Source organism: Camelina sativa, chromosome 4 (genome assembly GCF_030686135.1).
Source record: "Camelina sativa cultivar CO46 ecotype springtype chromosome 4, ASM3068613v1".
Lineage (NCBI taxonomy): Eukaryota > Viridiplantae > Streptophyta > Magnoliopsida > Brassicales > Brassicaceae > Camelina > Camelina sativa.
The window spans coordinates 13,592,430-13,733,671 of record NC_141883.1 but is presented as its reverse complement, the minus strand read 5'-3'; the positions used below and the strand labels follow the sequence as shown (position 1 = coordinate 13,733,671).

Here is a 141,242-nt window from a genome sequence, read left to right as displayed (position 1 = left end):
TTAAAAAAATTGATTTAACCACCTATGTTACTAAAGTGCACTTATATTTTCGGTCAATGGTTCTAAGAGAACTCCACAGTTAAACATGCTTATGTTGGAGTAGTTTCACGATAGATAACTTTCTTAAAAGTGGTTATCGGAACTGTGCAAATGATGACAGAACACAGAAAAAATCATGTGGTGATTTGTGTGTTTGGTAAACAAGTCTCAAAATCACCCAAACATAGTAAACTGACCGTTGTTATATGAGTGGGTCATATGCTGGAAATGGACATAGGACCTACTAAGAGAGATGGGCCTATGGGCTAAGAATGGACATGGAACCCACTAAAAAATGGCAAAGTTACAATAACAAAATATCCCTACAAAAAAATATTCATACCTTAAAAGAATATGATAAATATATAATAGATCAATAAATGTTTATAGCTAGAGATACTCTAATTTGATTTTAAAAATAAATATATTTATAATATTTTACTTGATGAAAAAATTGAAACCTTTTTTGTAATATTTTAATATAGATATACAAGAGTTTACAAATCATATGTAAGACGATCTATATTGGTTTGTTGTTTACAACACCCACTTTTTTATTTTTTACACTCCACATCATCTTCTCTTTCTTCCACATCATAATTCAACACCTATATCACTTTTATTCCCTACAATAGTTTGTTTTAATAAAATTGCAACATCACACCCTACCACCATTATTATTTCATCTTTTCATTTTATTTTTGCTTATGTTTTTTTGTGATTACATATTATTAGTAACAATTCATATCAAATGAAAGTCCACATTTATTGTAAAACAGTCTTTTTAGTTTGAATTAATTTTACATTTAATTCAAAAAAACAAATGAAACTAAAATAAGTAAATATTAAATAATTTTATAAAATAAGAAAAACATGATTTTTTTTATGTATCCAAATTAAGTGAAAAAATTATCTATTTATAGAAGATGAAAATGATGAAATTTGGTATAAAAATATTAAAATAAAATTTTATATTCTATGAAACAATAGATCTCAAATAATTGGGTTGTGTAAAAAATATCTAAAAGTTCAGCATCCAATAGAAATAAAACACATATTTTTATCCTAATATTATCATATAGTTAAAAATCATCCACTCATTATCGGCCACGTGGCGACCAAGACTCACATTTTTGTGTTTCAACTATTCAATAGTTGAAAAAATTATTCAACAGTTTAAAAAGTGACCATTGTAAGTAGTCTAATGAGTTATGACATGAAATGACCCGATCCATTTTTTTAATAATAATAATTAACTAGTGGTTCCATACCCACTAACTAACCACAATCAAACCAAACAGCGGAAATAATCAAAAGATACCAATAATCAATAACAATTAACCAATAAATAATAATATATAATAAACTAATAATAGTGACAATTCAACAAAGTCATAAAACATAAAACCAGCAACCTAGCCAGGTTCTACTGACTCAACTCTAGCAACCTAACAGAAGCCAACCAACACATCAACGACCCACTAGAACATCTTCCTCTTCATCGCCTTGATTCCACGACACTTTCTTTTTATCTGCACCACAATACAGATGAGATGCGTGAGTATTTTATAAACACTCAGTGAGGCAATCCTCCCATCTACTGGCTATACACACAAGCAATTGAGATATCTCTAACGATCAAACAACAATAACCAAACAAACAACAAACCAGGACAACTACATCGACCGACACCAACTGGGGTTGCATCGACCGACGCAAGCTTGCATCGACCGACACCAACATTGCATCGGCCGACACCAACAATGCATCGACCGATGCATGCTCGATATTGCACGATATCCCTAATTTGCATCGATCGACGCCTCCACATGGCATTGACCGATGCTCCTAGGTCAAATCGCGCCGTCCTCGCATTGCATCAACCAACGCACATGATGGACATCGTTTTTCCCCAAAACTTCTCACCGGATCTCCGTCCCTAAACCACTAAAACACAATCCAAAGCAAAAAAGAAGCTTCTAAAAGCCTCAAGTGACCAATAAACGTTCTAACAAGCCAAGAAATCAACCACATAACACATAAACAAGCAAAATCAGAGAAATCTCAAGCTTAGATAAGACATGGTCCTGCACTCACCTTTGCCAAAGAAGATTCTGACTCTAAAACGACAGATCTACACTCCTATGAAGCTTCTACAATGATCACAGCTACATATCTCCTCAGGAACAGCTATGAATCGCCAAGAACTCTCAAGAACACTTAAGAACTTCTTCCGCTCTTCTCTCTTTCTCAAAAACGGCCAAACTCGGCCAAACCTACGAGTTTCTCCTTTTACACACGATTCCAGGGTTTTTCCTAACCTCAAAATGCAACGTTTAACTTACTCGCTTCGCGACCAAACCGGCCTTGCATCGACCGATGCAACACCTGCATCGATCAATGCACATCCCAACATAGATTTCTTCGAATCTCGAACAACTATCAGACAAGGACTCCCGTGCAACCGTCTCCACGGTCCGCTCTCCTCTGACCGATCTACGAATGTCACATTTAGGTGATAGACTCACGTTCCAGGCATTATTTGCTCTCGACTTTTGGACTTACCTTTACTCATAGGTCTCGACCTTGAGTTATGTTGGCTCCTCATCAGGCTTAAGCCCGCATGACATAATATAAAAGGAAGTCCAATATTCGTCTCTTGGATTGCCACCCTACAGCGCGCCCCTAAATCGTCATCCGAAGTCGATATACAAACCATACCCTCAAGCCACTAAGTCTCAGAATATGGCAGTACTAGGAGAACTAAAGACCCCCAAGAGCCATTCAGGACCAACTATCCTTACAGAAAACAATTCTGAACACGTCTGAGCCATATCCCTAACCAGGTTTCCTTCCCGTGACTCGCGTAAAACAACAATGTCTTTGATCATAGCATGGTACGGTATCTTGGGGATCAAGGAGAGGATGGTAGTGTTTATCACATGAGGCATGAAACCAAAAATGAAAATGATTGGACCGCCATTGTAAAATCCTTCCCAACAACAGGCCAAGCCGATCGATAGAACTCCACTGGGTAGTCGTCCCGTCTAGGCGCCTTGTTTGAAGGCATTGAAAACAAGTCATTGCACACCTCCTCTGCAATAATATCACGGACCACAAACATAGCCGCATGATCATTGCAATATAACTCGATTAATTCATCTAAGAATATATTAGAAGCGACCTCAAGGTTATCCAGTATGGCTGGAGGAACTATTGGAAATAAGCCGCTGCCTCTTGTTTTATTTTTGGCAAATCCTTGAGTTCTTCTCCTGTTGCGGAAGTAAGCCGACGAATGGCAATTTTTGACGCACGAGCTTGCGTTGTACGATGAAAAAATGCTCAGTTATAATCCCCATAAGTCATCCAATTTAATTGTGATTTTTGATAATAGAATTGCTCCTCTATCCGAGCCAGATGATTCCAAGAGTCCACAGCTGCAAATACTGCCTCAAAAGTTTATCGATTTGGTGTTATGAGAGCTCTGTTTTGACAAGCACAAAGCTCATCATATGCTGCCTTCATTCTCCTTGGGGTATCTCCATATTTTTGACGATTGAGAGCACGCAAACTGAAATTAAGTTACTTTAGCTTCCGATGAAAGAGCAGCAGCTCTGATCTAGAGAAAAATATAGGCTCAAAAGTTTCCCAAACCTCTAGAACAGTGGAGAGGAACTGGAGCAGCTCCCCGAGATAATTAAAATACTTAAATGGATGACGAACGTGATGAAAATCATTGGAGAGGTGTACACTGCAGCGACAATGATCAAAACTAGCGTAAGAAGAGGGGAAAACCTGTCCCCATACATCATTTACTAAGTAAACTGGAGACCCACAAAGGCTAGATCATCCAACTCATAGTCCAATATAAGAGACTGAAAACTCGTAACACAAGCCGCATTCACAAGAGTGGTGTCATGAGAATGCTCCAAAGAGGTCCAAAATTTCATTGAAATGACCCAAGATTACCCATTGTAGTCGACCTTGCGCAAATAAATTGGAATTATGTTGTATCTCCTCCCAAAGCATTAGCCTATCAGCTTGGGAATTGGACGCATTAGAAAGACATTTTTCAAGAACACTTCTCAAAAAATATTTTACAAGATACTTAATTTAAAAAACACTACATCTAGATCTTTTACTTTCTAACTAAAACTCTTATAGTTACAAAATACTTAGTTAATATTTTAATATTAATACCTCTTACTACATTACAAGCTTTGTAAATACAACTAAAACATAGTTATAGAAGATAAAAAATAATACATCACTATAATATGTAAAATTCAACAACCAAGTACACTAAGGCAATATGTAATCAAACTAATCATAATTCTACATAAAATATAAAATAAATATTGATTTATTCATATACTAATATCTCTCCTTAAAAAAAAAACAAATTACAAAAATATGTCAAATGAATCATCTGGTAGCACCGGTCGTGATATGGTATGTTGATTAAATAGATATTGTAATTGCATACGACCACATTTCTATCAAATCTATTAAAATATAGTATTTTGTTAAACTTTTGAGACCATTTATCAATCAATTTATGACACCAAACTAAATCCAGTAAATAGCTTAGTAGTTTCTATGACCAACTACACCGTCTCTTTGGCCAGGGTGATGTCTCCGATGAAGCCGGTTTATTGGGTCCGGATCTGGAATGGGGGCATTGAGAGCTGCGATAATGCGAGGTCGAGGAAACGTGCTCCAACAAATCAGTCTGTTGCGTAGCCTGTCCGCGAGCTTTGGTGAGACAGCCTTTTCCATTGGCATACGGGATCGAGGCGGTAATACCCGCACAGCTCACCTTGTAGACCAGCAAATATAAGCATTACAATTATAATCTTAGCTCCATAACAGTTAAAAGGATCAACTAACTGATGATTGTTACTGAAACAACCTGATCATATTTTTTTCCATATAGTAATTACTAGTGATTCCATACTCATTAATAACCTAACCCAATCAATACAACTAGTGGATAAATAAAATCATTAAACCAATAAATCCAATAACCAATAAACGAATAAACGAATAACCAAATATTCAACATTTGAATAATATCATAAAACAACTAACCAGCAATCTAACATGGTTCTAATAACTCAACTCTAGCAACCTAACAGAAGCCAAACACCAATCAATCGAGCCACTAGAACATCCTCCTCTTCATATACTTGATTCCACAATCACACTTTGCCTTTACCTGCACCGTAACACAAAAGCGATGCATAAGTATTTCAGAAATACTTAGTGAGGCGATTCTCCCATCTACTAGATTATACACACAAGCAATAAGATCTCCACATGCCACAATCAACAAAAAAACAAACAACCATGCAATACACAAAGGAAACACAACATCACCCACCTGCTGAGGAAGGTGTCGACTGACACTAGTTACCTAATGTCGACCGACACCCAACTGGTGTTGACTGACACTCAACTGGTATTGACCGACACCTGCTCGACATCTCCGAAAATCCTATCAGTGTCGACCGACACCCCCACATAGTGCGACCATAGTCCTCGCACTGTCCTCGCCTTGATGTCGACCGACACCCTCCTAGTGTCGACCGATACAGATGTCGAGCATAGATCTTCTTTGATGCAACACTTGAGATATCCGGACTCCTGGGAGAACTCGGGAAAGATCCCAGAGGGGTTGGAACATTAGACAGAGCCCACACTTGAAGAGCTGGCGGGCACTGGAAAAGAATATGATTGATTGACACTTCCTCAGCTCCGCAACTGTGACATGACCTGTCCGTTCCGCAATGATGGTCAGCTAGACGACTATTTGCAGCCACAAAGCGTGAAAGGACCTCCCAAAGGAAGTGCTTAATCTTTCTCGATGTTTTTAGTTTCCATACATGGCTCTTTAATTTAGTAATGCTTGGTTCCAAAACTTCAAAGTTTCTACTAAGCTCCTTCAGATGCTCTGAAGTCAAGTAGGCGCCCGCCCTTTGAAAGTTCCATGCAATTGTATTCATATATGAGTACTGGGTGGTTTATGGGACACCACCGAACCGGAAATAGCAGTAGACTTCTTGCTTATAGCAGAAGGAAACACCTCAGTGCGAGGGACAGAAATTGTTCTTGAACGCCCAGGAACTGGTTTTTTTTTTTGGAGATTGTCGGGCCCTTAAAGCATTAAGCTTTCTAGATGCAACACCTGAGATATCCGGACTCCTGGGAGGTCGTCTCTTGTTCTCTTTCTCAGCTTGAGTTAGACCTTTTGTGTGCTCTTCCCCTATAGCAGCTGAAGGAAAAGATACCTTTGCTTTACCTTGGGTAGCCTTGTCCTTTGTCTTATCTCTCGTGTTAGACTTTTTTGTTGCCAGGCGAGCTTTTACGTTGATAACCGGTGATAACTTTGAGATAGCTTCAATTTGCTCAGCATCCTCCTTTGGGCCCTCACCTTGCTCTGTAGATTCATACAGGATCCCTACTTCCCGAAGATACTCATCCACTGAAGGCTCTTATTCATCAAGAAGATCATCATTATCAACCATTTCCTCATCCATTCTTAGTTCATCCTCCATCTCTATATCCGTGTTATTTAAAATTACCTCATTACTCCGTATAGTTGGGATATCGCACTTTTGTAACTCCAGATCCTGACTCCTAAGAATTCCTGGTGCAGTATTGACATTCTGTACACAAAACTCCTCGGCTGCTAACTCCCCTGTCTTCCATTCTCCTTTTGTTTTCTTTTCTGACCGGATTTCTTCGACTTGTCCATGTAGTTTGCGGCCAGACACACCCTTCAGGGGGAGATTATGTTGTGTCCGAGATTTCTCTATCCATTTCAATGCATAGTCACCCTGTTCCCTTGCTTGATTGCTTTTTTTTTTTACTGTAAGTATCCCCCCTCCTTGTTCTAAGAGTGGCTTGATGCCGAGCTTCTGGTGATACATGTCTATCGAGTCGAAGATTTGCCAGTTGATCGACTGTTCTATGGACATCAGAAATTGTTCTTTGAGAATGAGGTGTTCCATATAATCCCTGGAACTACGCCCCCCATCACGTCTGTCATAGTATCAGTCATTGAAATGAGAGTCCCTCCAGTTTCTCGGCTCCTCCGAGATTGCTCCCTGATTATCTGATTACAGGCCATTTCTGACTGAGTACCTACCCCTTGAGTAAGGATGAAATCTCTCCCGCGTTCGGGGAATATCTTTATAATTATGCTGCTCCAGTCTATCCCAGACGCCTTTACTCCGGTAAGCCCGTTTGTCCTTCAGTTCCTGACAAAGGTCTACATCTCTTTGTTGACCACTTTGATCAAAGTCCCGCACAATGCTTCTCTTGGCAAATGACGATGATTCAGCATGATCCTCCCGCATTCCATAGTTCTTGAACTCTTTACCATGTTGTGATTCTGCGAGGGAGGAGGACGCTCTTAGGGATTTATTTCTCATTCTCTCCAGCTCAGATAATTTAGGACAAGAGCGTTCTTCATGTGAGATCCTTTTGCAAGTGAAAAATAGCGATGCAAGCCTTCATATCTCAGAGTAACATTCACGCTTCCTCCATTCTCAAACACAATCTTACTCTCAAATTGTAATGGATTATCTCCGTTGATTGATACTTGTACTCTGGCGCCTTCAAAATCAACCGCGACAACCGTTCCAAGGGCTTCTCCAATTCCCCGAAATGTCTGCTCCTTTTTGTAGATCGTTGGGATACCTTTAACTTGCACCCAAAACAACATAGAATTTGGAAAATCTTCCCTAATATTTGCTTCCCATCTCTCAAGGGAGAAACTCCATCGATTAAAGTAGCATGGCCGTCTCTGTAAAACCTTGACTATATCCTCTTCATTATTGAAATCGAACTGAAACTTACCATTACCCAGATCTGTGTCGTGGACTCGTCCTTCTACATCCCAGATTCGTTCTTTAGGCATAAAAGTTATGAGGGCCTCCGTACTCCTCCCTTCAGCGTGAAACATACGACCCACCAGAGAGTTTTTTGAATTTATCAATCAGATATGAGAAATCAAACTTTGGGATACGAATTACTCCTTTCTCCGCTTCTTCCCGATCCCGATCCAACATCGGCTCCTTCCCACTCCTTCTCGGGATCTCAGATCTGGCAATCGATGCCATCCGAAAAACAAAGGTGAAAACAAATTTAAGACCAGTAAAAACGTAGCAGTGTACTAGAAAACTGTTCTTCTCTCCGATCCTAGAGGAAAAAACGCCGATTAGGAAAAGCTAGGAGGACTTGAGAAAATCGCCTAACCCTAGCTGCGCCGCCATCCCGTGATGCATTGTTTTAGGTTTATTGTTATTTATGTGCAAAAGATCTGATTATTACATTAAAACATTAATTAAAGAAATTTCTACTTTGATTGAATATTATTTAAACATTCCACCATCTAGTCCATTCTTTATAGATTAACATAATAACATTGATATCTCTATACCTCTAATTAAGATCACGATCATTTAGTTTAAGATGTATTGAGAGCAAAAATTAGAATAAAAGTTCCTAATATTTTTGGGTTGGCTGTTTTTTTTGGGAAAATTAGAAATAAAGGATGTTTTATTAAAAGTTTGTCCATATATACTTTATATAGATAAGTTTGGTGAAATAGGTTTTACAGAAAATTTTTAGCCAATTATACCCTTAATTAAAAAATAAAATTACTTAATTGAAGAAATGAAGCCCTTTAATTATTTAATTAGTTATTCTAATTAGAACAAAATCCCTTAATTAGTTATTAACCCTTTAATTGTTTTTTCCTCCAAATCGTAATTTGAGAGAAAAAAAACTACAATTTATTTGATTCAATAATCAAAATGGTTTGGTTATGTTTAGCACTTGTGTCACTTGTAATTTGTGTCAACGAGACTTAGTGTCACTTGTGTTATCTTTTGTAACTGAAAACAATTAAACGTGAACAAGTTTGCTTTTGTGAAACCCGTATGGTGGGCATCCAAAGTCCAAGTGAATATTCAATGACTAGACTAATCTAACAAATATCGATCAAAGTTATAATTAACAAAATTTGAAAGAACGTCAAAATGTGTTTCAAATATTGTTTTTCTTCATCATGAATAAATCTCAACTCCTTGTTGGCATCCAGTGTCCATACACCACAAATAAGATAGATTTGCATCATAAACAGGTAAGTGAAATTTTCGTGGAAGGTGGAAGAGATGGTAAACAACCGATAGGTCATGTAGAATGTCGATTTTTTTCTGTATTTGTCTACCTTCTAAATAATTAAGAATATACATTCTAAAATATATTAGAACATATCTAAACAATAAATACAGAATCGTAACCATAAATTAAGATTGTTCAAAAAATATTCACTTTCCTTATTTAATTTATTTTCTTTCTATTTCTATGGTATTCTAAGTTTTACAGATTATAAATTCTAAAAGGTATACGATATATCTTCTACTTCTTTAAGTATACATGGTAAAACGTGGAAAATATATTATGAATTGATGTAGAATGAAGAAAAATGTAGAATACATATTCTTAATTTTGTAGAACATACAAAATTCAGGTTCTGAAGTTTTTAGAACAAATTTTCCGTCTAAACTTCGTAGAACATGTACAAATTGTAGAATGAATAATCTAAATGTTTCAGAACTTGAAAAAAAATCGTAAAAAGTCTTTTCTGAACAATTTAGACCAGAATCATCAATTTACAAACTGAGTTTTTACACCCAAAACATTTTTTTTTCAAATTTTTTTTTACACAGTTGTATACTAACATGAGTTTTCTGTTTGTTTTTTGGTTTAAACTCCTAAAAACTTCACTATATCTATTAGTAGGGGTATTTTCGTCACAATTGACAAACTAAAAAAAAAGTGTATATGGACAAAGATTTGGAAAAACCTCTTTTATTTCTAATTTTCCCGTTTTTTCCCATACTTACGACATTTCTATCGCTAAACCCATAAAATTGAGATCCTATATTAATTTTATTAATATTTTAATAAAATACTATTATCTAATTTAAATGAGCAATCACATAATGACGGATCATCAAGAGAGAGTCTACCAGTGTCTTAATATGTCTATTCTGAAACGCAAGATCTTTCTCTCTCCTTACCTTTTTATTTATTTTTGTTTTTTTATTAAAAAGACATTCATCATTGAATGACCAATAGACTTGCTCTTATAGTATTATCAGCTTCCCCCCCCCCCTCCCAAAACTTTTTGGCTCTTGATATAACACCATAAAAAACTTTATCCTTTATAAAACTACACAAACTTGTTTTTCCTCTATAAAAATATATCTCCAATCGAAATTGTAATTTCGATGCTTAAACCATGTATAACCATAAAATAGCGTTTTTGTATTGTAATTATGATAACCCGTTTACTAATCAAATAACCCGACAACTAAACGATATTGTTTAGATTTGTAGTTATAGTTGAACAAAAAACGATAATTCTCTAGTCTAGAGCATTTCAAAATTAGGGTTCTTCAATACATAATTGGGGGTTTTGTATTTATCGATCCGAAACCACCAATTTCGATTCCCAGCTAAAGAGAAAAATGTGTATCAAAGAGTTGGTTTGCGAGAGTGATCCAGATGATCCCTATTTCATTCCCGAGAGTGACGATTCAAGCGACAGTGATGATGCAGTCGAGAGTGATAGTGAGATTGATGATAGCGGAGTAGATGGGGACCATGATAGAGACGATGATGGAAGAGACGAAAATCAATTAGCTTTTCTTGTTGTTAAAGCGAATGAGGAAAGTCAAAATAAGAGGAGTAGAAAGGGTTCTTCGAGGAAAGACGATGTTGGAGAAGACAATGGAGAGGATATTAGAGAAGACAATGGAGAGGATGCTGGAGATGTTGGGGACAAGAAGAAAAGAAAGAGATCCAAATATGAAGCTAAAGAAGATATAATGGATAGGTTTGAGTATGAGTTGGAGGAAGCTGTAGCAGATTGGTTCGATGAGTTTCAGATTCGTCAGAATACTGTTCCAGATAGCTCATATGAAGACGAAGATCCGGTAATTACTAGAGATAGAAAGATTAGGTTGGGAACTAAAGATAAGTTGGCTATTGGTAGAACTTTTTTCACTGCTTTTGAGTTCAAAGAGACTATTTTGCATTATGCATTGAAGAATTGAGAGAATCTTAAATAAGATAGGTGGGAGAAGGACAAAATAGCCTTTAAATGTGGTAATAAGAAGGGTTGTGGTTGGTATGTCTACTGCCCATATGAAGAGAAAAGACAATTGTTGGTTTTGAAGACATTATGCACCGATCATAGTTGTACCTCTAATGGTAAATGTAAGTTGCTTAAGAGTCCAGTAATTGCAAGGTTATTCATGGACAAGCTGAGATTGAAACCAAAATTTATGCCTCTTAAAATTCAACTGCATATTAAGGAGCAATGGAAATTTGTTAGTATTATTGGACAAGTTCAGAGAGGAAGGCTTCTAGCATTGAAGTGGCTAAAAGAAGAATATGAACAGCAATTTTCTCACCTCCGGACTATGTTGCTGAAATTATACACTCAAACAAGGTATCAACTGCATTTGTTGACACTATTCCTAATACGGCTGGAGAAGATGTGTTCAATCAGATCTATGTATGTCTTGGGGCAATGAAGAATGCATTTTACTATTGCAGGCCAATCATTGGGATTGATGGAACCTTCTTGAATGCATCTCCAGCATCGTCTTTGTTTTCTTCTATTGACTGTTATTGGGCATGATGCAAATAACCAGATAAATCCAGTTGTTTGGGCATGTGTTCAATCTGAAACTACAGAGAACTGGTTTTGGTTTCTGAATCAGCTTAATGTTGACTTGAATCTAAAAGATGGGACTGATTATGTTATCCTATCAGATCGTTGCAAGGTTAGCCTTTAAAATTGTATAGTTTTCTGATTTTATAGTTTTGGTTTCGTTTTTGAATCATCTTAATCTGACTTTTGTGTTTGTTTTTTTAGGGAATCATAAGTGCAGTTAAAAGTGCATTACCAAAAGCTGAGCACAGACCGTGTGTCAAGCATATAGTTGAGAACTTGAAGAAGAACCATGGAAATAAAGACATGCCAAAGAAGTTTGTGTGGAACTTAGCTTGAAGTTATAACCATGATGCCTTTAAAAATAATCTGAATGAGATGAGAGCTTACATCCTCTCTTTCTATGAAGATGTGATGAAAGAGGAACCAAAGACTTGGTGTAGACCTTTTCAAGATCGGCAGTTGTTGTGAAGATGTTGACAACAACACAACTGAATCATTTAACGCCACAATCATCAAAGCAAGGGCAAAGGCATTAGTTCTAATGATGGAAACAATAAGAGGGAAAGCTGTATATGGCACGCATAAGCAAGAGAAAAGTAAAATACTAAAGTGGAAGAAAAATATCTCTGAGTATGTTTCAGATATCCTATAGGAAGAGGAGGAAAAGGCTATGAAATGTGAAGTCACAAAAGGAACACATAATCAGTTTGAAGTTTGGATAGATGGGAATTCACAAGGTGTGAACTTGACTACTAGGAAATGGAAATGCTCTTGCTGCAAGTGGCAAGTCACAGAAATTCCATGTGAACATGCTTATGCAGCAATCATAGATGTAAGTAAGAACGTTGAAGATTTTGTTGCTCCTTGCTTTGGGTCTCAAGTATGGTTAGAACAATATGAGATAGGACCTAATACAGTGAGAGGTCACCATTTCTGGATGACCAACAACTATGTTTTAATGAAAGCACCTCCAAAACCTGATCTACCTGGTAGAAAGAAAGGACAGAAAAAGAAATATGATAGGATCAAGGGTAAACTAGAGTCTCCGAAGAAGAAGAAAAAGAAAGGGGAACCAGAAATTCTCAAACTTGGCAGAAAAGGAAGAACAATGCATTGTAAGTCATGTGGCGAAGCAGGACATAATGCAGCTGGATGTAAACAATTTCCTAAGGATAAGAAGAGTAAAATGACTAAGAAGAATGACACAATGCAGCTGGATAAGGTATGTTTCTGGTCTGTTTTGTTTTACTTAAGCGTGTTTTTGTGTCACTTAATAATCTGTTTTTGGGTCTGCTTTTTAGGCTGGTGGGTTTACTATCCAGGGATCAGAAACACTCACACAAATATCTGAGGGACATGAAACACTCACACAAACAACTCAAGCTCCTGAACACTCACTCACACAAATAAGTAGTCGCTGGGAGTTGTAGTTGCAGGTTTTAAGTGTAGTTGCAGGTTTTAACTATGGGAGTTGCAGGCTTTAAGTGTAGTTGCAGGTTTTAAGTGTGGGAGTTGCAGGTTTTAAGTGTAGTTGCAGGTTTTAAGTGTGGGAGTTGCAGGTTTTAAGTGTAGTTGCAGTTTTAAGTGTGGGATTTGCAGGTTTTATGTGTAGTTGCAGGTTTTAAGTGTGGGAGTTGCAGGTTTTATGTATGGGAGTTGTAGTTGCAGGTTTTAAGCAGTAAGACAATAAGATGTATTTTTATTTTGGATTCAAATGACATTGTAACTTCTTACCTTGTTACCTTGTTCGGATTATTTTTTAAGTTGACATCGAGATTGTGTTTGTAAACACATAGCAACAATTTTGTAAACACATAATATTTTAGTCACATAGACACCAACAAGTCAGTCACATAAACACCATAATTTAAACTAAAACATGAACAGAGCAAGACTTAAATCCTTCCCCATAACCATACAATTGAGATCATTACAACAGCAAAACCTACATCTTTCCCCATAACCAGACAATTGAGGTCATTACATTAGCAAAACCTACAGTCTTCAAAGATGACTTGTCAATCTTCTCATTCATCTTCTTCTTAACCATAACCATCTCCTGCTCCATCTCTTGCTCCATCTTCTTCAACCATTTCCTCTGGAGCTCCATATTATCCGTCACATGTTTCTTTAAATCATTGATAACCTCTTTGACCATATTAATTTCATCTAAGTATGCTTCATCGATCGACCCATTTAAACAAATGCTCTTCATGTTTTCTCTATGGTTTTCTCTATAGAACAAATAAACAAGTTTGGCCAAAAAAAATGATTTTTTAGAAATCGTTTTTTGAAATGTAGTTTTGTTCAATGGATCATTTATTGAATGAACCATATTTTTGCAAAGATTTAATGTAAAGCTAGCAACACAAAAATGAGTTAAACCTTTAATCGCTGCACGGATTGAAGGAAAGAAACGAAAAAAAGATGCCTGCAGAAACAAGTTAGGACTTAGGAGCATCAGAGCCACCAGTTTACTATGTTGAACAGTTACAAGTAAGATATTTTTGTTCGCCTGCAAAGTACAAGTAAGATACTTCTCCAAGAGGAAGAACACAATCTCTCAAATCGTTCCAAATTGACATTTTTTAATATCAAATCAAAGATTATAATATTTTTTTCACACGTATCAATTTTGTTTTTGTTCATATTATGAAAAACTCGAGTTACAAAGATAATATTATTTTTAGAGTTTTCTAACAATAATATCATAAACTGTAGCAAACTTATACAATCTACCACATTGGATTATGTATTTTCGCCAATATCACAATGACTAACTGAAAAGATCAATCTGTCCTTACCAAACATTTTATTTTCTTTACAAATAATCAGTTTTTTTTTCCTCTCGTTCCTCTTTCTTGTGGTCTTCCTTCTTCCTTTTTTATTTTTTTGTATTTTTTTAATTTCCTCTGTCTCTCATGTATTCCTCTCTCTCTTTTATCTAAATTTTTGATGGGTCCGATCTCCTTGGATACAAAAGTTCTCTATGAAATTTTTAAGACATAGCTGACGACGCTCTCAACATCATCCAAATTAATCTTAGTTTCTCTAACACTGATTAAACCTCTCCACCAAGTGACGATGCATATGAGAATTCAATTTTAAAGACTTAAACATCAAATCAAGGATCAATTGACTCGTTATTCTCTTTCTGAGTTTATACCTAAATACGATGAGATTGAGAAGAATATGATGGAACTTCATGAATAGATCTAGGCTCAATTGGATCGCACCGGCTCGAACAACAAACCAATCGTCGCCCTACTATCCGTAAGGTTTGATTTCACATAAAAATTTCGATGTTTGGTGTTGTTTTTGTTTAGGATAAAACATGTGGACAAGTTGTATCTTCATCGACAATGTTGTCTACCAATGCTGAAAATTGTGGACAATAATAGACAACAATGCATGTAAAAATGTTTGTCCTTTATCAAGTTATAACTAAAACCATATTATAGACTATCCAAATGGTGGACACGTTTTTATTGGCTTTTTCGAATGTTAACTTCCAAATCATAAATCATTGTAGACAACATTTTCTGACTCGGTGGACATGTTTTAGAACCATATTACATTGACAAATCCCTGTGAACAATAGTAGACAAATTTCTATTTCTGAAAATTCAATATCATCTACCAATTCAAAGATTGTTGACATGTTTGTAGAAATTCAATATTGTCTATCAATTTGAATTTTATAGATAGCAGGAAAAATGTATTTAATTTGTGAAAACTCAAACTGATCGACATTATCTCTTAACTTCCCAATTCTCTTTTTATAAACTATTGTTATTTGAGATCTTCCACCTTTCTTTCTTCTTTCCCTCAAAATTGTCAATCATTTATTTTCTCACATTTGAAGTTTCAACAGGATTATGGTACTTTTAGAAAAAGAAAAATAATATGGTATTTCTCAAAACAAAAAAATTTTTGAAATGTGGTACTTCTAGTTAAAATTCCTTATCTTTATCACAAAAATAATATTAATTCAAATTACTCAATTACAAATTATTCGTTATTAAAATATTAATTTCTTTTTTACTCTTTTTTAAATATGTAAGTTAAAAAAAAAAAATTGTGTTGCTCTAAAATATGTTTTAACTTGAAATGAATCTACAATAAAGTTCAATAAATTAATAAATGATGTGGGAGTCGGATCCCTCACTCGTTTATATTGGTAGCCAAATACAAGTCGGATTTCAAGAATAACTTTTGTGAAAAAAATATATATTATTGAGTTTTTGCATTGAAATTGTTCTCTCTTTTAGGGTTACAAACCCTATATTTATACCAAAATCCGTAATAAATTATACATTTAAATACAATTATTCTCTATACATGCTTCCGTTTCAGTTCACGTAGTTACTCTATAACAATGAATCTTTAAGTTGACTGATTGCTCGGGTAATTATCTGATATACTTAACCGTGAGACAGTATCTGTGGGGTCGAGTCCACAATGACCAATAGTAAACTAAAGATTTGCGAGACTTGTAAATATCTAAAGCAGAAAAATATTTGTTTTGTTTTGTTTTCAGGATTGTAAATAAAAATGCAAGAAATAAAACGGTTTAGCTTATGGGATTAAAACATTGGGTCATAGGGTATTTCAGAGATCAATAACTAATGAGTAAATGACTAATAATCAACAAAATCCTAATCCAAATGTTGACTACCATGATCTGCTGGATCATTTGCTAGCTCTCCCAGGCCGAGACTCAGCAACCTATCACAGGAATTGAAACTTTATGGTATAAATTGTCTCCTTATGCATATCAATTTTTCATGTCCTTCAGTAAAAAGAGTAGATTGAGAATAATTTGTTGTTGTTTGGCCGTGTTTGGTTTAAGTATTTTTGTTTCAAAAAATATAGGTCTCCTTATGCATATCAAGTTTTTTTTGTGTTTGGTCGTGTTTGGTTTCAGCTTTCAATCGCATGAATATGTTAACTTACTTCAATTGTTGTTCTTGTGTTAAATCTACATTACATTCTCGGTTGGTTATTTTAATCAAATGAATTCTGTGATTTTATGATAAGAGTATCAGTAGGATTGATTGTTGCAATGTCTTGATACTTAACTAAAGTAACATCTACTTTATATGGACTAATACTCAGTTTTTGCAACAGGTTTAACCGACACAACGGGAGGCTGTTTCGAGCGATTGCTGGAATCTTTAGGAGGAAGTTTGATGGGCCTTACTATAGTTGGAAGGTGACTCCAATACCTATTCAAAAGAGATACTTCATGAAGTTTGCGGTATTGTAGATTATAGCTTTCTCAATGAGTTATTGTTTACTCTATGTATGACTTAGAATCGTTGCTAATTTAACTGTTTATGTGATGTAGCGGAAGTTTAATGGGGATTCCGAGATTACTGAACTCGTTAAAGAAGGTTTCTTGAAGATAGCCAAGAAACTGATGACATGCATTGTCAGTCAAGCAAATAAGAGTGGTGTACAACCAACATGGATTTGTGATACATTATGGGCTGAGATGTGGAAATATTGGGACACCCCTGATGCTATTGAGAAGACTCGGAATGTTTCACAGTGCAAAAACTCTAATCTTGGAGTTCTTGGAGTGCGCAAACACTTAGCCGGTCAGAAATCATTTTAGCAAGTTCATCAAGAAATGGCAAGACTTTGGTTTCCATCCAAACACTTAAGTTTTGGTTTTCTAATACAGCTAACATAAATTCAATCTGTTTGACTATCATTGTAGGAGGAAGAAATGGAACGACCTTTATCAGTGTTTATGAAAACACATACTCAGGCTGATGGATCTTTTGTGGATCAAAAAGCGAAATAAGTTGCTGAGACGTATGAGAAGACCATAAGGATAGTCTACATACTTCAAAGAATTCTTTTGAACATTCAACTCATCGAACTCTCGGCCTTGATAAAAAGAATGAAATCTTCCTTCAGTTAATTTGTTTCTCTTTATATTTTGCTAAATATTTTTGATTGTCTTCGTTTGCTAAGAATGGATACGTTAATGAGCTTTTATTATTCTCTCAAAATTATTTTTGATCGTCTTAATTTGAATGATGATTAATTGTGCCCTCTCTAACTCTTGTTGTTCACAAATTACTATGCTTATGAACCTATAATACTTAATGTTGACTCTGTGATTAATAGTGTGTTGGCGTAGATCAATTATTTTTACATTTCATTTTCTGTTTTCACTTTAAATGTGATCTTGTTTACTAAATGTTTATATTTTGTTTTAGTGTACTCAAACATATGACAAAGGCAACCCTTTTGGCATTGGATCTCTTGTCGAGACACTAAATAAATAAAAAAAGAAAGAGAGATATGCGAGCTCTACATCAATTGTTGTGGATTTTCAAGATCAACTTTGGCGCAAAATAGCTGAACACTTGGCTGAATATGCACGACGTGATGAGGAGCATCGACAGTCTCAATCTAGCTTCGAGAAGCTCCACGCTTTCATGAAAGAGAAATGTCCTGAGTTAGCAGCTTTTATGGCTTCTGCTCCTACTGACCATGAACCAACCACACCTGCCATCCCTACAGCTACCACACAAGCCACCGCAGTAGGCACCACCTCAGCTGCCAATTCCCTTTTGTCTAACACTTCTTTCAACTTATGAACTTGATCTGATATCTGCTTTTGCTGTGTTGTAAACTTTTTTAGGATGATGATCTTTTGGTATGATTAGGATGATATTTTGGTATGATTAGGATGATATTATGGTATGATTAGGATGATATTTTGGTATGATATGGATTTTTTGTTATGATTAATATTTTAAATCATCAGTTTCTTTTTTATTAATAGCATTTTAAATTCAGAAATTAACCAATATTAAAAATGTGACCAGTTTGTGACCAAAACAAATTACAAAAACTCCAAAACTCGACTCTTGTGTCAGTCCCAAAACCATCACCGCTATATCATAGCCAAATAAATGTCTTTAAATAAACTTCGTTGCATTTTAGTCTGAAATGTGCACCTTCCACTATTAGTCACTTATTCGTCGCTTATATACGACTATACTTTCTAGTCAAAACTAAGTCGCAAGTTAAAACTATATTGCGACTATTTTATGTTGCGACCGTTTTTTTACGACCAACATAATTAGTCGCCTAGTAGTCGCAAAACCCTTATTTGCGACTATTATAAAAGTCGCAAACGACGTGTTTTTTTGCAGTGAATTTAAGGTATTTCAGATAGTTAAAGCTAAAAAAAAAAATTTAAGACAAACATCAATCAAGTTGATAGATTACATGATCTTAACCTAATTAACTATATAATTTACGTGTTGTGCGGGGTTTTTTTTTTTCTTTTTTGTGCAACTTGTGTTGTCGTTTAGTTGTAAATTATGTTAACAATAAGAAAATCTTATATCAAAACGTGAATGAAGTATGAACTATGAAACTTAAGCTAAGCTTGTGCTAACTGTGGCTTGCTATGAAACTATGGAACATAATTCACTTTTTTTTTCTATTTTTTTTTTTTGTCATCTGAATTTTATTATTGAACCAAAGAAAGATACCAAGTTAAAATTACAAGAGGCAACGGACAACTGGATGTCCTTGTGGTCATAAGGCGACAGACTACTGAATGTCCTCATGGTCAAAAGGCGATGGACTACTAAATGTCCATGCGGTCTTTAGCCCAAAAGAGGAAAACAAACCCTAAAAAACGAGGATACATATTAAAATCAAACACAAAGACACAAAACTAAAAGGCAAAAACTGAAACCTAAGCCCTATAATTGAACAATGGAATGAGAGACTCTCACAAAACTTCCCTATAGAACCATTAAACGTCGGGAGCACCAATAAAGCTGATAGACCTCACACCGAAGCCAAACCAGAAGCAAACCGACAAGGAGGAAAGCAAGATACCAATGCGACCAAAGACACAAATACATCTTCCATAGCACCTCATCAGCCAGACGGAGATAGCACGAAGCCGTAGGGACAAAGAAAAAATTTTGATATCGACCAGAGAAAAACCACGCAAGATCAACTGTTCTTACATGCGGACATTTGTCGACCACAGTTTCAGCCACCTACAAACATAAAACTGGTGACGTCCTCGCAAGAGAAGAACTAGAGACCGATTCCACTGCTTCTACTAAAACCTAACTCCAAAGTTTTCAAAGAAAACTCAAAGTGAGGCTAATAGGTGACTCAGCAACAAAATCCCTCCAAATGGCTCACACCAAGAACGAATCTAGAGCAAAACACAACCACAGACCAGCAAGAGGACTTGAAGGAGAGGTAGAGCAAAGATCCAATTTCAAACCAAACAACAGAGCCAAATCCATCGATTTAAGCCTCACATAACACAAACAACCCTAAATGAAACCATGGTCACACCACACAAACCTGCTAAAAACTAAAGCCACTATCAAGCAAACATGGGATATACCAAACACGCTTAACTTGATGAAATTGACATCGATTACCAGTCAGAGAATCAATCATACCTCTCTATAAGAAGAAACCCCTCGGGCATACACCACATAGCATCACAACAACAAGATATGGATCTTCCAAGGAAGGACGAGACTCCACCAAAACAGCAAAAAAAACCAATCGATGACGGAAGAGAGAAACACAAGAAAAACACAACTAAAAGGATAAAGAAGGCACAATGCCGAAACTACAAAGCCACTGGACGTTGGCCGAAAACAAGAGCGGCGCTGTTTTGGATTTTTAAAGAAGAAAGAGGTGAGAGAGAATTAGATCTTTTTTAATTTTAGGTTATTTTTTAAAATTAATTATTGAAAAACTTAGTTATTAATTTTTTAAAAATTGATAATTAATTAAATTAAAGAAAACTCTAGCAAAAACCTAGAAGTCATTGGTTTAAGTGATGCTTGAGGCGAAATTATAGATTGATTTTTTATGCATATGTTGTCATTTGATATTATTTTTTTAATTAAAACATAATACTAATCGATGAAGAAAAAAAATGTGTATTCAGTGTTCCACATCACGTTAGTAAAATTCAAAGGGTGACCTGTAAATCCAAACGTCCACAATCCAGATTTTCGGTTACATCAATAAACATCTTATTATTATTTTAAATTTAAATGAACATCTTAAATGACTTTTATTTTTTTTGGTGGGTCTTAAATGACTTTTATAATTATATATTAATTTATTTTTTTATTTTTATTTTTGTATTATTTTGTGGTCCTCTAATTTATTTTCAACTAGGGGATGCTATCAAGATAATGCTCATAGGTTCTTTTGTATTTTTGTTTTTAAATACAACAATAATTTTATTTTGGATACTAAAGAGGTGGGAAAAAGATACGCACCAATCTGGTCTTTTGATTCTCCAAATCTCAACTTTCTTAGAATAAGTATTTTCCAGTTTATGCTATCCCACTTCGTGCATAACTTTGTTTTGCGTTTTTCCTTTTCTACATCCTTAAGTGTTGCAAGACTTACGTATTGGTACAAATTTGAAGATAACTACCAATAGCTTTTTTATTTGTAGCATTATTATTGTTAAATTATCGAGGACTATAGGTGGTGCTATATATAAACAAAAATCGACCAAATCTTTCCACTGATTTTTATATTCACCACCACCTTAAAATTGTAAAAACATTGTTACATCTAAAGATTTTTATCTAATATGTGCCATCATCAGTGTATATCTTTTCAATCAATGCTATTTTCTTTCGTTTTCTTTTCCCGTTTCCCATATTTATTCTCAAAAATGACGAAAATAATCCCTACAATTTTACACCATAAAATAAAAAATAAAATAAAAATTATGTACAATTCTTTTCTACAAAAAAACCTAACACATTTATTTATTTTCTTCTATCTCTCTCTTACTTTCTCACTCTAGCAGCAAAACCTCTATATTTCTCAGCAAATCTCTAGTTCTTTCACTGAAACCTTCAACCTTTTATTTTTTAATCTTTGTATCATTCATGATTTTCTCTGGCATCGATGTATCATGAAAAACTAACCTACTTGAAACGACCGGACCCGTTATTTTTTAAAATAATAAATAATAATTAAACTATAACTAGTGGTCTCTTACCCACTAGCCACCAAGCCAAACACAACCAACCGCGGAAAACAGATACCAATATCCAAACATTAAGCAATAATAATAACCAATATTATATCATAAACAATATCCAAATACCAAACATCAGGAAACATAAAACCGGCAACCTAGCAATGTTTCTAATGATCCAACTCTAGCAACCTAGCAATGCCAGACAACAACTAATCGAGTCCCTAGAACATCTTCCTCTTCATTGCCTTGATTCCACGATCACACTTTGCCTTTACCTGCATCACAAACACAAATTGCAATGCATGAGTATTTTATAAACACAAAGACCACACTTTGGCTAAACAGCCCGCCACAAAGGCCACACAAAAACTCAAAAGACCGCCACACACGGCGCAACGACTAGAAAGTCCGCCATAAAGGCCACACAAGCCCTCACCAAGGCTCTCCACCACTAAAATGGACAAATTCCAACTCACATAAAACTTTCCATTTTTAGCACTTTCCACTTCTGGAAACTTTCCACTTATAGAAACTTCCAAAACAGGAAACCTTTCCTCCAACACACTGCCTCGCGAAAACTTTGTACCCCAAACACCACCTCATTTTGTTACTTAATCGCACAACCAACAACCCCAAGCGACAAAGTAAACAGGAGAGATGGGCTGGAATACTCCATTCCCGCTCCAGCCACGGACTACAGATGGGACCAGGCTAGGCAAGCACAAGTCGCGGCTTGCTTCTCATACCACTTCTTAAACCTTGCCTTCTTCCTCGCCTCAGGCTCCCAAGTCTGCTCCTCAACACCATCACAGTCCCAAAGGACTCTCATCAAAGGAATTTTCTTCTTCCGAAGTTCTTTGATCCTCCTCCCGAGGACCCTCACTGGTCTCGCCTCCAAAGTCATGTTAGGCTGAAGATCCTCAGGAATCTTAGCCAACAACTAATCATCCTCGCGGAGACACTTCCGCAACATAGACACATGGAAAACCTTATGGAAAGCACGCATAACCTCAGGTAACTCCAGTCTATATGCCATTGGTCCAACTCGCTCAATCACTCTGAAAGGACCCATATACCTCAGACTCAACTTAGTCTCAGTAAATGACATGTTTGGACCCCGCAACATGGCCATCTTGAGGTACACTCTATCTCCAACCTGAAACTCAAGATCTCTCCTCCTCCTATCGGCATAAATCCTCTGTCGATCCTGAGCTCCTTCATTTTCAGCTTGAGAATCCGGATCTTCTCTGAAGTCTCCTGAACAAAATCTGCCCTGTACATGCTCCTCTCCCCCACCCGAGTCTAGCGTAACGGTCTACGACACGGCCTCCCATACAGAGCCTCATAAGGAGTCATGCCAATACTCGCCTGCTAACTGTTGTTATAAGCAAACTCTACCAAACTCAAATGATCTGCCCAATGGCCACCCCAATCCAGCACCCACATCCTCAGCAAATCCTCCAACGTCTGGATCGTCCTCTCTGATTGTCCATCGGTCTGAGGATGATAAGTTGTACTCATATGCACCTTAGTGTCCATCTCTGCCTGAAATGCCTTCCAGAACACCGAAGTGAACTTGGAATCCTTATCAGACACAATGCTCGCTGGCACCCCATGCAACCTGACTATCTCCTTCACATACTTCTTAGCCAAGACCGCAGCTCCATCAGTCTTTTAATGGCCAGAAAATGTGTCAACTTAGTCAACGGTCCACAATGACCCAAATAGCATCAAACGTCCTGGAAACTGGCAAACCCACCACGAAGTCCATAGTAATCATATCCCACTTCCACTCTGGAATGGGAAGACTCTTCAGCAAACAACCTGGTACCTGATGCTCAGCCTTCACTAGCTGACACACAACGCACCTCGCAACCCAACTAGCCACATCCTTCTTTATCCCGACCCAATGATAGTACCTCTTGAGATCTCGGTACATCTTAGTCGTTCATGGATGAATAGAGAACATGCTAGCATGAACCTCTCTCAGAATCACCTGCCTCAACTCCTCATCCTTGGGCACACTGATCCGCCCATGCACCAGAATAGTACCATTAGCCGAAACCTGATACTCTGAGTCAACATCCTTTGAGGCATTCACCAGCCCCAAATCCAACTCCTGAGCCGACCACACTCTTCTCAACAAATCTGCTCTATCAGCTGCAACAAACCCCAACGGTTCCTGAGAAACCGTACACAAACACAATGCACTGATCTCTCCTACCAAAGAATCCATATCCTGCTCTTGAGCCGAAGCCGCCTGCTTCCGACTCAAAGCATATGCAACCAAGTTAGCCTTACCAGGATGGTAGGCTATCTCAAGATCATAATCCGCCACCAGCTCCATCCACCGCATCTGCCTCAAGTTCAGCTCGGGCTGAGTGAATATATACTTTAGGCTCTTATGATCTGTAAACACATATACCTTTGCACCATAAAGATAAGATCTCCAAATCTTCAGGGCAAAAACTACAACACCCATCTCCAAGTAATGAGTTGGGTAGTTGTCATCATGCTTCCGCAACTGCAGTGAAGCATAGGCAATCACCTTCCCATGCTGCATCAACACACACCCCAAACCAACTCGGGATGCATCTGTATAAACCACATAGGGTTCTCCCTGCTCAGGTAAAGCCAAAACAGGAGCAGTAGTCAACATCTCCTTCAGGCTTGCAAAGCCCTCCTCACACTCCTGTGACCAGACAAAAGGAACATCCTTCCCCGTCAACTTAGTCATAGGACGTGCTCTGCTCGCAAAGCCCTGCACAAATCTCCTGTAATACCCTGCCAACCCGAGAAAACTCCATGGCATTCTGCGGTCTAGGTCAATCCCTAATAGCCTGAATCTTCTCCGGATCTACAGAAACCCCATCTGCAGACACAATGTGACCCAGAAAACCCATCTCACGCTGCCAGAAACTACACTTGCTCAGTTTAGCAAACAACTCCTGCTCACGCAGCTTCTTCAGAACTGCCCTCAAATGCACATAATGCTCCTCAGGACTCTTAGAATAGACCAGGATGTCGTCGATGAAAATGATGACAGACACATCCAGAAACTCCTAAAACACGTTGTTCATCAATCTCATAAACGTAGCTGGTACGTTAGTCACCCCAAAAGGCATCACCACAAACTCATAATGCCCATACCTCGTCCTGAAAGCAGTCTTCCTCACATCTGTCTCATCTATCGGGATCTGATGATAACCCGACGCCAGATCTATCTTGGAGAACCAAGTAGAACCTCTTAACTGATCCAACAACTCATCTATCCTCGGAAGAGGGTATACTTGTTATTCACAGTGACCCGGTTCAAACCCCTTTAATCGATACACAAGCGGAAACTCCCATCCTTTTTCTTAACGAATAACACCGGCGCTCCCCATGGTGATACACTAGGACGGATGAATCCCTTGCTCAACAAATCCTCTAGCTGCTTCTTCATCTTTGTCATATCTGCTGGAGCCATCCTGTAAGGAGCCTTGGATAACAGTGTCGTCCCTGGTTCCAGTTCAATCGTAAAAGGATCAGACCGAGAAGGTGGTAATCCCTGCAATGACTAGAACACATCCTCAAACTCCTCCACATCCGGAATACCGCTAACCGTAGACTTCCCCACTGACTCTGGCATAGATATCGTAACCAAATAAGCCTCCCGGCCCTTCTCGATCATCTTCCCAGTCTGAATGGCCGAGATCACGAGACTCCCCAAAGTCGGTCTAATCCCCTGATAAACCAACTTCCCTCCTGAACGCTCAAACTCCACTCTACCCCAAGGACAATCCAAATGAACCATATGCCGATGCAACCAGTCCATCCCCAAAATCACGTCATACAGCTCCACTGGGCGGATAAGCAAATCCGCTGGCTAAGACTCTCCCGCGATCTGAATAACGATACCCCTCGCTCTACTAATGACCCTCAGAAACTTGCCTCCAGCAACTCTGAAAACTCTTGTACGCTCTTCGGGATCTCCCACAATACCCGCACTCTCTGCACACTCCGGGGTAATGAAGCTATGAGAAGCTCCAGAATCAAACATAACGTGGGACTTAAACCCTCCCACCAACAAGGTCCATACACAAACCTCATGTGTTGAGAACCTAACACTTTATCACAAGAAAACATAAAATCTGAACTTACTAAGAATTCACAAAGACATAGTACCAGAAGTTATACCTGTAATCGCTCCGGCACTGGTTCCACCATTCTCGACAGTCGTGTAAACCCGTGGCGCCTGCTCAATCCATGCCACCTGCTGCCCTCCCGACTGCACCTGCTGCGTAGCCTCCCATCTCCTCTTGGTTCCCTGCCCAGGCTTGCCGCCCTTGCTAGAACCTCCCTGATGATGTGCCTTGCTAGGCTGGACTTCTGGGCTAGCCGTCACTGACTGTGTCCGGATATCCTCCTCAATCCCTGCTGCAATCTCAACCAGCTCCACACGCGTAGCATAGCTCCGCCCTCTACAGTGAACCCTCAAATCGTCACGTAGGGACCTCAAAAACCTCCTGATCTGAGCCTCCTCAGACTCCATATCCCGACCCTCATACCTCAGAAGTTGGCTGAACTCCAAGTCAAGCTCCCGCAATGACCGAGTTCCCTGAGCTAGCTGAAGAAACTGTACCTCCAACCTATCCAGTGCCTTTCTAGGGAAATACTTGCGGTTGAACTCCAAAAAAATGTCAGCCCAAGTCATCTCCCTCTGCACTCTCCTGGCTGCCATAGAACTCCACCAAAACTGAGCATGACCAGTCAAATGATGGACCCCAATGTCCACCCAAAACTCCTCAAGACATCTCAGAGTATAGAAGTTGCTTTCCACACTCGTCCTCCACGCCTTCGCAGCGGTAGGATCTGTACCTCCCGAAAACCGCTCGGTACGAATACGACCCATCTCTATCTGCATACTGATATAACAAGAATGGACCCCCACATCCGCAGCCACTGGCTGCCGCTCCTCCGTCACCACTGGTGGCACTACCCGAGCATGAGCCGATGCCACTGGCGGCAACCGCTCAATCAACTCTGCCAGCAAAGCTGCAAGGTCGACACCCGAGACTCCACCCGCTGGGACACCCGCACCTGGGGCCCTAACATCACCGGCTACTGAAGCATCAACACCGCCCCCTCCGGCCACACTCACGGAATCTCCCTGTACACCCTGCGACTCGCCAACATCCTCTGCTGTCACACTCTGGTCATCGGTCCCACTAACCACTAGAGCTCTCCCCTACCACGACCACGTCCGCATCCACGACCACGTCCGCGTCCACGACCACGACCAGAAACAGCATCCTCTCTAACCATTTGCACTACCATGAACAGAAGGCTAAGCACACAATTAACAGAATACAAAACATAAACTCACCGTGGAATCACACTGTAGGCTCGAAGAGGATGTTCTAGGACTCCATGCCACACACAATTGACTAACTCACATAATCAATCTAGACATGCATTCCTAAACATCACAACAGAAACATAGTGAACCCAAACCTAGAACCGTAAGGGCTGTGATACCAAACTCAAACGACCGGACCCGTTTTTTTTTTAAATAATAAATAATAATAAAATAATAATAATAATAATTAAACTATAACTAGTGGTCCCATACCCACTAGCCACCTAACCAAACACAACCAACAACGGAAAACAGATACCAATATCCAAACATTAACCAATAATACTAACCAATATTATATTATAAACAATATCCAAATACCAAACATTAGGAAACATAAAACCGGCAACCTAGCAATGTTTCTAATGACCCAACTATAGCAACCTAGCAATGCCAGACAACAACCAATTGAGTCCCTAGAACATCCTCCTCTTCATTGCCTTAATTCCACGATCACACTTTGCCTTTACCTGCATCACAAACACAAATGGCAATGCATGAGTATTTTATAAACACTCAGTAAGGCAATCCTCCCATTTATTATGCTATACACATAAGCAATAGAGTCATCTCTAACCATCAAACAACAAACAACAAACAACAAACGACAAACCAGGACTCTGCATCGACCGACACCAACATGAATCGACCGACGCCACATGGGGATGCATCGACCGACGCAAGGGCTGCATCGACCAATGCTAGTTACACATGCATCGAACAATGCATGCTCGACATAACACGAAAAACCTAAAGTTTTACGCGTCGTCCTCGCACTTGCATCGACCGACGCAAGATATGCATCGATCGATGCAATGCCGAGCATCATGTTTCCCCGAAGCTTCTCGTCGGATCTTTGTTCCTGCAACCACAAGACTCTATCCCAAGCCACAAGAAAGCTTCCTAACGTCCAAAGTAACGTCCTAACGAGTCTAACAACACACAACAAGCAAATTAGAGAGTTCTCTAGCTTAGATAAGTCATGGTCATGCAATTACCTTTGCCAAGAAGAATATGAACCTCAAACAAGCAAGAAAACACTTCTAGGAAGCTCCTACAACGATCACAGCTACATATCTCTACAGGAACAGCCTCAAATCTCCAGAAATCACCAAGAACACTCAAGAACACCAAGAACTCTTTTCTTTCTCTTTTGTTTCTCTCAAAAGCGGCTAAACACGCCTAATGAGACAAAACACGAACTTAAGGGTTTCCTTCTCCCTTTGCCCAAAACGCAGCGTTTAACTTAAGTCAAAACGCAGAGAATTAAACCTGCATCGACCGATGCACCATCTACATCAACCGATGCAATCCCCAACCCGGGATTCCGGTTCACAGATGTTACACTACTAAAAAAATGTTTCTTTATAGATCCCTTCCATCTGATTTGAGTACTCATATTGTAGATGAACAATGTTGTGTGTTTCTCTCCAAAGATGTTGAAGAAGAATCTGGGTATGTTGTTGCAGATAAATCCGGTGGACCAGATTCAACGATCGGACAGATTTTGTCCACTCCAATTATGTCCATCGATCTTTTTAGTGGACCATATTCGTTTAGTTGTACTCTACTTGTCTATAATTACGAAAATAACTTGTCCACCTTGCTGATATATTGATGTATTAAACGTGTTGTTCCTCCAGTAGACCATATTCAACCCCGAACATGTTTTTGTCCACCACGACTTTGTCCTTCTGTCTCTTTAGTAGACAAGATATATTTGAGTGATGATACTAGTTCACCATAAAACAGTCCCAAAATTTTAAAAAATTCTCTCACATTATTTCATGGATAGTTTCATCTTTTTCATATGGCATATAGTTAGAAAATGACATTCTCAAAAAGAAAAGTTGTAAAATGACATTTTTTAAAAGTTTTATTCCAAAAATGGCATTTCTTACCAAATTCCCTTACATTTACATGACTTTTTACATTAAAACAAAAACTATGAAGAGAGTTTTTTAAAAAATGATAAAAAGTGATAATTTAATTGAATAGTCCTGATATAACTTTTTTAACTCATAGATATATATTTTACTAAATAAGAGAAATTCGACCAATGTAAATATTTTTCTATCAATAATTAATTTGTGATTGATAAGCATCACAAATTTATTTCAATCTTTTGGACCATTACCAAATCAGGTCTATATCCCACTAAAATTAAAATTCATAAGAAATTAGGTCGACCAATGTTGTTTTATACCCTATATTTCAGATATCGAACTTTTCCAAAGAAAAAAATAATACAATAAAATAAAACGTACGATTTTGTTAGCAATAGTTACGTCAGGAACAAAAAAATATATAAATTCAAATTAGTAAATGGTGCACTGTGCACATGGTATATGGCAGTTAGGGCCATAACCTCAGCTTGTGTTAAAAGTTTGTCCCCACCACGAAAAAGAGATTTGTGACTTCACGAAATTGTAATATAATAATAGCAAATAGTTTTTATCTGTTTATTAATATTAAATTTAACAAATCTTGTTAGGTGATATAACTCAAAAGTTATTATTTTATTTTGTCTATTACTACATTTGCAATGGAACGTAACGTATTCAAGAATTGAATCCTAGATACATTATAGAAGTAGAAGATAAAATCATATTTGTGCTAATCTAGCTAAGTACAGTTTTATTTATATTTAATGTTTGGTAAGCCGACTAGTATCTAATTGTTGTCATAATAACCCTATCGCATAACCACGGCTGCATCTCTACGTTTCCCAATTAGAAAGTTATTCCAAATTATTTGTAAAGTTAATGATTAGTTCCACTTCCTAAACTAACTCTATATAACACTTTAATAATATTAGTTAGATCACAATTATATACTAATATATACTTGTTTGTAGTTTGTACTTTAAGAATAATGAACACTTGAGCATTATTATATACCAAAAACGGACAGTGGGAATGTTAGGATGAGCAAAGAAAAGGATTAATGAGGAAATTTAAATGAATCTTGGGTTAATCAGCCACCAAGATAACTAATCATTGGAAAATATAATATTACAATAATTTAATATATTAAAAAAAAACTGTCTCTTTTCTCAAAGAATAAAGAGAGATTTATGAAAAGGACACCTAGATCTTAGTTTGATCGCATATTAAATTAAGCGACAAAGTACTCTTCAAGATAAGAAAGCCAAAAAATAATATTAAAAATTAATTAAATTTCACTAGTTTATTTATTCTGGGGAAAGTCACATTTTAGGGTTTGTTTCATTACTAACCTGTGTGACTGTGTCGCCAATTAGGGTGAAATAGTTCATAACTCATATAAACTTTTCATTAGTGGAAAATTATTATGGAACCTTTCGGAACGTTACATTATATTAAGCGACAGTACATTTAAAACAAGAAGCCAAAAACATACTCTCTCCGTTTTATAATATAAAATATTTTAAAAAATTTTCTTTATTTCGTATAGAATGTTTTCAATTTTTTAAATAATTTTTAAATTTTTTAATTATTTATTTTATATAATTTTATTTATAATTAATTAAACTTTTTTACAGTGGTTATTTATTAATCTGCGTGATTTCACTCTCACCAGATTATATTTTGAAACTAAATATTGCACTAAATAATACTAATTTTTCCTAATTAGGAGTTTATTTCATGGTTAGTTAATTGAGAAATTTTGACATAATAGAAAAAAATTAATGAAAGAAACATTTCGGAATGTAATATTATTGGTAATGAATTTATAATAAAAATGAAAATAAAAAGAGCTAAAAGGGTTTTAATTAATATTAAAAAACGTATTAACGATAATAATAGAAGTGCTTAGTTCTCATACTCTCTCTATGATCTAAAGCTAAAACAAAGCTTAAGCTTCTTCCCTTGTTTAATCTTTTCCCTGCAAAAAAACGACAAGATGTTTCCTTCTTCACGACGAAGACGACGAGGCGTTTACGTTTCCTCCACCGTCAGCTCCGCCACTATCACTCTCAAATCTCCCACCACCACCAACACCACCGTCTTCATCGTTACCTAAACCACTTCCACTGCGAACACCATCATCCTCTCCGCCGACACCGTTACCATCCCTCTGCACAGTGGCGATGCCTCCGCCGGGGAATTTGAAGGTGTTCTTGTTATTATGCATCCAAACTTTGAGAACTCCTTTATCAACTCCGATCTCACGGCAAAACTCACGGACGTCGTCCTCGTCGCGTTTCTGAATCTTCCAACCGATTCGGTCGGCGAACTCATGCATCTTCTCTTTCTGACCCGAACTAAACTTAGTCCTGAAACGTTTCCTCGAGCCAGGCGTCGTGGTGGAGATGTGATTGTTAGCTGCGGCGGCGGCGGCTGAGAAGTTCAGATCTGAGAACGGCACCGTTTTATTGTTACCGGAGAGAGCTAAAAGCATGTAAGAGGATGAGATAGGCGGCGGAGAAGATGAACTAGGACTACGAGGTAACGGAGGAGGAAGCGGAGGTGGAGGATGGTGACGGTGATGAGGCTGATACTCAATTGCGGCGGTTGTGGTTGAGGATAAAGGAAGAGACGGTGGTGGTAAGGCGGAGGAATCGTCAGGATCACGGCGGTGGAAGTTACGGTGGCAACCACAAGCTGCACACTTGAGAGAAGTTGGATCGGAAGGCGTTGACGAAGGAGACGGCATGAATTCGCCGCAGCCGTCTAGCGCGTGACCTCCAATCGCCGCCGCGTGGTTCTTGAGACATTCTTTGTAAGTGACGGTTACGTTGTGGTGGTGATGGTGGTGGTGGCGTTTGATGATTCCGTTACTAAAGGAGATTGGTTTAGCTGGTTGGATCCGGGTCGGGGTTTCGGATTCGGGTTCTGGTGATTTAGGAGTCATCATATCCATTGCTCTAACTTCAAGCATCTCTATATGACTTTTATGTTCGTTTCTTGAAAAAACGGAAAAAAAAATCAAGAAAATATTAGGGTTTAAGTTAAAAGCTCCCAAAAGAAGAAACGAAGAAGAAGGATAATGAAAAGGGATTAATCAACTTTTTTTTTTTTAGTAAGTTTAATTTTTGTTTTTGGAAGATGATGATGAAGAAGAAGAAGAAGAAGATGAGTTATAAGAGATGATAGTGAATCTGGTTTATGAATGTTGCTAAGAGAGAATAAAATAATTTAATAACGAGAGATGTAATAGAAAAATTATAATATTAATAAATGTGAATAATAAATAAATTTAAAAATAAAGGACAGGGCTTGAGGATGTTTAACAAGAGAGGAGAAAGGTAGGGTTTGATGATTTTTACTATGGTTAGATGTATGGTTAAAAGTGGAGCCTACAATTAGAGAGTGGGGAAAATATATATATGTAGGAGTAATAAATGTCTTAAACATAAAGACAGTCCAATTATAATTAATATTCTCATGCATTGTGACACTTCTTGTTTTAAGCTTGTCTTTTCTTTGATATTTCTTAATATTTCTTACTTCTGTTAGGAAATTCTTTTTTTTTAATTTTTTTCATTTTTTTCATTCAGTGTACACTATTAACATACCATTTTCAGAACTTTTTAATTTTCAGTTATTGAATACTAAAAATATATTACAAGAACATTCATTTTTGTAAAAAAACATAATTTTGGGGAATTATTAAATTCAAATCCTTTCTATGTAAATTGTTTGTGGATATTTATTTTGTGCTACATAATTTAAGTTAGCTTAAATCACGATTTTATTTTCTGAAAGTGGAGAACATGGTTATATTGGTGATATATATTATAAAAATATTATTTCATGTTAAGATGATGTTCAACTCTATTGTCTATTTAGTTTGCTCAAAAATTTTGGAGCAATTTCTCAATTTGAAAGCGGCTGAGTATTTTAACTCATATCGCTAAGTCTTACTTTGTGAATTTCTTTACAAATAAAATGCTTTCCCATCAGCATAAACCTTTATCAATATATTATTTTGATGAAAAGAAAAGCAAAAAAAATTCATTGTTCATATATGTGGGTAAATATATTAGTTTAGTTGTATGATTTGGGAAAAAAAATTCTATGAATTCGTAAAATGAAATTTACAACTTACTTATTAGACATAGTTTCCCAAATCAGAATTAATACAAGTAAAAAAAAAAATCATAGAATATTTTACCAAAAGCCTCAAGAGAAAGTCATCAACTTAAGATTTATATAATATAACAAACTTGTCATTATATTTAGTTCACGTAGACTAACAATATTTTTAGTTTTCATCCAATAATACTATTGAAAATGAGCTTCTTAAGATGCTCTCTATGAAAAAAAGTTTAGAGATTTGTTTTTTTTTCAAAAAAAGAAAAACAAAAGATGGATAAAAAGGTATCTTCACTTTTTCATGTCGAATATAATCCAAACTAGTTTATTTGTGATACATAATTGGTACACTATTATCATCTTTTTGTGTTAAAGCTATATTCAAGTAAAAAAAAATCAAGTACATATTTTTGGATTAAGCATTATGTATATGAGTTTTGCCAAAAATATCCAAGTAATTTCGTTTCACTTACAAAAAATTCCACAGTCCCACACATAATATCTGCTTAAGATGAAATGAAAACAAAAACTATATCTAATATCAAGATGCATCAATAAATTTAGTTGTTATATCAATTCAAAGTAATACGAAAAAGTAATTCAACAAAGCAAAATAATTGATGACGTTGGCTCGACTGAAGGAACATAATATCATAGAGTTTAGTAAATAAAACAAGTTTGGAGAAATAGAACACTTTGTTGTATAGCTACCGTATATAGTATAAATATTTTATTAAAACTTCCTTTTTGATTGACACATTATGAAATAAGAATTTTTACCCCAGTTAAATTTTAGTTTTTGAAAAAAACTTAAAAGAGGACTAAAAGCTTTCTTAAAAGATTTTACATCATATTGTCATCTAAAAAATGTGATCAGATTGAGAAAAATAAAAGATAGATTAAGTAAAAATTTGTAAAAGTATTCTTTATTAATCACCATTTGTTTTGAAAAAAAACTCTGGTTTGACTTTGTGACTTTTTTCTTTTATTTTTGGACAAAAAGTTACTTTACTTTGTGATTTAGTTGCATTGGGTAAGTTAGAGAAGAAATTAGCTATTATCCAAAGAGTTTTCAACAGTAAAATAAAAGTTGACGTCAATCTTGATGCGGTTTTGAATGAGAAAGGCTTTCCTAAATATAGGAAGACAAGAGATGATCCAGTGGAAAGCTATGATTACGTAGCAGACAATCTAATGAATTTTGTAAGACGTCCTACAGAAGTATCTGGGTTAAAAGAAGAATTAGATGGCCTCAACAGAAGACTTGCTGTCTATGTATCACGAGCAGAGGAAATTTGGATACAGGAGCTAGATGATTTTGAAAAAGCACTTAAGGGACTTGAGGGTTTTGACATGTTTTCTAGATCACCAATCAATAAGAAAACGAAATTGTCATGATGAGTGAGTTGCATTGAGTATAAGCTTTGTACTAGTTGATGTCTGGTAGATGTGAAGTGTTATTAGTTAAATTTTAAAAATTCAGAGATTAATGACAAAATTTTGTTCTAATTATGTTCAATCTTTGTTTCTGTGTGCTAGTGAATTTGGAATTTAGGATGACCCGTCCTGGCCTATGGAAACACGCTATGTTGGATTTTTTGATATTAGTTGCAGTGGAGAAGATGGAGGGGAAAACTGTTGTGACTGTGCCAACAGGTATGCTTGTCGACTTGTGCCAACTAAACAGTAACCGAGATCTTGTAAGTTGCTACTAGTTGTGGAACTTGTTTGTTGCTACTAGTTGTGGAACTTGTTTGTTGCTTTATCAGACTTATTTTCTCTTTAAGAAGTCAAGTTGCTAGCTATACTAATAGTTTATGGGTTTACACAATATACTCTCTTGTCTTGAAACTAAAACTACTATCACCATTATGCCGGTTGATATTTCAAGTCTGTTAGATCTCAATATTTTCATGAAAACTACATTAGTTTTTTTTGGAGCTTATGAAGTATAACGGTAGTTTTGTTATTTAAAATATCCAATTAGACAAGTTTGATTAAAATCACAGTTAAAATTTTCAACTACTGTTAATTGTTTTCGAAATTGCTTAAAATAGTGAACAGGTTGTATTATGAAATGGCAGATTATTTTTAACGAATGATTGCATCATTGGATTGAAAAATCCAACTTATCGGTAATTATTTAGGAAAATATTAACTCTCTGTTCGGTTCGCACACCGTCCATTGAACTATATAATCAAGTGGTACGTAAGATATTAAACCATATACAGTATTTTTTTTTTTGTCACAAATAAATTAAACGACTATGTATGCACTTATGTGCGTTTTGAATTCTGTACTTCAAATATTTTGGTACATGGTAGATATACGTATTCCGTGAATAAAATATATTTATTGTATATTGATATGATGCCCTCACGAGAATGAGATGTATGTCATTGTTGGGGTCTAGGAGACTACGTATTCTTTATTGTTTATCTTTTGTCTGAAGAATTATAGCAACACATAAAGAATCACTTTCTTCTAGTAGGACTCGAATCCGGAAATGTGATCATGTTCTCCTCGTCCCCAAAAACTCTCCAAGGTGGTTCAGTAGAACTATGAACATCAATTACTATTTTCTACATATTTAAAGCGTAAAATAATATATAGCAAAGATAATATATAGTATTCAACCCTACTCAAAACATTTTTTGAAAGGAAACATTTCCCCGATAATTTTCATTTCCAACTCTAAAATGGACTTATAAATAGAACTCTTATTTTAACTCACTTTATTTTAGGGTCTCTTAGATTTATTAGTTATAAAATAATCTCTCAAATTTTATATATTTTTTTTGTTAAAGGATATTCAATTAATAATATATGTCCAATGGACTATTTCCGGATTAGGCTTATACAAAATCCTCTAAGGGCCCACCCATATACATCAAACCAGATTAAACCATTGGGATACAAAATCGACTAGATTTACAGACCGAACTAAACCGGTCGCTGAAAACTCTAATCTACAAACAAAGAACTTGCTGTAGCCGCCGCCCAACAGATCTGTGGATACTTACCGGAACAGGACCTCCGATAAGCCTGGACGTCGTTAGCCGAACGGAGATGGTGATCCAAGATCCGTTTCCATCCCGCCACCGTAGAGCTGTGTTGAGGAGGAGGAAGAAAACCGAGCTCGTCGTCGAGGAGGCTTCTTGCTCAGTCGTGAGAGAGAAAGATAGTAGGGAGTAGATGAAGAGACCTTCGAAGGTGGCTTAGCTTCGACGGATCGGAAACTACCTCCCCTATCGAGACCAATCCCGCGAAATCTCCAGAATCTCTGGTTCACAAATCTAACTATCTTCATCGCTCGTTCCTTGCCGTGAAACTCCTTCTTCCACTTTGCGTCGCTACACCGCCGGTAGAGCTCTTACCGTAGGAGTCTCGCAGATGCTTCTCCCTTCCACTGCTCTCTTGATCTTGATCCAATGGTGTTGCCGAAAAGATGCAGAGTCGCGGATGAAGAACCATGAGCCGTAGGGTCCTCATCGTCACCGGAATTGACTGAGGACCCGCCGTCGGCGCACGAGATTGTGATCAGAAGACTCTCGATTTTGAGAGAGAAATTGCCGCGAGTGAGACACATGCCACTTCTCTCGACCTTCTCTATTTATTGATTGTGAAATTTTATATTTTTATTTTTAGTAATATTGGTAGAAACATATTATTGTAGGAAGTAAAAATACAAATGAAATGTTATGATAATTTTTGGTGATAAAATAGTTTTGGAGTTTTGGTCCATAATTAATTTATTTAAATACTTAAATCATGCTTCTCCATTAAAAAATTGAGTTTTAGGACCAGAAAAATTAAAGTTCCCAAATGTAAGTATTTGCCAAACAAGTGAGTTATCGATGTGACGATGTTGGGATAAAATTAGTTGAAGTGGTTTTGATTATTAGTTAGTCTTTTTTTCTGCATTTATATTGGTTAATCTTAACGTTTTCTTTTTTTTGGATAACATTGGATGACTCGGTTTAGCTTTTAATGACTTAAGATTAGAGCATGACTTAACGACAACTGACTTAAACCAATCAACTGTCCAATAGAAAAAGTTTGGTCCGCCGGATTGTCAACTGGACCTATCACCGGACCATAAATAATTATTCGATTTGCTTTGCAAAAGCCAAACACCAACACCACCCAGCAACACAAACAGTTTCTAACCTACATGTGTGTGTGTGTTTTTTTTGTAACAGAAATCGAATTTAGAGAAACGTATTTACGCCTTGCTCCATGTCCCTAAAATTTCAAAAAGCAGGTGATAACAAGCAAAACTTATGCATCCATGTTTACTATATCCATAATTTTGTACAATCTCTTCGCAATTTGGGAGAATTTGATAATGCAAGTCGTGAGTTTCGTCGTTAACAAATAATAAATTAAATCATCACCGAATTGACCCGGAACAAATTAGTGATATAAGGTTTTGACAAGTTGTAGTGGCGGGCGCAATGGACCGCATTCATATATTACTAGCTATTTTAACCCATTCTCAAGGGCACATATACCATTTGTGTACACAAGGACCACCTTTCGTGATTCTTTCCTCTTTTTCATCGTCCACCCTCACAAATGTGATCTTCACATATATAAAAGTGCGCGAGAATTATTTTCGTATATAATAATACAAAGAAGAGCGAAACAATAGATATAATAATATTTATGTAATGTGTTTACCATAGTACCATATGTACCCTACCACCATATACTTCAGAAATGTATGTCACTCACATAGCCAAATAAAAACATGAATAATCGGGTGCTTGAGGCTACAATTTCGTAATTGTCTTGGTGGTGTGATGACTATCATTTAAAACTTCGTTCTACTTAATTAGTCCCTTTCTTGAAATTCAATTCAATTTTTTCTTACTTTTTTACTTTTTTCTTTTTTTGGGATCAAATTCTTACTTTTTACTTGTCCTACAATCTTTTACTATATTTCACTTATTAAGTCAGAATACAGTAATTACAGTTTCAGCCTTTCAGGTTAAAGACAATCAAATAGATTGATCCCGTGTTTTTCTTCGTATTTTTAGCAAGTTCATCGTAAATTGTCTATCCTAAAATACATAAATCCATAATAGTAAATTTGATTACCATTTCTACGCGTAGTTATAATTTATAAATATGAGTTTTTTGTGGGGATTTAACAACGACCAACACGATATATTCACGTCTTATTGTCCGAACATTTTTGCTTTACTTAACGACACCAGTTCAGTTCGTAACGACGCAACTCCACGAAACCGTACTTTGGTTTCCTCGATGTTTCTTGTTACTCATATGCCCTCGCGAGTCAGCAATATTTACGATCAACTCCACGAGCCGTGTTGTTAGACTTTAACCTTCTGTGCGGTTCTTGTCACTAATCCACCAGACACGACCAAAACTGTTCTAAATTAAATAACAATAATTCAAAAACTGATGATTATCGATGACGATAAATATGGTCTTCTTAAGTTTATAAGAACTTGTCAACAAAATACGTAATCATAATTAACACGCTAAAGATTTAAAAAGTGACACGTATTTGAGAACTTCGCGTGTCACCCCCAAGGCATCACCCTTCTACTTTTAAGCTCGCCATGTAAATTAAAACGTTCTTGGGAGAATCATATTATTCAAAGTCAAAACCCAAAAGCTTTCTTCTAATCTTTCCGAAATATTTTCATAAATCACAATAATGGTTTATGATCTTTATTTCCCGGGGGAAAGTATAACTCAAAACCTGGTTGATAAGCAAACAATTAATGCTATTACAGCTCACAAGTTGACCGAGTGATGTTAGAGTATTAATTATCAGCCAAAAGAAATTGGTTTAGTTTAAAATTTGGAAAAAGATGATAAAGACTGAACATAAAAACGAGGATCTTCTTTTATTTTTTCTTGGGCATAGAGAATCATGAATTGCATGGTTGGTCCATAATAAAGATAAAGTTTTGTTGGCTTTTTATATTTTGCTTGCAAGCATAAGCATGTGGTCCTAAGACCTAAAAATGGGATTAAAATGACAATGTAAACCCTAACTAGCTTACTGTATACGTGTCAAAGACAACATTTTTACTTTCTTTGTATCCCTTACATTAACTAATGTTATTTTTTTGCTTAAATTTCGTTCTTATCTATATATATCTAATAAAGCCATATGGATTAATATTATGTTTGTGTTCATTAAGTATTAACAACTCAATTTACGAAAGTGAGCAAATTGGCACAAAACAAAACCCTTTTCTACGGTTGTTCAGTTCAGCGCGAAAGTAAACAAAGGATATTAAATACAAAGAATTTATGGATTGGATGGTAATAGTTTTTTTTACAGCATTGGTTTTTAATTTTTATGGTCTATGACTTCTTTTCAAAGTCATTGATTATCTAACACAAGACTGCAGCAAAATGTTTTTTCTTTCTTTTATCTATCCGAATTTAGATTTCAAAAGTTTTAACGTCCAGAAAATTAAACAATTTTTTTTAGAATTTTTATAAATTCAAAAACAAAATCCAAAACCCCACTTTTATTGGTTTTTTACAAGTGTTAAAGAGACTTTTTTTCATTTATTATTATTATTATTATTTTGTACAGTCAAGATATGTAGCACATTAGCATAATGTAGGTAAGTATATATGTAACATTGAAAACATGAATAAAACTCTATCGATCGACCCGATCGTTTTCATATATACCCGATCGATCATAGTTCTCACATGCACATTCTAAAGAGGGCAAGTACACATTACTTTATAAGATGGTCATTCACGTGTTAACTGAATCAAATTCACCATTAACTCTTAACCGCTCATCCAAGATCATAAGATAATCTGTAACACCTATTCATGATTAAGAGTCTCCATAAGGTACTCTTTTGGCAAAACTTTGATCAAAATCAAAATGGACACTTAACTTCAAACAAAAGAAAACAATCCTATAAAAACAATTGATATGAACCACAGAGAATACTATTTTCAGATTTGAGAAATTATTGACATAGATGAGAGATCAGTACAACGTTTAGTGGGATCAGATGTGGCCCCTTTTATAGAACAAGTATCAATGACCCAAGAATTGGACTACAAAATCTTCAGTGGGTCCAATTTTTGTTTTTCACCACACCACCAATGTCATACATCTACTGTTACCACTTATATAATATTCACATAGCTTGGAGGCATAACTTGCATACTAATCTTTTCAGAAAATGTATTTACAAATGCACATATATGTAAAATGTAGATATTAATTAGAATATGATTTTCTATAATTATGGAGAAAATTAACCACCAATTGTGTATTTATTTACCTTGTGTGTTAAATGGCTCTTTATCCTCTAGTCACATCACATCATACAAAATTTCAGAATATAATGCACACCAAAGTATCGTACAATTTCAAACTTTCATTCTTTTGAATTGAGCTTTATGTGAAAACATGTGGTGGGTTTTCAAATCGGTAAAGAAAAGAAAAAAATATGGTGATGCACTGTCTCGTTTGGAATCCATTCAGGCAGCTTTGCTCAGTTCACCCACCGACTCTCTCTTTAGAGAAGAGTTTGTGGCCCGTCAGAAATGGAATTTTTTTGCAGTGGCAGAAGTCAAGAGTGAAGTGACTAGCAGAGGGAGATGCAAACACAGCTTTCTTCTTTAACTTTGTGTTAGCAAATCAGGGCAGGAATTCTATCAAGTATCTTCGAAGGGAGGATGGAGAACGGATTTATAATATGAACCAAATTAAGGATCTCTTGATAGTGTATTATCAGCGGTTGCTTGGCTCAGAGAATACATAGGTTAATCCACTATCAGTGGAAGATATAAGAGCTCTAGTTCCGTTCCGGTGCATGCCAGGATTGGTGGATCAACTTCTCGAGACACCTTCTGCAGGTGATATTAGGAGAACTATTGTTTCTATGCCTAAATCGAAAGCCTCTGGTCCAGACGGGTTTCCGATTGAATTCTATAAGGAGGCTTGGGACATAGTGGGCCGTGAGACAGTTAAAGCAGTTCAGGATTTTTTCATCTCTGGCCATTTACTAAGGAATTTCAATGCAACAGCCATTACCCTCATTCCAAAAACTCGAGGAGCAGACACTATTCCTCAGTTTCGTCCCATTTCCTGCTGCACGACGATTTACAAGATTATAGCTAGGCTGTTAAAAGAAAAGCTTAAGCTATTTATCTCATATGCAGTGCAAGGTAACCAGGTGGGATTTGTTCAGGGCAGACATCTATGTGAGAACGTCCTCCTCGCTTTAGAACTAGTCAATGATTTTCACTCAAGCGGACCTACTACTAGAGGTTGTCTACAAGTGGACTTGGCCAAAGCATATGACAATCTGAACTGGCAGTTCCTTGTGAATGTTCTGATCGCAATCGATCTTCCTCCTCAACTTATTGATTGGCTCCAACAGTGTATCTCAAGCCCTTCCTTCAGTCTAGTGTTTAATGGAGAGATTATCGGTTTCTTCCCAGGTAAAAAAGGGTTGCGATAGGGCGATCCATTATCATCTCTCCTTTTCGTTCTGGTGATGGACGTTTTATCTAAAAAACTCGATAAAGGTGTTTTGAATCAGTCCTTCGGTCCTCACCCGCTTTTTCTAGCTCCTTTGATTACACATTTGAGTTTTGCGGATGATATCCTCATCTTTTTTGATGGCCAAGAATCTTCCTTGGAGGGTATTTTGGCAATAATGGAGGAGTTTAGAGTGGAATCAGGGCTAGCGATCAACATAGACAAAACGACTCTCTTTCTGGATGGAGGAAACTTAGAGGAGAACCAAAAAATTGCTAGTAGAGCAGGGATCGCTCAAGGCTCCTTCCCGGTTCGCTATTTGGGAGTCCCCCTCTCTACAAAGAAGATGACTAGACAAGATTTCTAGCCTCTCCTGGACAGGATTCGTTCTAGGTTTAACTCATGGACTATAAGGAAACTTTCCTTTGCGGGAAGGATTCAACTGATTCAAGCGGTCATATACTCAACCATTACCTTTTGGGCCTCTATTTTCATACTGCCGAATGGTTTACTGGAGGAAATTGAATCATTGTGCAGTGCCTTTCTATGGAGGGGATCTCCGGATTCAGCTCGAGGTGCAAAGGTTTCTTGGGAATCAATTTGTACCCCAAAAGAGAATGGAGGCTTGGGTCTAAAGAGATTAGCCAATTGGAATAAAGTCCTGGCTCTCAAGTTGATATGGCTAATCTTTACTAAAAGTGGATCTTTGTGGGTGTCGTGGGTAAGGATTCATTTAATAGGCAGACACAGTTTCTGGGAGGTTAGTGGTGCTACAGCAGGGAGCTGGATTTGGCGGAGTCTTTGCAAGTTACGTCCTTTAGCAAGGCCCTTTGTAGTTTGTGAAATCGGCTCAGGCATCACCTGCAATTTCTGGACAGATAATTGGACTTCTCTTGGTCTGTTGTTGGATATCACGGGGGAATTAGGCCCAAGGGTTTCTGGTTTTCCTCTACATGCGGTTGTAGCAGATGCGATAGTTCATGGTCAATGGTGGATATCAAACAGCAGGAGTCGAAGCCCCATAATTATATTGCTGAAGTCTTTCCTCCCACCAATCCCACCTTCAGTATCTACTCAAGAAGAAGGGGAGGATGATCGGTTTTTGTGGAAAATTGGAGATGCACAGGCTTTGGATTATTTCTCAACGGCTGCAACATGGAGTTATCTCTATCCTTGAGGGCCTAAAGTTGATTGGTTTGAATCAGTTTGGATAAAGGGAAGGATCCCCAAACACCCTTCATTGTCTGGCTTATCACACGACACAGGCTCCATACGAGGGATCGCCTGGTGCGTTGGGGCTTGTCGGTTCCTTCCGCCTGTCTTCTGTGTAGTACGCACGATGAGACTCGTCAACATCTCTTTTTCGACTGCTCTTATACAGCGGAGATATGGCTCCATTTCACTGCTAAAGCTCAAGTCACTTCTCCAGTGGATTTCGAGGCTCGGGCAAGATGGTTAGGACATCCTTCGAGGGATAAGAATATTGCCTTTATTCTCCGCTTGGCTTACCAAGCTTCTATGTATGCGATTTGGAGGGAAAGGAATACCAGGCTCCACCTTGCCACTTCTAGACCAGCCTCGACAATCTTGCTCGAAATAAAAAACACTCTCCGGCTTCATCTCGGTCCTTTGACACTCAAGTAGAGGATTACTCCACCAGCTCCAACTCTACTGATATGGTTCGGCTTCTTTCATTAATTTTGTGATGTTGGTACTTTATCATTATGCAGGTGTTACTCGTTAAGGGAGACACTGGTTTATAATAGCCAAGTTCTTTGGAAATGAAATGAAAGGTATTAAAATAATAAAAATTGGAATATTATAAGAGAGCTAGCCAATATTCTTTTTGTGTCATGAGCATATTTAGGGGTCTAAATTAATAAATTTAAGTGAAAATTGGGCAAATATTGAAATATAGTAAAGTTAAGGGGTGGGATCTGATGAGTTGTTGGAAGAACACATGCATGAGTTGTTTGGGCTTTAAAATCACTTCAAATAATTGTCTGTTTTGTAGGGCACAATGTGTCCTATGTTAGGTGTAATCGAAACCCCTTCCATAAACAGCATGAGTAAACACTATTGATTTAATCCCTACAATTCTTCATTGCAAGTATTCAATACATATATAAAACCATTCACTTAAGATACAAAAATTCTTTTATATAAAGAAAAAATAGATGATGTTTCGCTTATAGTTTTTTTTAGATCAAAATCGAATATAAAATATTATAGATCCTTCTATCCAAAACTTTTCAGTTTTTTTTTTTAAAATAAATAATAGTATTGTCTATATATCTAGAAGCCTGCGATTACAAATGTGAAGTAGTTTGAGAGTGAATAACTGAATATAGTCCACAAGAATAATTCAATATGTCATTCATTTTTAAGTAAAGAGTTTAGGACACTTAAAAATCTTAATGGGTCCAAAATATTTCAGAGAGTAGATCTAGCATATATCAATAAGTCAGATTGTCCATGATGTGTGTCTACAAAAATATTAGAGATATCACTTTATGTGATCATTAGTTTACTCATAATACATTCTTCATTCTCTTAAAAGATCCCCAGTTCAAAAATCTAAACTAAATTTTGATGTATTCTATAAAAATCCGACTTATCTAAAATTCTAAACGAGTACATATGAGTTTTTATTTTTTTCTGAATGCAACCCTCTTAAGGATTTTTCAGTCGATATGTTTGTGCCTCTATTTGGAACTGTTGAATGGCTTGTCCGGTGGTTTTGGAGCTTCAGCAGTCGGCGGTGAGTGCATATGCTAGTTTCTTTCCCAAGTCTGTATGCCTTTGTTGGACTTTTCGTTATCTTTATGTTGGGCCTTGGCCCTTTTTCAGCTTTTGTATTTTTTCTTTTGTTTTTTATTAATAAATTGAGACGACAAAAAAAAAAACCAAAAAAATTCAAATTTCGTATTTTTTTTTGTTTTTTTGAAAAGCCAAACTTCTTCGTCTCCCTCCGGCGAGTAAAGCGAGTCACAGGAAACTAGCCGACGATTGAAGGAGTGACAAATCCGGTGAAAATATCGCGATCTGAAACACAAGTCAACACTGAGTTGACCAGTGAGAGAGAGAGAGAGAGTGAGAGAGTAGTGGTGGTGCGGTTATGGAGGAAGATGAGCCAAGGGGTGAGTTTCGCGGCGGCGACGAGTCTGAGCCTAACCACCAGAAGAAATCTGGAACGCCGAGGCTTTACATCAAAGAGCTTGTGATGAAGAACTTCAAATCTTATGCTGGTGAACAACGCGTCGGTCCTTTCCACAAGGTTAGGGTTTTTACATTTCCTCAAATTTCATTTTCCAAAATTGAAGCTGATTAGGTTTGGGTTTTATCGCGTTTTCTTGAATTCGAAAGTTTTTTTAACTGGGTTGTTGAAATTTCAGAGTTTTTCTGCGGTGGTTGGACCTAATGGGAGTGGAAAGAGTAATGTGATAGATGCAATGCTTTTTGTGTTTGGGAAACGAGCTAAGCAGGTAAGTAGTACTCTTTTTATCTTAGTTATGCTCTTTCGATTGAGTTTTGTTTGAGTAATCTTATGTTTTGTTGATATCAGATGCGGCTGAACAAAGTTTCAGAGCTAATTCACAACTCAACTAATCACCAGAACTTGGATAGTGCTGGAGTCTCTGTAAAGTTTGAAGAGATTATCGATTTGGTAAAAATTTGTTGTTTGCTTAATTTTTTAATTTTGCCTTGTTATTAATATATCTTGCATTTCTGTTTTATGTAGCCCTTTAGGAAAGCTTCCCTGTCTCTGTAGTTTTCACTGACTTCGGAAAAGACTTTGTAGTGATGTGAATTGTTATTTTGAATTAATACAGGAAGATGGATCGTATGAGACTGTTCCTGGAAGTGATTTCATGATTACTCGGGTTGCATTCCGGGATAATTCGTCCAAGTATTATATTAATGACAGGTCGAGCAATTTCACTGAAGTTACAAAAAAGTTGAAGGGGAAAGGAGTAGATCTTGACAACAACCGTTTCTTGATTCTTCAGGTCCTCACTTTAGAGAAAGAGCCTACATATTGTTGAGTTTACGATTTTCCCCTGCTAATATTGTTTCGAACGTTGACAGGGGGAGGTAGAACAGATATCACTCATGAAGCCGAAAGCTCAAGGTCCCCATGATGAAGGTTTTCTTGAGTACCTCGAAGATATCATTGGAACAAATAAATATGTGGAGAAGATAGATGAATTAAATAAGCAGTGAGTGATCTATGCATTTTATAGTTTCCTTTAAAAAGCCAATGCCCAAGAATTGTGTTTGAGGCACATTCCTTGAATAGAAAATGCAATATCACCTGCTTTCTTCGTAATGCGTATACATATTTGCCATTTCGTGAATGTGTTCATAATTTACTAGGCAGATTTTGATGCAAGTGGTTCCTGATTTGTTGGATGCTATTAATATAATTGCAACTGCCTCTGAAATTTCAGGCTTGAAACGCTCAATGAAAAGCGGTCTGGAGTTGTACAAATGGTGAAACTAGCTGAGAAAGAAAGAGACAACTTAGAGGTTTGTTGACGTTTGCCCTTCTTTTATGTGACCCGGTTTTGTGGTATATGATGCTAATGTGATTTTGGAACAGGGTGTGAAGGATGAGGCAGAGACTTACATGCTGAAAGAGTTATCACATCTCAAATGGCAAGAAAAGGCTACAAAAATGGCATATGACGATACTGTAGCTAAAATTACTGATCAGAGAGAAGGCTTGCAGAATTTGGAAAATAGTCTGAAAGATGAGCGGTAAGCACTACTCAATTTTCTTTAAAATATCAAAAGAAATTATATGAACTCATTTCTAACAAATATCGTAATATTTCTGTTTCAGAGTGAAAATGGACGAAAGTGAAAAAGAGTTAAAAGAATTCAATTCTGTGCATGAAAAACATAAGAAGAGACAAGAGGTATGTCTGAAGTCCAGATGTGTTCAGCTCTCATGCTTATTGCCGAGAAGGCTAAATTCAATTTTTTTTTCTCTCCTAAGTTTCAACAAATGGTTAATCACCTTATCTCCCTTTGCAATGATTAGGTTCTTGATAATGAACTTAAAGGCTGTAAGGAGAAGTTTAAAGAGTTTGAAAGGCAGGACGTAAAACATAGGGAGGACTTGAAGCATGTGAAGCAAAAAATCAAGAAACTTGAAGAGAAACTTGAGAAGGTTATAATAGTTATAGAAGGATGGTTGAACTTTTTCATGGGTGCATATACCTTACCTGTGTTGTTATGCAGGATTCATCCAAAATCGATGTTATGACAAAGGAGTCTGAGGACTCGACAAATCTAATACCTAAACTTCAGGAAAATATACCAAAGCTTCAGAAGGTCTTGATTAATGAGGAGAAGGCATTAGAGGAAATCAAAGAGATAGCTAAAGGTGTGTTATGCTTTAGGATCGTTTGCCCTAAATAATGATGTCCATGTTACCCTAGCAGCTTCTTTAATAACATTGCAGTAAAAAGGACTTGGAATTGGCAACTTGTTAAACATGCTAGTCCATCTATAACGATTTGCTCAAGAGTAAGCTTGTTCAATTAATTATTTCTGTCAATTTTGTTACAGTTGAAACTGAAGGTTACCGGTCTGAGCTTACAAAGATTCGTGCTGAATTAGAACCTTGGGAAAAAGATCTAATCGTGCACAGGGGAAAGCTTGATGTTGCATTATCCGAAAGTGAACTTTTGAGCAAGAAGGTACATCTCATATGGTTATAACAATTTGCTTGGTGTCGAGAACTTTTGCAGTAAAAAGAATTTCTAGAGAGGTTTATATTAGCTTACTCCAACTGCTTCTTTAAAGAATTCGTTTCCCATAATCAAATCTTTATATGCTTCATGGAGTTGCTTTCTCGCTGATCATTACCACTTTGTCATTCTAGCATGAAGCTGCTCTGAAAGCCTTCATAGATGCTCAGAAACAGCTCTCTGATATATCAACAAGAAAAGAAGAAAAAGCTGCAGCAACTACCTCTAGGAAAGCTGATATAGAGAAGAAGAAGCATGAAGCAATCGAAGCTCGGAAAGTGGAGCAGGTATTTTTATTAGGATATGACTGTAGTTTGTAGTAGTTCTTGTGAAACTGAGAGTATGCATCTTAACTTCTGCAGGAATCACTTAAAGAACAAGAGACACTTATTCCACAGGAGCAGGCAGCCAGAGAAAAAGTTGCTGAGCTCAAATCAGCAATGAATTCTGAGAAGAGTCAGGGTGATGTTTTGAAGGCAGTTTTACGAGCAAAGGAGAACAATCAAATTGAAGGAATATATGGAAGGATGGGGGACTTAGGTGCCATTGATGGTGAGTATATTGGTCTATCATCCAGTGTATACGTTGCTCACCTTTAACATTGCAGACTATTATTTTCTCCTTGTAGTATGAGGTGTGACATTTTAACTGACAATATCTTTCATGGTAAATGGATTTTAGATGTGAATCCACAGTTGGTCGTTTAAATGATTTTAAAAGAAATACATTAAAGCTAGCAATCACTGACATGGCTGTCCTATGCAGCAAAATACGATGTCGCCATATCAACTGCATGCGCTGGCCTTGATTACATTGTTGTGGAAACAACTTCTGCAGCACAAGCATGTGTTGAGCTGCTGCGGAAGGGAAATCTTGGCGTTGCAACATTTATGATATTGGTATTGCATACCACTTTCTGTTTATACGATTTAAATTACTAGCCTGGCCAATTTATTAAAAATGCCAACTTAAACAGAAAAATTGTAATACAGGATCCTTAGATCTGTCATACTGAGACGGTCTTAGTAAACTATTATCATACAGGGATCCTTAGATCTGTGATTCTGAGTTGGTCGTAGTAAAATATTATCAAATTAGGAAGTTAGGAACGTGTTATGGTGGATTTTGAATCAGCAAATGAAATGCAGTAGGGAGTGGTTTTAGTAAATCTTCAAGGGGACTGTAATTGAAGCTTTATATTCTTTCACCAAGTAGGTTCTAGTTATTGCTCGTGCAGATAAAGAATGAATAATCCTTCTACAATATTCGTTTTTGCAGGAAAAACAAACAGATCATATACATAAACTGAAGGAGAAAGTGAAAACTCCCGAGGATGTACCACGCCTCTTTGATCTGATCAGAGTAAAGGACGAAAGGATGAAACTTGCATTCTATGCAGCCTTGGGAAACACTGTTGTGGCAAAGGATCTTGATCAGGTATATTTGTGACTGCTTATCAAGACTGACTCAGCTACAGAATTCATTTACTGAGATTAGTAAATTATGGACTCAGCTAATCTAGTGAAACCCGAGATGGGTAATATCTCTTAAAATACAAAGTTTCTTTGGAACCAAAGCTGAGCTAATAGATACAAATTTTCTTGCTTATTAGGCAACACGTATTGCATATGGTGGGAACAGAGAATTTCGAAGAGTCGTGACCCTTGATGGCGCTCTCTTTGAGAAATCTGGTACCATGAGTGGAGGGGGAGGCAAGCCACGCGGGGGAAGAATGGGAACCTCTATTCGAGCCACTGGTGTGTCTGGCGAAGCTGTTTCTAATGCAGAAAATGAGCTCTCCAAAATTATTGACATGTTAAGCAACATCCGCGAAAAGATTGGCAATGCTGTGAGACAATATCGAGCTGCAGAAAACGAAGTCTCTCGCCTGGAGATGGAACTGGCAAAAAGCCAAAGAGAGGTACTGTCTTTTGTGAATTTATCAGTATCGTCCTCCCTATTATTGAGATATGTTATCAAGTTGCCTTAAATGTAATCAATTGTTTCTTTCTTTCATCTTTAGATTGAAAGTCTCAATTCAGAGCATAATTATCTCGAAAAACAACTAGCTTCCCTGGAAACTGCATCTCAGCCGAAGACAGATGAGATCGAAAGGCTTAAAGAGCTTAAGAAAATCATCTCCAAAGAAGAAAAAGAGATTGAAAACCTTGAGAAGGGTTCTAAACAGCTGAAGGATAATGTGCGTAGCATCAGTAATTCTATTTTTGTCTTAAAATGTGGCAATATGTTTTTTTGTCTAACCAGCCATGTTTATAAAAAAATTGACTGCTTTTTCCTTTGGGAGCTTAGATCAGTAGATGCAAAATCGATGGAGTTGTTCCATTGTAATATAGAACTACTGCATTTAAACTTGATGAGGTTTCTTATTTTAGGCTTTGGAGCTGCAAACCAACATAGAGAACGCTGGTGGTGAGAAATTAAAAGGACAAAAGGCAAAGGTTGAGAAGATTCAGACTGTAAGTTTGCTTTTTCTCTTAGCATGCTGTTAGTAATCTCACAGTTAAGTTTGTCCTAATTTATGTTACTCATGTTTAGGATATCGACAAAAATAATACAGAGATCAACCGGTGTAATGTTCAAATAGTAACAAACCAGAAACTAATAAAGAAGTTGACAAAGGGGATTGAAGAGGCGACTCGAGAAAAAGAGAGGCTAGAGGGTGAGAAGGAAAAGTTGCATGTGACTTTCAAAACTATAGAACAGAAAGCATTCGCAATCCAAGAGACATACAAAGAAACACAGAAGGTTTTAACAGTTCTTATCTCAATCATAAATTATCTAGATATTATTTGGGATTTTGGATAAAATTCACTGATCTGTCCTTTCTTTTAGTTGATTGACGAGCATAAAGACATTCTGACTGAATCAAGGTCCAACTATGAGAATCTGAAAAAGTCTGTGGATGAGTTGAAGGCATCTAGGGTAACAAACTACCAAATCATTTTCTTTCTTGCTGGTTGCTGTATTTCTTTGTGTTGTTTTCATCATCTAAACTCTAGTTGAATACAGGTAGATGCAGAATTCAAAGTCCAAGATATGAAAAAGAAATACAATGAATTAGAAATGAGAGAGAAGGGCTACAAGAAGAAACTCAATGACTTGCAGATTGCACTCACAAAGCATATGGAACAGTATGTATGGTAAATCCTTCATTATATGATTACCTCATTCACATCTAAAATTTGTCATTCTATATTGCAGAATTCAGAAAGATCTTGTTGATCCGGACAAGCTCCAAGCAACATTGATGGATATTAATTTGAATGAAGCTTGTGATTTGAAAAGGGCTCTTGAAATGGTTGCCTTACTGGAGGCTCAGCTAAAAGAGTTGAATCCAAATCTTGACTCGATCGCCGAGTAAGAATTTAGTTGTTGTTTCTTCCTTACTTCGATTTACACAGGTTTCTCTAGCTTTCTTGATTGTTTGCTATAATTACTTAAAGGTACCGGAGCAAAGTGGAACTTTACAATGGACGGGTAGACGAACTTAACTCTGTGACCCAAGAGCGTGATGACACAAGGAAGCAGTATGATGAATTGAGAAAGAGAAGGTATCCCACACCTCTAGTTTTCTCTGTATATATATGTGTTTCCCTTTTGTTCTCGGTGTCATGAAGCGAATCTAAACTTGGATGACTACAAATTCCTTTCAGGTTGGATGAGTTTATGGCAGGATTTAACACAATATCCTTAAAGCTCAAAGAAATGTATCAGGTTAGTTTACCTTTTAAACATTGTTTACAACTCCTAAAGCTTGGCGAATAACAATATGGTGTATAATGAAAATATCCAGAAAGGTTTTAAAACGTTATGAATGCTGCTTTTCAAATCTTACTATAAAATCCTTTTTCTTTGCCTAATCTTATACATTTTATCTTTATCCCTAAGAAATTAGACAAATATGATTCTGCAGATGATCACTCTCGGAGGTGATGCAGAGCTGGAGCTGGTAGACTCGTTGGACCCTTTCTCAGAAGGTGTGGTTTTCAGTGTAAGACCTCCCAAGAAGAGCTGGAAGAACATTGCAAACTTGTCCGGTGGTGAAAAGGTCATTCACAAAAACAAACATCTTAACACACATTATATCACCAGTTTGTCTGTCAACTCTCCTAAAAACTTCTCTACCTCTTTTACTTACAGACACTTAGCTCACTCGCACTAGTCTTTGCACTACATCACTACAAGCCTACTCCACTTTACGTCATGGACGAAATCGACGCTGCTCTTGGTAACTCCTCCCATTCCCCCACTATCATACTTTATCTGCCAAAAACTCATTTGATCCCTGAAACGTTTTCGCTCTTTTTGTTTTACAACAGACTTCAAAAACGTATCAATCGTCGGACATTACGTGAAAGACCGTACTAAAGATGCTCAGTTCATTATCATCAGGTCAGTTCAATCAGTTCTTGACTTATTCAAGTTAGGTCAGTTCTTGAGGTCTAACTAATACTATGAATAAATGGTGCAGTCTTAGGAACAACATGTTTGAGTTAGCAGACAGATTGGTGGGAATCTACAAAACAGATAACTGTACGAAGAGCATTACGATCAATCCTGAAAGCTTTGCAGTTTGTCAGAAAACTCCTGCTTAGTCCTACCAGATGACATGTCTACCTTAACCACTTATTATTGTAATGGCTTGTCTTGTCTTGTAATGGATTCCTTGTTTTGTGACTTTCGGTTTTCTTATGATGGGATTAACATTAACTATGTCAATTCTAAATTTACTGAAAATTTATAATTCAAGAAAAGAAATTTTTCTAAACCTATCATAAAAAAGAAATCTATACATAAGTAACGATAAATAATTTAACCAATCAATCATGAAATCCAAATCTATGAAATAAGTGATATATTGGTTACAATTAAAAATATTCTATTGTTTTGGTCAGGCTGGTTTGCGTTTCGACATGTTTCAAACTTAAACCGACTATATAATTTGGGGTACGTCTCTCAAATGTTTTAAAGAAAAGATCTGGCCCCATGTCGGTAAGTCTCAAAACTGGAACGTTTCCTTTCCCATCTCGTATTAGGGTTTTATAAAAGGACGGCCAGTTTTTCTTCTTCTTTATTCTCCTTTCTTCCTCGTGTGTGCATTGCATAGAGATGGTGAGCAAAGAGGGAAGTTGCTCTCTCTCTCTACCGGAGAACTTGGTCGGAGGAGAGAATTCGTATGATGTATTGATGGGAATATGTTCGGAGATCGACAAAAAGTGTTGGCGTCTTTTCCGGATTGTGGATGCGGTTGCTGCTTTGAGCTGCGAGGCTACAAAGGCTGATGTGTTGACTTTTATCTCGTTGGATTCAGGAGACGGGTGTGGGGACAATGACGCGATTGCAGTTTCTAACGACCTCAAGGTTCTGCTAAACGGATCTGAACTCGTAGGGAAACAACAAGTCGAAGCGGTTTCAAAGATCCCTAGAATCCACGGGAAGTTCCGTTCCGTTGCCAAGACTTTACGTTCTGACATAAAAGGACTCAAAGGTGTGAAGAAGAAGAAATCCGGAAACAACTCTGCAGGAGCTGATGAGGTTTTGGGAACATCATTGTCGTCTTTGTCATTAGCTATTAACTACTTAAGAGAATGTTCGATGTCACGCTTGAATCTTTGTTTTGAGTCTATTTTAAACGATGATCTGAGGAAGGTATTATCGAGTTTGCGAGGAAAGTGCTCTTCTGACTACCAGAATGCTCACCAAGAAGCATACACTGCTCTTTCTCGTGGACAATACGTCAAATTTGCTCGCCTTGTGTGTGAGTCTCTTGGAGTTTTGTGTAGTACTCTCGGTTTCGAAGCTGTGGCTGCTTTCTTTGCCCTTCACGGTGAGTAGAAGACAAAACCTGTCCTTGGTAAAGGGACACGCATACTTGTCCAGTTTATCAAGGAAAGATTGTTCTGTGAAGATAGTGATCGGTGGAGGTGGAGAAAGTTGTGTCTCTTTTGAACCCGGAGGATCCTTCCTTTGCTTGCTTCTTGGCTAAAATAAACGACATTGTACAAAGTAACGAAACTAGGAGACTTCCAAAGCTCCCAAAGGTAGTCCTCGTCCTTACATATATGTCACTAGATGGTAGATGTTGTTTCCTTACTTAATGTTTGATTCATTACAAGGAACTCGTGATTTTGCAAGAGAGCAGATGGCAGTACGAGAAAAAGCGTTTTCAACTGTACAAAATGTATTCAAGAGGCATGGTGCTACATCCCTTGATACACCTGTTTTCGAATTAAGAGAGACACTTACGCAAAAGTACGGAGAAGACTCCAAGCTGATTTATGATATTGCTGACCAGGTATATATAGCTAACTCAGACTATGCTTGTTGTTCTTAGCCCTCAATGCTCAATTTATAATATATCTGCAGGGAGGAGAGCTCTGTTCTTTAAGATATGATTTAACTGTACCATTTGCACGCTATGTGGCTATGAATGGTATCACATCATTCAAAAGATACCAAATAGCTAAAGTATACTGAAGGGATAACTCATCTAAAGGACGATATCGAGAGTTTTATCAATGCGATCTCGATATCGCCGGTCTTTATGAAAGAATGGCACCTGATTTCGAGGTTGTAAAGATCTTGACTGAACTGCTTGATGAACTACAAATTGGTGATTATGAGGTGAAGCTGAGTCACAGGAAGCTTCTTGACGGTATCTTGGAGCTATGTGGAGTGCCTCCGGAAAAGTACAGAACCATATGTTCGAGTATTGACAAGTTAGACAAGCAGTCGTTTGAGAAAGTGAAGAAAGAAATGGTGGAAGAGAAGGGTTTGTCTTCAGAGACAGCAGACAGAATCGGTACTTTTGTAAAGGAAAGAGGACAACCTATTGAACTGTTGTCGAAACTAAGACAAGAAGGGAGTGAGCTGTTAAGTAACGAATCATCAAAAGAAGCACTTGAAGATTTGAGTATTCTGTTTGAAGCACTTGAAAGATCGAATTGCATCAATAGAATAGTCTTTGATCTGAGTCTTGCGAGAGGTCTTGATTACTACACTGGCATCATCTTTGAAGCCGTCTGCCAAGGAGCTGAGGTACGTATGTTGTTACATGTTTCTTTTCTTTTTTAAATTTTCTGGGTGGGATGAACAGTCTAACAAAGAAAGTTTTTGATCTTTCTTAAAGGTTGGATCAATCGGGGCTGGTGGGCGATATGATAACCTTATTGGAATGTTTGGGACAAGACAAGTTCCAGCAGTTGGTGTGAGTCTCGGTATTGAGAGGGTGTTTACAATATTGGAAGAGCTTCACAACGAGGTATAAACTTGGGGACTTTGATATGTGTTTTAGTGCCGTGCTCAGCTTATTTGTGGCTTAGGGGGATAAAAATTGTGAGATGTTAAAATATATTTTTTTTTATTTCAAAGACAACAGTGATCTTAAGATGAAAAAAAGATGAAAGAATAGTATTAACCAAACTTTTTTATCTTTTTTTCCTAAAAATATTTTCAGCCACAATTCCAAAACATAATTCTTTTATTTTTAATTATCTTTTTTATTAATGTCTTACGTTAGTATGTTTATACTATAGTTATGACTATAAAACGTAATTATTTTATGTCCAGAAATTTTCTTATACATAAAAAATTATTAATTTTCTTGTAATAACATAATGTCATGGATTTCTCAAACAAAACACCACTTTACAAACATATTTATGTTATCAACTTAGACACATATATAAGCCTAGATAGAAAAAAATGCGGCCTAATAAATTTTTAAAAATTGGTGGCTTAGGGCAAATGCCCTTTCCACAACACCTTAAGCACGGCACTTATGCTTTTGACATGTTTTGTTTTTGTTTTGTAACTAATGACACTAGTGGAACTCTGGCACAAAGCAGGTGGTTCGATCAACAGAGACACAAGTGTTGGTTAGTGTCATGGTGGCTAATGAGCTAGCTGAAGCTCCAGATTTGTCAAGTCAGCTTTGGGATGCTAACATAAAAGCAGAGTTCCTTGTGAACAAAAGACCCGAAAAGCATTTCAAGCTGGTCATGGAATCTGGAATTCCTTGGATGGTGATTGTGGGACAAAAAGAACTCAAAGGCGGGGTTGTTAGATTGAAGAATACTGTTACAGGGAGTGAAGAGGAAATCAAACGAGATAGTTTCGTCGACAGACTGATGAAAAGCTTCTCATGCACTTGAAAGCCATGTCGTTTGCTCATTATGTATTTCAGATATAAGATACAAAACATCTTCTTTATGCTCACAAAGCCTCTTATTAACTTTATAATGAGACTGATTTATTTTTGCAGTAAATGAAACTGATCACTACATATACATATAGATGGGAAACAACACATAAAAGATAATTTTCTTGATTCTTCAAGCCGCGGTGGGAGGATCTGCGAGTACAAATTTCTCAAACTCTTCCCTACTTCTCCCATCCGGATTCTTCTTCCATTCCATAAACTTCTTTGAGGCCTCTATGAATTTCTCCATATGAAGCTGCTTCCATTCCTACCAAACAAACCCACACACAACATTTCACAAAAACCATTAAGCAATATAACCTTAAAACAACACCTCATTAACTTTTGATGAAGCAAGAAGTTTGGTTTCAACCTCAAAATCCCATTCTCCATACATATCAGGATCATCCTTGTTTGCCCATACATATGTTTCCACATCCATTTTCTGACAAGTTTCCTGAATCCAAAATCAAGAATTAAAAAAAAAAAAAAAACTTAAATCTTTAAGCAATATTCTCAAGATCATCAAAGGAAACACAATTACAAGTGGAAACTTACAGTCAAAACAACTTGGACAGTCTTCCTCACATAATCATCTCCTTCAATCATATCTAAATTTTCTAACTGAGCATCTGTTAATCCAGTTAGTATCTGCATACCAAAACATCAAAACCATTTTCTTCAAGTTTTGTAATCAAAAAGCCCTCAGTTCTTGAAAAAGAAGGAGATGAGAAATCATAAACCTTTCCATTGATTACTCCATTCTCACAAGGAGATATACATGGATGCAAACGACATTTGAGTCTATACAAGTGACTGCACAAAACCCATAAATCAGATTTTAACCAATCTTGAAGAAATCGAAGAAAACAAAGAAAAGATTAGAATCGGAGAAGGTTGACGTACTAGCCGTGGAGTTGAGCGGAGACGATGATCGGAGTGCACTCGAGGATAAGACCAACGACGGCTGGTTCTTGGAAACTGCCGTAGACGAAGACGTTGTGGATGGCGATTGATCGGAGCTAGTCATCTTTCTGATTTCACTGAGTTTGTTTGAAACAGAGGCAGATGGTAGCTGAATGAGTTACTTTACTTAGGTAGTGTCGTACTTTTTTATATTCTCTTGACTAAAGCCAACCTTACTTGACTTTTGTCTTACTGACATAAGCCTATCTTTTTGACTCTTTTGTCGTAAAAGAATTACATCAAATTCTACAAATTCAAGATAATTCAACTCATAAAATTCTCTTGTAAAAAATCTGTACGGTTACCTAACATTGAATTTTGAAAATTAAACAAAAATAGACTTATTATTCCATTTGATTATTATTTTTCAAAATTTACAAAATTGAAGATGATAACAATTTGTTTTTTCACTTTATTTACGAAATTCTATATTTTCTATAATAGAGGAAATTTTTTAAAAAATTGATGACTTAACACTTTGTTTCAATAATATTTCTTTGTTTGCCACTTTTTCTCTGTAAATAATTGATTTTTTTTTGGCATACTGTGTAAATATCATTAATAATGAAGTTTAAAGCTTTACAAAAGAGTTACACTTACACAAGAGCAACCTTGGCAAAAAAAAGATAAAAACAAAATTTGATAATCAAATTTTGACACTAGTTAACAAATCCAGAAAAGCATTAGCTTTCACCAACGCCTCCAATTAATCTTTGCATTTTTTTTTGTGGAACAACGAAAATTCTGTATTTCTCTTTCCCATTTTTTATAAATAAAATTTAAATCATATTTATCTACAATAGATTTTTGGAAAAAAGATGACTAGCTACATGAAGTATAATAGAATAGATGGTCACATATACCAATTATACTATTGTATCTTTAACTATACGAAGTATATGTATTACATGACTACATGCATGAACTATATGATGTTATATGGTTAACACCATAAACATAAAATCCAGTACACTGGTCAACTGACTCAGGCGAAGCCCGACGTTGATAAAAAAAATTATTTTTTTTTCTAATAAAAAACAAAAACAATAAATATTATATAGAAACATTTTTGTTTTTTCATGATTAAAAAACATATACAATTCAATATCTATATATATATATATATATCTAATGTATTCATTCTTATAATTAGTTAATTTTATTTTTAAAGCTAAATTAATGGTTAAATAAAAATCATTAATAATTATTGATAATCAGATTATTTAAATACTACAAAATCAGTAAAATCAAATTCAAATACTTTCATTAGAAAAATAATATGCAAAAGATTTGAGTATATGACCTTTTACTCTAAAGTTTACATGTTAAATCTTGTACAAAATTTTAGATACTTTTACCATAAAATTTAGATACTCTTAATAACATGTAAACAACAACAAAATAAACTCACAATATTTACTTCTAATATATAAAGGATAAAGATACAAAAAATTGATTTTAGCAAAACAATATATTTGATTTGAGGGTATGTTTGCATAAAGGTATAGAATAAGAGTATTTTTGCAAATACCTTTATATTACATCTTGAAAATAATTATCAATGATTTTTATTTAACTATTAGTTTACATTTAAGAATAAAAATTAACTAATTATAAGAATGAATACATTAGAGATATATAAAAATATTTAGATATTGAACTGAATATGTTTTTTTAATCATGAAAACCCATTAATGATTTAAAATAATTATTTTTAATAAAAAAAATTTAGTCAACGCCAGAGCCAATGTTGGTCTTGCCGGAGTCAGTCCACCGGTGTACTGGATTTTATGTTTATGGTGTTGACCACATGACGTCATATAGTTCATGCATGTGGCCATCTAATATATATACTTCGTGTAGTTGAAAATACAATAATATACTTGGTATGTGTGACCATGTATTCTCTTATACTTGGTGTAGGTAGCCATCTTTTTTCCTAGATTTTTTAACATATACATCCCACAAGCTATGTAGAATTTGCACAAGTGGTGTTCTCGTTGGGACAAATACACTAGACTTCATTTAATCCCTGAAACGTTTTCGCTCTTTTTACACTTTTTTTTTGAGCAAAGAGGGATTTTAATTAAAAGCAATTAGGGTTCGATACATAACCGGAGGAGAGCCTCCTTCGCCAAAGCATCAGCTTGTCGATTTTGATTCCGAGGAATAAAAGTAAAAAGACATGAATTGAAGGTAGCAGATAGAGCTAGGACATCGTGGAGAGTCCCGTGAAGTTCCTTCTGGAGGTTCTTCTGACATAGGGTTTGGACTAGCATTTGCGAGTCGGAAGCAAAAGTGATGTTGATGATACCCGATTCACTTACAACTCTCATCGCGGTAAGAGTTGCCAGCGCTTCGGCCATCAAGGGAGATCCTACATCGGTCGAGGATGCAGATCCTTGCATCTTGATAGCATCGGATTGGTCTTTGATAACCCACCCAAATCCCGCCGCTTCGTACCTTCTAGGAGGCATCCGTGTAACAGGTCAGAGCCGGGATTGATCTGGTGGTTACTGGAGGTCTTGGTGCCTTGGTGGGTTTTGGGATGGAGGATTGAGCCGATTGCCATTCTCTGGCTCTAATCAGGGCTGTGAGCACAGTATCTTCCTCCGAGATTTTCTTCTTACTGAAGATCAGTTGGTTGTGGGTGGTCCACAGAGACCAGAATATCCAATGGGAGATTGGTCCCAGAGCTAGAAGGTGGTAAGCACAGGAGCTCGTTTGTCTTTTTTATACCATCCTTCAGTGTCGTGATAGTATCAGGGAGAATTGGGTTTTTAACGGGTACCAGATCCCATATTCGTCGAGGAAAATGACAGTGGAAAAACAAATGTAGCGTGGATTCCTCTTTGCTACAGTGGGGACATTGAGCCGAATCCGTGATATGTCGGTACTTCAGATTCTCTCCGACTGGGAGGGCATATTGGGCTGCTTTCCATAAGAGGAGCTTGGTTTTTTGGGATGTCTTGGTTGCTCAGATATTAGATTGCCAGCTAAAAGGGTCACGGGTTGGAGGAGGTAGGTTGGTGGAGTCTTCGGGTTCAATCTCTAGCTTGGAGGCTTCGTAATACCCTGACTTAGCAGAGTACACCCCATCGGGGCTAGGTAGCCAAGCCTAAATATATGGAGAACCTTTTGCACTTGGCCTGAGTTTGAGGATCTCCTTTTCATGGTATGGAATGATAAGTTGGATTTGTTCTAGATTCCACTCACATGATCCTGGTCGAATAAGGTCGGCGACTTTAAGGTTCTGATGGGCTTCTGTTGGTGGTCCCATTGGTGCCTGTGGAGAGGAAATGGAAAGCCACAGGGTTCGCCAGAGAGGGATTGAGGAACCAGAACCCACTAGCATCCCTAGGTTTTTGATGATGAGGTCCCGGCCTAAGCAAATGCTTCTCCAACCATGTGAAGCAGAATTTTGAATAGTGCATTCAAGTAGGGACGACGAGTGACAGTATTTACCCAGAAGAATTTTAGGAAGGAGACAGTTGGGTTTTGTGATCAATCTCCAGCTGATCTTGGACAGTAAAGCTTTATTGAAAAGCTGTAAGTCCTTCAGACCTAGACCACCAACTCTGAGAGGTTTTGTTATTTTCTTCCAGGCTAACCAAGACATTTTTTTCTTCTCAGTATTAGCATCCCTCCAGAAGCGAGTAAGTGCAGATTTGATGCGTTTGCAAAGGGAAGCAGGGAGGTGGAAACAGGACATGGTGTATGATGGCATAGCAGTAAGGACCGATTTAAGCATAGTGAGTTTCCCCGCTATGGATAAGAATCTTGAAGACCAGCTGAGTGCTCTCTGCTTTATACGATCAACAATGGAGGCAAAGAGATCCTTTTTCTTCCTGCCAAACAACTCCGGTAGGCCAAGGTATTCACCCTGACCCCCCTCCTTTGTGATACCAAGTATTCTTTTCGCTTGGTCCTTTAGGTATGGGGGGTTTTTTTGTAGAGAAAGTGATTGAAGATTTATCTAGGTTGATTTTCTGACCCGATGTACTTTCATATTTTTGGAGGATACTGCGGAGTTTTGTACAACTATGCTGGTCAGAGCGGATGAAAAACATAGTGTCGTCAACGAACAGGAGGTGGTTTACTCTCGGACTCCCCTTTGCGACTCTCAGTCCAGGAAGATTGCCTTGTGCTTGAGCATTCAGACAGAGACGAGAGAGTACTTCGCTGCAAATAATGAAGATATAAGGGGACAGGGGATCACCTTGGCAGATTCCTCGCTGGGGTATAACTAACCTTTTAGCTTGGTCGTTGAGGAGGAAAGAGTATGAGACCGTGGAAACGCACTGCATTATCCACTGAATCCAGGTTTGGTGAAATCCCATTCTCTCAAAAGCAGCCCTTATAAAATCCCATTCTAATCTGTCGTATGCTTTGCTCATGTCGGTTTTAACAGCCATAAAACATCTTTTTTTGGCTCCCGAGGTCTTCAAATAATGCAGGGCTTCGTGAGTTATTAAGACATTATCAGAGATAGCACGCTGGGGTCCAAGATACAGGAATTGATCTAGTGTCAAAGAAAACCTAATGTGCACTCAACCACGATCTAGTGGTGTCGTCGTAACACTTCAGGATCAATTCCACAGAGACCAAACGATACACTATGAAATTATATAGATCGAGTATAGCTAAAGCAAGAGAAAGTTTGTGCTTCAAGTAATCGATTAAAAGCAGGAAAATAATTAAAAGTTTTGCAATCAAGGAAGAGTATTGGGCGGAGGGAATCAGTTAGGGGATTACAATCACAGATTTAGATGATAGATTGGAATACATTAGGAACCGTCCTTGAACTCAAATCACAATAATAAAGCTAACCTACTTCCGCAGCGTTAGCTAACTTTGCAAGGAAATAACTAGATCCTAAACTTCCGTTTGGATCTAACTAAACAAGCAAGCGTTAATGTTCAAGTCTAATTTGTTCACAAGGTGCCTCAACTTCAACTTCCGTTGGCTAAGGTCCACCTTGCTCACCTATGTTTCTTTCAAGTAACTCAACAACACTTTCGGTGCCACGATGAGTTTAACCTAATATCTTAACCTAGGTGATCAGTCTAGCTTAAGCAATAAAAACAACTATAGGTGAAGAACAATAAGATCAATCCCAAATCTAACAAACCTAAGTTTAGTGAATCATAAACCCCCTTTTGAAACCCGAAACCCAAAAGTAGAACTACTCAGACATAGAAACAAAATAACAACAAAACAAGGATGAAAAAATCATAATTGAATTGCAAAGATAAGTAAAAGGGTTCAGAAATCTTCTCCAAAGAGATACAAAGAATTTGAGATCTTCTCCCAAGCTTACAAGTCTCAAAAGCGGCATAGAATTAAAAGGTTACCTTCTAGAGGTCGAGCCTCGTGCTTAAATAGTAAAATAAAACCCTAAAAGTCGGTTTAAAATGAAAAAGGAAAAGTTGCTTTGGGTACGAGATCAGTTGATACGAATGTGGATCAGCCGATCCAGGATGCTTTTCTGCACTTGCTCCAATTGCTAGCTTGTCCGATGGTCTTCAACCAATATAGCTCCAAGTGGATGCTTTCATCCCCAAAACACTAAGTTTCCTTCAAAAGCAGCCTAGAACATGTACAAACTCATAAAAGACTAAAAAGACTCTAAAAACACACTTTGACTCAATAAAAGACTCAAAACAAACCTAAAAACTATGGTTAAAACCTATAAAATACAGACACATCAGGAATCTAAAACAGGTTGCAGAGGTTTTGCTAATAACTTATAGTATATTATGCAGAGTGCTATTGGTCTATAGTCGGAGACCTGTTGAGTGGTGGTTATCTTTGGGATGAGACTTACATATGTGGTGTTTGCTTTTTCAGGTAGAGTCCCGGTGATGAAGAAGGTTTGGAACTCTGTAGTGATTGCTTCCCCAACTGTGTTCCAGTTAGTTTGGAAGAAACTAGCCGAGAAACCATGGGGGACTGGAGCCTTCTCTGCATGGATTGAGAAACATGCCTGTTGGATCTCCGAAGGAGAAGGCATGGATATAAACTTATCATTCATCTCCTGAGTAACACATGGGGATAGAGCTTCTTTAACAATATTGGCTCTTGGGCCTTCCTGCGAGGTAAAAATGTCTTGGAAGTAGTCAGCAATTGTTTTAACAATATCCTTTTCCTCATAGACCTTGGTCCCATTTGTTGATTTGATAATAGAAATGTTATTGATAGCTCTTCTGGTCTTTGTTACAGCGTGGAAATACCATGTGTTCTTGTCTCCAAGGGTAAGCCAAAGTTGTCTACTCCGTTGACTCCAAAATTCTTCTTCTTGTTTGTAAGCTGTTAGGAGTTTTTGATTAAGATCATCAATGATAAACTGTGGAATCCCATCATCAGTCATGGCTTCTTCAAGTTGTTCCTTTTGGCAGGATCAAAAGATGTGACCAAGGGACGGTGATCTGAACCCTCAAAACGCAGATACTCACTTCTACCAGAAGGATAAGCCATAATCAAATCACTATTCGACATCGCTCTATATAGTCGACATCTGACTAAGTGGGAGTACCGTCTTCCCCTCCAGGAGAGAAAATTATCCGAGTGCTTCAGATCATATAGGTCGCAAGTGGACATGAGAGTGTGGAGGTCAGAGAAGGATCCTTCAGATCTATCAGGGCCTCCCACCTTTTCATTGCTGCAGATGATATCATTGAAGTCACCCGTGATGAACCAAGGGCCGGATCTGCTTAAACCAAATTCTTGGAGGAGGTTCCACACTTGGAGTCGTTTACTTCTCTCTGGATCGACATAGAGGAAAGTAGCAGAGAAAGCTCTGCCTTTTGCTTTAATTCTGCTGTCTATGAAATGTTGATTAGAAGTAAGAATTTCCATATCTATGTTTTATTTCCAGAACAATACGAGACCACCTGCGGCAGGAGAGTGGGGGGGGGAACAAGGTGCTGATGCGGATAATCTAGCCACTGTAAGGTTTTTTGGACACTCTCCGAGGGATTCTTGGTTTCCATTAAGAAGAGAACATGAGGGAAAAACTTTTTCCTGATTTCCTTCAACTGCTGGACTGTTATGGGGTTCCCCAGCCCACAACAGTTCCAGCTCACCATCCTTAAGGTAGAGGGGTTCGCGGTTTATGAAAATCCGCCTTTTTCTTCTTGATTCCACGAACTATGGTAGCTCGTGGAGGGGCAGAAGTTGGGGTGGTGGTGGTGTTGATCTCGGTTGGACTTGATCACCATCGAGAGTTCGGGTTTGATGACCCGAGGAAGCATTTGGGGTTCGGGAGCTCGAGTTGTTGGACCCTTTTGAGGTTCTTTTTTTATTTGGTTGGGGGGAAGGAGCTTTACTTGTGCTTTTTGAATCTGAACTTTTACGCGGGGATCCTTTTGTAAAATTTTGTTTTTGTGATTTTGCATCCGGTAAGTTGCGATTTGACTTACTGGTTTGTTTTTGTAGGGGAGAACGTCCCCGACCTCTTTTACTCGAACTGCCAGTTTCCCTAAGTCGAGGAGGGGATGCGTGTATAGGAAGGTTCGTAATGGATTCCTCCAACTGGAAGTTTGTAACAGGGGTGCCTTGTAGAGTAGAGGATCGAAGATTGGCTTCCATAATGGTGTCAGCTGTGAGTTCCATAAGGTTCTCCGAGTCACTTTGCAGAACTCGCACTTTGCAGAACTCGCACTCTTTGGGCAACACTCTTCGCTCTTTTTACACTAGACTTCAAAAATGTATTAATTGTTGGACACGTGAACGAAGATGCTCAGTTCAATTTGATACTTTATTCCAACGAACAGACCAAATTAGTTCATGACTATTTAAGTAGATGTAATTAATGAGAGAGCCATTGTGATTTATCTGATTACAGTATAACACTAAACACAAAAATGATTTTATTTCAAAAGACATTTAGGAAATGATAATACAACACCATACTTCCATACAACTCAATGTTCACAAACAAATATAAGATACTCATCTTCTTTGTGCTCCCAACTAACAAAGCCTCTTATTGTCTTTTGTAATGAGACCGATATATTCGCAGTAAATGAGACTGGTTGCTACATATCTAGTAGATGCATGGGAAACAAGAATACACATAAGATGAGATAAAAGGCATACAAATTCTTCAAGCCGAAGCCGAAGGATCTGCGTGTACAAACTTCTCAAACTCTTCTCTACTTCTCCCATCCGGATTCTTCTTCCATTCCATGAACTTCTTGGAAGCCTCTATGAATTTCTCCATATGAAGCCGCTTCCATTCCTACCAAACAAACCCACACACATTTCACCAAAACCATTATGCAATAAAACTCATTAAATTTTGATGAAGCAAGTTGTAAAAAGAACCTCAAAATCCCATTCTCCATACATATCAGGATCATCCTTGTTTGCCCATACACATGTTTTCACATCCATCTTCTCACAAGTGTCCTGAATCAAATCAAGAATTAAAAAAAATAAAAACTTATATCTTTAAGCAATCTCAAGATCATCATATAGTAACAGAATTCCAAGGATTATTAAAGTAGCTAGAAACTTACAGTCAAAACAACTTCAACAGTCTTCGTCACATAATCATCTCCTTCAATCATACCTAAATTCTCTAAGTGAGCATCTGTTAATCCAGTTAATATCTACACCAAAACATCAAAACCATTTTTTCAGGTGTTGTGATCTAAAATCCCAATTTCTTGATTCAAAACCCTAACTTCTTGTAAAAGAAGGAGATGAAAAATTAAAAACCTTTCCGTTGACTACACCATTCTCACATGGAGATATGCATGGATGCAAACGACCCTTGAGTCTATACAAGTGAATGCACAAAACCCATAAACCAGATTATAATTTTTTGAAGAAATCGAAGTAAACAAAGGAAGATAAGAATCGGAGAAGGTTGACGTACTAGCCGTGGAGTTGAGCGGAGACGATGATAGGAGTGCATTCAAGGATTAGACCTACGACGGCTGGTTCTTGGAAACTGCCGTAGACAAAGACGTTGTGCGATGGAGATTGATCGGAGCTAGTCATCTTTTATGATTTCACTGTGGGATATTGAGTTTATTTGTTTGAAATAGTGGGAAGATGATAGATGAATGAGTTACTTAGTTAATTAAAATAGTATTTTATAAATCATTCTCTTGAAACTGATTCGACTTGTTCACTAATTTTTGGCCAACCTTACTTGACTTTTCTCTTAATGTTAAAGCCTACCTTCTTAGACTATTTTCTTGGCATCCTCTACAAACAAACTGCTACCATTTTTTCTTACAAATTTACCATTTATCTCTAAAAATTACAAATGAATTCGACAAATTCAAAGATATACAAATTTTCCATTTATCTCTTGAAGTTATTCTATAAAAAAAAACTGTACAGTTTACCTATGTTAAATTCTCAAAACTAGAAAGATAGATTTCAAACTATTCAGACTTGGATTTGATATTTTTTTTGTCAAAATTTTAGAAACTTGACAATGATAACAAAATATATTATAACAGATTACTTTTGCTTTCCGAGATTAACCTATATTTTATAGAATAGATGAATACAAAATTGTAAAAGAAATTTACGACTTAGACTTTTCTTTTTCTAATTTTTTAAAAAATTTGTAGATATTTTTTAATCCCTCAAATATTTTTCAAAAGTGGTCACCAACATGAGCCACCAAGCTGGATGAGTGCATCTATGAAGTAAGTAGGAGGGGCATATGTTTTTGTTGTTGTTGAAACTATTAGATGGGTTGGTTTATATCTCTGTAAGCTATTTAGTGGAGTGCTCCATGCCCATTTGCTTATATTTCCTCTTCCGTTTCTACAATTTTTCTTGCATGTTCTTTTCTCCTTTACAAAAGATTGGTTACATTTTCTTTTAATTTCATTTGTGGAATACTGAAAATTCTATCTTTTTTTCTTTCTGATTTATTGTATACATAATTTCAATCATATTTTTCTACAATAGATTTTTAACATATACATCCTCATAATAGAAAAAGACCCCGTAAATTAAAATCCTTGTTTTTTTCGTTTCTTCTAAATTTTTAAGATATTAAAGTTTTGTTATATTGTTATATATATATATATATGTTAAGTTATACTATGTTTAACCAATGACAATTTGGCCGAGTGGTCTAAGGCGCCAGATTTAGGCTCTGGTCCGAAAGGGCGTGACCAACTAGTACTAGTCCGAAATCCCACAGTTGTCAAACATTTTATCAATTACTTTTTTTTTTAACTTAACATTAAAACCAAAAAGAAAAAGAAACTGTTAAACATATATTGTATTGACCAACTAGTACTAGTCGAATTCAAGATTCTCAAATTTCAGAAACCAGAACGTACCACCAACAAGAGATTCATACAAAAATCACATAGAAGGACTCAGTTTCAAGTACCAAAAACACACAAACACATTATTTCAAAAACACTCATAACACTTATTCACTCTTCTCCTTCCAAGAGTAGTAGATAAAATAACAAATGATGTTCTCAGCTCATCAAACAAACAATCAAATCAATCCTGAGACAACACCAATGGCCCTATAGCTTCATCTCTACTCTTCCCATTTGGATTCTTGTTCCATTCCAACACTCTCTTAAACGTCTCCACGAACTTCTCCGCGTGAACCACTCTCCATTCCTAACAAAACACAACACACAACCATCCCAACATCAACAACCATCAACAAAACAACTACGATTCCAATATGATTTAGCCACTAATATAGATTGACTCGATTACGAATTAACAAACCTCGTAATCCCATTCTCCATACATTCTAGGATCATCTTTATTAACCCAAACATAAGTTTCAACCTTCATCTTCTCACCATTGTCCTGCAAAATCACAAATCACATAATTGCATCTCACATTGTAATCAAAAACAAAACAAAAAGATCTAAAACCAAAACACACTCCTGCAAAATCACATAATTGCATCTCACATTGTAATAAAAAACAAAACAAAAGATCTAAAACCAAAACACACACTTACCACTCTAACAACTTCAACAGTAACTCTCTCATAATCAACACCTTCAATCACATCGAAATTGTTTAACTCAGCATCAGATACTCCAGTTATCACCTTCACCACAACATACCCAATTTGACTCTAAGAACAAATCCATAGATCAAAATCAGAAACAAACAAATATAAAAAGAAAAATAAAAATCAAACCTTTCCGTTGACTTTTCCAGATTCAAAAGGTACAATACAAGGATATGGAAGACCCTTGAGTTTATACCTATGACTGTTACAAATATACAAACCCAGAAATTAAAAACCATCACAGAGAGAGAGAGAGAGGAAGAGAGGGAGAGCGTACTAGCCATGGAGAACGGCGGGGACAGTATCGGCGGTGCGATCAAGGATCACGGCGGCGACGGCGGGTTCTAGAATGCTACCGTAGACGAAGACGTTGTGAGATGATGATGGTGGTGGATCAGAGCTACTCATCTTCTTCCTCTTGATTTTGATGATTACCTGAGAAATTGGATTCCTATTTTTAAACTTTAGTGATCAATGAGTCACTCTTCCCTTTTCACCCACTTTATATTTTTATATTTTGTTCAAAAATTATTCAGTTCATTTTTTTTTTATATTTTATATATATATATATATTTATTTTTGATCACCCACTTTATTCGAATTAAACATTTTAAAACCATTTCATTTGCACAGTACTATTAGTTGGGTTTAGGCATGCTTCGGTTAATACTTAATTTGGATCAAACTGTTCACTTGAATTGGTTAATATCGGTTTTTACAAAATTGTCCAAATAAATATTTGGTTTGGTTCGGTTTGATTCTCGAATATTTTCGTTCGGTTACGTATGTTCTATGATCCTTAAACGAATATTTTGTTTGACTGGATTATCGGTTTGGTTTGGTTTAGTTATCGATTTAGAAAATTTTCAATGTATTTTGGTTTGAAAATAAATCATACTGATCGAATCAGCTATAAGAACCAACCCCAAACCAAAATGACAAACTTTGAAAATTTAGGTTCGGCTAATAGTGGCGTAGCGTGCCTAGTCTCTTTAAACTTTGAAGCATCACATAATAATAATATGAGATAAAAATGGGACATGTCGAACTATTTAACTTAATCAGTATCTACACAAACTATGCTAACCAATCTGATCACTAACGCATTTGTTCTCCTTGATTCACTTAGCAAAAGCTCAATCTTGTATCCCAAGTTTAGCTAGGGGAATGCAAATTTACCATTTATCTCAGAATACTAACAATCATACTGTATATAGTTTTATTATACACTTCCAATTATTTCTCTGATAGCGATGTAAGTACCTAAAACTCCAACGAAAACACTCAACACCACCATTCCAAACAACATTATAGTCTCAAACCCAATCTTCTTGTAATTTCCAGAGATCTTCAAGTAACACAAACAAGGCAGAAGTATGGAAACCGTAACGCTTAGTAATGCTCCAACCAGCGACATCATGTAACCGAAAAAGGGAAGTGTCTCGGCGATGAAGACGCTACTTATTATGAAAAACGTGCTTATCAAGAGATGCAAGTATGTCTTTTTGGCGTAATGTGAAGGGAACCAATCTTTTATGGTGTTCACCGTTGGTGTGATCATCAATGCGTATTTGGCTACAGGATTTACTAAGGTTGTGTATATAGCCACCTTCGAACTCGTCTTATGAACTGGAAGATTCAGTGTTATTTGTGATAATGTTTGTGATCCATACATTAAGTAGCCCAATACCGCCATTGAGGTGTATCCTATGGTGCATAATATAAAACATACAAGTAGGACCTGCAGGCCAAAAAAAAATATATATAGTGAAATTAAAGGAGCATGCCCAAATTTTATTCAAACAAACTAGATTAGCTAAATCAAGGGATGTAATTAAAACTTAATATTTAATTGCTATTAAAGATGAAGAAAGATACATTTAAATATACTAAGATATTTACTTATTTTTTTATTTACTTATAAATTTTTATCCAAACCGAATCAAATCTAGACGGGAAATAACAATTGTGTAGGCCTATATAAAACCATAGCAAAATGTAGATGATATTATGTAAGCGGTCATGGATTTGTTGGTTAATGATAGTGGTTGGTTAGTGTAGAAATGACTTACATTTTTGAACTGATGTTTGCTTTTCATAGAAGAATACAAAGTGGGCAAAACTGGATGCGCACCATAGCAAAAAGCATATAAGCTCAAAGCTGTAGGGATCCCACTCCAATTAATCAACTTTCCCTTTTGATGAAACCCAATTCCATCAAATGCTCCAACCCACGATATTGATCCAAGAGTCACAGTCGTAGCTAAAACCCCACTCATAGAAACATAAGACAAGACGCTTAGATTATCCCACCATAGAGTTGGCATGATAACGAGTGCGACAGTGGCCATGAACGCTTGTTTGCCATTCAATCTCAATCCGATCATTTCTATGTTAAATCCGGGGAAAAGATTGTGAAGATTGTCTCCCTCGAGGATCAAGAAACCTGTGGTGACTAGATAGAGTTCTAGGTGCATGAAGAGTGACACAATGATTCTCCCTGGTCTACCAAATGCGCGTTCTCCAATGTCGTGGTATGTTTTGATGTTGCGGTCCGCGTTCATACATTTTGTAATGAGTAAGGATGTGTAGAAGGCGGTTGCGGCTAGGAGTAACAGAAGTGAAAGACTCAACCATCCTCCACGAGCAAGTGAATATGGTACCGATAATATTCCAATTCCTAACGCCATTGAATATCATAATAAGTGATATCAACTAATTATTATGTCAGAGAGACAACTAAACAAAATAAGTGTGAATTGAACCAAATATGAATAATTCACCTGAAAGAGCATTGAGTGCGTTGAAACATGTCTTAAAGAAAGAGGAAGTTCCGACGTTGTCACGTTGTCTTTCGCCGTTATCTTCTTCCATTGGTAATGAAGTCTACTAAGAAAAAATGAAGAACTATGATCATCAAAGTAATTATGTTTTTGTTTCTAACTACTTAAGAGAAAAATTATTGAAAATAATAATAATTTACATCTTTATGGAGGGAAAAAAAGAGTAGAGATTGCGGGAAAGAAGAGAAGAAAGAAATACAATATGGTTGAGTAATTTAAAGCGAAAGCAAGAGAAGCGTGGTTTATTGATCATTTGATTGTGACTTCTGATACACAATAATAATATTGCTCACTTTGCTTAGTTTATTACTTCTCAAAAACCATGGAACAAAACTCTAAATTGTTTACCTAAAGAAAATAAAATTTGGTTATAGTCTCAAAATTTAAAGGTTTGGTTACACATAGAAAAGACATAATATTTTGACATCTCCAAGATAAGCTCTAGAAAAACTAAAATCTACCTTGAAATTTGTTAGAATTATGAACCAAATTCAGAACCCAAAACCTTTTACTAAGATGGTAAAAAAGCAAAATAGAGCTAAAGTCCCTGAGAAAAAATATATTCTCTTTCCTAAGATAAATCCCTAAACTCTAGGATGAAGTTCACAAACAAGGTTCAACACTATTTATAAGCAAAAATAATCCAAATAATAATAATAAAAAAACAGTGGAAACTCTAATGGACTAAGACCATAAAAAATAAAACAAACTTGAATTCTCTTGAGGAATTGGTGGTGAGAACTATTTGAGTATTGAGATCATGAAAGAGGAATGAGTGGAATCACACACATTTGCAAGTAAGAGGAAACTTTTCGGTGTTTAGTTTTTTAAGTGATGATGAAAAAATGTCCTATACGATAGGGATTCAATGCCAACTAATTAGATTTTTAGCTTTTTCCATCTTTTGTTAAATAAAACACAAAGATAATCGTCTGAAAATTATATCAAAATCAAGAAAGAATTCATATAATTTAAACCATCAACGCTTAATTTAAAATCAAAATCATACACCTTAAACCTATATTGTAGACTCTAACCTCAGCCTAAACTTTTAACCCTATAACATTAACTTTATTTCCTGGATTTGGAAAAGACTCAGCCTATCATCATATATAGACTGCCTACGTTAGTAATTTATATATTTTCTTTAAGATTTGTATTTTTTTTTCCCTAATCATCCCAATTCAATTGCTACCGCAAAAACTATGAGTTAAAATATATTAAAAAAGAAATCCAAAATTAGAGGACTAGGCATGGACAAAAACTTCAATAGCTTTTGTGGTGTAACAAAGAAATATTGAGAATAAAAGAGATCGAACCGGAGAAAATTAAGGAGAGCCGACGAGCTTGATGAACCGTCAGAAATCACACGAACTTGCACTAATCTGTTTAGTTGATCAAGTCACAAATCAGTCATCAAAGGAAATTGGTGATTAAAAGAGTGTTTTTGGTTTAGTGAAAAAAAAAAGTCACCTAGAATTTTGGTGGATATTTAAGAGTTTGTTATTGGGAATATGCATAATATTTGGGATTTTGGTAGAATTGTTTTTACATAAATAAATATATTTACTTCTTCTATAAATGAAAGCGTTTTTTTTTAAGAAGTTTGACCAAAGAATAAATAAAAAAGGATCTTTTAGAATATATGTTACGCAATTAAATAGTAGCATGAAATAGAGCACTAGACGAAGTGATATCCTTGTCAATATATCTACATAATAATAAAGTTTTTTTTTGTGTGCATCCAAAATCATAAAGATTGACTTGCCGTTACGAAATGAATTCATGTGTTTCTTTAGTGCCTTTGGGTTTCTAGTAAATGAGATGGACAAAGAAATAAGAAAAGAGTAGAATGGAAATAGATCAAATTATGAAATGGACTGAGAGACAAATATATTGTATAGCTTACAACAACAAAGAAGAACTCAAAACTATCATTTAAAGAAGTGAGGTTTTTAGGCTTGAAAAAATGAGACAACAGCTTGAGAGACCTCTTGTGGTTTTGTATATAAATCTATAATTTATGTGCGTTTAAGTGTGTCATGGCTTATCTCCAGTCGATAAAAGGCTCGCAAAACCTTGTGAGAGACTTCGCTCGATTGAACATGGAGACTTGGATGAACATCTTGGACTGTTGTTGGTTTTCATTCGTTTCAGGTTTGACGAAAAAGAAGAGTTTCGGGTTTCTGATATGTCTTCTTCATCTTCATCTTCTTCGTCATTGTTATTAGATATTTTTCTCTTTAAACCTGGAATGTTTCTTAAACCCGTGTAGGGGACACGGTAATCTTTGTGAGACTCATCTAAAAACAAGAAGAGAAGAATATAATAAGACTATGTCACTATGTCAAAAAACTTTACAATATCAGATTATAGAAACCACACATACCTTCTTGATAGAGGCATGATTCAAAGTCTGTGTCACCACATTTGCAGAACAAGCTAGCGTCCTTATTCGGTCCTAAAATGCTGCGAACCAACAACAACAGGATTGAGTCTCATTGTTTAAAGTTTAGAGTAAAAAGGTGTTCAGGACAATAGCTTTTTTTTGTTCGAACCTGTACATATGCTCGACAAAGTCATCTATTAAGACAGGCCACGCACCTGAGTGAAACAAATACAATAAGATGAATCAAACACAAACAAATAATTACACACATGTTGTAAGAATTCTAACAATTTGTACCTTCAGAGTCATATCCTTCTAGATTCTCATGTACACAACGACTAAACGCCAAGACTTGTTGCCATGTATCTTCTGAAATATTGTGCCGTTGATTTTTCTACAAGTTACAATCATCATCTTCTTGTCAGATATACAAACACAAAGAGCCATTTGGTGAAAACACTTAAAGTCAACCAACAAATTTAAAAAGTACCTCGATAAAGTCACACCAGCGGTTAAGTAACCTAAATCTCCCAGCCAAAACAAGTTTCCATGCGGTGGTAGCTCTACTTATAGCTGGAACGACATTAAAACAAGTTTAAGTATCATCTCCGTTGGCTATTGCACCCAAAGCAATGATTTGAAACAGACGAAAGCTCTTACTTATATTCTTTTGACCATTCTCGCGGCACATAAAGAAAACAAAATCATAAAAGCAGGTAAACTCGTTAAAGTCCACCTACAAAGAAGACATATGAAAAAAGTTAAGATTCACAATCCAGCTGATCAACAAAACGAAAAAAGCCGAAAATTAAAGAAACAGAGAGCCAAAAACAACTTGCCATTAAGTCTAGCCGTGACATCAACTTGAACAACTCATCAAAAATGGAGTTTCTGCCGAAGAAGAATGCAACGGTAAACAAGCAAGCGAACACGAATTAGCTCAAAAAAGCACTAATCTTTTGCTTAACCCTGAAGATATTGAATTGTATACCCTCACAGCCACCATACCTTGCTTGAAACTTATTCTCTACTAGATATAACAGCTGAGTTAACGCTTCTCTAGATGAGTTAGTAGTTCTCTGTGAATCCTCGCCATCTTCTGGTTTATTATAATCACAAAACTGTTGACCTGATCTAACGTCTGATCAAATCCCACCAAGAATTAAAAACCCACAATAAGTAACAAACTTTATCTTGATATAAAAACCCTAGCTAAGTACCAAACCATAGATACAACTCAAAAAGATTCAATTTTTATCCAATAGTAACGTAAGATAACTCAAACAACACTATGTTAAAAGATCAATCCTTCATATGATGAATCAAAGAATTAACAAAACCCCAAATCCATAGATTAAAATTAACAACAGATCAAAGAAGAAGAATAAAGTTAAAAACTTTACCACAAAATCTGCGATAAATCTCGAAAATATCAAATCGACCCGAAACAGGGGAAGAATCCATGAGTTTGGTCTCAAGCTCGAGCGAAATAATAGATCAGGAAACGTATAAACAAACCCAGACCAAGAAATCGAAGTTGGCAAATCCCAAAAGCAGCAAAGTGTTCATAAAAATTATGGAAAAATGTTATTTTTTGTTTATTTTCTGAATTAGCCGATAGAATAGAGAGGCTCTCTCCATGAGATTTGTGCATGTTTTCTTAACAAACACTTTGTTTAGAGACCCAAAACTCAAGGCCCATTTACCAATCAAAATCCATATATATATATTTTACAAGTCAATTTCATATTTTAGAGCTGAGATAAAGTAACCGAACCGAGATTTTGGTTCTTCAGTTCGGTTTGAGTTATTAGTCATTAATCGATTAGCAAATCAGTGAAATTTTTAGTTCGATAAATTGAGAACTTTGGTTAGTTTGGTTCGGTTCTCAATTAACCAAAATTATTATTTTTTGCTTTGTTTGAATAAACAGATTGAACCACAATTAGACCGGTTTTACACACAAAATTAAACTAGTTTTTTGTTAATAACTAAATGTCTAAATCGAACCAAATTACCCAATTTTAACCAAAATAATCAAAATTATTCCAAAATAATCGTAAATTGTTCACGTTTGAGCCAGTCGGACCTCTTTTTCCTTTACAGACGAATCCTAGCTTCTTCTTTACATATACAATCATTTGCTTATATTTACAGCGCACTCATCAGTTATCACAGTTTCTTCAATCGAAAATTACACGAGTCGCTTAGTTTTTCACGTCATCCCTTGCGGATAGAGTGTTAGGCGACAAAACATGTTCACCTTCTTACACTCCACCTTTTCAACATCTGAATTGTTTTACCATCATTCTGAATTTCTGATACCAAGTAAGAATCATAAGCTTATGTAATCTCTTTGATTACCTCTTTACAAAGATTATTCAAGAACCTTAACTTAATTCCCTAAACCTATAATGTATCACAAAGTAAAAGGTCTAACAAGTAACAAGCCAATAGATAATATTATAGCTGATTTATGTTTTTATTATACTCTAACTGATCATGCATTCGCGGGGAAAGCACAAAAAATATATCCAAACCGTGTTTGTAATAATTTTATATCGAGAAATCACAAAAAAACATTCGACTATGAAATAAATATTCCTACGCATTAAAATCTGACATTATTGAAGAAAAAAATAAAACTTTTACCGCCCCCACCCCCACCCCCCAAAAAAAAGAAAAGAATTTTACGTAATCGAATATGTATGTTCCGCACTTATGCAAAATTTTGTCACTTATTGTTACATTCATGGTTCAAAGTTCTTGTAACAAAAATAATGTTGGGTATATCATTATCGACTCTTCGCATCTATGATCCTTTTTCCTAAGTAATTAATAAACGGTTATGTAAAATCAAATTCCAAACGAAATTTGTCAATCTTGGTCTGATTGTAGAATAAGCAATCAAGATTGAATGTTCGATTATATGTAGAATGTAGAATGTTTTGAGGGCCTCGACCAACTAAAGCTGTGGAATACGTAAAAGAGGATTCAAATAGTTAATTAGAATTCACAGTTAATTAAACAGTTAATTGGAATACGTAAAAGAGGATTCAAATAGTTAATTAGATCGAATACGTAAAGGAGGATTCAAATAGTTAATTAGGATGTAAAACTATTATTAAACCACCTCGTGCATAAGCATGAATTGATAATGTTACGTACCTAAAATGCCATGTTGGTGCATGTTACACCCAGATTGATGTATATATATATATGATAAAAAGAAATGGTATTCCATGCATCAAAACCAAGTTTTGTTTGTTGCCATAATTCTAAGTAACTCCTTCTTTCTTAATTTTAGAGAAACAAAAAAAAGTTTTAAATGTGGTTATTTTGTATTTTCAATGCAAATTTTAACATTTTTTCTTCTAATTATACCATATTTATTAGAATTAAAAATAAATAAATTAGTTAGTTTTGGAAAATTATTATTATTATTGAAAAGCTTTAAAGTTTAAAATAAGAGTTTAACCTCATACATCTAATTTTATGGTAATGAACTCGCAATATTATTCTTATTATTAGTGAAAACAATCGAAAAAACAGTCGAAATAATGAAAAACATTTCTCAGGATCAAGTTCCAAAAGGGAGACAAGACGAGAACATTATTAGAGATTATTTAACCTGTAAGGCTGTAACAACTCTTTACCTACAGTTTCCTCTCTTTTTAGTGCAACAGAAGTTCCTCCCTCTCTCTAGCTTCCATGCTTATCATCAGTTTCAGACTTTGTCTTTATTTCAGCAAAGAAAGAATAAACAACGAAAGTGAAATCAATTGATAAAAAACGGAAATTATTATTATTATTCATTCATTCACCAAATCAAATATGGAAATGAACAGAATCGAGAATTCTCTGTGTTATTCTTGAGCTCATGGCCAACAATTATATACAGTCTTCTAGCTTGGAGGATACGTACACAATCAATCAATATTAACTACAGAAGATACATAAATATACGCAGAGAAATATGCAGAAGCGTATAAGGAAGATGGAGATGATTGACGAGAGATTGACAGAGACTTGATAACAATGAAGCATACGTACGGTGGGCTACCGTGGAGTCCAGTGGGCTTAATATCGCAATACCCTCCCTCAAACTGGAGCATGGAGATTTAAAATGCCCAGTTTGACACGAAAATCTTCAAATGATTGTTCACCAAGTGGTTTTGTAAAGATGTCGGCTAACTGAGCACTACTATCAACATGAACTGGTGCAAGAATACCTTTTTGTATTTTTTCGCGGATAAATTGACAATCATTTTCGATGTGCTTCGTACGTTCATGGAAGACCGGGTTTGTTGCGATGTAAATTGCAGATTTGCTATCACAACAAAGACGCATTGGTTGATCATGATTGACGCCGAGATCATGAAGAACACGTTTCAGCCACAAAAGTTCTTTGGTGATGTATGCCATGGCCCGATATTCTGCCTCGGTGGAAGACATACTCACTGTGTCCTGCTTTTTGGCTTTCCATGAGACAGGGGAATCGCCAACCTGAACAAAATACCCAGACACTGAACGTCTTGAGTTCCGACAACCTGACCAATCCGAATCACACCAGCCTGTGATCTGGAAATTCTTCTGTGCTCGTAAAAAAATACCTTGGCCAGCAGTCCCTTTCAAGTAGCATAAAACCCGTAATGCTGCCTGCCAATGGTCCTCTCTTGGATTCTTCATAAATTGTGCCAGATGATGTACACAATAAGCCAAATCGGGTCTTGTTGATCCCAAATAAATCAGTTTCCCAATCAGACGTCGATACGGTTCAGGATCCGGGAGCAAAGGAGAACTAGAGATAGACAAGTTGGTGTTTTGCTCTAACGGAAATGTGGCAGGTTTACAGCCCAACAGACCTGCTTCTTTGACAACCTCCAAAGCATATTTCCTCTGACTTAAGTAAAATCCCTTGGAACTTCTAGCGACCTCAATTCCCAAAAAATATTTCAGAGCACCAAGGTCCTTCATCTTGAAACAAGAAGCCAAATATTCTTTGAAGATATGGAGAGCTTTATCTGAATTGCTAGAAATAATCATATCATCAACATAGATCAAAATATGTATCTGCACCCCACCTTTGCCAAATGTAAACAGTGAATAATCAGAGAGTGATTGTTGAAACCCATAAGCACACAAAGCCGTTGTTAACTTTTCAAACCAACACCGAGGTGCTTGCTTCAGCCCATATAGAGACTTGCGCAATCTACAAACTTTCTTCTCATCATTTGTAAAATAACCAGGTGGTGGCTTCATGTAAACTTCTTCATTTAGATCCCCATGGAGAAATGCATTATGCACATCCATTTGATGCACATGCCAATTGTTTCCTGCAGCAACTTCTAAGAACATACGCACAGTCTGCATTCTTGCAACAGGAGCAAACGTTTCCTTATAATCTAAACCTTCGATTTGTTTGTTGCCGAGAGCTACAAGACGTGCCTTATAACGCTCAACAGACCCATCCGAATTGTGCTTGATCTTGTAAACCCATTTTGATCCAATGGCTGTTTTTCCTGGTGGCAAATCCTCAATCGTCCATGTGTTGTTATCCTCAAGAGCTTCAATCTCTGAGCCCATAGCTGTTTTCCACACTTTAGTTCTAATAGCTTGAGTATAACCACGTGGTTCAACAGCCTCTGTGATAGCAACTAAATAAGCCCAATGCGTAGCAGAGAACCGAGTACAACCGACATAGTTCTCAATCGGATACAAAGATTTCTTGTTGCCAATTCCCAACAATTGAGTTTGAGCTGTATTAGAAACATGATAATATTTGAGAATTACCGATTGTGTACGTGGTCGTGTTCCTCGTCGAAGCGGAATCACCGGAGCAGGTTCTTCAACCACAACAGCGGGTGTCGGAGATGATGGCGGAGTGACCACCGAAGTTGCATCCCGGCTAGGCGAATTTTGTGGTGTATCAGAAGACGTGGAGGACCACCGGAGTTGCATCGAAGAAGAAGAAATTTCAGCTGGTGGGCTGCTAGGCACGTGGTTGGTCTCTAATGGGCTTGCAGAATTTATTTGGCCCATTAAGGGTGCAACCAAATTAGGCCGAATTTCTTCATCTAAAAAATGGCTTGTAGAAATAGGAGCCCACAATCCTTCTTTGTCTTCCTCGACATCTTTTCCAGAGATGTTAACTTCAGCAGTTGCAAACGGAAACACTTCTTCACAAAAAATCACATCTCTCGACACAAAAAATTCCTCTTTCTCAAGATCATACAATCTCCAGGCCTTCTTCCCATATGGATACCCAACAAATATACATCTTCGTGCTCTTGAAGCAAATTTATCGCCTTTGTGTCCTTGATTATGAGCATAACAAAGACACCCAAAGACCTTTAAATGTTCATAATCAGGTGCTTTGTCGTAGAGCTTTTCATATGGTGTCAAACCGTTTAACACAGAACTCGAAGTTTGATTAATTAAATATCCAGCTGTTAGAATGCATTCTCCCCAAAAATCGATTGGTAAATTCAATTGAAAACGCAACGCTCTAGCAACATTCAAAATATGCCGATGTTTTCTTTCAACTCTTCCGTTTTGTTGTGGTGTTCCCACACACGAAGTTTCATGAACAATTCCATTTGTTCGAAAATAACCACTCCTACTCAAGAATTCTGTGCCATTGTCGCTTCTAACACATTTCACTTGCTTTTGAAACTGTCTTTCTACTAGAGAAATCAAATTTTTCAGATTTGTTGCTGTTTCTGTCTTGTCGTTTTGAAGATAAATCCAGATGGTTCTTAAAAAATCATCTACAACCGTAAGAAAATATCGAGCACCAGAAGAAGACGGAGTTCTATATGGACCCCAAAGATCGACATGTATTAGCTCAAAAATGGACAAAGTTTTATTATCGCTGGTTGGAAAACAAGCTCTTGTTTGTTTAGCGCGGAGACATACATCACACGCCTTATTGGAAATTTCAGAATCAACAGAAACAAAAACATTTGGAAGTGAACCAACTACTCTTGCAGATGGGTGACCCATCCTATTATGCCACAACTCATAGTCTTTTGCATCTCGAGTTGCCACCGATGCTACCAGCTCCATTCTGCAAAAGCGGAAAGTTCCACAATATCTCTTACCCGCACCAATCATCGTCCTCGAAGCGCGGTCCTAGATAACAAGAAATTGATCAGCCAACTGCACTACACACTGATTCTCATCCATTAGCTGACCCACAGATATAAGATCAGATTGTAACTCTTCAACGTAAAACACTGATTTCAAAAGCAGATTAGACCCCAACACAACAGAACCTTCAGTAACAGACACTCTTTCTCTACCGTCTGCCAAGATTATCAAAACTGGTTCCATATTTCTCACGTTGGTGAGTAAATCAAAACTCCCTGTCATATGGTGCGACGCACCTGTATCTAATATCCAGGAAGGAGAAGAAGACTTACCAGAGAGTTTCTCATTGCTAGTGCTTGCTCCCCCGTTTGTATTATTCAAGAGCTTAACAAGATTACGCCATTGACTGTCATTCAAACCGCTTACTCCGTCACGATCTTTGTCTGTGAGAACATAGTTAACATGTTCTTGAGTTGGAATGTGAGGAACATGAACTGCATTGGCGTAGCTCAAGTTTCTTCCACGTCCACCAGTTGCAGCACTACCACGTCCTCTTCCTTGCATTGCTCTGTTTCTTGGACGCTCACCCCACCATTATGGATACCCAATTACAGCGAAGCAACCGTCGGGAGAGTGACCGCTGCGGTTACAGTGTTTACACACCGTCGTCACATCAGTTCGCACAAGTGGATTCACACGAGCCCTTTGTTGCACAGCAAATGCGGAGACTTCAGCTACATCTTCACCCTTCTTCACATTGTTCTTTAAATCCTCCTCTTGACGTACAACGTTATACACTTCTTCCATTGGTTGGATTGGTATCCTTGACACCAAACTCGATCGAACTGTTCTGAAAGAGTCATCAAGTCCAAACAAGAACTCATGAACTTTGTCTTCTTCACGATCTTGTTCTTGTAGCACCGTCAAATTGCACTCACATTTTCCACATTTGCAGACACGCACCGGCCTATGATTGGACATGCTATCCCAAATACGATTCAACTTTCCATAATAGGTTTCAATAGCAGCCCCTCTCTGCTTGCAGCAAGCTAATTTTGCCTTGAGCTGTTGAATCCTTGGTCCATTGGTCACAGAGAAACGCTTTTTCAGATGATCCCATAAATCTTTTGCCACATCCCGATGAGAAATGTTGGAATGCAAGGCTGGATCAATTGTCATTCTGATCCACGAGACCAACAAAGCTTGGATTGTCCACCAATCTTCTAGATCTGCAGATCCTTCTTCTGGTCGCTTGATAGAGCCATCAAGAAAACCAAATTTCTTTCTTGAACAGAGCATTGTCTTCATACCACACGCCCATTCTTCGTAGTTCATCCCTTTCAGCAATGGATGTGAAATTACAGCGCCGGGATTGTCAGCCGCTGTCAGATCGTACGGAGAGATCGTACGTCTCTCCTCCACAGTCGTTGGGTTCGGGTTTGAGGTTTGGTTCTGGTTCTCGGTCATGATCGATTAAGAAAATAAAGAAATTTCAGAGTGTTTTTTTTTTTTTTTTTTTTTAAATAACCTGCTCTGATACCATGAACAGAATCGAGAATTCTCTGTGTTATTCTTGAGCTCATGGCCAACAATTATATACAGTCTTCTAGCTTGGAGGATACGTATACAATCAATCAATATTAACTACAGAAGATACATAAATATACGCAAAGAAATATGCAGAAGCGTATAAGGAAGATGGAGATGATTGACGAGAGATTGACGGAGACTTGATGACAATGAAGCATACGTACGGTGGGCTACCGTGGAGTCCAGTGGGCTTAATATCGCAATAGGAAAAGTTATGAAAAAAAGAAGTAGAAGAGTAATAAAGTCATGACCCTAAAAACCAACAATTAGAGAAACGAAACAAAAAAAGTTAGGGTTTTGGAGGAGCAGCTGGTTCCTCAAAAGCCCAAGAGTTCTCCCTGCGAACTTGTTCTTCTTCTTCGGATGTGAAATCGTTCTTGATATTAAAGATCCCACGAACCTCCTCTGGCGTCATGTCTTTGATGTGATCTGCAACGTTCTGGCAAGTGAGATCAAGAAGGCCTTTGACGTTGAGATAGTTAGCAGCGAGAATGAGTTGAAAGATTGTCGCCAGATCTTTATCCTTGAGAAACTCTGCTTCCCATCCCTTGAGCTTCACGGCTTCTTCTTCAGACATTGAATCAGCTTCCTTCTTCTCTTTGTCTTCCTTGTTCTCTTCTTCAGCATCTACAACATTGACGTGTGTTTTGCAATACTCGATCACCATGGAGAGGATCTTTGCGGTGACGTTTGAAAGCGGGATTGCTTTGTCTGCACACTCGTCTTCGATCATGTGCCTTACGATCTGCAGTTTTCTCGCCACCACTTCCTCAATTACGAAAGACTCGCCATCAGAGCTCACCAACTCTATCTTTTTCGAAGACATATTGTTTCGATCGTTTTGGCTGATGAAAGAATCGGTTTATGAATTATGCAAAAGCTATTGGAACGAGAGAGATTGTTGAATGATGAATGGAATAAAGAGGAGTCGAATATTTTCTATTTATAAAGTTTAAGAGTCGATTAATTGTGTTTTCCTTTTCACAATTGGAAGACATGTGTTTCTTCCTTTTTCTTTCAAGTCTCAAACATAATAAGGAAAAACTAAATCCTAGTTTAACTAGGTTTTACTTTTAATAATTTTGGTCTTAACCGTAGATAATATAATTCGGAGCTTATCTAGTAGATTCTATACACTTCTTTAACATATTCCTTTGTTTTTTTTACCTCCTTTAACATTTTCCTTTTGTTTATTTATTAATATTATTATATATTAAAAGATAAATATAGAACATCTTATTATAGATGTTATAATACTATTTTAGTATTTTGTAATTTAATGTTTTTATTTACCACCACGTTGTTCACCGGAGGGATTAAAGTATAACAAACATGCTCCGCTCACGCTCTTCCTCGGATGGTGTCCTTTTGGCATCCAATTTTGAGTACATACGACCGATACAATCAGGGAGTGGCATTAATTGTTTATTGTGCATCTGTTTGGTTTCCTTACGTCTCCTAAATTATAATTTCTCCGACCACGACGTCGACAACCCTCGTCTTCTTACTTATGATCTTTTCTCAAAGAGATTGGACTTAGGATTAGAAGAATATCTTGTGATACAAGCTATGGTTTTATGTTTATGTTTAACTTAGCCTACAGTCAATTATCTAGGTAAGGAATTAGTAACGCTATTAAAGAGACCCTAAAATTTGATCACACACTTGAGAAGCAGAAACATATAAGTCATTCACTAAATTAAATCATATATGGAAAAAAAAAAAAAAAAAAAAAGCTAAACTAGAAGCTAGGGTTTTTTGGATCTCTAAGAGCCCAAGAGTGTTCCTTGTGAATCTCTTCTTCTTCTTCGGGTGTGTAAGCTAAAAGATTTCTCGAAGTTCCTATACTCTCTTTTCTATGATATAATCTGCAACGGCCTGGGAAGTGAGATCAAGAAGATACCGTCACACTTTGAGATAGTCAGCAGCAATAAGGAGGCTGACGGTCTTATCAGCATCAACATTCTTCATGAACACTTCGTCCCAATCCTTGAGCTTCTTCTTCGCATCCTCAGTTGCTACATGATCATCATCGACGTGTCTCTTGCAATACTCGATAACCATGGCGAGGATCATTCCTGTAACTTTTTGAAGCGGGATTTCGTTAGTAGCACAGTCGTCTTCGATCATTTGCCTTACGGTCTGCATTTTTCTCGCCACCACTTCCTCAACTTCGAAAGACTCGCCATCAGAGCTTGTCAACACAATCTTTTTCGAAGACATTGTTTACCTTGAATGAGAGATGGTTTTTTGGACGATGTCTATATTTATAAATCTAAGAGTCGGTCAATTGTGCAATAATCCTTTTCACAAATAGACTTGGGGAAACCTTTTTCAAAAAAACAATAGAATTGGGGTAATTAACATGTTATTTCCTTGTCTCACAAAAAAAAAAAAAAGGAAGAAACCCAAATTCTTATTTTAAAAAACGTTTCGTAAAATATATTCCAGAAACTTTTTTAGAAATTTACTAATACTCTTCTGTTTCTTAATTTAAGGAAAAAGTGTTAAATGTGGCCCTCTCGCTAAAGATGGATTTTGTGAGGACTATACTCATTGTTGGTTATATATGAATATCATAGTTGAACAAAATAAGCCATGCGATGGTTCATAACTGTGAAACATGACAATTTCCAATCTGTGTCACACAATATTGTAACTTTCAATCCGTTTTTGTGCAAAACTCTTTGTCAGTGCCAGCGATAGGTAGGTGCAAGGTGTGCATTTTCAGGGACCACTCTAAATTAACATAAATAGTAGTGTATTTTGAAACCCAAAAAAAAATTTCAAAAAAAAATTATATGTAATTAAAGCCCATTTTTCAAAAATTGAAAAAGGGACCATAACAATTTTTGAGATTTTTACACCGGTCCTACTCTTTGTGGATGAGATTGTTAATCTTGGGGATAGGGATTTCATTTTCGTATTGAAATTATATTGAAAGGAAACCTACAAAAGATTCTTAAAGTTGTGATAATTCTAGGATGAACAATAATTGTAATTTTGTTTTTAAATGAGGATGTATATATGTTGTTAAACCTCGTCAAAGTTGTTATTTCGTGTCTCTTTTATGAATTTAGTGAGAAATGCCACTTTTGAAACTAAAGTTATGAAGAATACCACTTTAGTTTTTCCTTTTTAGAAATGCCACTTTCCAATTTTATGTCATATGATAAAAAGACGTTTATACCCTTTTAATAAGAAAGAGATGATTTAAGAAAAAAAAATTGGAGGAGTGGTGAATTTTGCGGCACAAAAAGTCACATATGTTGAACTTATGGTAGACCAGATCCAATGTTTAATCATGTTTAGTCCATCTCCAATTTGTCCTTCGACCTCTAAAGTGGACCAAATCTGCTTGGTTTGACTCTACTTGTCCATTACCCATACTGAGATGGAAGAAGATAAGAAGTCTTGAACTAGAATAAGAGGTCTAAGACTTGACAAAAAAAAAAGAGATCTGAAAAAAAAAGTTTGCGTTTCAACTCTCAGAAAAAAAAAAAGCTAAACTAAATTAATTAGTTTTAGCCTTTTAGATTAAAAATGATAAGGATATAATAGTATTTTAGATGTAGGCTTGTGGCAGGCGGGAGTAGAAATAGCATTGGGAAAAACTTTTGGTACTATGTATAAGAGAACTAATAATTTTCTCTTTAAAAAAATCTGGCAAAAAAAAGCAGAACAAAAAAATAAAAATAAAAAATACTTTTGGTGATATCATTCACTTATGAATGTTTGTTAACATACATAGGAGCTTTCAATCTATATTAATTTTTACAAACTTATTCCTTACATAGGCCGGTCGATATATCTCTGGCTAGCCCATACAGTTTTTAGTTTTTTATATACAAAAAAAAACTATAATTATTAGCTAAATGTTGTTAATATATGGCATTTTATTGCTGATTTTCAAGTGAGTTCTTGTAGCTTTGCATTTGAGTTTAGTTTGCCACCATTTTGCTGGAGGCAGAAGAAGATGTCTTTGTCTCGCTCTGAGTTGCAGTCTCAACGAATTGGGTAGTGACTTGTTCCCACTTGGTGATTGTCTGCTTAATCTGCATTTGTTGTGCTGGTGTGCATGTCAAAGACCCTTCTTTCTTTCCTTTGTTCTGACTCACAATTTGACTATGGATGGTTTCTAACTCTTGGAGAGTCTTCATCACTTCTCCCTGGTAAGTTTCCATAGACTGTTTAACCTGTCAACATAGCACAAGAGAAAGAAAAAACGTTACGAAAATGGACTTTGATATTGTGAATCATAAGATAAGACAATGTCTTGTTCCCCCACCTCAGCTGATTTGCTTTCAATTCTTGATCGAATAAATGCCATGGCACCAGACACTTTTCCAGCAGCAGATTTAATCCTAGTAAACAAATCTTTTCCTTCTTTGACGGGAGCAATCATTGTACCCTTGAGTTGCTCGAAGAAGGCTTTGTATTCTTCCTTCTGCGGGCACTTCTTTTCGAGGTTCATTATGAATGATGAGACTTGTTTGGAAGTCTCAGCCTCAACTTGTTCCACATTTACGGTGCTGCTCTGACTAGTTTCGGTCTTTTCACTAGCGGAGCTTTCACCGTTAGCTTTAGTATCCTTAGTGGAAGTTTCTTTTCCACTTGCATTAGAAGAGCTTTCTGCTTTAGTTTTAGTATCCTTAGTGGAAGTTTCTTTTCCACTTGTAGCAGAAGATTCTTCCTCGGTGTTTTTAGTATCCTTAGAGCTAGTTCCTTTTCCACTTGCATCATCAGAAGAGGTTTCTCCGGCAGGTTTAGTATCCTTAGAGGAAGTTTCTTTTCCACTTGCATCAGAAGAGCTTTCTCCTTTAGTTTTAGTATCCTTAGTGGAAGTTTCTTTTCCACTTGCATCAGATGGGCTGCTGGATGGACTTCCAGTTCCACTAGGACTGCCCGAGTTAGAATTTGAATCTTTAGTCTCTTCAGAAGAGCCTTTAGCTGAGGTTGAGCTTTCTTTACCAGAGCTTTTGCTGTTGCTGCTTGAATCTTCTTTTTCAACATTAGATTCTTCACTGGAAGAAGAGTTTGATGAGCTCATCACCATTGTGTTTGTTATTCGTGTAATGATTGTTTCCCATTTCAAGATCCCTTCTTTGATTTCTTTTTGTTGTTCTGCCGTTAACTTCATGGTGTCTTCACTCTCGTCCTGTCTACGGCCTCCCATAATTTTAGCCGCCACGGATTTCATAAACTTAAAGGTATTAATGGCTTCCATTTTTTCCTCTTGGATTTCCTCCCTTATCTGTTAAATTATATAAGCATGCATGATGTATAGTAAATTAAATGGTTCATTAGCCATAAGTATCGATAACTTGGATAATAAGTTACCTTTCCAATCGCAAAAGAAGAGATGGCCTTGAAGATGCCTCCGGCTTTGGCCTTCAAGTCTCTATCGTAATCTACTTGGTCTCTTCTTTTTATTGGGCAAACATACTTGGCAAATCCCCTAAGTTTCTCAAAGAAGACCTTGAACTTATTGTTCTTGGGACATTCCTTCTCAAGATCGGCCACAAAGACCATCACTACTTTAACCGTGTAAGGCTCCACATCCTTCACAGTCTTTGGATCTTCAAGCTGAGGCAAAGATGGCTTATAATTCAGGTGTGCTGAAGCCAGATCCAGAAGGGACGCAGTTGCAAAAAGAATGGTAAAGCATAAAAATAGTTGAACTCTTGCCATTAATTTATTTTTTTGGTTTTAAGATTATTCTTTTTTTTTATTTTTTTTTTTTTGCGAGGAAAAAAGATTAAAGAATGAATGAATTATAATGGGATTCTTTGGCTGCTTTTATAGTTATGTTTAGTTTTCTATGTTTAGAAATCATTGACCCGCTGATCACTGAGAATTTGGGGGAACAAGGTCTAAATAATAGCAAAGAGCTTCATGGTTCTTAGGTTTCACAAAAATTTCATTGACGATGAGCTCTTTTAGTTTTCCATTAAAATCTATAGTAGTTGTTTTCCTAAAAAACTTATTCATTTTCTTTTTATATGAATTTAGTATTTAATTTTTTTTTACCTCGAAATTAGTATTTATTCTAAGATCGTAAAAACTAGAATTCATATATTGGGACAATTGGAGAAGATTTTGGCAATGGTTATGAATTTTTTTAAGAATGGTAAAACAAATACATAGAAAATAAAATAATATGAGTAACTTTTTTTTTGTCGGAAAAAAGGGTTACACCACTGAATTTATTAAACAAAAAACAAAATGAAACAACAAACTACACTCGCAACAAACGTGGGAACGCAATCCCGCAAGCATCATCGAAAAGCACAGAAGTAACCACATCAACTCTGGACTCAAACAAGTGAAAACCTGGAGGCAATGTGAAAGCATAGTTAGCCAAACCATCCGCCAAACGGTTCGCTTCCCTATACACGTGAGAAATACGTACTATCCAGTCACGCGACATCAAGCCATAGCACAAACGTACTAGGAAGGACAGAGGATGTGAATCATTGATCCCTGCCGTTAAAAAACCCACCACTATCTCGGACTCTATCTCCAGTTCAACCCGCCTATACCGTCTTTCCCAAGCCACATACAATCCATGATACGCCCCCATAACTCTGCTAACAGTGCTGAACATATACCGATGTTCAACGAGAATCCCACACACCAGTTGCCGTCGTGATCCTGTACAATCCCGCCCGCTGCAGCTAACCCCGGGTTCCCACGAGACACCCCATCCGTGTTCAGCTTTACCCAACCCTCCCCAGGTGATGTCCACTTAATCAGTCGTTCTTCCCTACCAGCTGGATTTAGATTTCCTAACAGAGTTGCATGTGCTCGAGTAACCTCATGTCCCATCTCTGTCAAAAACGTCACTCTGTCCTGACAACCACCTGGTGTGTTAAATACAGTAGCACAACGCCACTTCCATCCCCACCAAACACTCAAAGCAAACATTGTCGACCATGCGCAGACATCGGTCCCTGCATTCTGGCTTAAGTTATCATATATCCATTCAAGAATTGATTGAGAACCAAACCTTTGAAGCCTCCCCGGAGGTACCAGTCTAGACCAAACCCCCATCATAACCGGACAGTCACGAAGCACATGTAACAAAGACTCTTCACTACCATGACAAACTGAGCATAGCCCTGTCTCGCTCATATGGCGCCGACACCTCTCAACATTGGTCAAGACTACCTGATGTGCGACCAACAAAAGAAACACTCGAACTCTCTTAGGAGCCACCACTTTCCATATACGAGTGAAAAACTTCTCCATGTCCTGTCGGGGTGCCTCATTGCGAGTAAGGAGCCAATATGCGGATTTAACTGTAAAGTTTCCATTCGCACTGGCTTCCCATGACATTCTATCTTTGGCGCCTGTGACATCATCTAAGACCACCGCTGCCAAAAGCAACCTTATATTCTCGGACACAAACTGTCCCACATAAGCCTAGTTCCATTCTGCCCCATTCACCCAAATATCTCGTACGGTAACAAAGCTATACCCATCCGGTAAGCCATGTGAAACCAAATCACATAGGGGGGTCCCTAGCAACAATTTATCCTCCCAAAACTTAATCATTCGACCATCCCCAATCACCCAACTCAACCCTGGAATCACACCCTCACGTAAACCGACTCCCACACTGCTCCAAGTAGAGGACCAAGGACTCTTTACCACCAACCAAGACGGGTCATGGATATCACCAACCCGATATTTGCTTCGCAACACTTGTGACCATAAACCTTTCGTGTCATGAAGTATTCTCCACCTGATCTTCGCAAGTAGAGCTTTGTTCATATTTTTTGACTGCCTAATCCCCAACCCTCCTTCCGATTTAGGGAGGCAAACTCGATCCCAAGACAACAAATGAATTCGCCGTTTCTCAGCTGTGCTCCCCCACAAAAAAGATCTTGAGAGGCTATCTAATTTTGCGAGAGTACTTGCTGGCAATAGGATCATGCTCATGGAATGAACGGGAATAGATGATAGTACTTCCTTTGTAAGGGTAATCCTCCCAGCCAAGCTAAGGAAGCGACTTCTCCAACCTGCTAAACGGGACGAAACCCTCTCCACAACATCACTGAACATATCTTTATTGATACGTTTATGAAGTATTGGCATGCCTAAATACTTCCCACGGTCCTTAGTGGCTTATATCCCACTCTCCTCACTAATGCGGTGCACTAAATCGCGATGAACATTCTCTGAAAAATAAATTTTGGATTTCTCCAGGCTAACCTTCTGTCCGGAGGCAGAACAAAACCTCTCCAATACCTTCCTTATCACGCGAACCTGAGCCAGAGACGCCTCCGCAAAAATAATGAGGTCATCAGCAAAACATATGTGAGACAAAGCCGGACAACCCCGAGATAAGTGAATCGGCTTCCAATCTTTAGAAGCAACATACAACTCAATCATATGGCACAATCGCTCTAGGCAAAGTACAAAGAGATACGGGGACAGAGGATCCCCTTGTCGTAGTCCCCGTAAAGGTTTGAACGGCTCTGTTTTTTCTCCATTCCACAATAGAGTCATTGATTGACCAGTGACACACTGCATCATATACCTGATCCAAGCCGCTGGGAGTTTTACTACATATAGAGTGTCCTCCAGGAAGTCCCATCGAATACGATCATGCGCCTTCTCTAAGTCAAGCTTGAGTAACATCCAACATTTCTTCCTTTTCTTGCGTCTCATTGAGTGCACAGCCTCTTGAACCACAATGATGTTGTCCGTACTCAACCTCCCGGGAATGATACTAGCTTGAGCAGTCCCAATCAACTGTGGCATCACCGCCTAAGTCGCATAACCATAGTTTTTCTGATTATCTTAAATAATAAATTACACAGACTAATGGGACGAAACTGCATAATCCTCTCCGGTTGAGCTACTTTAGCTATCAGATGAAGCAGTGCATCATTCGTACCTACCGGCAAACAACCCATCTCAAAAAACTCAAGTGCAAACCGGTTTACTGACTCCCCAACGGTCTCCCAACATTGCTGATAGAAAATAGGCTGGTATCCGTCTAAACCAGGAGCTTTGAAGCTCCCCATGCTTCTAATAGACTTCTCTATTTCCAATGGTAGCACAGCTCGATTCAACTGAGTAAGCTCTTCCCTCGGTAAACACGCGAACCCAAGCTGCGGTAATTTTGGAGCTATTGGTTCAACATCCTCCATAGAGTACAATCTCTTATAGTAAGCCACAACTAAATCTTCTAACTCTTGTTTATCTGTGATCCAGACCCCCTAGTTGTTCTTCAACATCTCAATTCTGTTTCTCCGCCTTCTAATAATAGTAGAGGTATGAAAATATGTTGTGTTCCTGTCCCCCAGAGCAATCCACTTCTCTCTTGACTTCTGAAAGCAAATCAATTCCTCCTGCTCCATTACCATCTCTAATTCCTTAACCAGAACATCCTCCTGTTGTAAAAGAGCATATGTCTGCTGCACGTCTAACAAATCTTGCACTACTTTAATTTCTGCCACAAGCTTGTCTTTTTTCAGTTGAACATCACCAAATACCTCTCTGTTCCACTTCTTTAACTTCCTATGTACTTCAAGCAATGCTTCCGGGGTCCACAACGCACCATTCCAGGATGTCAAGACCAACTCTTTAAAACTCGCGTTTTTAAGCCAGGCAGCCTGAAAGCGGAATGGTCGCCTACCTAGCTCGTAATCCATTTTAGGTGCTCACTGCAAGTAGAGGGGCGCATGATCAGACTTTAAAACCGGTAAATGACTTACCACCGCCTCTTGCCACTTCAGACGTGTGTGAGCACAACACAATTTTTTGTCTAAACTTTTAGCCACATACGTGCTCTTAACCTGACCTCTACTCCACGTGAACCGATTTCCCTTGAATCCCATATCCACCAGTGACAGCTCATTGAACCTGAAAGACCCCGACCCGGACGTCCCATCGTCCGCAGTCACGACTTCCATTCGGCCCCATTTCCGGCCGAATATCCATTGATTCGGTTACTTAGCTTTGGCTCGCGGCCTTGCTTCGTAACCCCTTTACGCAGCGGAAAATAACTTTACCCTTGAACATCCCTAATAGTCTCTTCTGTGCATGGTGATCGGTTGGGCTATCGGCTTCCCGAACCACTCATGTTCCCAAAGCTTGGCATCGGACGTGCCATTAGTTGACCTGTCGGTCATAGCTTGGTACCCTGATCGACTCGTCGGTCATGGTATCAGAACCTGGTCCAATCAGACGATCCGACCCCATAATCGAATCGCCGATTGACCACAGACCAGGCCGATACTTCCGAATGACTTGTCGACCACCCGACCGACCAATCCAACCTACGGCTCATATCGTTGATCATTATATCACCAGATCCGACTAGCGATTGAATCATCGATCAACTCTCGATCGATCCGTCCATTGACGCGGATCGTCGATGACCTTTCGATCGGTTCGACGCTTATCCTTCGATCAGTTCGGCTCGATTGTTAAACCGTCGCTCGTTCCATCATACCATCGATAGAGAGGTAGCATGCGCATCAGTTCCGACGAGTATCAAAGTACTCGCCGAGCCGCAACCCCTTTTCTTCTTAGGCTTAGATGGACGATGGATGGATGATGGTGGTCCTGGAAATAAAGGCCATGCCCTCTATTTATAGTGTCTTGGCCGAAGTCTAGGCCCCAAAAGGCACTTGTCCGACAAGACCCTTCGATCGCTATTGTTCGATCATGTACGTTCGGTCGTGCTTGTCCGGCCGTGCCTGTTCGGTCATGATCGTTTGTCACCGCATCCCATGGCTGACACTAGCTGGCCGAGCTGTCCGCATCTGGCCGCAGCTGGCCAAGAGCTGTCCGCAGCTGGCCGATAGCTGTCCGCAGCTGAACTAACTTGTTCATTGAGCTTGTTCAGCTCGTTCAGCTCATATTCCAGCTAGTTGAGCTAGTAACCTAGCTACTTAAGCTCATATGGCTTTCCTTTTCCTTAAAACAAATTTCCCCCCTTTAGGATCGCGGGACGCGGGCGTTATAGATCCACTCTCCAAACGCCAGTGAGTTAGGGGACAGGCGCCCGCTCCCCCCAGTTTTTTCATCAACACGCAAGATGGTATTGAAATCTCCTCCGATGATAAGCGGTCCTTGCACATCTGCTATCACATCTTTCAAGCAACCCCATAATCCACTTCACCGTGAGACACTCAGAGCTGCATACACAGCAATGACATTAATTTTTTCAACCCCATCATCAACCAAGGTGTGAATAAATTGATCCGAAGATGTAACTATAGTCACCACTCCTACTTCCGACCTCCATAACAGCCATAAGCCTCCACTCTGCCCCACTACATCAACTCGGAATGAGTTGTCAAACCCAAGTCCTTGACAAATTCGACCAGCTCTGTCCCCACTCGCATGTGTCTCAAACAATGCTAGAATATCCGTTTTGAATTTCTTCAATAGATATCAAACTGACCTTCGAAAGTGGAGTTTATTCGCCCCCGGCAATTCCAGAATAAGCAATTCATCATAGATGGATAATAAATAATAAGAATCACAGGGGTGTCCCATCACGCCACCATCGCTGCCGCCTCTTCCTCCGGTGAACGAAGCTGCACAGCAATATCCCTAATAAGGTCGCTTGGTGCCAAGCCATTCTAGGTATTCTCGAACCCGCTGTCAGGAAGTATTAAAGAAAAGGGACTATTTTTTTTTTTTTTTGTCAACCAAATATTAAATTAGAAAATAATCTCAAGGTTGGTTGCCCAAACCGAAGGGAAAAAGTTTACAAATGAAATTTCAAAAGATAAAGATCGAGAAGAAGTACTCTTTTTTTTATAGTTCAATTAATGTTTGAGAAATGTTAAATGAAAATGCATTAGAGAGATATGGAATGCATTTTGAATTTTAATGTGTGATCTTTATAAGCTCGACTTGTCCCATTGTAAAATGCAGTCTCATTCAAGTTTAAAAAGCTAAGTGATTTCTTTAAGCGAGTGCTCTTTGATTACGATTAATCAATTTAAGTTTATATATTGGTTAAACTATTTAGCTTTTGTCTTATTTGATTACGTTTTTAGAGTGTTTGTGAGACTCAAACATTCTGCTTCCTGTGTTGTTGTGCGTTTTGAAGGGTGTTAAAACAAAATGTTTTGAAGGGTGTTAAAACTAAATGTTATATTATGTTTACAATATGATTATATATATATATATATATATATATTTCTAACTTAATTAATATATAAAATTCTGTTTTTCATACTTTTTTACAAAAATACTCTCTATTTTCAATAATATGTTTTTCTATATAAGAAATAACTAAGTTCTAAACCATCAACTCCGAATACTAAATCATACCCCCTCAAAACTATACCTTAAATCTAGAATAGAGAGAACTTAAACCTAATTTTTCTTTTAAAGTTAATTTAACATATTGTAATTTTGTAAAATAAGGCAAAAATGAAAATAATCAAAAAAAATTATTTTTGAAAAAAGTATATACAAAAGGGTATTTCTAACAATTTCTCATTAATATATATGATGGTGATAAAATATAAGTGATTTATTTTTAAAATAAAAAGTTAATGAAAAATTCTAAATATGTGCATTTCAAAAACATATATTAACCTAATAAATAAATTGTATATAGAAAAATATCTTACCATCTACTTTTTAAAAATAGCTAAATTAGAGAATATAGGAAATATATAGAAATATATTTAATTCTTTTTATGTTGAGGCTAAATTATCTCTAATTGTGTATAACTAGTGGTATGTGTTCATTTTAATCAGTGAGAAATAACTCATTACTTTCCACAATTCTATATGAAATAGGACAACATGTTTGGAATCATATTTTGACAGGCACAAATGTACTCTTTGAGCTAGATTTAGCTATGAGATTGACAGATAAGATGTTTAGAGCTATATAGATTTTGACACATAGCCGTGATATTTATATATGGGACATGCATAAGAAAGAGAGTTCTTAAAGATCACATAGAATACAACATTCTTAAGAACTAATAAGAGAATTATAAGGCATTTAATCGTCTGATGAACCACCGATGATGTTCTGAATCATCTTGTTTGTCTCGTCCTCCGACATTGGCTTATTTTTCATAAACTTCTGCTCGTACATCTCGAAGAATTCCTTGTTCTCCTTAGCTAGCTCCTTCCACACTAGTTTTAATTAACATAAACCAAGAAATAACTCAATTGGTTAAGAGATAGTTAGGAGAGTTCTCAACATACTAGTAAGAAAGAAAAACAAACTTTAAGTAACAAAAGAGCTATAAGCCTATAAGATCATCGATGGTTGCGAGATTTACATAAACTCACACAACAAACATATACTCTTCATACATTATAAGCCCTCTTCTGTATTAAAAAAAGGAGAAGTATAAGGTCCAAACCAGTGGAAACGATGATGGGATTGATGTTTGCAATCCTCGAGAGAGCTTCCACGCATTCCTCTTTGTTCATGTTGAATCTCAAACATATCTCAATCATGTGTTGCACCTATACATACACATGACACACGATCACGTACGTTTTTATATTCTTTAAGAATGTAACAACATGAAACATAAATATTGATAGATATATTACCATGTGAATGTATGCAGCGGGAGAAGAGTCGCTCATTTCTCGAGATTTTGATAAAACTGTGATTAATCCGCACAGTCAACTCTCAACTTAAGAGCCAACCCACTATATGATTAACGCTTATTTATAGAAGAGCTCCTAAAGAATAATATGAACAGTAAAGTAAGCATGTGGCTCTAAGTCTCACACGTAGGTTAATTATAATTGGCTGAGACACAAATTAGAAGAGAACTTGAAGAAAGGAAAAAAGAAAAGAAAAAGATAGATATTTCGAAATTACCCTTTTTCTCTTTTCCTTTGTTTCACATACAGTAAAATCACATACACTAAAACTTCTAAAAATTAATATTCTTTAAATTAATATTCTCTATAACTTAATAAATTTTTCCAATCTCAAGTTAGAACGATATAAAAAATGACATAATTCGATAAAATAATATAATAATTTTTTTTTGGAAATTCTACGTAAACTTGAGATCCCATCAGTACAATAAATTAATAATAGTATAAACTAATATATATATATATATATATATCTAAGAAAACTTAGTAAAATATGACTCTAGTGTTGTTTGCCTATTTTTGAATTTGTATTTTATTGGAGCTCATCTCTAACCTTTCTCGTCATTTTTTTAAAAAAAAAATTTTTAAACTACGAAAACAAAAAAATATATTCTTAAATTGATATTTTAATAATTTATCGATAAATTAAGTCTCTATAAATTAATAGAATATCATGATCCTAACTTTAATAATTTATAGAGGTTTTACTTACATATATATATATATATATTATATTTTCAGCGAAGACACCTTTTTCATATTCATTTTATAGTCCTCTAATATCAAGAACACTTTTCACAATTTGATTGAATAGTAAGTGATTTGACCAAAATAGATTTTGTTAATATATACACATATACAGTATACAAGATATATTAACTATTAAGTATGGAAAATTCCACAAAAATAAACTAAATTTTTTTTTTCCACAAAAATTCACATCTTTTTTTTTGCATACTCAATAAAAAAAAGAACTATTTTCTTACTCATTTTAACACCCAAAGTCTGAACTGTATATTCAGATACATTAACTGAATATAAAACCTTAATCTTTGCCTTTGTTTATGAAAATTAGAATTACGTATTTAAAGATTATATAGATTCGGAGAATTTTCCTAATTTTGTAGGAAGATAAGCGTATAAGTTAGATTTTCATAACTTAGATTAGGAACTAGCAGCGGGGTGATCAAGTGTAACTTGCTTCGTCATGGGTTAATAGCTCGTTGATGCCTGGTGGGACATGAATGGCAAAGGATGACAAAAAGGGCAGCCCGTTTCATGCTAGAGAAGCATTTCCACGAGTAGATTCTCATATAAAGTATGTTTTGCGATGTTTTTTTTGTGAATATTAGAAGCTTTATGCAGCTTGCATATTGATGAAGGTGGAGTTAGGAACGGATCACGTTGCGGCTATGGATGAAGTTAATAATTCTAAAGATTGACCAAGGTATTCTGCTATCATGAGCGAGATTCATACCAAACTAAATGATTTTGTTCGCGGGGACTGTCACTTAGTCACATCAGCGAATAAAGTTGCTAAAACTATTGCAAAAAGTGTTGCATGAGATAGTAGATTCCAGTCCTATTTGACACTTGGAAGACTCTCTTAATTAGTCCGTTTCGAGGAGTAGTTTAGTTATAGCTTTAGTTTCAAATTTTGTAAATCCATAGGGGTCAATTGACCCCCATGCTAACACACAGCCTCCGCCCTTGGGTGTCCAATTCTAATGTACAAAATTTATATTAAACAACTAAATGTTTGAAATGGTATTATATAAATATTTCATTTTTTATGTATAAAGTATAAATTAAATGTTTGAAATGGTATTATATAAAACCTAACAGGTGGATGCGACAAAGCATTAACTTTATTATAGGTATCGAATCACGTCGGCATGCACCTTGCTCATACGATGTTAAACAAACATTCGAGTAATGATTGTGCACCAATGTCCAAGATAGCATGATTACTTCACCACCGCCGAAAATGGCATACCTAACACTCACTACAAGAAAACAGGCCAACGGCCACTATAGTAATAGTCGTTTAATAGTCGTTGAAAAACATTATACAACTATTTAGCGACTAATTACTATTGTAATTAAAATTTTATTGCTAATACATATAGTCGTTAAATAGTCGTCAATTGGTCGTCGCATTATCGTCATATAGTAATCACATGTGGCGACAATTTGCCGACAATTTAACGACTATATTAACATGAGTGTGTGCAACGATAGTCATCACGTGAAAGTCATATTTCATTCATTTCTCCACTTGGACGGCCAACTTGAGTAAATATAGAGGGTACTCCAGGGACATGATATTCAAACGCTTCACCTTCATCAAATCTTGTTAATCTGACCAAATAACTAAAAAGTAATTATTATGACTATTAAATTAAATATCACATTAAAAATATTTACTCTTAATTGCTCACCTTGATTTTGTTCGTATGTTCTCAGCAAAGTAGTGCTCAGAGAAATAAACAATCTCGTCATTGATATATGATTCAACAATTGATCCAGCCGCATATCTTTTGTTCTTTGTTTTTCCTTTCAATTTTTTAAAAAACCTTTCAAAAGGATACATCCACCTATATTGGACAGGGCCTCCCAATTCAGCTTCGTAGGGAAGATATATAGGCAGGTGCTCCATCACATCAAAAAAGGATGGTGGAAATATCTTTTCCAAATTGCAGATGATTAAAACAATGTTCTGTTTTAGAATTTGAAGTCGACTTGTTTGCAAAGTTCTCAAGCATAAGTCCCGGAAAAATGGAAATACAAGTACTCACTTCATATATATATATATAGAACTTTCAATAATTAATTAATATACCTGATGACGCAAGGTGGACATTCCAGTGAAGGAGTTCTGCAAAGATAAATGGAAGTAACCGCTCCATGAAAACATGGCAGTCATGGCTCTTCATGCCTGAAAACTTTCCATTTTCTATATCAACACAACTAGCTAAGTCTGCTGAATAGCCATCTGGAAATTTAACCGAGTATTTCACACATTCCAATAAGCTTGTTCTGGCTTCGTTTGTCAATGTATAAGGCGGGAAAGGTGCTTTACCCCTACTATCAAGATGTAAGTGTGGCCGAGAACAGAACTTTGCTATATCCAACCTTGAAATGACATAATCTTTTGATTTACCTTTCACACGCATAAGAGTGTACATGATGTTGTCCAAAAAAAATTTCTCTGTATGCATCACATCAATATTATGTTGGAGATTAAGGTCCTTCCAGTACGGTAGCGACCATAAAATGCTTTCCTTGTGCCAGTTATGGTGCTTTCCATATCCATGCATCTTCCTTTCATGACCATTTCCACCGACGTCCTTGGTTCTTGGAGGATTTACAGAATTCAACCGCTCAGAATAAACTTGCTCACCGGTCAAGGACTCTGGTGGATACTCTCTTGTAGTGTATTTTCCCTTCAAGAAGTCTTTTTTATTCCTCCTCAGAGGATGATCAGGAGGAAGAAATCTTCGATGACAATCAAACCAACATGTCTTCCTTCCATTCAGTAGATAAAAAGACATTATATCGTCCATGCAAACTCGACAAGATAATTTACCATGTGTTGTCCATCCAGATAACATGCCATACGCAGGAAAGTCACTTATCGTCCACATCAGCACTGCTTTTAGGTTGAAATTTTGGCCCAAGGACACATCTAATGCATCGACTCCAGTAGACCACAACTCTTTTAACTCATCAATAAGAGGTTGGAGAAAGACATCAAGACTAGCTCGCGGATGGTTTGGACCAAAATTTAGAATTGTAAGAAACAAGTACTCATCATCCATGCACATACCAGGGGGTAGATTATATGGCGTCAATATCACTGGCCATAATGAATGGTGACGAGACATCCCAAATAGATTGAACCCATCAGTACACAATCCCAAATACACGTTACAAGGTTCTTCAGCAAATTGAGGATTTTGTTCTTGAAAATACTTCCACTCCGCTGCATCAGACGGATGACTCATTTCTCCCACCTTTACTTGGTGCTCGGCATGCCATCGCATTGCTGCTGCAGTCTTGTGACTCTGATACATTCTCTTCAGTCTATCACCAATAGATAAGTACCACATACGACTATATGGTACTTTGGTTCTGCGTCGGTCATTCTTAGGCTTCCATCTTGGTGCATCACAAAACAAACATTTTTCTTCTTTTTTGTCATCTTTCCAGAATAACATACAATTGTTTATACAAACATCAATTGTATGATATTGGAGTCCTAAATTGTACATCAATTTCTCTGTCTCGTAATGAGAACCCGTAGCATGGTTTCCTTCTAGTAAATAATCACTCAACATTTCACATACTGAATCCACTAATTTTTCACTCATATTATAATCTGCCTTATTTTGCATAACTCTAGCAGCTAAAGATAATTGTGAGTGACCTTCACGAAAACCATCATATATTGGATTTTTGCACCTTCTAACAAGTCATAGATTTTTTTTGAATGGTTAAGTACTGGTTCTTCTACACTCTTATAACCCCCATCCAATTGATAGTTATCATCAAAATCGACATTAGAAGGAAATGCATCATTCGCCATATCCATATATCTATCTTCTACTACATTACCCACTTCCTCACTCCCACTAATAAATGTCGGATCAATAGTACTCGTTCCTATATCCATATTAATTTCTTCCCCATGCTTATACCAAACATAATAATCTGGCATAAACCCATAACTAAAAAGATGATTCCAAATTCTAGTCCCTAGAAAACGCTTCCCGTTTTTGCACCTACTACAAGGGCAAAAAACTTACCCCCGTTTTCTTGTGCAAAAGGCTGGATATTTGCAAATTGCATGAACTGCTCTTTCCCGGCTCTAAACTCTTCTGTAAAATTTCCCGTCACCTCATCGATCCTCTTGTACATCCACTCTCGGAAATTACTATAATTGTAACTTCCTGACATTATTATAAATCTCTTTGATCTCGTTTTTTTTGTGTGTTGCTTTGTGTTTCTGCGAGTGAGAAAAACAATTGGTGAGCTCAGTTTATATAGACATATTTAGCAACTAAAAAGTGACTATATTACGTAGTCACCAAATACAAGTATACCTACTCCGGAATGCTAAGAACGTGTTTTAAACCAACTTTTAGCGACTATTTTGCGACCCGCCGAAAATGTCGCAAAATAGTCGCCAAATTAACGACTACAAAAGCAACTACCGTTTAGTCGCTAATTTAGCGACTATTTTGCGACAAACGTTTGCGACCCGCCGAAATTGTCGCAAAATAGTCGCCGAATGAAAGACTATTCTTATTTCTTCACGTTTTTGTCGCCATTTAGCGACTAAAATAACAACTAAAATAATTTGTCGCTAATTAGCGACTAAAGAGTAACTATGTGAGAATAGTCATAAAGCAGTCACAAATTAGTGGGTAATTAGTCACTAAATTTAACGACTACGAATATAGTCGCCGATCGTAGTCGGAAAATCAGTGTTTTCTTTTAGTGACTAAACTATTAAAATCATACATTCAGAAAGCTCCGAACTCATTCCAAAGACCGCATCCCGTATAACCACAAACGTCAGATTAGGGTTTATAACATCTTCTCCCTTAAACATAACTCCTCGGCCAATCACATTGACGTTTTCTTGCTAGAGTGATGGAAAATGCTAGGGATAAGACATGTTATCTAACTAGAACAAATCCTTCCGTACATGGCCGAATCATCTACTATGTAACTATATGCTCTGTGGTAATCTTGATCCAAACACAAGTGTCCATCCGACCTTTTTGAAAGAATAACTTCATCAGTTGGGTGGGTCTATTCCGTTCCAAATAAATTGTCTATTTGTTTTATATAATAAAAATTGTATATTTGTTCTCATATAAAATTTGGTATGCTAGAAATTAAATTAGCCAATAGAATATACTAAATATTTTTTTTTTATGTTATAACAATGTAATTATATATACATATAATATATTTTCGTGTTTTATTTGCATTTAAATTGGTAACTAAGAAGAAGCAGATTGACATTGTATTCGATATTCAAAGCACCACATGTATTGCCCCAGCAGGCCGGCATACAATCAAAATTCCATAAATATATACTACACATGACTAATTTTGCAAATCGTTTTCTTCTGTCGTTTCTGGTGTCCTTTTTTTTTTTTTTTTTTTCTGTCGTTTCTAGTGTTATGGATAGAAAATGTCTTTTGTTAATAAATATAAATTTTAATTTTTTTTCAGGGGTTTTAATTAATCAGGGGTTTTTTCTTTTATTTAAATTCATGATGTTGGGTATAGGGTTTATGGTTTACATGAGTTTGAGTTATAATTTTTTTTCGAGTTTTTATTTGGTAATAGTTTTACTATTACGTGTGAGTTGTTTGGAACGCTCATATTTTTAGGTAAATTTCTTTTTAGTCTAATTTGTAGACTGTTTGAAATTAGGACAATTATTTATGGAGATTGCAGGATTTGCATCCATGCGATGTTGTTATTCCCTTTTACCAAAGACCAAGACGAGCTGATGTTTCACCTCTATTTTCATGATTAAAGTTTATGCCCAGAGGAGTTTGTTGACATGATTTCTCCATCCTTGACAAGTGTCCATGACATACGTGTTTCATTTTATGATTGCAAAGTTTCCGTTTTCGTACCACGTTTGTCTTGCGGGGGAGTATTGGTATATAGCCGAAATTCCATGTTAGGATTTGTTTATGTCGGTTATTATAAATCCTAATATTGTTGTAACCTTTAAGACCTAGTGTTATATAAACCCTTGTATCATTGATTAAGAAAGACAAGACAATAATGAAGACTTTTCCCCAAAATTCTTCTATAGTTTGTATATGGTATCAGAGCAGGTTACTTGTTGGGCCATCCCGGGATGTTGTTCTCACATATATCCACGCTTCAGATGGTCATGCATGAGCGTTAGGGGGGGTGTTAGTCTAAAATATCCCACATTGGAAAGATGTGAAAGGATTTAAGTAATATATAAAGGGTTAAGGCCTCTCCACTCATTGCCAGTTGGTTTTGAGTTGGAAGCCCATAATTGTCAAATATTTTGAATATCTAGCAATCTCAAATTTAACATGGTATCAGAGCGCAAGGTTTAAGTTCTGGTGGACCTAGAAAAGTGGATACAGACATGCCTCTTGTTAACCCAAGTAATGGGGGTCCAAGAAGGGGTTTATTTTCAGTCCAAGTGGGATCGGTTCGAGATGGAGTTAACATCTCGAGAAGTCGTGTTAATATCCTACATGTGGTCATTGATTTGAAGGGGAGATTATTGAGATACAATCCAAGTTCCACATCTGAAGCTTGAAAAAATTATCATTAATATATAAATGGTTAGGGTCAATCTACTAATTGTCAATTGATTTTGAGTTGGAAACTATAACAAACCCTAATTGAACGAAACACTTTTTAATTTCCATTCATTTCTTTCACCAAAAAAAAAAAAGAATCCATGGAGAATTATAAAGAGACCTATGGAGTCCCTATCTTCGTGTCTACAACGACGAAGAGCGAGACATGACAAATCTACATGCAGCCATGGAGGAATGTGTAGCTGGCTTTAAACGTGATCTTCATGAAGAGATGACCAAGTTGAAGTTGAGTCTTAAAGATCACTTTCAACACTTGGAAACCTCAATTAATCGGCTCAGAGAAGCATTTAAAAGTGTTCGAGAAGGATTTGAGGCATATCAAGTGGGACATGGTCACATATTGGAGAAGGCAAGGGCTCGTACTAAGCAAGCCACTGGGAAATCATCAACTGGAGTTAAAGCTCAGAAGAAGAAAGATGCCACCAACACGAAGAAATTTATGCCAACCACCAGAGGAAATAAGAAGCCTCACCGTCACCATCTTAGAACAGTTGTTCTCTAAGAGACTTGTAACTACCAGAGAAGTACATAGTTGTTGATGTGTAAACTTCCTTTCCGACGTCTCGTTCATGACCGTGGAAGGCAGCAACTTTCTCCTTTGTTCACCTCTCCTTCTACCCCTTCTTTGTCTTTCCATCCCTCTCATATGTGCCGTCGAGATCTTCAGCCGCCTCCTCAGCAGGATTGTGACGTCTCCACCCCCTTTCACACCAGTCCTCAAACAACATGTTGGTTCGATCATTTTTACACCCAGTTTTCTTTCACCAATGCGTGAGCCATGCCGTAGTCGATATTTCCATGCTTCTAACAAAAGCTGCTCGAGTTTGGCGTCAGTGGTTTCACTCACAAAAACTTCAACTTTGGGGACAAAGTTCTTTTGGACGGTGGAGTATTGATGAGACGCAAATGTGATGAAAAATATGATGTGGCCAAGACTCTAGTTAGTTTAGTTAATTAGTGGGAATGAATGTGTTTCCTTACCCACGTATCACGTTCTTAGTAGGTAGTTTATTTCTTGTGTACTTAAAGCATCATCCATTATAGAATCGGATATGAAGAAAATATTGTTAAGAGACTTGTGTTCTTGTGTTGTTCTTATGAACAATTCTCTTTGACTTTGAAGAGGGAGCATTCTATCATCAGTCGAGGAGGAGGAGGTGTTAGAGAAGAAGGGAAAAAGTATAAAAAAGAGACAGTTGGAGTTCGGTTTTTGAGAGCAAGTTTAAATCCAACTAAGCAACTAAGCCCATATCAAAAGGAGAAAATTAAAGAGACAGTTTTGAGTTGCGGTTTTTAGAGTGAATTTTCCAATTATATATCTACGCAACTGAGACCATATATCAAGAGAAAATATATTCTTGCAATTTGGAGTTTTGAGACGGAATTTTGAACCATATCTGAGAAACTGAGACCATATCAATAATGGTTATAGATATCTAGCTCATATATATAGTCATATAATAATCGAAGTTAAGGCCTACTACGGTTAAAACAAAGAAATTATATCATACTGAAAGTCACAGAGAAGACCACCTCCATTGGTGAAGTAATAGAGGGGTTGGGTCTTTAAAAAAAAATCATAAAAAGAAATTGATAAAAAGGAAAATTATATTACACAACCAGCGTAAAACATTATTGAAATAATTATCATTATATAAATTAAGTAGATTTCCAGTCAAATTATGATAAAAATAAATGTCGTACATTCAAAGAAAAAAGTCTTCAGTACTACATATGTATTCCAGTCTTGCTCTCGAGTTTTCATTTAATTAGATATCATGTTTGAATTCTAAAAATATACAAAAAGTCTAGATTACTTAACACAATTATATATCCAACCAATAAAACATACAAAATATTTGTAAGTTAACAATAAATAAACAAGTTAAACCGACCAAACTTTCCTCCAAATAAGACCAAAACAACTCCTAACAATTCCAACAATGTTAAAAGTGTTATGAAATAAGTGTGATTATCCATCACCACATGTGTCTTCAATTTTAATGACACATATCCCTTAGCTTGGTGTAACACTTGTTCACCACTTGTCTTTCATATTTGTACACTTGTCTTTGTTACCTTGTGTAGTGCATGAGTCATCATAGTCTTATCACTAGTATATATAGAAGTTATGTATGTGAGAAGAAGGTGAGAGAGATATAGACATAATAATAAGAAGAGAACAGAAGTCTTATTATCTCTCTAAGTTTTCTATCTAGTTTCCCTCTAACTTCTCTCTAAAGTCCATACAATCATTCTCTAGATCTCTTCTCTTTTGATCATTCTCATAATAAACATCTTCTTACCTCCAAGCTTATAATATAGTTCATAAACATAATTGAAATCGGTATGTTGTTGATTCTAAAGTGGGATTCAGTACGAGACGAATGAACTCTAAGAGTTATCATCTAGAGGGGGAGAATTAAAGGAATCCCACATCGACAATAAGTCGATAAACTTTTGTGAATTTGACACCCAGAGCGATATAACTTTGGTGAAGTCATATCCTTTAGTTTATCACATATATATGTCGCATGTGATAAAGTGGAACATATGTGATGTTCAACTTGAAATGAGCTATGATGAATCATTTATAGTGCAACTCCAAGAAATTGCAAAACGGTTCTTGGTGATTTAATATCCATGTTAAAACATTGAACATGCAGTTTTGCATGTAGTCAATATTATATATGAGACCAACAATTTATAAAGAAATATTTCTTCCATGTTATATATTCATGGTTGGAAATTAATTATTTCTTATTTTGAATCTTTTGGGTGTGTGATATATATTGTAAATGCTCCTCCACACCACATAAAAATATCATCTATAGAGGATGAAATATATAGATGCGGGAGATGAGTCTCCGCTCTAATAATAAAAAGCCATCTTATAAGAGATGCGCCTATTGCAAGATTTGCATATCATCAAGTTGGATGATAAAATTCTTCTTCATTATGGGAGAATCATTGAATAGTTTGAATCTTTGAACAAATGAATACAATGATGATGAACTTGAAAGTTCAAAAGTTCAACAGATCACTATTCAAAACATATATTGCAAATCAAATGCAATAAGCTGATGGATGAGATTTCATATAATTATTGATCCTCACATAAATGAATATGAACTTGTAGTTCTCAGAAATCTCACATCCCAGCTAAAAATGCTCCAATAAAAATATGTCTCTGGCAGATGACATACTAAGTCTATGACACATAAGAAACGTGATAGACTATTTTGGTTCATAAGTTAAATAAAATCCTCGAAAAGAAAAAGGAGCAAATTAAAAAGAGGATTATACTCTCAAAAGAGTAGCAAATGAACTCTTAAAGAGAAGTAGATATACTCTTTAAGAAGAGCAAACAGACTCCCAGAGAGGAGCACAAAGACTCCTAAAGAGGAGCAAGATACTTCTCAAGATGAGTAGATAAATCGATTGATATGGTTAATAACGAAATCAGGTACATGTATAAAATCGTTTATATAATGATTAAAGATATCTCGATTAACCATGTCATTACGGGAAATATGGAACCAACTACATAATGTCGACAATAAAAATATTGCGCAATGTGATTAATGAGGATCATAAATCTCCGCTCGGTAAGTGTATAGAGATATATATTGGCCAATAAAGAGGTATTCAAGTTTATATTAAACTCGTATGAAAGACGAGTGATTTTTGGATTAGTGGTCCAAGCATCAAAAGGGTATAACAATATATAACAAAATGGTGTGTTGCACCATATTTTGTTAAAATACCCTATATCAATCGAAATTGATGTTATATGATGACTTGAAATATGCCTCATGGGATGCTTGAAAAGCTTATCCCGAAAGATATATGATGTCATGATTATGTTCTCGAGAACTCGTTGATGATCATCAAAACCCTTAAAGGGTTATTTTGAATAAAAGATCTTGTAAACATCTTTCAAAATAGATGTTATACCAATCACTTCTAAAGGAAGTCATATATATATATATATATATATATAGTCATATAAGATCATATAGAAATGCTGACGATCATTTATATATCTTATGAATTGTGCATAACATTTTCTACTAACCTCTTTACAGCATATAAATCATTCTCTATGAGTAGATTTTGAGATGAGTTAAAACGTATCTTCTATTGCAAAGGTATGATTAACTTGGGCTTATTATATTTTAGAAACCTCGAGTTTGGTTTAGTTGTTTTTACAGATGGAAAATTTATATTGGATCTATATAAAGATATATAGCAAAACAACAACTTCGTGAAGTTTTAGTGACAGACTTTGAGCGTTAGTTATTCAAGTCATGCCAAAATAATTGTGCTTCATATACCATATCGAGAATCCATAATGGCTCAGATGATGCCCGAACGTCAACCAATAGTTACATACCTAAGACTGGAGCCTCATAACCTGTTGGCGAAGAACTTCAAACTGAGTGTTCGATCAACATCAATTAGTTAATGCTTGTTTAGACCCATTCACAAGAAGCAACAGAAAGGCAACAACTCTGTTTGAAGACTATGTTGCATATGTCCTCCAAATCAAAGGAAGCTACACCAAGAATGACAAGACAAGACATATTCCTCTCTTACACTCGAGACTTCGAGAAGAATAAGGAAGTTGATAGCCAGTCCATCAACTCAAGTAACAATGTAGCAGAGTTATTTACAAAGGTGATTCTGAATACCTCATTCAGAATGCATCTTCAGAGATCAAAATGCATCGTTTGAAGATAATACGTCCAGGGGAAGAATATGATGATTCGCGTGGCTGCACTCTTTTTCCCTTATCATGGTTTTTATCCCACTGGGTTTTTCCATGGTAAGGTTTTTAACGAGGCAACAAATAACACGCAAAAGATCGACCGCGATGGAGAATGTCAATGAAGAAGGGGGAGATTGCATCACTATTCATTGGAAACTACAAAGCATGTTAACAAAGGCCCTTTCTACTTCAACATTCAGAAAGCATATTCACAATATTTGAATGCATCATCTACAAGGTCTTTGAAGTCTTTTCAAGGGGGAGCTTATGTCATTGTACTCTTTTTCCCTCGTCATGGTTTAGATCCTAAAGGGTTTTTCCGTGACAAGGTTTTTAATGAGGCGGTGCATAGCTCATTATTGGTGATGGATACTCAAGGGGGAGTGTTATGAAATAAGTGTGATTATCCATCACCACATGTGTCTTCCATCTTAATGACACATATCCCTTAGTTTGGTGTAACACTTGTTCACCACTTGTCCTTCATATTTGTACACTTGTCTTTGTTACCTTGTGTAGTGCATGAGTCATCATAGTTTTATCAATAGTATATATAGAAGTTATGTATGTGAGAAGAAGGTGAGAGAGATGTAGACATAATAATAAGAAGAGAAAAGAAGTCTTATTATCTCTCTAAGTTTTCTATCTAGTTTCCCTCTAAAGTCCATACAATCATTCTCTAGATCTCTTCTCTTTTGATCCTTCTCATAATAAACATCTTATTACCTCCAAGCTTATCATATAGTTCATAACAAAAAGGAAACTAAAAGAAACTTCCTATTTTCTATTTCCTATTCAAACGCGGACTTTGTCTTTGTCTCTGCTCGCCCTATACCACTTTCCTCGAACCAACACTTGAAAAACTCAATCTTGTATGTATATATATCTTAACATACACACACAGCTTCTATATCTCCTCTAAGAAGCTTTTCTAATAACTTTTTTTTTGTGATTCCTTTCATTCATTGATATATCTAAGTAACGTAACCATGGAGTCGAAGAGTTTCTTGTCAGGATACAAACGATCGTCTTCTGTTCCTTTGTTTGCTCTGTTCAACTTGTTCCTAATAAGTTTCTGCAGATGGGTTTCTTCTACTCGCATCTCTTTATCCAGATTTGTCCCTCTTCTTCAACATTATCATCAAAGTAGTATCGACAAAAACAGCAACAAAGATCAACAAGAGAGTTTGATGATCAAAGAAAAAGATGGTGATGGTGGTGATCTATGTAAAGAAGATGCAGAGATGGTTATGACAAGTTTAGGACTTTTCCCTGACAAAGACAGCGATGATCAGCTTCAAGAACGGTACAGTGCCAAGCAAGTTTCGAGTTTGTTCGAAGAGAAAGAAGCGAGTTTAGAAGAAGTAAAGCAAGCTTTCGATGTATTTGATGAAAACAGAGATTGGTTTATCGATGCTACAGAGTTGCAAAGAGTTTTAACAATCTTAGGTTTCAAAGAAGGGTTTAACTTAGAGAACTGTTTGGTAATGATTAGGTCATTAGATGGAAACAAAGACGGAAGAATCGATTTAAATGACTTTGTTAAATTCATGGAGAATAGCTTCTATTAAGATCTAATAATGACATTTATTCTTTTATTATTATTACTATTCTTGTGATGAGATTGTGAATGTTAAAACATGTTTAGTGAAAAATACATCTCTTTCCGGCATTTAATCGAACAGTTTCCAGGCACCATAGTGTTTTCGTGTGTTCTACGCCGAGATTAATCAGATAATTATAAGTCTCTAGCCATAGATGCTTGTTTCCTAAACTGGGTATGTAATATATTCATAAATCCAGAACGTAAAAAAAAAAAAAACACATCGCATTGCGGCATTTAATCAAACACCTTGCGCGCATATACTTTTTTTTTCCGCATTATAATATAAAAAAGCTTCTAGTCAAGCTAGAGGCTTCGCCAGCTGTAATCAGAGTCCTCCCGTTTCATTGAAGTCGGCGATCGCCGACCAACGTCCGTCACCTGAATACGAATTCAGGTAAGCTTCCCTTGTTATTGGAATCGAGATTTGATAACCCTCAATCGAAATTAGATACCTTTCTTCAATCTTCATTAAAATTCAAATCCGACCAAAAGATTCGAAATTTTCGAGATTTGTCTGCTTTTAATGTCATGGGTCTTTGTGGGTTTTTGAAAGAAACTATATAGTCTCTGTTTTTGATGATGGCTCTTGTCTTGTATCATAGAAGCTTCTCTTCTCAGGTTAAAGCTTGAAAAGGGCTAAGATGAGTTTAAGTAGAGCTAAGGATTTGGGGCTTCCGTTGATGAATCTTGTTAGACTTAAAGGTATACCAATCTTGGAGCAACTGCATTTGGAAGAAAGGCTGCTTAGAACATCTTCTCATAATTGGTGCATTGTTAATGATGGAACCAATGTCCCTACCATTGTCATGGGAATGTCAGGGTAAAAAACTCTTAACTGTTTCCATCTTTCCTCGATTCTAAATCGAAATCATTGCGAAAAAATGTATAACTTTTTGAGCAATGTTGTCGTTGTTACAGGAAACCTGCTCAGCTTCTTGAGCTTGGACCTGTTATGGAAGATCGAGTACCGGTTATTAAAAGGTTTACAGGAGGAGGAACTGTGATTGTGGATAAGAGTACTCTGTTTGTGAGTTTGATTTGTAACAAGGATGATGTTCCAAATGTCCAGCCTTATCCTCGTTCTGTCATGGCCTGGAGCGGTTCGTTGTATGGTGAAGTGTTTAAGGGTATTAATGGTTTCCAACTACGTGAGAATGGTGTGTGGCTAAAGCTCAACTCTTTTTGATTTCTTGTTTAGTTACTCTTAGTGAAAAGGTTTAATGTTTCTTGTATTTCGGATATTTCAGATTATGTTTTTGGTGATCGTAAATTTGGTGGGAATGCTCAATCAATTATAAGGAATAGATGGATACACCATACATCATTTCTATGGGACTACAATGTGAGAAACATGGGTTACCTCAAGCTACCTTCGAGAGTGCCACAGTACCGGTTGGTATGATCCTGAATCTATCTTGATCTAAATGTCTTCAATTTGATTACTTGATCCAAAACTCTTTTATTCGTAGAAGTTAGTTATGTATTCCAACGGTTTTGGTACATTGCAGGAAAGAGATCACACAGATTTCGTGTGTAGAATGAAGGATTACATTGAAAGATCTGATTTTGTTGAGAAGACAATAAAGGCTGTGGGAAACCAATTCACATTGAAGCAAGTGAACCTTAAGGATATAGATTCCTACACAAAAGCAGAAAATAATTTGAAGACCACGAGGCTGCTTACATTGGAAGAACTCGAAAAAGCAATGGCTGACACCAGTTAGAATGCATGACAGTATTGCTCATGCTAGTTAAGTTTTACACATATGGAATGCAAAACTGCTATAGTTTTTTTTGGTCATTGATTCTTTACCTTGGGTTAGAACCATTACTTTTGTCTCCATTCATGGCCTAACTCAGAATTCTTAAGATAAATATGTGCTGGTGTTTAATTTTTGTAATATTGTTTTGAGAGTTTGAATCAGAAATTCGATAAATAATAGCACATGGATAAAGATAATAAAGACATAACTTGATTTCGTAGCTTGTCATGTTAATGGCTAACAAAAGACAGTGACTTTGATAATAATGACAGGAGTAATCAAGTTCTTGATTAGTTCCCACTCTACATGTTGGAGCTTTAGTGGCCTACTCCTAGGAAATCTATAAATGCTGGAGGTTTAGTGGTCTCAATATATCTGGTCACCATTGTATGTTCTGCAGTTGATGATGATGGCAGTGATAATGACGAAGATGATGATGATGATGATGATGATGATGATGATGATGATGGTTCCTGGATGGAAACATGCAGTGTCAGTGCCAAGGAATCTGCAGGGAAGGTTGAGTAGTGCTGATGTGGACCCTGCATCGGCATGCGTGAAGAACAATATTCTTCTTGGAGATACTGAGCTTTCAGGTTAGTAGTTCCCTCTTTTAGCATTTCCCAGCTGTACTTATTCAGATTCATATCTTCATCATCGACATTACCTGTAGAACACACAGAAACATGAAACTTAGAACTCACCAACATCAGAGAATCTCCCTAAAACTTGCAAGCTGGTTAATTTTGAGCCCAATTTACATGTTACCATAAGTTCAATGCTCTTGAGTGCTAAATATCAAGAGATTTAGCAATTACCATAATGACTTGACTCTAGTAACAGATCAAGAACTAGATAGGGTAAGAAGGCACAAACCAGGAGAAAGATTGAAGATTTTGTGATCTGTGTTTGGTTTATGAGTAGACCCATTGAATCTTTGGACGTAAGAACTTGATTGCTGCCTCATCTTTCTTGCCATAAGTACATGCCAGTGATTCTTTAAGGCATTGTCTGTTCTTCCAGTAAAAAGCTTTGCAATCATTGCCCATTTGTTACCAAATGCTCTGTGAGCTGCAAGTAGTCTCTCTTCTTCCTCAACACTGAAAGCTCTCTTGTTAATCCTCGGATCTAACTGGTTGAACCACCTCAATCTGCAACTCTTGCCTTGAAACAAACCCAAATAACCAAGAACATTGTAAGTTTCACATTTTTCAGGAATTAGCAGAGGAAAAGATTGATTTCAACATTTTGTTTACCTGTTCTTCCTTGCATATTCTCTGCAATGTGGTTCCAGTTTTGAGGACCGTTAACTGCAACAAGCTCCATAAGCTGAGTATCCTCAGAGATCCTCCAATGCCCTCTACTACAAACCCTAGAACCGCTCTGTTTCTTCTTCTTCTTCTTCAAATCATCATCACTCTTCTTCTGCATCCTTCCTTTATTGCACAACTCTTCTACCACGGATTCAGACACTGCATTGTTTTCTCCAAACCCATTAAATGTACCTCTGAACTTGAGACCAAAAGGGTACTCTTGGAAACATGAAAAATCCATCTTCTTGTTAGTCTCTCCTTACAACCAATGTCTCATATATACACACAAGAGAGACACATAACATACATATAAGAGAGGGAGGCATGTGATGTTTGGATTCGGTGATGGCTATGTTATCGTAAGTAATCTTTTTCATTACCAAAATTGGAAACCTGAAGACAGAGAAGAACAGGTGTGAGGAGAGAGAGAATGATCGGAAATAGAAAGAAACCCCACGCATACATCTTTCATGGTTGCTCTGTTAAGAAACAGTTTCAGTTCTCTGACATCATTTTTTTTCTTTTCTTTAAACTTGGTTTGAAATATTTGTCACCTTTATCTTATATTCTTCTCCCCACGCTTTACCATCCTCTCTAAAATATACCATTTCCTTGTATATGTATAAATGTAGGTATATAAGACCAAAAATATGTATACCCATTTCTAGATGCATACCTTTATATATAAGATAAATAATTGTTGGCTACGCAAAACTAAGACATATTAAGCTCATAGTGGCATATAAGCAAACATATTTAAGATAAAGAAAGCATAATGTTGTTCTTCAAGGTTTTTTTGGTCCAATGGTTTTAAGTCTTTTAAAAAAATATGTATATCAAAGTCAAGGATATGGCTTATATAAGACTAACCATTTTGATCAAACCATACCAATTAAATTTTTTAGTTGGGGGTTTATTGTAGACTGGTTCGTTGGACCGCAAGTACAAGAAGAGATAGACCATACATGGACCTATTTTTATTAGAGATCTTGCTAGGGTCGAGCCAAGCTGGATCTGTCACACATATCAATTTTTTTTCTTTGTAGAACTAGTGGTTTTAATTTTCTTTTTCCTAGTCAAGAAGAAGAATTAGTTGGCAGAAGAAAAAAAATTCCATGTTTCCATAACACAAATTAATTAAAGCAAATACATAACATCACTTTCATTTTCTTATATTATAACACGAGAATTTATCTCTCTTTTCTCTCGTTCCCACACATATTCGCTACATATCACTATCAGTCCCAATCTCAATTGGTTACCAAAAAAGAGTCCCCAACTTGGAACCGTAAAAAAAAACATTACATAACCAAACCGAACTGGTTAATGTATAATTAATAACGAAACTGCCCTCCGGTGTAGGTCTGGCCGAAGGACCAACTGGAAGGTGCAACATTGTACGAGACGACACTTCGACGATCACTTGTGGTGACAACAAACGACAGACTTTGACCATTGAGGTAAGAGTTGCTTTGCCAATTTTGTCCCCAGTTTCTTGACATTAATTGCCATCTTGTCCTCGACCCTTTCATCGAGACCGAGTGTACGTCCCCGGCTCCACCCACGTTTGTGACCAGCACCAAGTTAAAGTATGAATGGCCGTTGATCGCGAACCTTATCCCACCACTTCTCTTGCACCGAACCCTATTAATATTTCAACAAAGATTCATAAGTTCACGGGAAAGCTCTCACCACTAGGAGTCTAGGAGGTTCGGTATGTCACTATTATTCAGTTTTGGGTCTATTTAATAATACCCTACATATATTTCTACCACATGTATCAACTGGTCCAAAAGTATTAAATGTGTAATTTATATATAGGACCAAAAGCTGATTATAAATGTTTCAATATACGTGTTTTTTGTGGGTTTGCAACATATGTTCTATGAAAAGTCATAAACAATAATTAAAAAAGGTAAGAAGAAATATTACAACTTTGCCGTCATTAGTCTATAAAAGTACTACAAGAAAAATGATGAAAAGAAAAAAAAATAATAATAAAACAAGACAAAACCAGTTAAGAATTAAGACAAAAGTCTTACGTATAGAGAAGTCCATATGTTTCTAAATAAGTACACAACTTTAATCTTAGTCTTGCCTTAACGATTAGTTTAATTTCAAATATTCGACTAGTAAATTTGACTATATATATCTCTAAGTCAAAAAGGAGATCTACCTAAAAAGTGTAAGCAAATTTCAAAGATACGATTTATATTTCTTAATAAATGTTTATTTTTCTTTAGATAACGGTTCTAAACAAATGTTCAATGTGTAATATTCATAAACCACTACACGTATAATTCAGTTCTGTACATGAACATTAAATTGTGAGGGGTTAAATAGAATTAGTACCTTCTGTACATAACAGGAATTATACCGGACTTGTACAGAGCAATTTTCTCGTAGATCGGCTGAGAAAGATCGAAATGGTGGTTGGGAGGGTCGCATGCACCACCAGGAGGACAAAAGTTAGTGGCGGTGACCACAATGGATCGGCCTTTTATGCACCATTGAGGATCGTTGACACACATCAGCTCGAAACACGCTCCACAGCTTAGTCCCTGATCGAATAACGACGTGCTCAGCGCCGCCGTCTCTAGTCCGTAACCTTGGCTGTATAGATTCCCGTACCCGCACGCTCCACCTAATTTAGTTCCATTAGGCTAAATTAATGTTTCTAATCATTAACATGGACATTTTTTTTTTTTGGGCTATGAAAATGGAAAAATTTAATGTGTAAGTGTAAGCGTACAAATTTAGATTTAAAATCGAGTTTTGTTTATATAATATAGTATCTTGTAAATATTTTCATGATTAGCCGTAATAATTGTTTGCATGTTAATAAGAGGGTGATTACTGTGATCCAAGTAATAAATGAAACGAAATTTTTATTGGAGATATCGATGAGGTACCCATAGTCCCGGAAGCATCACCGCCGCCGTAAAAAGTGGCATGAGCATTGGTCCAAGGTCCCATGTGGCCACCGGGATGGTGGCCGCCTCGACGATGGTAGCCGCCTTGAACGCAAACGGAAAACACTAGGAGCTGAACCACAAGAACCGAGATTATTAAAACGCCCATGTTGTGAAGCAAAGCAAATCACAACATGTAAAGGAGATAGAGATAGAGAGAGAGAGAAGCAAAAGGGTGTTTTCGTCAAAACGGAGATGTGAGTAGTTTTGGTGTGTGATGAAACTAAAGAAGAAGAAGAGAGTGGTATAAATAGGAAGGCAGAAGTATTTAGCGGTAATGAATCAATCAGGGTCCATGCAACTGCTTATTGGTCTTGCACTAATACTCTTTTAATTTTAGTTTTTTTTTTAAAGGGTTTTAACATATTTAGAAGAACCGACGAAAACTAAAAAAAAGAAGTGGTGAATGTCAAATTTAAGAGTTGGATCAAAGAAAAAAATTGTGAAACATGAGTAGGAATCTATCGTAAAGGTCACTCAAGAAATTGAAATAAATGCGTATCAGATATTAGTAGATGTGATATTGATACTGTAACATTATAGATTTTTTTTAATTTTTATTTTGGTATAGTTTGAGAAAGTATTTATTATATTTAAAGGTCAAAGAGTAATCATACGGAGACACGATTTGCAATAGCATTTACATTTGATAAGTGATGAGGGTTTGAGTGTTTGAGACAGACGATTTAGAGCTCAATAAATAATATTATCTGGATAATAATGTGAGAATTTTTATGCATTATCTTATGGTCCAGTTTTACTGCTAACAATTTTATTTTATAAAATATATATATATATATATATATATATATATATATATTTATTGTATGTCGTGGTTTTTATTACTTTTCTTGATTTGTTATATAAATTGGAGCTACATTTGTATTCGTAGCAGAACTGATGAAGAACGGTTGAGACTTTTCATAAGACTGTAGATATGTCATTGGACAAAAATGGGTACAGCTGTTTGATGAAATTTTGTATTGACGTATTGTGAGTTTTATATGCTTAATATATATTTTTCATAACTCACAATAAGTCAATAAAACCGGAAATCACAGGTAAATTATCCTTTTTATTAACAGCCTTTTTAGATTTAATAGTTTGGAAGAGCCAATTCTGAGAAACACTGTTTACATATAACATTAATTTGATGAAAAATCAAAGATAAAAAGAAAGAAGTGAATTTTCTCATATCACACTAGATTTCCTTTGAATATATCAAAAAATCTGGCCACTCATAATTTTGGTTTTTTTATTACACAATAATTTATCTTTTATCTAGAAATTTATAATAATTATTTATGATTTTTTTTTGGTTGTTTGTTCAAAAAAAAAGAAAAGATTTATGATTTTTTTATAAAATGAAAACATAAATTAAATTACTATTGACTCTTGAATGTGGAAAACGAAATTAGTATGGGAAAATGATTGCATGTATTGTTAAGAATTAGTTATTTATTAATCTATGTAAAATATTCAAATTTTGCAAAGAAAATACGATCGTAACACACTGGTGTCTTATATCATTGTTCAGGTGGTGTTTGACATTAGTCTTTCAGTCTCAAACTGCTTAAGACGATAAATTTGTCCATGCATGCATGCGATGAGTACTCTAAAAATCATAACCAGTTTCACAATGACAAACTATTACAGATTCAAAATATTTGTAATAAATATTGATTTTCTTACAAATAGGAAAAAACAACAGATGTTTAAAGGGCAAATGTCATAAAAACCCACTTTCTCCTAAAGTATTGTCACAAAAACCCACTTTCCACTCATGGTATACTTTCCTAAGTTTTTTTGCTTATGTGTCCACTTTCCTTTTACATTTTTGCATTTACTAACAACTTACCTCTCTTTCTCTCCTTCTTTTCTCTCTTTTTCTCTTTTTTTTGTTGTTAACACTTTAACAAAGTAAAATATATTTATTTGTTATCATAAAACAAATTTTCTATTTATTTATATAAAATATGTTATGATTATATATTTTCTACATTTTAAGATACATATTGCTATATTTTTTATGAATTTTTAGATTATACAATATCCATCAGTCGTTGAACATTTGTTCAATTATAAGTGGATAATCAATTGCAGTATTGTTAATAGATAGTTACTTGTGTTTATTCATACAAAATATACATACATAAATTTGGTTAGATCTTTATCCATAGCATATTATCCATAACACAACATAGACCAAATAAGTACAAAACTCTTTAATTCTAAATTTTAAATCCTAGAACATAAACCCTTGAACCTAAAAACAAAACTATTCACTTTAAAAAAAAAAGTTTAGTGGATAGAAAAACTGTGGATAGGTCTCCATGGATTTACAAAGCATATCTAGACATTAAACTGAAGAATAGCAGTTGAATGGTGGCTATGGATGTGATCATGTGGATATTTTTTTGTGGATACCAATGTAGACAGACCAAAGAATCATCATACAACATCCACACAATTAAATCCATAGACACCATGAGCTCCTTGCTTCATATTTTGTGTTGGTCCAGAAACATATACACTCATAAGTGGTTAATAAACAAAATAAAAATTAACAACATTGATTTATTTAGAACATTGAATATCAATCATGTGGATTAGTAGTTATGGATACTTATCTTATAATATCTTGCTCATTCTTTACATGAGCAGAAATTTGTCCAAGATAAATTAGCCACATAGATTTCTTTTAGCTAAATGTTTTTGTACTATTTTTCAGCTAGAAGGATTTCTTTTAGGGTTTAGGGTTTAGGGTTTAGGGTTTAGGGTTTAGGGTTCAGGGTTTAGGGTTTAGGGTTTAGGGTTTAGGGTTTAGGGTTTAGGGTTTAGGGTTTATACCCTAAATATTAAATCCTAACACCACATAGACACTAAATCCATATAAGCCCCAAAACGTAAACCTTATACCCTAAATCTTAAATCCTAAACCCTAAACCATATACCTTGAACCCTAAATCCTAAACCATGAATTAAAAATATAGACACATCATCCACATACCTAAACCTAAACTTTTAACCTTAACCCCTAAATCCTACACCTTGAACCTTAGACAATACAACTTGAACTCAAAACATAGACATTGAATCTATATACCATCTAAAGTCTAAACCCTAAACTATGGTGATGTTTGAACATGCAACAAACTTGTCAATAAATTTCATCTAGATTGCTTGTCCACGTGGTCAGAGTTTGGTAGATAGGCTTATAGATTAATAATGACCATGTTTGTTGTGTAGTATGCTTCTAGTGACACTTCTAAGTTCTAATATTTCTAATTCTAGCTTAAAAATAGTACAAAAACATTTGGCTAAAAGACATCTAAGTGGCTAAACTATAGTGATGTTTGACCATGCAACAAACTTGTCAATAAATTTCATCTGGATTGCTTGTCCACGTGGTCAGAATTTGGTGGATAGGCTTTGAGATTAATAATGACCATGTTTATTGTGTAGTATGCTTCTAGTGACACTTCTAAGTTCTAATATACCTACTTCTAGCTGAAAAATAGTACAAAAACATTTAGCTAAAAGAAATCTATGTGGCTAATTTATCTTGGACAAATTTCTGCTCATGTAAAGAATGAGCAAGATATTATAAGATAAGTATCCATAACTACTAATCCACATGATTGATATTCAATGTTCTAAATAAATCAATGTTGTTAATTTTTATTTTGTTTATTAACCACTTATGAGTGTATATGTTTCTGGACCAACACAAAATATGAAGCAAGGAGCTCATGGTGTCTATGGATTTAATTGTGTGGATGTTGTATGATGATTCTTTGGTCTGTCTACATTGGTATCCACAAAAAAATATCCACATGATCACATCCATAGCCACCATTCAACTGCTATTCTTCAGCTTAATGTCTAGATATGCTTTGTAAATCCATGGAGACCTATCCTCAGTTTTTCTATCCACTAAACTTTGTTTTTTTTTTTAAAGTGAATAGTTTTGGTTTTAGGTTCAAGGGTTTATGTTCTAGGATTTAAAATTTAGAATTAAAGGGTTTTGTACTTATTTGGTCTATGTTGTGTTATGGATAATATGCTATGGATAAAGATCTAACCAAATTTATGTATGTATATTTTGTATGAATAAACACAAGTAACTATCTATTAACAATACTGCAATTGATTATCCACTTATAATTGAACAAATGTTCAACGACTGATGGATACTGTATAATCTAAAAATTCATAAAAAATATATCAATATGTATCTTAAAATGTAAAAAATATATAATCATAACATATTTTATATAAATAAATAGAAAATTTGTTTTATGATAACAAATAAATATATTTTACTTTGTTAAAGTGTTAACAACAAAAAAGAAGAGAAAAAGAGAGAAAAGAAGGAGAGAAAGAGAGGTAAGTTGTTAGTAAGGACAAAAATGTAAAAGGAAAGTGGACACATAAGCAAAAAACTTGGGAAAGTATACCATGAGTGGAAAGTGGGTTTTTGTGACAGAACTCAACCCAAAGTGGGTTTTCATGACATTCACCCATGTTTAAATATATACTTGGAATGATAGATGGAGTTGAAGTAGTACAGTTGTACAAATGGTGGAAGAAATAATTATATTTGACATATATATATATATATATATATATATATATATGTTACCTGAGTTTATTATCTTATTTTTTCATCTTTTTCATAAAAATGGTATATATCAATTGCTATATATGGTTTAAAAATAATTTATAAATGCCTATAGTAATTTTTTTTTTTTTTTTTTGATTCTTTTCAATTTCAATTTATTCTTGTTTATCCTCAATCTCACCCTTCAGCATTTTGTTACAGTGTTGGAAGTTGACATGTGTATCTTCAGCTCCGATCATCATTTTGTGAACATCATCATTTCCCTCAAAATGTGAATTAACTTATTTAAGGATGTTCTTGTATTTAGTCGTGATCTCTTTCTTTGTAGTTCAGATGAGACTGTACATATTTTTCATTTCTCATCTCCAAGTCGAATGAAAAGTTGTTACTTATCCGCAATTTTTCATCAATTGACATGATATAATTAAGTTCTTTTTTTTTTTTTTTTTTTTTTTTTTGTCAAACCATACTTGTATTCATTCAATCAACTCAAAGAGGAGAAACAAAGGTTACACAAAGGTACATGATTTGGTAGCACAAGCTCACAGCAAAGATAGCATAGATAAAATAAGCAACAAACTTAGAGGATAGGTCCATAAGAACTCGGAAACAGAGGCTGGCTAGCAACTTGCCACAAGCGAGATTGTGTACGAGACACTTCCGCGAACAGTTCGGGAATTTTAAAGATAGTCACTATCAATTGATTTCGTGACGTTGATAAAAGGTACTTAGTCACATGTGTAGCCGGCGCGAACCAAAAAGGAGCGGCTACGTGTTTTGTAAGGTTTCTCTCCATGGAGGAGGAAGGCGGAGCCGATCTCTCCTTAACGGAAAAACTTGGACGCCAAAGACCCCTCAAGGGCAGATAAGAGTGAAAATCTAGATTGGGATCTTGGAAAATTTTCCAGGGTTCGAGAGAGTTGAAGCAAAAACACGGGAATCACAACTTCTGGTTGTGGCTGCTGGATTGAGTTGGTTTCAAACTGCTTCAAGGGATAGTTGATGAAGATAATAACCGGCATGTATATGTTTGAAAGGATAGACCGGGATAAATGGACCTGGATCTCGGATAGAGGAACCAGATTCGCTAGTGCAAGAGCTTTCATAAACAAATGTTCATCGATGGTTCCCCACTTAAAGTTTCATAGACTTTAGTCAAAGGGCAGTTTAACAACAGGTTTTGAAAAGAATGCTCAAAGCACCGTGTATTGTTTGTCGCTTCAGGGCATGAACAAAGTCTTCGGCTGGTCAAGCCGTGAAAACAGAACAAACTAATAAATGGGTTTGGAAATGAAATGAAGTAAGCAAACTTGGCCCTGTAGTGAAATGTAGGTGGGCTGCGATTTTTGGCAATGGACTGAGACAAAGGTAGTGGGCCGCAGCATAAAGAAAAGCCCAACAAAAGAAACCCTAGAGTTGCTTCAGTTGGGGAGGTGCTGAGAGTGCCGCTGCGGCTGTACGGAGAGCGGGCGGTGGGACGGAAACTTGGCAAGGTAAGGGATAATCCTTCCGCCGTAAAAACCATCACCGGCTCCGGCGTCAAAGCAGAGCTCCAAACCAAGGGAGATGACATATTTGACTTCGAGGGGATCCGGTATAGATAAGAAGCGACGAGGACTGCGAAAGTTTTAAAATCTTTAGATCTAGAAAAGCTAAAGATATCCCGACGCCGGCGAGCCAAAGCTCCACCGGCGTCGGAAAGTATGGTGAAAAGAGCTGTCTCGATTATCGTGCATGGGAGTATATCTTGTTTTTAACAATCAGATTCTATAGAAAAGCTTTCTTATATATTATTAAGTTCTTAAATTTAAGCTTTTTGGTGATATTTTTGATCTCTTTCAATTTGGTAGTCGTATGTGTGTTATATATGAGTTTGATCTAAATGTGAATCGTAACAGACCTCCACGGCTCCACAAAGAAGCTCATAAAGCATAATTACTTCTTATAATTGACTTTGGAGAATTGATCCAAACTTGAGTTTGTGGAATAGAAATTACTATTGAGTTTAGTAAGCATAATTAGTTCATAAGCGCGTCATTAGGAAGCTCATTATTAGGATGACGATTTATATCGGGTCTTAGGTGATAAAAATAACTTTATTGATGCTTTTTTTTTTTTTTTTTTTTTTTTTTTTTTTTTTTTTTTTCTTTTTTTTTTAACATACCATTTCATTAACTCCCGGAAAATAATATAAAAGATGTTATGAATATAGAGGTTAGGGATAAAGCTCTTGTTATTCTTGTTGATCAAACTCGAGGTTTACACGTTTATATATAATACAATACAAGGCCAAAGCTAAGACCGACATAAGACTAGGGTATTGCCGAGAAGGCCATCGGCCGATGGGCCGATGGGCCGATAGTACATGGGCCGAAAGGCCAAGGACATAAGGACAGTATATGGGCCGGTCCGTACGAAGTCCACTAAGTGTTTTACAACACTCCCCCTTGGACGAGACAACCGTGCCTATGTTGGATGGGATCGATGCAATGTGTTTAGGGGATGCTGCCTCATTAAAACCTTACCAGGAAAACCCAATGGGATAAAACCTTGGTGAAGGAAAAAGAGTACAACACACATTGCTCCCCTATTCCAAACATCACTCTAAGTCCCTAAGCCTCCGCATTCCAATCTGATGCGCGAGCTTCCTGAACGTTGTAGTCGGTAGCGATTTGGTGAAGAGGTCGGCGGAATTGTCACATGACTGTACTTGCACCACTTGAACTTCTCCGGCCTTTTGTAGTTCATGTGTGAAGAAGAATTTCGGCAGTATGTGCTTCGCCCGATCTCCCTTGATGTAACCTTCCTTGACTTGTGCAATGCAAGCCGTATTGTCCTCATAGATTACGGTTGCTTCCTTGCTGTCCTCCAATCCGCTATCGGTCCGAATGTGCTGTGTCATGGACCGCAACCAAACACACTCACGGCTGGCTTCATGTATGGCTAGAATCTCCGCGTGATTTGACGATGTGGCCACAAGAGTTTGTTTCATGGAACGCCAAGAGATTGCCGTACCACCGTGCGTAAACACATAACCTGTTTGTGACTTACCATTGTGTGGATCGGATAGATAACCTGCATCAGCAAAACCAACTAAACCATCTTTGTTATGGCTAGTATAAAATAAACCAAAATCAACCGTCCCTTGCAGGTAACGTAGGACGTGTTTAACACCGTTCCAGTGCCTTATAGTCGGACAAGAACTATATCTTGATAGGAGGTTCACGGCAAAACATATGTCCGGTCTAGTATGACTAGCCAAGAACATTAACGCTCCTATAGCACTGAGGTAAGGCATTTCAGGTCCAAGAACTTCTTCATTGGCCTTCTTTGGACCAAATGGATCTTTATCCAAGTCTAAGCTTCTAACAACCATTGGGCTAGTCAATGGGTGAGCTTGGTCCATTTTAAACCTCTTGAGTACTTTTCAGTATATGCCTTTTGATGCACAAGGATTCCATTATTACTGTACTCAAGTTGCAATCCCAAACAGAATCTTGTCTTGCCTAGGTCTTTCATCTCAAATTCCTTCTTGAGGTATTCTACTGTTTGGGCGATTTCCCCAGAGGTACCAAGGATGTTTAAATCATCCACATAAACTGCTATTATCACAAATCCTTTGTTTGCAAACTTCTTTATAAATATACATGGACTGATTGGGTCGTTCTTGTAGCCTTTCTTTGCCAAATAATCACTTAAGCGATTATACCACATTCGACCACTCTGTTTCAGTCCATAAAGCGATTTGTCTAGCCTTATGCAGTACTGTTCTCGAGAATCATTCTTTGCTTTAAGTTCAATACCCTCTGGTAATCTCAGATAGATTTCATTATCCAGTGGACCGTATAAGTACGCAGTTACAACATCCATTAACCGCAAATCAAGTTTTTCTTTGATTGCCAAACTTATTAGGTACCGAAATGTTGTTGCATCCATCACAGGGGAGTATGTCTCCTCATAATCTATGCCAGGTCTTTGAGAGAATCCTTGTGCTACAAGCCGTGCTTTGTATCTCACGATTTCATTCTTCTCATTTCTTTTCCTTACAAAGACCCACTTATGTCCAACTGGTTTAATTTCAGGTGTTATCCTTAAGATCGGACCAAACACACTTCTCTTCTTTAAAGAGTTTAACTCCACATCAATAGCTTCTTTCCATTTAAGCCAATCTTTGCTTTGAGTGCACTCTAATATGGATGTGGGTTCTAGATCCTCATTTATGTCAAGTGCTACCTTGTATGCAAATATATCATCGATGTCGACATCTTTACGGTTCCATTTAATCCCAGACATTATATAATTGATTGATATTTCATTATTATCAACACCTATAGGACCTTGAAGTTTAGCATCCTGAACTCCATTCGGCTCCTTAGGATTTGCTGCGGCAATGTCTGTATTTTCTATAATTCCCTGAACCTCGGTCTGTTTTGCACCTTTAGACTTTCGAGGGTTCTTATCTTTGGAACCTAATGGTCTACCTCGTTTCAAACGGGCTTTAGACTCTGTAGCAACATTATTATTGTGTTCCTTCTGAACATCAATACGTACTGGTGCATTGCAAGCTGGTATGTACGATTTTGTTACTCTATTTGGGTCAGCAAAGGAATATGGCAATTGATTAGCTAGCTTTTGCAATTGTATAATCTTTTGAACCTCTGCATCACATGCTAGAGTTCGAGGATCTTGCCAATTTAAGGATGTTTGGTTCCAAGTAAGTTCTTTGACCAGCTTGCTAGTCTCACCACCCATTTCAGGGACTTCGGACTCAACGAATTGACAGTCCGCGTACCTGGCCTTAAATAAATCTCCTGTGGTTGGCTCAAGGTACTTTATGATGGTGGGAGACTCATATCCAACGTATATTCCCATCCTCCTTTGAGGTCCCATCTTAGTCCTCTGTGGTGGAGCAATCGGTACATAAACGACACAACCGAATATCTTTAGATGGGACAAGTTTGGCTCATGACCCGTTAATAGTTGGGATGGTGAATATTTGTGTTCACTAGATGGCCTGATGCGTATGAGTTCTGCTGCATGTAATACTGCGTGTCTCCAAGCCGACACAGGAAGCTTCGATCTCATTAACAATGGTCGAGCTATTAATTGTATTCGTTTAATGAAGGATTCAGCTAATCCGTTTTGTGTATGGACATGTGCCACAGGATGTTCCACACTCACTCCCATGGACATACAGAAATCATTAAACGCTTGGGATGTGAATTCACCAGCATTATCTAGACGTATAGTCTTAAGTGGAAAATCTGGAAAATGTGCTCTTAGCCTTATAATTTGAGCTAACATTCTAGCAAATGCTAGGTTTCTTGTGGATAACAAGCAAACGTGTGACCATTTGGTTGATGCATCTATCATCACCATAAAATATCGAAATGTCCCACAAGATGGGTGTATTGGTCCACATATATCACCTTGTATCCTTTCCAGAAAATTTAAAGTCTCTTTATGGACTTTGGCTGGTGAAGGCCGTATTATAAGTTTTCCTTGTGCACATGCTACACACGTGAGATGTTTAGGGATAACTTTCCTTTCTATAAGGTTGTGCCCATTCGAACTCTTAATCAGTTTACGCATCATGTTCGAACCCGGATGGCCTAGCCGGTCATGCCATAGAGTGAACTGTTTGTTGAATATTCTGTGCTTTGCCATGTTAGCTTCTATCATGTTAATCCTAGCATGGTATAGACCAGTGGCTAGTGCAGGTATAGTCTCTAGGACCTTCTTTTGTCCATTTACATTTTTTGTAATGTATAGGGACTCTTTAGTTCTTTCACCCTTGGTTTCAACATGATAACCATTTTGTCTTATATCTTTAAAACTCAATAAGTTTCTCTTAGAGCTGGGTGAGTACAGGGCATCACTTAGTTCAATGTGTGTGCCATTAGGCAACAAAATGTGAGCCTGGCCGTAGCCATCTATCAAATTTGCTATACCCGCAATTGTGCTAACATTGGCATTTTTCATGGTGAGGTTGATAAAATATCTTTTATCTTTTAATATGGTGTGGCTGGATCCACTGTCCACCACTAGCTCACTCATGTCCTCATCCATTTCTTAACACCAATAGGTTCTGACCGGTATTGATCTGGGAGCTAAAGACCTCAGATATCTCACGAACCTCGAACCTCGAACAGCTTCCACGAACCACGAACTGCTTCCCTCGAACAGTTCCTTGTACCGCACGTACTTGAACTCACCCACGATCCGCGTACCACGAACCTCGATCAAGTTTGTATGTAACTTGATCACGAGCTAAGGATGCTTGTGAATCAATAAAAGAACTTCGAGATAATAGAGGTAGATCTCGGAGGAGAAGAAGAAGAAGAACGGTTTAGGGTTTTGGAAGAGAAGGATGAAGCGGCGGCTGCCTTAGGGTTTTAGGGTTTTAAGGTGGTAGGAGTCTATCGTGCTGATAACGTGTTATGAATATAGAGTTTAGGGATAAAGCTCTTGTTATTCTTATTGATCAAACTCGAGGTTTACACGTTTATATATAGTACAATACAAGGCCAAAGCTAAGACCGACATAAGACTAGGATATTGCCGAGAAGGCCATCGGCCGATGGGCCGATGGGCCGATAGTACATGGGCCGTAAAGCCAAGGACATAAGGACAGTATATGGGCCGGTCCGTACGAAGTCCACTAAGTGTTTTACAACAAAAGATGCTTTGTCGTTTGCTTGCTTCGTATCTTATTAACTCACAATTTTATATTTGATTAATTTGTGACTTAGCATATGACTATGAAAGTTTTTTCTTCCTATCATCTATGTGCGTAACTGATGTACGTGGTCAGCGTAACTGATGTGCGTGGTTTTCGTTTCAAAACTGTACCTCAAAAGAACATAGACTTCTCGAAGTGCATAATTAATTGATCGTAGTATTTAAAGATCGATTTCACAAAAAAAGTAGTACGTTGTTTTATAAATCTATCAAAAGTAAGTATTATTAACACTAAATATTGTTCTTGTGTCATGATTTTTTAATTTATCTATTTAGAAAATCTTAGGGTTAGTTTCTTTACTACTAAAAACAATTAACCTATAGTTCATAAGTTAATCATCTAAAATCTTTACACTTCGTTACTCAACTTACAAAGATCTTTACACTTCGTTACTCAACTTACGTAGACAACAATGTATAGGTCAAAGCATTAAAATTAACTTTAGTTATTGTCCATAAATTTCCATAAGTAAGTGGTATATGCTTCTTATTCTTATGACACGACATACATCTAAACTGGATTCAAATATATATGCAAGCGACTAGCGAAGCATACATACGCCTGATCATAGTTTATGAGGCTAACTTAATGCATTAAGAAAAAACTTAGAATTAAAGTATAGTGCAAATTAAACTTGAATCTAATAAACTCTAGAATCGCCACCGATCATCCCCTTTTTTATCATCTTTTTAAATCCAATAAATATACTATTCAAACATGTTTAAAGGAATTATCAAAACCAAAGAAGAATTGAAGATGATGAACTCTCTTCTCTCTCTCCGGCCTCTCACATAATTACGTGAGCAGAGCAAAGTCGTCTTCTCCCATGGATAACGAATGGCAAATCAATAAACCGTTCCAAAAAGGCCTAAACCTGTACATGCCACAAGAGAAAATGCTTTCTCGTAATTGATTCATATTTTAAAGTTATCGACCATTTTAAAAAAAATAAAAGTTTACTTAAATACTACAACCGGTTTCTTTGAAAGTAAAAAAACAAAAATTATAATTTAGATGAAATAAATCATGAAATTTTGAAGCGATAATAATTGTGCATTGCAGTAGTCATGTGGTCTTTTGAGGTAAAAAAATAAATTATAATTTTAGACAGTTAATTGTGCACTTGCAAGTTGCAACCCCATAGACAAATTATAATTTTAGATGAAATAAATCATGAAATTTTGTATGTCAATTTTAAGTGGAATTGATATATATATATATATATGTAGATATATTGTATGCCCATTTATCAATTTTAAGTGGAATTTATATATATATATATATATATATATTTGACAAAAATACTCTTAGACATTTGATGCGCAATATTTTTTTGGTTAGCTTTGATTCACAACATCACTATTTGAGTAGGCCACAATAAAATAAAATCACAATAAATTTAAAAGGAAAAACAAAATAGAAAAAAGAGGAGACCTACGCGTAAAAGTTGTAATAAATTTGGTGATCACATTTTGTCTAGACAGTTTTAAGCCCACGTATTGAAGTCATCAACATGGCACGCCAATTTTGTTTTTCTAAATTGGGTTATTAAATTGTCTCAAAACCCAATTTAGAAAAGTTATTCATTCTTCATCTTACTTTTAAAAAGGCACGATAGTTTTACACCATCACAAGAAAATTTTGCAATCTTTGTTCCCGTATTCAAATCTAGTTTAAGATAAATCAGAATTGAGAAGCAATTGCAAAGACCGAAAAGTTTCTAAACTTTTACTAAAAAATAAATAAAATATTTGAAATATGATTGGTGAAGCAATTAACCGTAATTATGAATAGTCGAATATAGCATTACTATTTTGATACGAACCAAGAACACCAAACTCAATCCAACTGAACCGACATTCATAATTTTTGGTGCTCTCGGCTGAAGAGATTGTCATATTTTTAATATGAGTCGGTTATCCAAATTTTTTGGTTCGATCTGGTTCTAGCAAAACCGATCGATCTCAGACTATTGTTTTTTAAGACCAGATTATACTAAAATTAGAACGATTTATACCAAAACTAAATCGGTTTTCTCTAATACTGAATATAATTATTGAAAATAACAGAAAATTTCCAAATTTAATAAATATAATTGTTTTTGAAAATTTTAATTAGAATTTATTCGACTTTGGTTACGAAATTAACCGCCTAGAAGTGAACCAAACCAGACCAAATTTATTTATGGTTTAATTTTGGTAACCATTTAAAAAAAAAATTGACTCGTGAAGTGATGTTAGTGTAGTGGCAGGAGGTAAGTCTATTTGTAGAAGACACTACCACACCAGGGATCGAGTCCTGTTTCTTACGAATGTAGAAATTTGACTGATGGACCGGCCATTTGTGGTCCAATGGTTGATAAAAAAAAAATGACTCGGTTCAATTTGGTTAACCGAAGCGTAGGACTACTCGAATATGTTGAGCTAGTTACTATTAACTGGTACTAACATCTCGTACGTAAAGAAAATTAAATAGTATAACGTACGTACTTGATAACGTAAATAGAAATTACAAGCCAATTAATAGCGATTTCCATCTAACCAAAAGATTCAATTGGCGCAAGGGCAAATACGTTTTAATATCAAACATGCGCATACCGAAGAAACATTAAACATAAAGCGGCTGAATATTACACTTTGGGTATATTTGCCTAAGAGCATCCACATTAGGGCGATGGAGATGGTCTGAGGTTTTATTTTTTTGAATTACTAGATGAATATCTGTGTTATGCGTAGCTTATGACTTACTGTTTTTTAAATAATTTTGCTACTGTATATATATATTTTTTAATATATGTAAAGATTGATTATTTTTGTTTTTTTAATTGTAGAAATTTTGAAAAATATAATTTGATGTTGATTTTTTTAATATTTCACATAAGTTTTCTTATTTTATAATTGAATTATTAGATACATGAATAAACAAATTTGTTTTGAGATATTTAATTATTCTACAATTCTTGTCTAAAACGTCAAAAAAATATATCAAATAAAAGTTTGATCTAAGGATGCATATTTTGTAACAAAGAGTTTTTTGGTTAACTAAATTTTACATTCATGTTACCTCCTCAATTTCTTGAATATAACTCTAGAATTTGTTTTTAAAAAGTTTATATAATTTTCTTTTTGACAACTTCTAAATATTAGAATATGAATACAAATATTCATGAATTTATTCAACTATCTTCCTTTTTGTCTCTGTATTTTTCTAAACTAACATTTTACAATTTTATTCAACTATTTTCCATTTGATAATGAACAAAACCTCATTCTTCTTCATATATAAAATTTTAATTTTTTAGGGACAAACTTTCATGAATTTCTCTATAATATTAACCAATATCTCGATCACTACTACAACTCTTCAAACTATTGACAAAATTGTAATGCATTAACCATAGGATCATACATTCATGGTTTACGCCAAGAGTTAGAAGTGACTCTTTGATTCACTCCTGATACCCTTTTTCCTTTTGATTATGCATTTATTTTCTTACGACATGTTCTAAACTTTTTTAAATTTCTTAGTTAAATATTGAAACTGTTTGTGATAAAAACAAAAGAATAGAAGATATGAAAAATGTTTCATATTCCTTTTAGTTTAAGTTTATTTGCTTTTAAGGAGAACAAATATGTGATACTCTGTATTATTTAAATAGAGAGAGTTGGTAATCTTTCATAATATAAATTCTGAGTTTGGAGTTTGGACCTCCGATCGGCGAAACTGATCATAACTATTTATCTAATATGGTGAGACCATTTTAAAGATAAAATAAAAAATTTAGTATGTATAGTGTTATAAGGTATCAAATGGTCAATATCAATGGACCCACTTAATTAAGAAGTTTTGGTTTCGAACATCTCGTTTGGTTGAGTATTGATTTACATGTTTGGAAGAAGTTGAATCTCTTTTATCTTAGTTTAAAAAATTATTTAATTACAAAAAAAAAATAAGTTTCTGGTAACGTTACGAAAACTCTTTTAACTCTTTCAATTAGAAAAGTGTAATACAATATGGATCATAAACATATTTGACGAAGAAGATCTTGAAAATATATTGGCGCTTTTATTGACTGTTAGTAAACAGTATCATGTAAAATGCGACATGCAAATGTTTTTGCACGTTTTACCAATATGCGAATGAAGTCTTAATCTATACTCAAATTTGGTAGAACACTAGTACCCCATTCTCACATGTATGAAGCATGGTGGTTGGGAAATATTGACTTTGACATGACGCTTTTTCAGCTAATTTATGTCGGTGCCAAAATAAAACTGTTCAAAGTTTAAGCTAGATTTAGTTCTAATAAAAATTATGTATATACTAACCCTGTTTAAAAAATCCCCGCCTACTACCGATTACGCCCCGCAAAATCGCTACGCTCACCCTTTCCACTTTGAATAATGACTAATCCCCGCCTAGCATTGATTATTCAATTATACCTGTCTAATTTGATTATAATTCATCTAATCCGATAATTCTCACTTAATTTTGTAGATAATGATTATTTTTAGAGCCAAATATAAATCAAATATGTTTTTTTTTTGTTATTTAGACATTTAAATTAAGAGTTTATGATGTTTTACAATAATTAATATACAAACTTTTAATGAAAATCATATTTTTTTTAAAAAAAGTAGGTTTTTATATGTTTAACGTAATTTTAAAGACAATACTATAGTTTTATATTTTATTTGATATTTTTATTTTAACATAAACAAAATTATGCATATATTTAATAATATATATTTTTTATTTTATTATTAATTTAATAAAATAACTCTAAAACTATTCCCTGATTAATCCCAGTTTAATCTCTAATTTTCTCGCTAGGCGCTAAGCCCACTCCAACCGTCCGACTAGCGTGTAGCGATTTCTAAAACAGGTACTAACTATGATCGTACGCCAGAACCTGAAGCAATCTTCCAATCATATTAAGAACGTGAATATTTTGCTATTTATTATGTTTATGTACTACTACTGACCAAGAGAAAACCACAATGATAGCTGTATATAGTCAAACAACACCACTTTGTGAAGCTAAAAAGTAAAAGATGCAAATTAAGTGTACACACAAATTATACGTATTTTCTCTTTTTTTACTTTATCTTAATCTTCAAGCTCCTCTCGTTACTTTTTTTTTTTTTTTTGTTAAAGGGCCTTCTTAAATTAAATAAACCGAAAGAAACAAATACAAGGGATCAAGCAAGAACCATAGAGTAACAGCAGTAATGAAAAAATAGGGAAGAGAGAGGGAAGAGAGGAAACGTCTCTCAAACAAAAGAGATGGAAGAAAACGGGGAAAAGGACCCTCGACAAAGAAGGGAAGAGGTGGGTTAATGAGAGGACCAAAATAGGTCCAAAGCTTCTCCATGCTTTGTAGCCAAGTTTTTCAGGGCCGAGGACTTGTTCCTAACTGTCCTTAAAACTTTTCGCAGAATAATTGCATGAGGAAGAGTGGTGCCATCGTGGAAACGGCGATTTCTTTCATTCCAGGTCTCATAAATGCAAGTGTGCCAGCCTTGAAGGAGAGCAAGAGAGAGGACGGTTGAAGATTAGACAGAAGGGAGCCAACTGATGGTGAGGTCCCATGTTTAAGGAGGGGGGGGGGGGGGAAGAGACATTCTGTTAATAAGAGCAGACCAAACAGCTAAGGAGTAGTCACACTCAAAGAAGAGATGGTTTCTGGACTCATTTTGCAGGCCGCAAAGCAGGCATAGAGGCTCCACGTCCATTCCCTAATGAATCATCCGGTCCAAAGTGGGATTCCTGTTAAGCATAAACAACCAAACTGCCATCGAATGCTTTGGCACAGCTGCCTTATGCCAAACGAGAGAGAACCAAGGAACATGTGGTTTTGACAGTCTCAAAGCATTCCACATTTCTCTGGAGTGATAAAACTTGAACTCCTTGTTGTTTATGGTCCAAGAGGGAGAGCCACTTAGAGTGGAGGCGGGGTTGGTAGTGATGAAACTGAGGACTTGGAGGAAAGCCTCTGATCGTGCCGGGGGGAGAGACCATACTTCACCGCATTTAAAATCAGAGACCAGAGAAGACAGAGGTATTCCAAGACAAGATGAAGCATCAGGCCCAAGAAAGCTTAGGAGGGAGCCAAACGGAGTCCAGGGATCCCCTCAGAAAAAGGTATCCTCCCCTGTTCCCACCTTGATTTTGAGGAAATTTAAAGCCTTGAGCCGCAACTTAAGCAGTTTCCTGAACATCCAAGAGACTCGGGATGAGTTTTCATTTAGCGCCCAGAAAGTAGCAGAAGAAAGATACTTCCTCCTAACCCAAGCCACCCAAATAGATCCCGCTCTAAAGTAGAGCATCCAGATTAGCTTTAGAGCGCATGTATCGTTCCAAATTGCTCAAGAACGCAAACCGAGGCCACCCTCCCTCTTGGGGTAACAAACATCTGCCCAAGAGACCTTTGCCCCCGCGGGTTTATCCAAACACCCATGCCAAAGAAAGGAATTGGAGAGACTGTTTATGCGCTTAAAAACCTTCTTTGGGAGGAGGAAAGCACTGGTCCAGAAACCGACAATGCCAGAAATGACCGTTGACAATAACTGCAGCCTACCACCTATGCTTAAGTGACGATGAAGCCAAGAGCTCATTTTTGCCCTGATCTTTGAGATTAAAGGATCACAGTCCTTTATAGTTAGCTTCCTAGAGCAGAGAGGGAGCCCTAGGTAACGAACAGGAAGAGATGCAAGGGGAAGAGGAAATTTCGATCTCATCCTGTCCAGAACGTCATCACTTAGACCAAAAGAAAACATGGAAGTTTTGGCGATATTTACCGAGAGGCCCGAAAACTTTTCAAACTGTGACAAGACCGAGAAGACCCCAGCTAGAGAAGTCTTAGAACCCTACAGGAAGATGAGTAAGTCATCAGCGAAACATAAGTGAGTGAGCTCTGTCTCCTCACAGCCTGGATGGTAGCCAAAAATCCCATTCTTTGCAGCTTTGTTGAGCATCAGAGAGAGGATATTCATGAGCATCACGAAGAGGATCGTGGATAAAGGATCTCCTTGACGGAGGCCTGTTTTTCCTTTGAAATATCCTGACGTAACCCCGTTTATGCTTAAAGAGTAGCTTGGAGAGCAGATACAACTCTTAATCCACTTCACCATCGTCACAGGGACCCCATAAGATGAAAGCGCAGATATGACAAAGTCCCACCTGACTGAGTCGAACGCTTTTGAAATATCTACTTTCAGAGTGATCCTTGGCGTGAGGGAGTCTAGATGATATCCCTGAAGGACCTCTGAAGCTAAAAGCACATTTTCAATCAACGGTCTCCCCTTGATGAAAGCTGTTTGGTTTGGGAGGATGACCTCAGGGAGGATTTTCTTTAGCCTGTCGGAAATAATGCGAGGGATCACTTTGTAATTGGTGTTCAGGCAGGCTATTGGTCTAAAGTCTTTCAGATCTTCGGCTCCTTGGCGCTTGGGAATCAAGACAAGTGAAGTAGCATTGACACAGGACGACATGAAGGAAGATACAAAGAATTCTTGCACCGCTTTGACGAAATCCTGACCAATAACTTGCCAAGCTGCTCTGTAAAATTCAACTGGGTATCCATCAGGGCCCGGAGTTTTATTTAAAGGCAGCAGAATCAAGGCGGTCCTTATCTCCCCCGGAGAAACCACACTAGAGAGTAAGGGGATAGAGGAAGGATCCACCTTAGTAGTGATAAGTCTTCCTAGGAAATCTGACAGAAAAGGACAGAAATCACCCCTAGGAGTGCAAAGGATGTAAGAGAAATATGCCTCCGCTAGCTGGTGTACTTCTTTGAGGGAGTCGGACCTCGTCCCATCAGGCCTTAGAACAAATTTGATGGCTTTTGAGGCGTTTCTAATCTTCATCATCGTATGGAAAAACCATGAGTTTGAATCCCCAACCTCCATCCATCTAACCCTTGATATTTGCCTGAAAAAAACATTCTTCTGCTAACCTTAGAGTGAGCCAAAAATTGCGAGCAATTGATTCCTCAGCCAAGAATTGAGACGAGGGGTCATTTAGCGCCCGGAATTGAAGGTGGGAAAGCATTTTCTCAGCTTCAGCAACCCTCTTTTCTATGTCGCTAAACCGATCTTTCATCAAGGATTTCAGTGGCCTCTTGAGCTGTTTCAGATTGTGGCACAAATCCGAGGGGTTTAACACTGGCGAGCCATACCCATTCCTATCATTTGCAACCACCTCCACAAAGATTGGAACCTTGGTTAGAAGATTGAAAAATTTGAAGGACCGAGAACCAAAGGACGGTGGAGGAGACCGGATTCTGATGTGGCATGGAGTGTGATCAGAAAACATCGGTGACTCGAAAGAACAGTGGCTTGAAGGAAAATCAAGTATCCATTTTCCATTTACCAATTCCCGATCTATCTTTGTTGCTATCGGGTTAGTGGATTGATGATTAGATCAGGTGAATCTTGGACCCTGAAAAGGAAGATCAAAGAGGCCTGCATCCGAAAGACATTCCCTGAATCTCCTCATGGCAGCGGTTGAGCGAATGAGACTGGAGTTAGACGTTTCCCAGGTATTTAGAATCTCGTTAAAATCCCCACAAACTAGCCAAGGACGAGCAGAGAGATTGAAGGAGATGCAGGTGTCCTTAAGGGAAGTCCACAACTCTAACCTTTCTTCAACTAAATTCGAAGCATACACCGCTGTAAAAATAAAAGGCACTCCTTCTGGCAATTGCACTTCGCAGGTTATAGACTGCTTGTCAGAATAAAGATGGGAAATAATTACCGGGGGCTTAAAAATAATCCAAATACACCCTAGATCCGACTGCTGATAGTTGTCCAAAGATGACCACTCTGGACCAAAATGAGACAAAATTTGGTTCTTGCTTGATTCCTTAACGTGCGTCTCCAGTAAAGCACCAAAAAAGATTATCCGAGAGTTTACCCATTGAGTAAGAGGTAAATGCTTAGAGGAGTCGTTAATACCGCGCACGTTTCAAAAAAATATGTCCGACATATATACAATTAGTGGAGGGGTGGCGGACCCCTGGAGCCAGAGGATTGCCACCTCCTTAAGGCGAGGATCTAGTTGTTGCGAGTTTGCGCTTCTTCTTACGCTGCTTAGAGAAGGAAGACGAAGAAGAGGAACCACTCTGGTGAGCTGGGGAGGCCATCACTGTTGTGCTAAGTTGCTGGCGTTGGTCGAGATAGCATCCGATTGTTCCTGAAGAATATCAAAAGGATTTGGTGATAAAGAGACCAAGCTTTTATTTTTAGGAGAAACCGCCTTCGAGACTTTATCTATATAAAGAGACCAAGGATTTGGTCGTTACTTTATCTATGTTCTTCAACCAATAAATGTATACTAATACTTTTCCACAATTTGAAAGTCAACAATGATTTTATAGTTCAAACACAGCTTATGAAGATGATGTTACCGAAGCAGTGCCGGCTCAAGGTTTTTAGGGGTCCAGGACATTTTTTTTTTTTGAATAAAAGACCAACTTTTTTTAACCTCTGTTATATGTTAAAAAAATATGGATTTCATTTGTTTGTGTCTATTTATCTTGCATTATTTTTTTTGTACTACTTTATCTTGCATTATTTATTTTTTTGTGCCATTTAATCTTACATTATTTATTTCCTTAATCGATGAATCTGGAACTGTCGCAGCTCTTGTCCCCTATCTAAGTCGGCACTGTACCGAAGTCCTCATGCTAGGAGAATAATATGATGGCATATAAACATGAGGGGATATACATGTTTAAAAAGACAAGTGTGATGAAAATTAAAAAATAAAATGTGCTCATTTATAAAATAGAATTATAACTAGGCGGCCCAATAATGAGTCTAATTAACCCAAATGATCTACGGCCCGGACATTTTTCTTCACAATCTTTTGTTGTGTTGTCGTGTTTCATTTCGATAATATATAATTTTGGTAACATGTGAATAATTTTATATATAGCTTGGTTCATTTGTTCAAGATCCAAATTTTTTTTTTCGTCCAATGTTTTAAATCTTTTTTACTTTTTTGAGATTTTTTGCTTTTGTTTTTTCCCCTTAATTTTTAATTTATAGCTAAGTTATACCAACTACAAGTCAAAGTCAACTCTTTAGCTCAACATGTCGAAAAGTATCATTCCGTTCATATTGCTTGTGTTGTGTGTAGACAGACATTAAGACATTACATATCATATAGGATTAAAATTAGGTTGGTGCATTTTCTTCTCAAATCTGTTCTCAAAGATCAAAACATATATATTCTTAATTACAAGACAAAAAAAAAGATCGTAAAAAGCAATATGGGGTTCTTCACATTAATTAAAAATTACAAGATCCCAACAATTGAAACAAAATTAAAATGAAACGAGATACTCATAGTAGATATGTATATTTGCAACATACATAAAACAAAAAAGTTTAATTTTCTTATACTGAAACATTGTTTTCAAAGAGAGATGAAACCTTCGCTGACAAGCAAACCAAAGAAGAGGACGAAGAGGCCAGCACCAAGAGATTTGCCAGGATCAACATACGTCTGAGAATAAGCACCAAGAGTCAACGCAGCTCCAACGAGCCCGATCACCAAAGATTGCATGTTTCTTCTGCTCACGCTTCTCTGCCTTGGCTTCACCTTCTCTTCTTGATCTACAACTTCTTGTTCTTGCTTCTCGTCTACTTTCTCCGTCTTTCTTCTTTCTCTCACCATCTTTAGGATTCTTTGATGAATGGAGAGATTCTGATTTATGATTCTATGATGTGGGTTTGGTTGTGTGTTGTGATTTGTTGTTATTATAAGTTAATGATGGAGACAAAATGTGTTCTTTTGGGGATTGCTTTGAGGCCTTTTGATAGACAGAAAAGTCAACTCTCTTATAGAAGAGTAAGTGGTCGGTATAGATCCAAAACTATTATATTTTAATTACTATTTTGTTATAAACAAACAAGTGGTCAGAGTTGAAGTTAGGCTAATGTTTTATGTTTACAATAGTATAATAATGTTACTCCAAAATTAATATAAAATTTAAAAGATTGCCGTTATGTAAAAATGTAAGTTGTGTTTATTCTGCCTAAATTTTTTTGACCCGTCAATGAATTACATATTAGTATATTACAAAGGAGTAAGAAATATATATACCAATTAAATGTGATGTCAAAAACGTTATCATGTTTTTGTGAAATAAATTACATAAAAAAAAATATGTGGACGATTATTTATTTATTTTTTTTTTTTGGACAAACATTTACTTTCATTCCATTAAAGAAGATAACAAATACATAGCAAAGAGGATTTTGAGAATCCATTGTTTAAAACAAGCTTGAAATGGGCATTTCCCAATGCCAAAATAACAAAGCAGCAAAGATAAATAAGGTAGATAAGGTTAATCGACAACTGATTCTTGAGAGCTTTGAGCCAAAAGCTATAAAACATATTGGTACATGTGAGGTCAAGGATTATCGATACTTCTTCCATGATGGATGAAGATATTGCCACTGTCGTAATAACATGACGAAGTAGCGTTGAGTAGAGGGGCAAAGCTGTGATTCTCGCCGGCATGAGAAGAGCTACAGAGTGTAAAGCTTTGACAAGGGTTCGAGCAGGGATCGAGATGCTCTGATGCTTGAGGTGGTTTGCTAGTTTCGCCAAGACATGAGACCTGGTCTAGGACAAACCATAGCCATAAACAATGCTCGGACAAATTGGAATCGGGAACCAAATACCACAAAAACTCAAACAATAAGGTTCATAAATCAAAGCCTTAAGGGATACTTCTACCAGGGTTTTCAGAAGATGGAAGCTATGCCATAGTAACAACGGTGAATTACTTCTCCGATGGATTCCATAGGCATCGTAATCTTGATCACACCGTCGACTAGGTTTTAACTTCGACAATTTAGATATGAGGTCGTACCTGTTCTTAAACGGATTTGTAATTGAGGCACACTTATTGGGCTTAAAAAGTTGGGGCCTTAATGGGCCAAAAGCTGATTGAGGGTCCACCAAGGGAAACCCTAATCAACCTTTGGCTATCAACGGAGAGAGACCAAGGCGGCTGACCGGGAAGGGTTGAAAGGTTTGCCGTGAACACGGGCTCATCGGAAATACATGATGCATCAATAGTTTGGTATGAGTTTGGTCCGATGTTACGGTGGAGAGGAAAGAAGACTTACTCGTTCCAGATTGTTTAGCAGTTGCCCCCAGAAGAAAATCGCCTTGTGCCGTCGACGTCTCCCCTGAGCATGGCGCATCTACTGGTCCAAGAGGGATGCCTCCTGCCAGTAACGAAGTCCAGGGTGAGGGTTCTTCAGGGGTGAAGTGAAGTATAAATCGAAAAAATTTCAGATCCAAAAGGGGATCCAATTTTTGTAACTCGCTAACTTGCAAATGCTTCTGTTTTTGTGGTGCGGAGTTGAGAGAGGGAGTTCACCGGAAACCGCCTCTGTCTTTTGGTTGATAAGCAGCCGTCGGGGTATAAAGGGTTCAAAAGAGCTTGAAAAGCTTGGACAAAAGGAGAAAAAAAGGGGAAAAACTTAAACAGAGAGAAAAAAGAAGCAGGATCTTAAAGCAAAAAGGAGTATCGGTTAAGTTTTCCCGACGTCGGCGAGCCGAAGCTCCACCGGCGCCGAGAGTGTTTAAAGCAATAGAGTCCTCGATAACGTCGCCTTGAGAGAGTTTTACTTTTTGTTTAATTTTTTAAATTAGACGATTATTTTCTTATCATTAAAAATAATCAAATAAAAATGAAAGGGAAATCATAATGATTAAATAACTAATATGGTTCAGTTGGATATAAATATTATTTATACAATTTGTTTGACAATAGAAGATTTTAAAAAATATTTTTTTTACTTAAAAGTATTAATTTTTTATTTTTGGAGTAAGTTTTAAAAAGACATAATCGTCAAATTTTGTTTACCAAAAAGATCCTTAAAGACAAGTTCACAGCATACTAGCACCAAACTACAACATTCATTACAAGCCCAACGTTAAATCGCACCCATATGCTGATCTTGAGGTACGCCGTTCAAATCACAAGTCCACACACATACATTGAAGTTTGCTGATCTTCTCACATATTGGCCCTCTAGTATAATTTTAGTTGCAAGATTTATGTCCTTCTAGAATCTCAAAATTATAGAAACGGTATTTTTTGTGAATATCCACAAAAATTAGGTCGCCTAACAAAAACAATGAAAGAGATCGTCTAATATCCTTTAGCACATCGACACGTAACTTATTTCAAATCGTTTATTCATGTTTCGTGGCAGGAAACGGGTCAACCCCACTTTTTAAGTACTTGATTATATTAGTAATTAAGAACAAAGATTAGTGCTTACCATTTGAGGACCATTGTTGAGAACCACTAACCACGTCTGATGTTTGGTCTCTGGCTTTTCATCTCTATATATATATATAGATCATGACGTTGACCCTCTACAGTAAATACCAGCCATCAGATCAGAAGAAGATTGCTACTTGCCACTACGGTTGAAACTTGTAGTCGAAAGTCGAAACACATTCATAGAAAATTTTGTTTACTTATTATTTTCATTTGAAAATTTCTTAGTTGTTTTCTTTAAAAAGTAATTCGATGAATACAAATATTACATATGTAACTATCTAAAACACAAGGTATTTTAATGCAATTTTGAATGATTATCATACAAATATTACATATGTAACTATCTAAAACACAAGGTATTTTAATGCAATTTTGAATGATTATTATTTAGGGAGATTGGCACTATGACATATTTTCTACGAAAGTATGTATATTTGACACACTTTTTTGTCCATGAGACACTTTTTTGCCAACTTTTACATTGTTCACCTAATTTCTAGACTATTTTAACCCTTATCATGTAAGTTGAGGTATAACTCGAAATAGAAAAACAGTTTGTATTACACATAATAAGAACCATTGGATTGAAACTATTAGTTAAAATTCAATGGACAAGATTTCTTGTTACATTTTTTTTTCTATTCTTCACTCTTTTTTTCTCTTACTCTCTTTGTAATCACTTTATTTAATTATTATGACATATATTTTTGATTTTGTTTTTAAGATCCATTATAATTTTATTTTTTCTATATTTTGAGATCCATTTTACTATATTTAAAATGAATAATTATAATACATATTATCCAATTATAGTTGAATATTTGTTAATTGTTATGTGGATGCTAAAAATGTCTTGAATACTTATTTGTAGATACTATAATTATTCTAAAATCAAGTCCACATGGGCGACCCGTTACTCGGCTCATACCCATCCCAAAAAAAGGGTACCCGTAGCTCTAAGGTCGAGTAAAGGGTATTATAATTATATTACCCGTGAGTAAGGGACGAGTATAGGGTATTAGTTTAGTTTTCAATACCCGTCCCGTTACTTGTCCCTTTACCCGTTTTGTTACCCGACCCGTAAATACCCTTTAATATTTTGTATTATTATTATTTATTATTAATTTATAATATATTATAGAGTTAAAGTTAAAGCCTAAGTTCAACTTAATCCACCTGAAATGATATATATGACACCCAATTGAATTAAAAATTTTAAGTTTGTAATTTTCTAATTTTTGGACCTATATGTTGCATACATTTATGAAATTTTCCTTTTCGGATTTTGGAATATGAAATTATTCTTGCGATTATTGACAATTTTTTTTATCGGATATTCATTTTTCCGGGTAAGGGTAAAGGGTCGGGTATTTAAAGGGTCAACTATTTTTTCCGGGTACCCGATATTTAAGGGTCGAGTATGAGTAATTTTTTTCTATTACCCATTAGGATCAGGTCGGGTAAAGGGTATGA

General features: G+C 36.4%; 16 protein-coding genes and 5 pseudogenes across 25 annotated transcripts; 4 read left to right on the top strand and 17 right to left on the bottom strand.

Moving 5' to 3' along the window:
- Positions 1–7,472: 7,472 nt before the first annotated feature.
- Positions 7,473–8,009, bottom strand: LOC147945720 (uncharacterized protein At4g02000-like). The gene has a single exon (XM_087509341.1). The coding sequence runs from the start codon at positions 8,007–8,009 to the stop codon at positions 7,473–7,475; it is 537 nt and encodes a 178-aa protein (XP_087365467.1).
- A 22,888-nt stretch (positions 8,010–30,897) lies between these two features.
- LOC104780126 (zinc-finger homeodomain protein 9) lies at positions 30,898–32,429 on the bottom strand. Its single transcript, XM_010504592.3, has one exon. The coding sequence runs from the start codon at positions 32,087–32,089 to the stop codon at positions 31,124–31,126; it is 966 nt and encodes a 321-aa protein (XP_010502894.1). The 5' UTR covers positions 32,090–32,429; the 3' UTR covers positions 30,898–31,123.
- A 12,211-nt stretch (positions 32,430–44,640) lies between these two features.
- On the top strand, positions 44,641–52,301 carry LOC104780127 (structural maintenance of chromosomes protein 4). The gene is made up of 28 exons (XM_087510161.1): positions 44,641–45,030; positions 45,149–45,238; positions 45,319–45,420; positions 45,587–45,763; positions 45,843–45,973; positions 46,205–46,283; positions 46,357–46,514; positions 46,600–46,675; positions 46,801–46,929; positions 47,001–47,145; positions 47,331–47,461; positions 47,647–47,799; positions 47,875–48,064; positions 48,278–48,411; positions 48,791–48,949; positions 49,125–49,433; positions 49,536–49,712; positions 49,906–49,989; positions 50,069–50,278; positions 50,366–50,455; positions 50,543–50,664; positions 50,735–50,890; positions 50,977–51,084; positions 51,187–51,247; positions 51,447–51,581; positions 51,674–51,761; positions 51,853–51,925; positions 52,005–52,301. The coding sequence occupies exons 1-28, from the start codon at positions 44,872–44,874 to the stop codon at positions 52,126–52,128; spliced, it is 3,750 nt and encodes a 1,249-aa protein (XP_087366287.1). The 5' UTR covers positions 44,641–44,871; the 3' UTR covers positions 52,129–52,301.
- A 307-nt stretch (positions 52,302–52,608) lies between these two features.
- Positions 52,609–54,980, top strand: LOC104783689 (histidine--tRNA ligase, cytoplasmic-like; annotated as a pseudogene). The gene is made up of 4 exons (XR_015596716.1): positions 52,609–53,572; positions 53,647–53,828; positions 53,900–54,571; positions 54,663–54,980. The product of XR_015596716.1 is annotated as a histidine--tRNA ligase, cytoplasmic-like (transcript).
- Positions 54,981–55,677: 697 nt separating this feature from the next.
- On the bottom strand, positions 55,678–56,825 carry LOC104780128 (protein AIG2 B-like; annotated as a pseudogene). Its single transcript, XR_015596715.1, has 5 exons — positions 56,640–56,825; positions 56,477–56,549; positions 56,292–56,384; positions 56,107–56,190; positions 55,678–56,001 (listed from the first exon to the last, which is right to left on the bottom strand). The product of XR_015596715.1 is annotated as a protein AIG2 B-like (transcript).
- A 1,970-nt stretch (positions 56,826–58,795) lies between these two features.
- On the bottom strand, positions 58,796–59,176 carry LOC147945719 (uncharacterized). The gene has a single exon (XM_087509340.1). It carries the CDS (start codon positions 59,174–59,176, stop codon positions 58,796–58,798), a length of 381 nt encoding a protein of 126 aa, XP_087365466.1.
- A 5,377-nt stretch (positions 59,177–64,553) lies between these two features.
- On the bottom strand, positions 64,554–65,779 carry LOC104783690 (protein AIG2 A-like). Its single transcript, XM_019244291.2, has 5 exons — positions 65,584–65,779; positions 65,424–65,496; positions 65,222–65,314; positions 65,028–65,111; positions 64,554–64,941 (listed from the first exon to the last, which is right to left on the bottom strand). Exons 1-5 carry the CDS (start codon positions 65,706–65,708, stop codon positions 64,807–64,809), a joined length of 510 nt encoding a protein of 169 aa, XP_019099836.1. The 5' UTR covers positions 65,709–65,779; the 3' UTR covers positions 64,554–64,806.
- A 1,196-nt stretch (positions 65,780–66,975) lies between these two features.
- On the bottom strand, positions 66,976–68,358 carry LOC104780129 (protein AIG2 C). Its single transcript, XM_010504594.3, has 5 exons — positions 68,007–68,358; positions 67,859–67,931; positions 67,673–67,765; positions 67,431–67,514; positions 66,976–67,316 (listed from the first exon to the last, which is right to left on the bottom strand). Exons 1-5 carry the CDS (start codon positions 68,135–68,137, stop codon positions 67,191–67,193), a joined length of 507 nt encoding a protein of 168 aa, XP_010502896.1. The 5' UTR covers positions 68,138–68,358; the 3' UTR covers positions 66,976–67,190.
- Positions 68,359–68,889: 531 nt separating this feature from the next.
- Positions 68,890–72,066, bottom strand: LOC104780130 (amino acid transporter AVT1I). Of its 3 annotated transcripts, none has more exons than XM_087510159.1 (4): positions 71,892–72,066; positions 70,513–70,615; positions 69,802–70,409; positions 68,890–69,470 (listed from the first exon to the last, which is right to left on the bottom strand). In XM_087510159.1, exons 2-4 carry the CDS (start codon positions 70,601–70,603, stop codon positions 68,952–68,954), a joined length of 1,218 nt encoding a protein of 405 aa, XP_087366285.1. In that variant the 5' UTR covers positions 70,604–70,615; positions 71,892–72,066; the 3' UTR covers positions 68,890–68,951. The 3 variants fall into 3 exon arrangements, with proteins under 3 accessions (XP_087366285.1, XP_087366286.1, XP_010502898.1); XM_087510160.1 differs by lacking the exon at positions 71,892–72,066 and adding an exon at positions 70,713–71,367; XM_010504596.3 differs by lacking the exon at positions 71,892–72,066 and adding an exon at positions 71,034–71,172.
- Positions 72,067–72,420: 354 nt separating this feature from the next.
- LOC104780131 (defective in cullin neddylation protein AAR3) lies at positions 72,421–74,665 on the bottom strand. Its single transcript, XM_010504600.3, has 9 exons — positions 74,365–74,665; positions 73,970–74,102; positions 73,801–73,852; positions 73,622–73,697; positions 73,452–73,534; positions 73,259–73,355; positions 73,131–73,176; positions 72,962–73,041; positions 72,421–72,875 (listed from the first exon to the last, which is right to left on the bottom strand). The coding sequence occupies exons 1-9, from the start codon at positions 74,423–74,425 to the stop codon at positions 72,613–72,615; spliced, it is 891 nt and encodes a 296-aa protein (XP_010502902.1). The 5' UTR covers positions 74,426–74,665; the 3' UTR covers positions 72,421–72,612.
- A 7,099-nt stretch (positions 74,666–81,764) lies between these two features.
- Positions 81,765–82,615, bottom strand: LOC104783691 (SKP1-like protein 14 pseudogene; annotated as a pseudogene).
- A 698-nt stretch (positions 82,616–83,313) lies between these two features.
- Positions 83,314–84,036, bottom strand: LOC104780132 (SKP1-like protein 17 pseudogene; annotated as a pseudogene).
- A 1,297-nt stretch (positions 84,037–85,333) lies between these two features.
- Positions 85,334–87,434, bottom strand: LOC104780133 (uncharacterized). Its single transcript, XM_010504602.2, has 3 exons — positions 86,984–87,434; positions 85,932–86,897; positions 85,334–85,839 (listed from the first exon to the last, which is right to left on the bottom strand). Exons 1-3 carry the CDS (start codon positions 87,332–87,334, stop codon positions 85,585–85,587), a joined length of 1,572 nt encoding a protein of 523 aa, XP_010502904.1. The 5' UTR covers positions 87,335–87,434; the 3' UTR covers positions 85,334–85,584.
- Positions 87,435–94,565: 7,131 nt separating this feature from the next.
- Positions 94,566–95,292, bottom strand: LOC104783692 (uncharacterized). Its single transcript, XM_010508814.3, has 3 exons — positions 95,204–95,292; positions 95,008–95,113; positions 94,566–94,774 (listed from the first exon to the last, which is right to left on the bottom strand). The coding sequence occupies exons 1-3, from the start codon at positions 95,237–95,239 to the stop codon at positions 94,638–94,640; spliced, it is 279 nt and encodes a 92-aa protein (XP_010507116.1). The 5' UTR covers positions 95,240–95,292; the 3' UTR covers positions 94,566–94,637.
- Positions 95,293–99,253: 3,961 nt separating this feature from the next.
- Positions 99,254–100,222, bottom strand: LOC147945718 (uncharacterized; annotated as a pseudogene).
- Positions 100,223–108,283: 8,061 nt separating this feature from the next.
- Positions 108,284–109,086, top strand: LOC104780134 (putative calcium-binding protein CML45). The gene has a single exon (XM_010504603.3). It carries the CDS (start codon positions 108,421–108,423, stop codon positions 109,000–109,002), a length of 582 nt encoding a protein of 193 aa, XP_010502905.2. The 5' UTR covers positions 108,284–108,420; the 3' UTR covers positions 109,003–109,086.
- Positions 109,087–109,159: 73 nt separating this feature from the next.
- Positions 109,160–111,020, top strand: LOC104780135 (uncharacterized). Of its 6 annotated transcripts, none has more exons than XM_010504604.3 (5): positions 109,160–109,431; positions 109,640–109,857; positions 109,956–110,194; positions 110,285–110,433; positions 110,546–111,020. In XM_010504604.3, exons 2-5 carry the CDS (start codon positions 109,679–109,681, stop codon positions 110,759–110,761), a joined length of 783 nt encoding a protein of 260 aa, XP_010502906.2. In that variant the 5' UTR covers positions 109,160–109,431; positions 109,640–109,678; the 3' UTR covers positions 110,762–111,020. The 6 variants fall into 6 exon arrangements, with proteins under 6 accessions (XP_010502906.2, XP_010502907.2, XP_019100123.1 ...); XM_010504605.3 differs by having other exon boundaries at positions 109,203–109,431; positions 109,656–109,857; XM_019244578.2 differs by having other exon boundaries at positions 109,255–109,431; positions 110,285–110,429.
- LOC104780136 (uncharacterized) lies at positions 110,991–112,704 on the bottom strand. Its single transcript, XM_010504608.2, has 3 exons — positions 112,057–112,704; positions 111,677–111,964; positions 110,991–111,467 (listed from the first exon to the last, which is right to left on the bottom strand). The coding sequence occupies exons 1-3, from the start codon at positions 112,352–112,354 to the stop codon at positions 111,118–111,120; spliced, it is 936 nt and encodes a 311-aa protein (XP_010502910.2). The 5' UTR covers positions 112,355–112,704; the 3' UTR covers positions 110,991–111,117.
- A 502-nt stretch (positions 112,705–113,206) lies between these two features.
- Positions 113,207–115,564, bottom strand: LOC104780137 (expansin-A5). Its single transcript, XM_087510158.1, has 3 exons — positions 115,026–115,564; positions 114,466–114,757; positions 113,207–113,757 (listed from the first exon to the last, which is right to left on the bottom strand). The coding sequence occupies exons 1-3, from the start codon at positions 115,192–115,194 to the stop codon at positions 113,448–113,450; spliced, it is 771 nt and encodes a 256-aa protein (XP_087366284.1). The 5' UTR covers positions 115,195–115,564; the 3' UTR covers positions 113,207–113,447.
- A 5,103-nt stretch (positions 115,565–120,667) lies between these two features.
- LOC147945717 (uncharacterized) lies at positions 120,668–121,462 on the bottom strand (the record flags this gene model as incomplete). The annotated part of the gene is made up of 1 exon (XM_087509339.1): positions 120,668–121,462. A coding segment is annotated over one exon (651 nt), but the record flags the coding sequence as incomplete, so codon positions are not given.
- Positions 121,463–136,711: 15,249 nt separating this feature from the next.
- Positions 136,712–137,283, bottom strand: LOC109132664 (uncharacterized). Its single transcript, XM_019244579.2, has one exon. The coding sequence runs from the start codon at positions 137,132–137,134 to the stop codon at positions 136,874–136,876; it is 261 nt and encodes an 86-aa protein (XP_019100124.1). The 5' UTR covers positions 137,135–137,283; the 3' UTR covers positions 136,712–136,873.
- Between the last annotated feature and the right edge of the window lie 3,959 nt (positions 137,284–141,242).

What these genes read in the sequence shown, in the direction of transcription:
- LOC104780129 (XM_010504594.3), bottom strand. Translation starts at nt 68,137, where the DNA reads ATGAGTAGCTCTGATCCACCACCATCATCATCTCACAACGTCTTCGTC. An exon ending in CTGTTGAAGTTGTTAGAGTG is followed by an intron (nt 67,515 to 67,672) that starts GTAAGTGTGTGT and finishes GTGATTTTGCAG; the next exon opens with GACAATGGTGAGAAGATGAA. An exon ending in ATGGAGAATGGGATTACGAG is followed by an intron (nt 67,317 to 67,430) that starts GTTTGTTAATTC and finishes GTGTTTTGTTAG; the next exon opens with GAATGGAGAGTGGTTCACGC.
- LOC104780130 (XM_087510159.1), bottom strand. Translation starts at nt 70,603, where the DNA reads ATGGAAGAAGATAACGGCGAAAGACAACGTGACAACGTCGGAACTTCC. An exon ending in CGCACTCAATGCTCTTTCAG is followed by an intron (nt 70,410 to 70,512) that starts GTGAATTATTCA and finishes CAATGGCGTTAG; the next exon opens with GAATTGGAATATTATCGGTA. An exon ending in GCAAACATCAGTTCAAAAAT is followed by an intron (nt 69,471 to 69,801) that starts GTAAGTCATTTC and finishes TTTGGCCTGCAG; the next exon opens with GTCCTACTTGTATGTTTTAT.
- LOC104780131 (XM_010504600.3), bottom strand. Translation starts at nt 74,425, where the DNA reads ATGGATTCTTCCCCTGTTTCGGGTCGATTTGATATTTTCGAGATTTAT. An exon ending in GAATGGTCAAAAGAATATAA is followed by an intron (nt 73,535 to 73,621) that starts GTAAGAGCTTTC and finishes ATGTCGTTCCAG; the next exon opens with CTATAAGTAGAGCTACCACC. An exon ending in GCTGGTGTGACTTTATCGAG is followed by an intron (nt 73,356 to 73,451) that starts GTACTTTTTAAA and finishes TGTAACTTGTAG; the next exon opens with AAAAATCAACGGCACAATAT.
- LOC104780134 (XM_010504603.3), top strand. Translation starts at nt 108,421, where the DNA reads ATGGAGTCGAAGAGTTTCTTGTCAGGATACAAACGATCGTCTTCTGTT.
- LOC104780136 (XM_010504608.2), bottom strand. Translation starts at nt 112,354, where the DNA reads ATGGATTTTTCATGTTTCCAAGAGTACCCTTTTGGTCTCAAGTTCAGA. An exon ending in GAATATGCAAGGAAGAACAG is followed by an intron (nt 111,965 to 112,056) that starts GTAAACAAAATG and finishes GTTTGTTTCAAG; the next exon opens with GCAAGAGTTGCAGATTGAGG. An exon ending in AATCTTCAATCTTTCTCCTG is followed by an intron (nt 111,468 to 111,676) that starts GTTTGTGCCTTC and finishes TGTGTTCTACAG; the next exon opens with GTAATGTCGATGATGAAGAT.
- LOC104783692 (XM_010508814.3), bottom strand. Translation starts at nt 95,239, where the DNA reads ATGAGCGACTCTTCTCCCGCTGCATACATTCACATG. An exon ending in CCGCTGCATACATTCACATG is followed by an intron (nt 95,114 to 95,203) that starts GTAATATATCTA and finishes GTGTATGTATAG; the next exon opens with GTGCAACACATGATTGAGAT. An exon ending in TCCCATCATCGTTTCCACTG is followed by an intron (nt 94,775 to 95,007) that starts GTTTGGACCTTA and finishes AATTAAAACTAG; the next exon opens with TGTGGAAGGAGCTAGCTAAG.
- LOC147945720 (XM_087509341.1), bottom strand. Translation starts at nt 8,009, where the DNA reads ATGTTTCACGCTGAAGGGAGGAGTACGGAGGCCCTCATAACTTTTATG.
- LOC104780133 (XM_010504602.2), bottom strand. Translation starts at nt 87,334, where the DNA reads ATGGCAAGAGTTCAACTATTTTTATGCTTTACCATTCTTTTTGCAACT. An exon ending in CTTCTTTTGCGATTGGAAAG is followed by an intron (nt 86,898 to 86,983) that starts GTAACTTATTAT and finishes ATAATTTAACAG; the next exon opens with ATAAGGGAGGAAATCCAAGA. An exon ending in TTGAAAGCAAATCAGCTGAG is followed by an intron (nt 85,840 to 85,931) that starts GTGGGGGAACAA and finishes CTATGTTGACAG; the next exon opens with GTTAAACAGTCTATGGAAAC.
- LOC104780137 (XM_087510158.1), bottom strand. Translation starts at nt 115,194, where the DNA reads ATGGGCGTTTTAATAATCTCGGTTCTTGTGGTTCAGCTCCTAGTGTTT. An exon ending in TGATGCTTCCGGGACTATGG is followed by an intron (nt 114,758 to 115,025) that starts GTACCTCATCGA and finishes GAACTAAATTAG; the next exon opens with GTGGAGCGTGCGGGTACGGG. An exon ending in ATTCCTGTTATGTACAGAAG is followed by an intron (nt 113,758 to 114,465) that starts GTACTAATTCTA and finishes AAATATTAATAG; the next exon opens with GGTTCGGTGCAAGAGAAGTG.
- LOC104780126 (XM_010504592.3), bottom strand. Translation starts at nt 32,089, where the DNA reads ATGCTTGAAGTTAGAGCAATGGATATGATGACTCCTAAATCACCAGAA.
- LOC104783690 (XM_019244291.2), bottom strand. Translation starts at nt 65,708, where the DNA reads ATGACTAGCTCCGATCAATCTCCATCGCACAACGTCTTTGTCTACGGC. An exon ending in ATGGTGTAGTCAACGGAAAG is followed by an intron (nt 65,315 to 65,423) that starts GTTTTTAATTTT and finishes GTTTTGGTGTAG; the next exon opens with ATATTAACTGGATTAACAGA. An exon ending in ATGGAGAATGGGATTTTGAG is followed by an intron (nt 64,942 to 65,027) that starts GTTCTTTTTACA and finishes TTTGTTTGGTAG; the next exon opens with GAATGGAAGCGGCTTCATAT.
- LOC104780135 (XM_010504604.3), top strand. Translation starts at nt 109,679, where the DNA reads ATGAGTTTAAGTAGAGCTAAGGATTTGGGGCTTCCGTTGATGAATCTT. An exon ending in ATTGTCATGGGAATGTCAGG is followed by an intron (nt 109,858 to 109,955) that starts GTAAAAAACTCT and finishes TCGTTGTTACAG; the next exon opens with GAAACCTGCTCAGCTTCTTG. An exon ending in GAGTGCCACAGTACCGGTTG is followed by an intron (nt 110,434 to 110,545) that starts GTATGATCCTGA and finishes GGTACATTGCAG; the next exon opens with GAAAGAGATCACACAGATTT.
- LOC104780127 (XM_087510161.1), top strand. Translation starts at nt 44,872, where the DNA reads ATGGAGGAAGATGAGCCAAGGGGTGAGTTTCGCGGCGGCGACGAGTCT. An exon ending in TTGAAGAGATTATCGATTTG is followed by an intron (nt 45,421 to 45,586) that starts GTAAAAATTTGT and finishes GAATTAATACAG; the next exon opens with GAAGATGGATCGTATGAGAC. An exon ending in ACCGTTTCTTGATTCTTCAG is followed by an intron (nt 45,764 to 45,842) that starts GTCCTCACTTTA and finishes GAACGTTGACAG; the next exon opens with GGGGAGGTAGAACAGATATC.
- LOC109132664 (XM_019244579.2), bottom strand. Translation starts at nt 137,134, where the DNA reads ATGGTGAGAGAAAGAAGAAAGACGGAGAAAGTAGACGAGAAGCAAGAA.
- LOC147945719 (XM_087509340.1), bottom strand. Translation starts at nt 59,176, where the DNA reads ATGCCTCCTAGAAGGTACGAAGCGGCGGGATTTGGGTGGGTTATCAAA.